The 144,179-nt window shown below is 36.2% G+C and overlaps 1 protein-coding gene across 1 annotated transcript; it reads left to right on the top strand.

Moving 5' to 3' along the window:
- The first annotated feature begins 29,927 nt into the window (after positions 1 to 29,927).
- FUT8 (fucosyltransferase 8) lies at positions 29,928 to 127,124 on the top strand. Its single transcript, XM_030948655.1, is given in 14 exon segments — positions 29,928 to 30,129; positions 51,477 to 51,553; positions 72,196 to 72,290; positions 79,878 to 80,009; positions 81,374 to 81,794; positions 90,130 to 90,245; positions 90,380 to 90,545; positions 96,521 to 96,635; positions 102,381 to 102,500; positions 102,503 to 102,620; positions 116,786 to 117,032; positions 118,192 to 118,368; positions 122,255 to 122,405; positions 126,157 to 127,124. Coding segments are annotated over 10 exon segments (1,731 nt in total). The 5' UTR covers positions 29,928 to 30,129; positions 51,477 to 51,553; positions 72,196 to 72,290; positions 79,878 to 80,009; positions 81,374 to 81,591; the 3' UTR covers positions 126,475 to 127,124.
- The last annotated feature ends 17,055 nt before the right edge of the window (positions 127,125 to 144,179 follow it).

Here is a 144,179-nt window from a genome sequence, read left to right as displayed (position 1 = left end):
TTTTTATATTTATATATACTGAAGAGCTCCTTTTTTTATAAAGCCTTTTGGGTCCTGCTTCACCCTTGTAAATATTTCTGTGCACAATCCTCAACAGCAGCATTTTAAACTCTTTCATTTACATTCAAGAAGGAGGTCTATAAGACTCTGGATTAAGAAAAAATTTCCATATTTGGTTTAAGTTTTAAAATTGCCTCTTTGTGACAAGTTGATGATCAGCAAGCCTTCTGTCACCAGAGTGAAGTAGTCTTATAATCAGGGAGATGACTGTATCTCAAACATTGTGCAGCATTTATGAGCACATCCATTTGTTCATGTCTCCTTCATTTTTAAGAATTTCATTGTCTTGCTGAGTTCACCAGGCTCTTTCCTTATATTAGAATCAGACATTTTTAAACCTGTGTCGTACTAGCTCCTGCAGCAAAACAAATTGTCTTGATTTTCTTGTTCACTAGAGCTTATTTTCTAAAATGCTCTGAAGTTGTAAACAGCCTTGCTCTTTAACTATACCATTTTTGTCTTTAAAGCATAGTGTGGCTGGCTGGACACGTTCATTGAAATCACTCAAATTCCTAACCTCTGTGACTTCCCCACTTACAGAGTCTGTCTTTGCCAAATAGATGAGCTGTCTGGGATTTTCATTATATCAGTGGTTTAGATGCCATTTGCATGTTTTTAATCTATTGGAGAAAGTCTGCAGCATTCTGCAGTCATCTTGCATTTTCAGGCAACTCATAGTGAAGTACTGGGAGGTTCTTGGAGAGCACTTCACCCCCAGCTAGAGAAAAAAATGGGACAAGACCAACCAAAGCCTTGAAAAATGCTAGTATATGTGAGGTTGAACTGAAGCCTACTGTTTATCTGTGAAATTACTGAGCTTTCTTGCATGCAGACAGATAATTTTTGAGAATCTTTATGTCTGGTGTAGTGGTGAATCTTTATTTTAAGTAGGATTTGGGCACGCTGACGGGGAAGAAAGGTGTTTACGAAGAGGAAGCACTTGAGTTCATTGGTATCTGGTATTTTGGAGCACATATCTGATTAATCACAATTGACAAAGACGGTAAAAATCATCCAGAAGGCTGAAATTAAAATATTTAGTATTAATCAGTAATCACTGATGTGATAATTAAGTGGTTCTGTCTTCAACTGACAGTTAAATGGACATGTGGCAAAAGCTACCCATGAGTTTCTTTGTATTGTCTTCTCTCTGGCTCTGTTGGATAGCTCATATGAATGGAGAATTTGCTTTCCTTAACTAAATATGATTGCAAATGAAAAGTGCAAGCTGCTTTGTTATGCAGCTGTGGGCTTGTCAGTCAGTTACTGTCAGATTTCTTTGGGAAGTTCAAACATGAAACACATTAAGCTTCGAGTAAAGACCAAATTGGGATAATCAGTTTGGGTAAATCAGAAGAGCTTATTTGACTTCAGCTAAAAATCTTGCTATCTAGGTCTGATTCTCAGCAATACCCTTGTATTTACATATTTAAAAACTGGGATTTGCAGAAACCTAACTTGTGATAGCAGCATTTTTTCCCTGTTAAATGCAAAGCAGCAGAGAATTAGGTCCCAGCTTCCAGTCAAATTTGGAAAAAGAGAACAGCAGTGGGAGATAGCTTTTAAATATATTACAAAGTAAAAAACCCTCAAAATTATAATACACTCCATTTATTTTTCATCACCTTCCTTGTATGTGTGAATAGTCACAGTGAAGCACAACTATATTTAATCCTTGTTTAAGTCAGCTCCTGTCAACATAAGCTGTAATTGAAGTCAGTACAACCTCACCCAGGAGCGGAAGCGATTGTAGCATGAATTCCATCAGCTCCCTGCCTATCAGGGCACAAAAACAAGCGCTGCAGTGCCTGGAACCTGACCAGGGCCAGGGCTAGAGACACCAAGGAGGGCCTTCTTCAGCAGACTTTTGGTTCCTCAGACAATGCTGTCCCCCAGCAGGAAGCCAGGTTACAAAGCCAGCTCTCACTCTTGTGAGGGCAAATCCCTGTGGATGACCAATGCACTCTTGACAGCAGGAGGTATGACTCACACTTTGGATTTGGTTAACTGGAATACCAACAGGGTGATTCTGGAGATGTGTTACTGCTCCTACTACAGCAAAGACTCAAAGTGTCAGGAACTGTCTAAGTCTCAGTAATGTTTTCATCTTTTTACACTGCTAAGTGCAATAGAGATGTTATAAACTGAAAGTCAGTAATTCTTGACCCAAATAGTTAAGTGGTAAATTATGTAGGTATAGAATCAATGTAATGGATCCTCAATTCAATGTACAATTATTATGAGATATATAAAGAGTATTTGACTGTCTTAAATTTGTGCCTCTGTTTTTCATGTTCTCCTACATGAAATAGCATGAATATATGATTACCCAGTGAATGAGAAATTAACTGAAAGAAAATTTCATAGATATGAGTGAGGTGTTTGAATTCTGCGGCGTTTACACAGAGCCTCTCACATCCTGACTGATGTCATTAAGTGACATCATAGTGGAACCTGACACAATGCTCTTTTAAATGTCATCAAGTCCAAAACTAGCGGTACACTAGATGAGAATAAAACCTCAGGGCATCCAGTCGTATTTTTTTTCCACAGACTTCTTGTAGAAAAGATCCTTTCAGCTCTTTTTGCGATTCTCTTCCTAGTTTCCTTTTCTCATAGTGAGGATAATATGCACCATAAATTGGTGAAAATTCTATTTAATGTATTAACATGGTCCTGAGGATTCAGATTGGTGAATACTTTTGTGCTAATATTCCTTTGCATCATCTTCCTCTTTTATCCTTCAGATTGGTGAGTTTGTCTCTTGCACGACTCTCCCAAAATGGTTAAGGGTCTGAGTGTCTCTGTGCCCTTGTGAAATCCTGCCATTGTTTCTCTAAAGGTCATTACATTAAATAGAAGCTGCAGTGATCTTTATGAAGGCAAGAAAACCTGCCCAAAAATGATAAAAGAGCAGCCACACACAAAGCCTTTGGTAATTCTGTTATGGAATGAATGAGTTCCTTGACCTCTTAGGATTACTTCAGTGTATTTTTTTGCTTTAGACTGAGTTTTGGTTAAAACCATAAACTAGTTTTGTCAGCACAGTTACTCAAAATGTAGAAAAAAAAAAGAATCAGAGACATAATCCAGTCAAAGAAACAGAGCTACTGAAAACCTTCACAGCAGTACACTTCTCTGTACGGGGAAGGATGCCAGTTTTCTTCAGCTGCTGCTAAGGTTGATGAGACTGGTTGCCTTTCCTGAAAACAGCCCAAGGCATAAAGCCACTGGGCTCCCCTACTCCTTGTTCACATGGATGTCCAGATAGACCAGGAGTCCACAGAACTGGGTATCTCAGGTCTTTCCTGTGAGACTGCTTTCAAGCCATGGACTCTGATCCATGACTTCAGGCTTTTCAGGCTATGACAGGCAATGGCACAGCTTTCTGCTTCCATGCCTATGAATCTGGGACCATTGAGGTCACTTGAAGGCCTCCAGGAGTACAGACATTGATTGCTGTGTAGCCTAAAATGATTATAAGCAACTGTTTGTGGATCAAGAAATGACAATGTTTCAATTTGAATGTTGTTTTGTAATGAAAATGCTGCCCTGCTGAAGGGATGGTCAGCTAGACTGGCCATGTGAGTTGTCTCAAGCTGGACACAGTCCCTCAGAGCTCAGATATACTGGAGCTTGTTTGCTTTCCTGACATCCCACACTGACCAGGTGTTAAGGAGCAGCCGATAGACACAAGTAGTCAAGAGTAGGCCTCCTGAATTCCATCTTGTCTGCCATGTGCCCTGACATCCAGACTCCTGTTTACTGTTTGGTCAGCTTGTGTGCACTTTTTAGAGAAGATACAAAGACAGCCTCTCTAGTCCAGCTGCAAGGGATACCAAATTCAGAACTCTCTTCCAAAGAGGATGCTTATATTTTAGACTTCTGTAATTTCAGGGTAATGTTTAGCACCTAAGCTTAATTACTTCATGCCTCAGTTACCTGCAGTAAAAGCCATCCCCCTCTTGGATTGGTGCTAACGGATACTTCAAATGGTACAGAGCAGAGGTGCCCTAGAAGCAAGGGCTGGGAGCTTCACCATCTCCAGAGTAGTATCTGTAGGTAGTAGAGGCTCCCCAGCACCTGGGTTTGACGCTGGCATGAGACAAGGGCTGCTACTGATAGTTTGCCTTTAGGAGGAAAAAAAGCTGTTGAGCTGGTGGCAACATGTCTGACCTAAGATTGGAACAGCTGATTTCACTGCAACTCTAAAGCTGAATGAGGATTTTTCCTCTTCCATGCAGAATGGGACGCTTCATGTAAGGATATGTAAAGTAAAATTCCAGAAGTATAGCACTGGCCAAAAAATGTAATCAAAACAGCTTGGCAGTTAAATGTCTCAAAAGAACTTTTTTTTGTGTGTGAACTTCCAAATTTTAGTAAATATTCCTCAGGAAAATGTAATAAAATAAAAACTGGTTTTGGAAAAATTAATTTCAGAATTTTGGTATTTCAATTTAGCATGAGATGTTTTTACTTTAATGTATTTGTTCCCTAAGTTTTAACTACTAGTGAATGTTTTATGTTACTACTGCCATATTTGATGGCAAAAGAGCTGTGTTTATTTCAAAAATAATGAATTGAGTTTGCTATTTTGTAATGGTTGAGAAATTTTATCTGTTTGCTAGATCAGAGTATCTTCTGTTTGTATCATAATGAAACTATTACTATAAATAGACAGCACTTTGATCTAGAAAAAGTACTTGTTTCAACTTACTGTTGAGTAACAACTTATTGTTTGTTCAGATTTTTAAAATGAAGGAGTATGTGTGTTTCTTCAGGAAGCTCTTCCTAACTTCCATTAAAATTCCACTGTAAAATAAATATATTTTTATAGCACAGCATAATGCCAAGGAGACAAAGGTTAGGGAGAATTTTACATGGGTACAAATGCATTTGTAGCTCCTTTCAGCACTCCTACAGGAAGCAGACAGGGAGATGGAACTCCAATGTCTTTTCCTGGTCAGATGCATGTGACCAAAGCCCAGGTGTCTTGAACTTTGACATCCTGCCTGCTGTTGTGGCAGAAGAGATGTGCTGCATGTGTGACTGAACTGTACTGCCCAGCTTCCCTGGGCCCCAAGGCAGGGGTGGGGAGGGATGGGGATTGTTCCTGCTTATGAACGAGCACAACCTGGCTGGCCACAGTGTTGGGTACAAAAGGCTTTCTTCTATAACTGCTTCTGGCCAGGGCTTGCTTACCTTGTTCACTGGACTCTGAATGCAGCCTTCTGTAAGATGGGAAAGGGAGCAAGGAGATTGAACAGGGTAGGAAGGAGAAAGCGAGGATGGATTTCTGAATTGCTTCGCATGGAGGAAAAGGCAAACGTTACTCTTGTTTTGGTGAAGGAGAAGGTCATTTCTGAAGCATGAAATGCAAACTGAGACTCTTGTATCATTCTGGGAAAGGGAATAAATTGCTTGGAAGAAATTTAGCTTTAAAGAGGATCTTGATTTTTGACGATAATGGCTATCAGAGAATGATTACAGGATTTTGTGTGGAGAGAGGACTATGAGACCCAACTAAGCAGAAAAATCACAGAAAGTGCTGATAGAAAAGATATGTGCAAGATTAAAAATAAACACTGATTTTTTTCTGGATGATTTTTGCCAACTGCTGGAAGTAGCTCTCTATTCCTGCTGGAAAATATCTCACTGTGTTCTCAACTACTTCATTTTATTCCAGCAGGTTTGATTACTTAAGGGCATACATTTGTCTTGGTATATGATTATGCAATGCATTTTCTAGTGGCTAGAAACTAGAAGTAGTATCAAGGTCACACTTGGTAACCAAGGAAATAAAATGCCAAGGTTTATAGATATATCTTTCACCTGCAGAGTTATCTCATGTGGATCAACATAAAATAACAATAATGGCAAAGTCTGGAAGAAGTTTGTACCATTGCTGTTGCGAGTTTGTGGCTGCATGGAAGATTTCAGCCTCAGCAGCCACCATTACCAGCATCTTCTCCACCATTACAACACATCTTTCCTTTTGCTCAGACCAGCCTGAGCAAGGTGCTTTGGGAAGAACTGTGTGTGCTATTTGTAGGTAAAGGACTTGCACAGTCTGGTCTATTTATAGATAATACAGTTAATCTCATCTTGAAAACAAGGAGAAAAGTGATATAGACAGCGGCAGCTGTGACACAAATATATTATATTTAGCCATCACATCCTCTTCTAACCTGCTGTTTATTGAATGTCACGACTGCACACAATTAGTCACTGTTTTGTCGTGGCTGGTTGTCTCCTTCTGGTCTCCTCCATTCAGCCTTGCAGACTCTTTAATAGTTAACTTGTGGTTTTCTTCAGGGAGCTTAACCCAGTTTATTCCCATGTTCAAACCGTATTTAGCTGGGAGTTTTATATTGTTCCAGCTTCATTTCCCACACAGCTGTACGTGCTTCTTGCAGACAAAAGATCTGTACAGTCCTATTTATTTATTGATTACAAGATTCACACTGCTTGGGAACAGGAAGAAAACAGCAGCCTGTGGTAGGTGGAACATTTTTTTCCAATTATAGTTGAGAAGTCTTTATCATTAGTCCAGTTATATCCATCAGAGCATTCTGGACTGACCTGCCAGTATACCTTCCTTGGAAATTACCCCATCCAAGGCTGTGAACAAGATGGTCAAGACTGCATCCAGCATTGTGTGTTTCCTTGAGCTAACCACTGGTTAATACTGATTTTTTTTTCTTTTTGCTATATTAAACACTTCTCTCCTATATATAAGAAATCCAGAGCAACAGATTAAAATAGACTGTTAGACCTGTGAGAGAAAACAAATGTGGTTATATCAGCAAATGATCTCTTCGAGATGGCCATGATTCTACAGTTCCTTGCTCAGAAAGGGCTTGGTCATTATTTTTGTTTTGTCATAGACCAGAAACTTGCTATAAAATGCTTGTCCCAAAGCTCATCTATGTATAACACAAAACACATGAATAATATAGGGAAAATGTTTATATCTAGAAGGATGAGTCTATCTTATAAATACTTGAAATGTGAGACAGTAATGGTACTAGTAAAGATAACCTTACAGTTACATAGTACTCACAGTTGAGGGTTAAATATTTTTTCTATATTTTCCATTTATACTTACATCCTAAATCCAGATAAAGAAGGTTATTTTTTCTTGTAATAGAAATATTTCTTTCTAAACTACAACATGCAACATGATAAGGTGACATTTTAGACTTGGTCTATGTCAGAATGATACTGAAAGAACAGTTAAGACAGCAGCAAGGAGAGATCATGTTAAAGGCAGCTAACTTCTTCCTGATAAGTAACAAGGAGAGTAGCTCCTGCCAGCTTGTCACTGCAAGAAACAAACCCTATGATCTTAACCAGTTTCCAATGTCTGTGTTTCAGCAGTGGCTGACAGAGAAGCAAATCTGCTTTTATCGTCCTTGTGCAGGCTGCTGTAACGTCACTGTGGCTAACCTCGACTGTGTGAAGGACAGGATATTGCAGCAACCTCAGAGAATATGATAGAGAAAGTCAAGAAATGGGATGCCATAAATAGTGAGAGGGAGGAAAAATTAGCTGAAGAAACCTTTTGGAAGAAAAGTAACTCTTTTTAGTTTTGTGTCTTCTTTTGTGTGTTTAGAAAACTTGGGTTTTAGTGAAGCTGTATCCAAACAGCAACATAAAAATTCTCTTCCACACTGTCCCCAAGAAAAGATCCACAGGCATCTTCTGGCTTATGTATACACTAAAATTATTGGGATTGCATCTCAGAGTACAGAAACCTGTTTCCAATTTTCAGATGGTGAAATATAAGTGCAGTAAACCATAGGTTGAAATTTTTGAAACTTCTCTTGAGTTGAGGAACAAATATTTCCTCAGAAAACATCAATGATGAACATTTACAGTTTATTGACTCAGTTTGTATTTGTCTGTTCTGCACCTTTGCTGATCTGGAGCAGCATCAACTGAGGGTCTCTTCCCCTTTGCATGAACTGCATTTGAGAGGACTCAAGTCATGCCAGAAAGACTTTATGTCCATTATTAAATCAGTGATGTGTGTTGAAGAATGATGCACAAATTTCCAAGCGCAAAAACTTTTTAATGATTCACCATGACTCAGAAACCTATGATCCTGAAAACAGTAAATATATGTGGCAAACAAAGTTGGCCAAGTCTTAGAAATGCAGATATATTTTATTTAGACTGGGAAAGACACCATTTTTGGATGTTTCCTGTGAGATGGATTTTTTGTTGAAAAGATAGTCTGCAAATACCAACACATGGGATTTCTGAAATGAAGTATGACCCCTAGCCGCTGCTGGCTGAAATTGGTGTGGTGCTCACTGGGCTCAGTGCTGCCCACCTCCTGAATAGCAGCTGTGACTTTCATGATTGTGTTAATTTTGCTCAGTGTCTGCTCCCTTCCCAGGTCTGGATTGCTGGGATGTGTCTGCCCTCTGGAAGCAGCTTCAGGGTTTCTAGGCCCTCAAGCCAGTTGGCTGCCTTGCTTGTAGGGGCTGGCAGTACCTTGTATGCCCACTCCATGATTCATCAAAAATGCAGATCTCATCCCAGTGCTGATACCAGGCTGCTCTGATGAAGCCATGTCTTGTTGGAGAGTTCACAACCATCTTTGACTGGTAAAAATTATTAATTGATACCCCCAGAGACACTGATACACAGGCACATCATTATCATTAGTTCCCTTGCTGTATAATTACCAGACGTAATTCAATATTTCTCTCATGAACAAAGCATTTCCCAGTTATGCTCCACCTGCCCCTTTGGCAGTGTCCACAGCACAGAGTAGCTGAGCAGGCCTGCCAGCCCTTTCCAGCTTCATCCTCACACCCTGGCACACAGTTGCAAGGCAGAAGTGATCTAATGCCCATTACCCAATTGTCTTCACACAGCTCATCCTTATGTCAGCCTATCCTTTCCCCATCTCTGTCCTTGGCTGCTGGGCCTACTGCCTTCTGTCACTTCAGTAAGGTGGCATCACTGTATTTTCCACTGCTGCATATACTCACTTTTCTTCTCATTATCTCCTCCTTCAGTTTACTGAGCTCTCTTCTGCCTTCAAAGCTCTTTTTCCATATTGCCTATCACTGGGGAGCCAGAGCTTCCTCTTCCCTTCCTACTTCAGAAGCAGTCAGTCACAGCCTTTTCACATCCCATCCCTTTCTCTCCTGCTTTTCAATAAATCAGTCTCTTCTGCCTTCTTCTCAGGTCTCTATTAAACACTGTCTTAATATGTTTTACCTCCTCTGTCACTATTTTTCCTGGAGCCATGACAAAGTCAGTTTTGTCTTTGTCTTGCCTCATTCATCTCCTTTCCACTCCATAACCCCAGCTCTTCTTCCACTGGGATTTGTTCCACCCAATTTATCTTATTTCTTAAGGCTTATTTGATTCAGCTATGTGTGTGTTTATGTGAGCATCTAAATCTAATGACCCATTCTTTAACCCATTGGTAAGCTGAAACCTCAGCAATAACAGTGAAGATCTTAAAAACTACCAACTTCCTGCAGTTTTCATGAAGATTGATGACTGGGTGAGGAAAAAAGATTTGCACTTGCCTTTTCTACTGGAAAGGCTGCAGCATGTGCTCCTTGTTCCAGTGACTGTACAATTATTAATTATTATTAATTGTCAACACCAGGAAAAACTTCACTCAGAGTTTGCATTTTCCTTGACAAAGGAAAGTGTAGTCAAAAGCAACACATTTTTAAGAAATCAGTCATCAGGAATTCTGTTGCTCATTGAGCTGCTCCTTTTTCACTTTTTAACTCAGTGTTTTATTATTTAACTTTGAAGTTTTACTTTTTTATTTCATATCTACTTTTATCTACTTTTATCTTGGCTTTATTAAAACGTCTCATACAAATTTTTAGTCACTCAGGTTTCTGGTTTGACCTCCGTTTGTGAATCCATTCTTTCTGCATCTTGACTTCTTCTTCAAGGTATCCCTCTTCATGTCTCCTTTCACCTTTATGCATTGTCTTCTCCCTTAATGCTTCTGTTTCTCTTATTTTCTGTCTGAGGACTCTTCTCATGAATGTCAGTTCCTGAAGTTTTGTAGCTGCTGGTGACTGCCACCATCCCTGAGCACTTTCTTTATAGTCTTTGCCTCTGTAAGGAGAAAATTGCCTTTTAAATGCAGAAAAAAAAAAAGAAAAAAAAAGCGCATTGATTTATCTGGAAGAGAAGGGAAGAATATAGAACCTTTCTGAAACCTTGTAAATTAATTCATAGCCACAGTAGTGAAAACTGATCTGTCCTTTTATCAGACTTGAAAAATTTTCATATAAATGTTCACAGTTCTGTCACGTACAGGAGAAATCTTTCTCTTATTATGCAGATCTGTTTCTGAGACATGTAAAGTTATTCTGCACGATAGTTCATGCAATGAGAATGCTGTATGGCTTTCAAGTCATACAAGTCTTATTTTGCTTATTTTATTCTCAATGACCTCTCAATACTGTTTAAAAAAAGTGTGGGAAATTAAGTTGGGACCTTCTGAATAGAAGAATTTCAACACTTGGAATGGAAATCTATTAAAAAACAATGAGACGTGAAAAAAAAAAAGAGCAGGAGAAATTGTTCCTTTGTCCTGGAATACCATCTGAATTGTTTCATAAATACCAACAATGAGTTAAATTCAGCATTTCAGAGGTAAGATCCTAAATCATATATTTGCAGAGAGAATTTCTTACAACCTGAAGTAAAATTATAACTGATGCAAGAAATCAAGGATAGAAGTCTTTTATAATTGAATGACAGATAATGAGAAGCAGCAGAGAATAGATGCTCTCTAGTGGGCCTGGTTATGAGGGATGCTCCTCATTTTCAGTCCAGGAGCACAGAGAGCAATCTCTCCAGCAGAGTTTTCAATCACTGTATTTCATAAATCCCAGAGACCACACACAACTGCCTGCATAGGAGTGAAATTAAGATCCTGTACTAAGTGAGGATTTGATTTTGCCCTGAGCAATTTCTGCAGAAAATTTTCTTAGTACTTCAGCCGGTGAAGTATTACAGGTCCAGCGTTACGACAGGTAGCTTCATTTCCACAACCAGTAAGAGCTCCTGAGTGACAGTAGCTTCAGCTCCCAGTTTCACACATAAATTGAGCAAAAGGAAATCAAGTAAATAGGAGCAAGGAAATTGCAGCTTGCTTGTGTACGATCAGATCAGGCCAGACCATAGCTCTTACACTAACATGAGATAAATGGGCACATCATACTTGACAGGCAATAACCTCAGTTCTGACCAATAGGTGGAGAGTTTTGAAATATTTTTTTAACCTTTTTTAGTCTTTAAGTCAGGCTAGAAAAAGAAAGCTTCTCAAAATATTATTTAATATATGTGTCAAAACCTATTGTGTGGAGAGCAGTTTATGCTTTACATTTGTAATAGCGGGCTGCCTTGTAATGCACTACCATTCATGTAATTGCCATCAAATTTTAGTGTTTTGGTCGTGTAGTTATTTGCTGTTAAGTCACAATCTGTTTCTTATGCATTGCTTGTAGGAACTATGAAATTATCTGTCTATGATAAAATAGCTTCTGGAAGTGGGTAGCAGTTGAGACTAATAGTAATGGTTATGTAATTGCAGTGAAATGTGGAGAGATTCTTCAGGTCACTATTTTTCTAGAGTCTGTGCAGACAAGTAGTTAAAAAGTGCCTACTTTAGTTACAGGAAACATTGACTGTATGAAACATTCAGGAGAAAGGGGAAGCAATTATGGGTACATTTAAACATAGTTAAACAAAAAGAAAAGTAGGCCCACATATTTCATCAATGAGAATCTTCTTCATATGAGCATTTCAAGTGGAATCCAGCAGACGTTGCAGACACACTGAATCAGCTGCTGGAAAAACAAAGGTAAATTGATTAATATAATCTCAAAAGCACTGATTTTGTACTTCAGATATCACAATGTTCATTCTTTGCTCCAGACTGTTTTAGTGAAAGCAGTAAAGAAGCATACTTGCCTTATTGCCTTATATTCTTAAGTCTTCTCAAAATCTCCCTTGCCCCTGGATTAAATGCCAAACCTTTCCTCACTTGATTTATTTTGCTTTTCTTCAGTTTTCTGTTTGTTGTTGATTTCAGTTTTCTGGCATTTCCTTCTAAATTTGTGGGATTTTATTCAATAAACTTTATCCAGGAAATTGAGTGAAATGCAGCCACTTTGGTGGAATATTTTCTCCAGATCTTCCGTAGCAGAAAATAAAAGCAGTGTAAACCTCTGCCATTATCTCATTTAAATCTGTTTCTGCTTTCAGATTATAGCCTCACTAAATTAGCATTAGAGAAACAGACCTTTATGTTAAATTCATTGCAGGGTTGTGCCAGCAGGACTAGTTGCATTTTAGTGGTCCCTCATTGCCTGTTTGCACAAAATTATAGCAAAGCCTTGAATAGTAAATTAAAATGGAACACAACCTTTTTATGTTATACTTCGAGTAGTTGAAAGCTTAAGCTTCTGTAGAACCCCATTCTATTGCATAAAGCATGTTTCCCATATTTAAAATTCTGATTAATTAAAAACACTTGCAATAATTAACATGCATGCTAAAGGAAGCCAGAAATTATCTACACAAAATTGCTTGTGGTTTATTTTGGTGTACATACAAGAAAACTTGATATACAAACTCTTTTCCTGGACTTCTGACTCTATGAAGTAACACTGTCTGGGTGTCTGGTTTTATGTTATTCCTTACAGAAGATTTTTCTCTTGCAGGCAGCTCTGTCTCTTTGAGCAGAGTTCTGCCTTGTGTGTATTTAATGTCCCCAGTTTGTGCCCCAGCAGTTTGTGAACAGTTCTCCTCTTGCTTACTACCTCTACCTTTTTTTGGCCAATGAGCCCATGTCTTCTTCACATGGATTACTGTATTAATACAATATAAGACACTGTAGGAAATTTAAGAGTTAATAAATGATAACTATTGCAATAAACTGCAGTGCAACCAGGGTTGCTGAAAGATGTTGCCAAATGAGGTGAACTCAATGGCACTTAACAATATTTAAGCCAGTATTTTGCCTTACCTCCATGCCATGTACTTCTTTCAAAACAAGGGTTCTCTGGGCCATAATCCTACAAAGATCCACAATAAGATGAAGTGTCTATACATAATTTAGGACTAAAAATTGCTAAAAGGATATAGTAAACACCCCAGTTTTATAGCACTGCATCCCAGTAAGCTCCTCTTTTATTTTACAGTCTGAGCAAGAACAAGAGTAAGCCAAACCCATCTAAAATGTAAAGATATAGTGCTGGTTTTCAGGGAGGCTTTTAACAAAATCTACTCTGAAAAACAGATTTTACCTGATAGCTAACCTGCAAATGCATACTGAATGAAATGTGACATTACTGAAATGGCTTTAATTCTTTCATAAATACAAATAAGATCCATATCAGCTTGTACCAGAAGAAGGGCAAAATATTTAATCCACAGTTTGTTTGTTCTTGTTTGTGTCTGGGTTGTTTGGGAACATGTGGCCACTACATGTGGACCAGAGAGACCACTGAACCTGCTTCAGTATCATCTCAACATCTTTTTGATTAATCTCCATTTTGAGATTTTGAGTTGATTTTGATAATACTTGTAAAAGATACTGTAGAGTCTGTGGGTGATCTATTTATTCAGAGTGCATATGTGTCCAAGCACACCCACTGAATGGAAATTATTCATCTCATAAAGCTGGCAGAAGACAGATACTGAGTCTGCAGCTCCCCTGAAAGCTCTCCCAGAGTTGCAAAGGTGAGTTCACCTACCAAGACTGACTTTGTGGATCTGGTTTTTCTACCTATTCCTAAGGCTGTGAATTCAGTGTGCTGCTGTTGATAGATGTTCTTCTTCTCCCTTGGTTTACTAACCAGCAAACCACTGTGCTTCTTCATGGATATGCACTTGTGTATGAACAGTCTTTGGAAAAGACAAGCTCAATGACTTTCAAAGACCTGTGCTTTCTTCCAGTCAAACCCAGCACAGCCCTCCCCCCAACTTTATAATTAATAGCTGCAAGTGTATTTCAAAGAAAAATGTTTTTTCTGTATATGCAAAATTTCCTTAATAAAATAACCTCTGTGCAGTGCTTCCTATGGGCAACTACAATGTTTTCTGTAGGTGAAGGTGGAAAGACTTCAGGTGACTAAAGATGATTTTTAGACAATAGAGAGAAGGTTTTTAGCGGCTAGAGACCATGATACTTCTCACAGTGTCTGTCACTTATTTTTAACTTTGGGTAAGTCTAAGTTGTCAGGTATAAGATACTGTGACATTAATTTTTTCCTGCATGTGGAAATAGACTAGAATAGTTATTGCAATCTGGCTGAGATGCTATGGATTTATCTCCTGCTTTATTGTGCACTGGTCACTTCTTGTGGACAAGCTCATTAGTCTCTGTTAGTGTGTTAGTGGTTTCCCCAGACCACTCTGCAGCAGGACTTGTGATGATGGAGTCACCTCACTTTACAAGTAAAGCACATTGAACAAATATCAAATTTGAATCAAAGCTTTCATAATTGTTTAGGAAGCTGTTTCCTAATTATTTATCCTTTGCTCTTTCTTCTGTTAGTACATGAAGACGATTTTATACCACTCCACAATGTAAGTTTTTTGTCATTGTTTGAGTAATTGCATGACTCAGTCAAGAAAAACATAGCCAATATAAATTCAAGGTGGTGACACCTTTGAATACCAAGAGTTATATATTCTGTATATCATGTAATGTATTATTAACTCTTTGAGGTTACACAGGAATCAATTAGCCAGAGTGTGAGGATGTCAGACTACTAGGCTACGTATTTGCTGGTATTTCAAATTTGCACTTGTTGGTAATTTATTTGATTAAAAATTAGCATATCCAGATTTTGCCATGCTGTGATTATGAGGGCTGATTTAGGAGCAAATCGTAGAACAGGCTTATTTGGTAGTGTGCTGCTCTAGAACAGGAAGAGATGGTTAAGCTTACTATTAGATGGGGTTGAGGAGGTAAGGCTTCATTTACTCTGAAATGCATCACTGATGTTTTCACCCAAGAACCTGACTCATCTAAGAACCTGTACTGGGTGTTCTGGGTCAGATAAGAGGCCCAGCTAGCCCAGTGACCCATGCCCAGCACTGGCCATACAGAGAGGCCCAGGAAAGAAGCACAAGGCAGGCAGGAATGACATTTCTCCTAACACATTCCTGCACTCCAGCTGTTTCCAGCCATCTTTCCTTGGGCTGAATTTTTGGCAGTCTTAAGTAACCCTTAGAAGACCTCTCTTTGTGCCCCTGTGAGCTTTACTATCTGCAACTGTGACAAGATGTTGCACAGGTCCACCACCTGTCACATGAAAAATTACCTTTCTTGTTTGCTTTGAACCTGGCTGCTGCAAGCCTCTTCTCTAGATGATCAGTAAGGTCCCCTCCAATCCAATCCAATCCAATCCAATCCAATCCAATCCAATCCAATCCAATCCAATCCAATCCAATCCAATCCGTTCTTTTACAGACCTGGAAGCCCTAACTAATTTTAATCATGTTCTAAATGGAAATATTTCCTTTTGCCTTTCAGCATTACTGCTAGATCAGACCTTTCTGCCCTTTCCTAATAGAAATTGTTTGGTAGCTTTTAGAACATCTGACTCCACAGCTTCTATTGCATGGAAATATTTAGCTTCTGTATATTTCAGTGTACATGTATGTCTGATTCTGGAATGGTGCAAATCTGTAAATTTGCTGTTTTCAAAGCAGCTCTGTTTAGACCAAATGAAGCTGTCACTGGGGATTTGCCTTTCTGTTCATTGATGATGATATAAATTTAATAGGTGTTTGAAGATTTTTACAACTTTTGTAGCCTACCTTAAAGATAATCAATAACCTGAATATTCAATATAATCTCTGTACAGGATTAAATGATAAAGACAAGTGTGTAAAACAAAGTAGAGCTGTGTTTTGTCCTTTTTGGACTTGGGCCTAATTGCCAATTGATTTTGTTCTGTTATTACTGATCTGGTAATTATGGTGAGAATTTGGATTATGGAAACAGGAGTGCCTTATGTAAGTTATTTCATGGGTAGTATGAGAACACAGCATATTTCAGTAGTGAATATTTCAGTGCAAATCTGATAACAGTGATTGGCACGGACGAGTAGCCTCTATAAATGAAAAGTTCTTTACATTGTGTATATTTGGAAGAAATATTCAGTAGCATTCAAATTAAATGTGAACTGTAATGAAACAAAGGAAAATCATAAAATAAGCAAAGTGAAGCTGACTAAATGCTTTATTCAAGGAATCTGTGGAAGAAACAGGAAATGGTGTAGGCACAGTCCGCCTTTTAAATTACCATGTTAAAAATCAACATGCAAATTGTTTATGCAGAAGTCAAAACCAAACCAAGCAAACTACCTCAGAGCTGGGCAGCATTCCACCCGCAGAAGATTTGTTACATCATGGCTTGAAACTGCCAGCAAGAGCTTTGGGGAATGTTAGCACTGCAATGTTGCAACAGTCCAAGCACCACCCAAGGAACTGGCACACAGAGTGCACAGCTGGGCTATGCTTTGTAGGTATGGTCACAGTTCTTTTGCAGGAATTCAGTGCATAAATATTAACTTTGAGCCACACATATGCCCCTTTTCAATAGTTTGAACAGTCATCTGAGACAATAATGCAATAAAGATCTTGTTTGCAATTTCTGAACGAGATAACATTTAACAGGAAGCAAGTCAGATAACTGACTTCTGCATTCAAACTTGTCACGTGGCAAACTGTATTTCACATTTAAGATATAAAACAACTCTGTCATTCCTTGTTGCCCTTTGAGCCAAATTTTGTGCCTTTATGAGAATGGATTTTAGCTTCTTTTTGACTTAGAAAACTTTGGGTAGAAGGTGACAGCCTGAAGAGTTTGCTGTCATATCATAGTTTCCATTCCTTCAGAGAAACAGATGTCCAGTTTTAACCAGTTGATTTTGCTAAGGCAATGAAACTAAAGTTTGACCAGAGATATAGACTATCACACTTAACTAATTAAAAGCCTTTTATTGCTGAACAGATGATAAGACACATGCTGTGGCAGACAGGTTATTTGGTTATTTGGCTAGCTGCAGATTTTTCTTTGGCACAGCTCTATTAGTCTCAGCTTACAGGGAACCTTAAGCAGTGTTTTCAGAAGACACAGGGACTGCTGAGAGGCTACGGCAAGTCACAGCAGAGGCAGGGCTGTGAATGCTGAATGACATTTCAGCAACCAAATCCTCTGAAACTGTCAGGATAAATAAGACTTTAACACTGTCTTTTTAGTGTCAGAGACTAAGGCATGACCTTATTCCTAGCCTGGAGGCGTGTGTGGGGCCAACAAAATTCAGGCCTCTACACAAATGCAGATACAAAACTCATTCACTTATTTATACATTTTTAGCAAACAAAGAAATTAATGTTCATTGTTTCTAAATTACACAATTGTCTTTCATTAATCGGTATCATGTTTTCTATTGGTTATTGTTTTTTCACTTCTCATGCTAGTTAGTTTATATTTTTCAGTCTTTTTAGTATTTTTTCCAGGTAGAGACTTTTCAACACCCATATACTGAGTCTTTATTAGCTTCTTCTCTATCTTCTGGTTTCTGCAAAAGTCCTTGTAGTCCATAAATTCTGTGGTTTTTGTATCCAATTTCAACAATACATCACTCTCTACCAGGCCTTGTTCATTGAAGCAAATCATGGTTAGCTTAGCAAAACTTAAAGATTCATTAATTTTCCCAAGCTCTATTCCCACACTAGCTGCTTATGATGACTTTGCTAAATGCTGGCTAAGAGTAATTTAAGAATAGCATACTATTTGTAATATATATATAGGTAACAATGAAACAATTAATTTAGAAGTTAATTAAAACCACTAACTAAAATTATTAAGAGGTTCTATTGTTTCCAACACTTTCAGAATAATTTCACTACTTCTGTGCTATTTCATAGTGCCAGCTTGGGACATCAGTGCCTATGCTGCTGTCTCAGTTACTTACACAATCAGTTGATTTATCAAATAGTAAGAGTGTCTACCAGTTTCCCTAAATTATGCATGGCACAGGATGTAAATCTTTTCCAAACTGTTTGTCACTCACACCCCTCAGTGTGGATTCTGGGCCATATCTTCCTCTTGATGGCAAGGAAAAGGACCGATTCCTTATGAAATTACTGCCAAAACCATACCATTAGCTGGAATTAAGCTGGTTAGCCTCCTGCAATGAACTGCCTTCTGTGCTACATGATCGTCTAATTTGTGAAGCCTTATTTAAAAATGCACACAGTGTGCCAGGTGGAAAAAGCTGCATGGAGCTTGACACTATTCACACTTACATGAACACAGGAATTATATTGTTCTGTGTCCACATTCCTGACATTCTCCTTTAGAAAACTGGTAGCCATGGAGCGTTCCCTAGGTGTGCACACAGCACCATTTTGGGAAGTGTGGCTTTATATTCTCTTTTGGCTTCTAAACTGACTCTGTGGTACCTGAGGTCCATTATGCAAAGGCATCTATGTAACAAGGAGTATTTTCAACTCCTCACCCTGCAGGATCTCAGAGCATTTTCCAAAACAATATACATGTGTCATTTACTGAGCACTGTATGGGGCTTATTATGGTTCAGTAAATATTTCACCTGTTCAATAAAACCTACATTCAGAGCCTACACAGGGTGTGTGTCTGTAAGAGTTCAAGAGTTGAAGAAAGGTGGCAATACCAGAGAATATAAAATCTACTGAAATAAAATTTGATCCAATAGGACTGTTAACAGCCAAAAAATCCCCCAGGAACAGGGTGTGTGATGAAATCTTATGATAAAAAAGCAGCTCTGCATTCACTGAAGGTTTGAACTTTAAAACAAAACACTCCAATGCAATTAACCTCCCCGAGATACCAATAAAAGAACATCTTTGTCATGCCAACAAAGAAATAAAACTTTCCAATAAATTCTGATGAAAATCCAGTGTCCAGTACTATTTAAAAAGAAACCGTAGCATCGATATTTGATACATCCCATTGCTGTCCTGTGAGAGCCACCTTCTATCTGGTGATTTCAGATCTCTTTGGCACATGATGGCTCGCTGCCTTTGAGAGAGTTGTTATCTCACCATTCTTCGGATAAGAGCAGGAAAAGTAATGATGAATAGAGCTATAAAGTGACCAAAGTTCACACAAAAAATCAACAGCAGAGCTGATAGAAGAAACATCTTCATTCCAGTTCATCTACTGTAACCACATTTGTCTACATTTGCAAGGTATATCTAACAGCAGGTTTATCCCGGCAGGTTATTGTATACAAAATGTGTCAGGTTTTGTGTGGCTGCCCTGCTGGAGACATGAGTTAACAGTTATAGTGGGTACATGGGTTAGAGCACAGCTACACTATAGCCATGAACTCCAGCACACCAGTTCCACACCTGTCCATTGAAGTGATGGAGTAGAGTTTGACCATTTACTTGGCACAAAATTTCAAAAGTAGACAAAAACCAAATTTAAAATCTGGGCAGAATAAGTTGGAGATTGGAAAAAATTGGAAAGTTGGGTTTGGAAAAAATAACATTTAGACAGGAAATCCAGATCAGTTTTACAGTGCTGGTGAAGCTTATAGGTACCTCAGCCCAAGGAAGCAGTTGGTCTTGGTGAAAGGCAGATTGCATGAATTGCATGATTATCCAGCAAAACTAGCAAAAGCCACTTCACATATTTCTCTTTCTTTGGAAAGAGACTACCCACACTCAGAGGAACAGAATAGCATGAAAGTTTCTCTTCACTAGGGACCAATAATAATTTCTGGCAATAGCAGCTACTTTGTTCATGCCAGTGGATATTTTGAAACATTTCAAACTATTGCAGCAGAAATTTAAAATGTTCTTGTACATGTGCATACTCTGATTCAGAATATTTAGAAACTTGTTAACAAGAACAGCTGTACTATTTTAATATGTGAAATGGTCAAAGGTTTAGTACATATTTTTACAGCTGTATTGATGATGAGAGTGAGGTATGGCTGACTGCCACACAGAACTCAGAGAAGTCATTGGCAGATGAAACATGACCTGCATCATTTGTTTAGGTGGGAACAGAAGCTGCTTTGCTTACCCTGGATATGTAAAATATAATGTCAGTCAGATGGGCACACACATTTCTTTCCATGAGCTGCTGCTGGTCACCCTCTGGGACTCTGCCTTTAGAAAGTACTCCTAAGTTGCTTATGCATCCAAATCCTTTTTGGGTTTTGGCTGACTGACATATTTGCAGTGATTGGGAATACATCTACAGGTACTTCACAACAATACAATTTATTATTTAATTCTCTAATTGCATTATTTTAGCTATGTAAAGTTTTGTGTTACTCAAGCATGAAAGAGAAAATAAAAAACAATCTTATAATAATTACTACAGGTTTGAAGGCTTTCTGGATTGTGGCTATCCTTTCTGGCATTGCTGTAGAGGAACCCTGGAATGATTGAACCTTGCTATATAAATCTTTTTGCTCCAAGATCTGTGCTGTCATTAAAGTGTTTTTGACTCCTCAGTATTTAAGCTGTATTTAGATATATCAGTTTTTACCAGTTCTCTCTCATGGCACTCCTATTTCTCTTATCAAACATGAACTTGGCTGTAGTATCAAGAGGAAATAGAAACCTTAAAAGGAAGTAATAATTTGTATTAAAACATGTTTGTAAAATATTATGTAAACTTTCCACCCTTGATGTCTCCAATGACAGAGGAGCTAAGCTTTCTTCAACTCTCCCCTGGAGGCAACTCTTTGAGTTCAGATGAATAGCAAGCCTTATTTGAAAACAATATAAATGTAGACCATGTTGGCTTTATAAGATTGCTTTGCTGCACTACCCATCAAAGAGGGTGGAGTAAAATGCTGCAACTTATCAGTTGTTCTGTGGCCACCCTACAAAGATACATTCAGTTAGGTGGAATTAGGAAAGAATTTTACCTCTGTTAAGATAAGACTAGACAGATTATATATGTCTTCTTAGCTCAGTCTATCTACCATCTGCAGCATACTGGGGAAGGGAAGAGCACAAAAAGAGGCTCACCCATTTTGAGTCCTTATGAGGTAGGAATCCGTACTTACATACTGCAGACTTTTGAGCATAATTCCCAAATTAGTTGGGACATAATTCCCAAACCACTTCTCTCTAGATTCCCTGTGCAAATTAAAGTTTTGTGCTACCAGTTTAGATAAAATACATTTTAATCTCACACATGCACCATATTTGTATCCAAATCTTACCTCAGAATTGGAAAAAGCTTGCAAACAGTAGATTGCTTATGATTAGTGCCAATAAACACTACTACAGTAGCCAAACACATATTTGCTTAGAGAGAAAGAGTGAGTCTTTTAATCCTCTTTCAGCATTGGCCAGATCAGTAGCTGCCTTTGGTAGTAACCAGGTCCTAACCTGGCCTTGCTCTGTGGCTTTCTGTGTTGCTAAAAGGCGTTGCAACAGCTCAGCTTAATCTGGCACAACTGAGGAGAGAAGGCTGCCTTAGGCAATGCTTACATACTTAATCTAAGAACTATCAAACTTTACAAGAAGTGTACCTGTATATTACTGGAATTGAACCCCCGCCCAGCTGATTGTTAGAGATGCTCTGAAGTAATCACTTGAATATTAATTCAAGAAAGGTGAAAGGTTAGCAAGGAAAACAATTTCAATTCTTCATATCATGCAATATAATGTTTTTCAAAATTACGAGAGAAGCCTTAATCATTTGGCTTTTCTAACTATATTGAATAATTTTCCTTCTTTAAGGTTAGAAGTAAATTGATTATCAAAAGAATCTGGAGAAAATTACAAAATGAGATAGCCAGTTCTAAAGCCTGGTAACACTGCAGTGCCTCTGAGCTTTACTGACAAAAATTTTATTTCTCTCCAATAGCTGACAGCTTTGTGATTACAGTGGGACACTAAGGGAGCTGCCACCAAGTGGGAATGCTGGATGTTAGAAGCAGAACCTTAAGCAACCTTGGCATTTGGTGGAGAAACAACACAGATGGGTATACCAGAGTAGCTTGCTCACAACAGCCCTTCATTCCCTACAGCCTTTCATTCCCAGCAAAGAGCCTGGTGTGTTTTTAACCATCTGGAGGTTGAAGGGTTTTTTTTGGTTTGTTTTTGTGGTTTTTTTTTTCCCCCAGGGTTCATGCAGTTTAATAAGTTAGAAATAAAGTCTTGAGTACATCCATCACTGCAGCAAGACCCACTTCCAGAGCTGCAAATGGATGTTTTGCTTCAAGTGTAGAAGAGCTGGTGGAAGTGAAGGCTTTATTTCTTTTTTATTTCTTTTCTGCTTTTTTTTTTTAATGAGATACAAAGCCATACTTAATTGTTAGTCACAATCTTTACTTTGTGTCAATGGCGCTACAAACAGGAATGCAACTCTAGTGAAGGCCCTGTATATAACTGTTAAATGTCCAGGTGGGGTACAGTATCTGGCTTATCTGGCACTTGCTAGGAGGTAGATCCTTTTCCTTAATCTACTTGCTAATGGAAGGAAAAACTGGTCGCTCAAGTTACATGTGGGACATGTGACGTGAGAATGGGCTGATAAGTAAATTGCACCCAGAAATTGATTTGGTTGCTTATTAGCTGTTTTTCCATTTGCGCCAAATACTGATAGACACAATAACAATGAAATGCCCTTGGGAAATTTAAGAACTATTTCAATTGCAGCTACTGATGTAATAATAAATTCACATAAATTAGTCAAAAGGAAAACAAAATAATTGAGTCTAATGAAAGCTTAATTGAATAAAATGTATTGGTCTTGCCTGGTTTTAGTTTACAGAAGTATTTCTGTCCAGAATGCAGCAGCGTTCCATGCGACATGCCAGGCCAGCGCAGCAGACTGTCCTTCTCCAGCAGATCTTTTATTGGCTGCTCATTCTTTGAAAGTGTGTGCATAAACCTCTTGCAAAGGCCTTGCTGAGAAAGAGGACAGCTGGGGTTATTATTTGAAAAGCCGATAGTACTCTCTCTGTAAGCCACAGATAAAATGTTTCACATTTCTATTTCAGGCTGTAAACCAGAGCAGGCTGTTCTTGAGTGTAAGTTTACCTTCACAGGAAATCCATTGTTTGGAAAGCTAATGGAATCACCACACCCTGAGAGCACACAGATGAGGCTCTCAGATAAGTTCTTGTTCTCCATGAATACCTAGAAATTATCTGATAATGCTATTGTTAAATTGCAATATTGAAAATCTTACAAGAAATGATACATTTATTTACACAAATCTGTTGGGGTTGGGAACTTGATCTGAGAAAGGAAGCAAATTAGCAAGTGGGAATTTTAATGTCCAATGCAAAGATAAATCATCAATCTGGAATAAATCACTAAGCAAGTTAGCAAGAACCTAAATCCAAGGGCTAAGATCTTAAAGCCTGTTGTATAAAAACATTGGCAACCCAGTAGATTTATTTATTCCTCTCTGGATGTATACAAACAAAAAATTACTCTGAAGAAACATCCTTGCAGAGTCAAGCATTCAAAAAAATGTGGCACTTTCCCCTTCCCTCTTGTGGCAGAAATAGGAGCTGAGTAAAGGCAGGAAATTTTCATGTGAAAATGTGTGGGTGATAAACAAGTGCATTTTCTCCCTAGATGGAAAGAACTCAAGAAGAAAGAATTAATACAGCTGTAAAGTACTATGAAAATAGTGTAGACACCAGCAGTCTTTTGAATGTCTTGCATTCAATTCTTATAAAATAAATCTGAGCAAGGAAACCTTGAAATATTGAGGCAATTAGCATCTTAGCAACACCACAATGACATATTTAGAAGTTTGTAATTACTACTCAGCTCTAGAAATGCTGCTTCTTCTAGTATTTTACAGCAGAAAAAGGGATGAGTTTGTCAGTCTGTAAGGATACCCTAGCTATGCCAGGTGTAAGAAATGCATGGAAATGATGTGAAACATGAGAGAGAGAACTTCCTTCTTTTTGTCTCCATATACAGCGAGACCAGAAACGCAGCTTCAGATTAGGTCCCATTAAAAGAGCAGGACATATCCATTAGCGTATTTGGAAAATTTGGTAAGAAAATCTAGTTGCAAAACTCAATTTGTTTATGTGGCAGTTCTGAGGGTGTGAAACATCTGATTTTTAAAGTCATATCCTCCTCCTTGCTCCTTATAGGAGTAGTCTGGCTAAATACACATAGATTCTTAAAGGAAAAACTAAAGGCACATTTTTTTACCTGCATAATCCTGACAAATTTGAAACTGTCACTCTGAAACTTAAGGCACTTGAGAAAAAAGGGACAGAGCTTTAAAAATGCTGGTCCAAGCAGCTGAGAGTTTATGAAAACAAGTATTTCTGCTGTCAGCAACTGAAATGAGATCTTAAAGTGGGAAGTGCTGGGCCAACTTCAGGTGCTAGTGTCTACATTGCAGCTCATCTAGCTTGTAATGCAAGTTACATTGTTGGATTTTAATCCTGAAGTAGCTTTTACTGTGCATAGTTTTGGATAATCCAAATCACAAGTTTTGGATAATCTGTATTTTACTTACTCATCTGCAGGGACAAATGATTGTGTTTACACAGCTGTACTACTTGAGGCTCAGTTTAAAGAAAGAATGTACACATGGAGAAGATCCTTTTGCCTTTGCATTTACATTTCTGTCTTTCCAATATAACACAAGAATGGTCTCTGTTCTGCTGAGAAGTAGAGACTACTGCTGTTAGTGAAGCTGTCCCTGCTTCATTTCCCCAGAAGAGATACCACTGTGCAGCTGTATTTTCCACGTAATCATAGGCATCTCTGATATTTAATGAACATTCACAATATGATTTTTTGATTACACAACTTACCCAGCACATTTTAATTGTGTTTGCCCTTTGTTCCTTTTGACCTTTAAGCCTTTGCTTGAAATAAAACCAGTAAATAGACAGAAACAAACTTCTTTGCCACATCAAATCAGACTACAATTCAAGGAGAAGAACTGTAAATGTGGAAGTGTCAAGAAAGGGTAAGTTTGTCCTGATTCATATAAACACTTTATACAAATGCTTTGGGCACAGATAAACAGTCCTTGTGCAATGTTTGTTATGGTTTCACCTGCTTCAAGCTGGAAACTGAAAGTGTTTTGGTTAATGGGACAGAGAAGTTTCTTGAGTTGCTCTGCAGCTGCAAGTACTTCTGTATGTTATGATGAAGCACTATCTCACATCTTTTAACAGCAAAGTATCTCAGTAATTCAGATTTTTTTTTGGTTTGTTTGTTTTGTTGTTTTTTTTTTTTTTCCCAGAGAGGAGGAACCATTGCTTTGTAGAGCACTTACAGTGACTGGCTGTATCTGCTGGCATTTCCTGGAAAAGCAGAAATAAATTTTCATGATATCCTTTAATGGACACAGATATAAGTCTTAGTAAAAATGTTAAAATTTTCTTACAACACTACTAACTTGGGAGGGGTGTTTCAAGTATTTGAAATTCTTTTCTATGTGAAGCTGAGACCTAACAAGTACAAGACCTGATTTCAAGTGGACAGGAAAAATTCTGAGGGCTACAACAGAAACATCTGATGGATACTTTAAAATGTTCTTTAGAATTTAAGAAATTTGGTTTTATATTAAATGATTGGTAATAGTCTTAGAATTTTTTTAAAGTTTTATGTAATATTGGCAGTTCCTGTAATCTCATTCCTATTGTGTCTTGAACTACCTTTAACCCTTGTGACATATTTTCTGTAATTCTTATGTTACAGTTGCATTTCTGCAGTTTCCTGACTGGTGCAGTGTATGGGTACTCATAGCATGTTGACTTCTACATGGAGGAAAAATTAACTGATTTAGACTTTTGGGGTTTTTTTCCCAACTCATCCTCCTCAGTATATAAAATCTTTATTTAAGAGGGACAAAGGCATAACACCCTTCTACTCCAGCTGCATTTTTTTTTTCAAACATAATTTCTACATTTCTTTCTTGAATATACTGGTTCTTGAGCTGGTTCTACCCATGTCTTCTTCCTACTTCATATGACAAAACAAACCTTGGATAAATGATGCTAGAAACTGTATTATTCTTTATAGCAAGCAAAGAGAAATATATCTGTAACACTCTCCTGTTCTGATCTTAGCTTTAGTGATCCTTGAGTATTACCATTTTACAGTGGTCTGCAACAGGTAATATAGAATAGTTGGTATGAAATAAAGCCAGTTTGCAGCACCAAGCTGCATATGGGAGGATTCCAGTAAGTCTGTGGTTTAACTCTGGGGTCACCTGGAGAATTGGATGTCTTTATAAGTGAAGTATTTCCAAGGTACAGTTATACTGCAATAAATAAAAAGTGTCCACAAAACCTAAGGTAACCAAAGCCCCTAACTGACACTTAATTAAAAAAAAATAATTTGAGAAGTACTTTTTTTAACATCCCTTCCAGTTCTGGTGATTCTTTTTTTAAAGTTTACTTTTACTAGTGCAATAGCTAAAAACTGAATGTGCTTCTAATCATTTAATATAAAGGGATAAGGATTTAAGGTATTTTTTGGAGGAGTTGTTGTTATCCTTTAAGAGTGCTTTATATCTCTGGAGTTCAGAGATAATGAAGATTAAGAGACAACTTGTTAACAGTGCACAGAGAAATAAAAAGTTCACAAGAGTAGAATTTTGTATTCTAGGGAGGTTTAAATGTGGACTTCAGTATGTGTTCATGTATTTGGGGGAAAAGCCAAAATACCTTTACATTCCATTTTAACTCACATTGCTAATCAGAGGAACTTCTGAGACAGGTGGCAGGATGTCTCATCAAAGTGAAACTAGAGTCAGCCTGCTGAGATTCCACCTGCTATGTAAAAGTCCTACCACCTTCTTGCCAAGTGGAAAGAATTAGCTGACTCCAGCAGATTTTGGGTCTGTATCAGGTAAAAGTGATGCATTAGGCTGTGAGATTGAGCACTAGAAACTGTACACTCCACAACTAGAAGTAGAATCCACCTTAAAATTGTTTAAGAAAATTAATTTCCTAACTATGCTAGTGAAAAAGTGTCCCATATTCTAGTGTAAATTTCCCTTCCCAAGCATTTCGAGCACTAACAAACTAAGGCTCTGCCCCTTGGTTATGGGATGAAGAAGTTGTTGGAGTCACAAGAGGCATTTTATACCTAAAAATGAGCTTTTTTTGTGATGAAAATGAAATTAGCTGCTGGCCTTTCAGTATAATTTGGGAAATGTACTTCAAATTGTATGTACCTGCTGCATTTAGCACTTGTAAGAAGTTAGTGCTCTGTAACAGCACTCCCCTCACTAGCTTTTCATCTCTCTTCCTAGTAATTTAATTTTCTTTCTCCCATTATGTCATGGCTTAGCACAGCTCAGGTCACAAATTGCTCAAAATAAAAATGAGGCTGATAGCAGTAGGTGCTCTAACATGGTTAGAATTGCAATATAAATAAAAATAACTCCTAACTGTACAAGTTATGTGCAGATTGATCACATTTTACCCACTGGTATCTCCAGTGCATACTGGGCATGGTACTGTGTAATTTTCTTCGATTTAAGATCATAAGCCTCTAGCACAGAATATCATGGGCTTGAAAGCAAGTAAACCAGCAGCAGTTTCCTCATTGCATTAAACAATCACTTGAAATTAACCTAATTTCACACCACAGAAAGTACAACTGAAATCACCACGAGTGTATCGATGAAAGAGCCCATCTATTTTGGCCTGAGTTTTGTCCAGTTTGCAAACATTGTATCTAAGAACTTGATACATTGCAAGGTTTGCATTGAAGGTATCCTAAAATTTTGTGGGTTAATAATCAGATTTATGTCCATAAAATAGTATTTTCCTACCAGACAGAAAAGACCCACCACAAGATCTCCGCTTTTCAGAAGTCTCCTGAACAATTTTACTGTCTTTTAGAATCCTTCTTTAGGTGACCTCCTCCAAGCAAAGGCAACATACGGTTAAATGTATCATTTGGAAAGCCATGCCTTGGTTTCTGGATCATCAGCTTTGAGTCACAGAATGATTTGTGTTGGAAAGGGGCCTTTAAAGGTCATCTAGTCCAAACCCCCTGCAATAAGGAGGGACATCTCCAGCCAGATGAGGTTGCTCAAAGACCCGTTCAACCTGACACATTGAATATTTCCAGGCATGGGGGCTTCCTTCCCTTCCCTGCACTGCACACACTTTTGGCCCTTTTGCATATACCTAGACTTTTAAGATGTTTTTGATTTATGGAACTGGATTTTGGAATATAAATCCTTGACTAAATTTGTAGGCAATATAATTGTTAGTAGATATAACAACTGTTGCAGTCACAGGAGCTAGCAACTGCACTCAGCGCTTGACAACCATCAGCAATCTGCTTATCATCTCAATTTCTCAACTAATCTCTATTATTGTCAGTTAGGAATCAAAACCTTAGGGAAAAAAAGATATATTAATTATTTCTGCATTTCCAGATCGCTCTGGAAGGTTGCTATGGGCACAGAATATTGTAACTCTTCTTGGCATCCCCCAGACAATGCTGGCAGTGGTTGTGCCCCAAGCTCCATGTTAGCACGCAGCTGATCCAGAATGTATGAAGTCAAGAAAGAAAAAAACAACAGACACTGGCAGAATGTCTCACACCTTACAAGCGCATTTGTGAATGTTTACTAGTTCTGGGGAAAAAACCCCAAAACAACAAAACAAAAACCAACAAAACAAAAATCAACAAGAGGGCTAGTGAAATAAACCAGGAAAGACAAGTGTGAAGGAATGCAGGACAGAACACCAATACGCTGGACAGCTCTTCTGAGCTCTGGGAGGGGGTGCAAAAAGGATGTGATAGTTACAAAGTATCCATCCTTCCCAGCTGTGGCTTTTACCAAAATCACAGTATCTTCGAACATACTCCTACTACAATTTCTATCTCACATGCTACCTTCCCATCTCTGCCATTTCGTCTCCCAAGCACACTGAAACATTACCAGCGCACATTACAAACTTTTAAAATGTACGTAGCTTCCCCAGATGAATCTTTAGAATACTATAGCTACGTTAAATGCCTGAAATTCCGCATCCACACGAGTTCACCCGTTTACGTACACTTTTGGGAAGGGTTTTGTTAAGCCACAAAGGCGGAACAGTCAAGGATGCTTGGACGAGAGCGGGCCTCTCTCCAGTCCTGCTGTCACCCAGCAGACACAGAGCTCTCCTTTTCCTCTCATAATAGAAAATTTCGTGAGATTTCTGTCTTTTCTATGGATCTTTGCATTAAAACCACTAAGCTTGTTCCTGGGCAGGATGCGCTGGCGCTGCGGACGGGACCAGCCTGTTGCGGGCAGCAGCGGGGGCTGCGGGCGGCCCTGCCCGCGGCTCGGCATCGCTGCCGGGGACAAAGCCGCGCGGGGCTGGGACATTGTGCGGGAGGGATCAGGCGGCAGTTCAGGGCTGCCCTGGAACACCGCCCCCGCGCCCGGTCTCCGCCGCGCTCCCTCGCGGGAGGCAGGAGCGCCGCGGCGGCGCTCAGCGGGCGCTGCTGCTCCGCGCTCACGCCCATCGCCGGGGTAAACGCGGCCGCTCCCGCGCCTCCCGCGGGCTCTCGCCGCCGCCCCGCGGTCCCCGCCCGGCGGGAACAGCCCCGCTCAGCGATGCGGGGACGCCGCCGAGCCCGTCCCGGCCGCTCCCGGGGCGGGGGGCGCGCGGGAGGAGGCGGCAGGGCGGGGGCAGCGGCGGCGCTGGAAGGTCCGGGGCGCGCATGCGCGCTCCGGCGCTCCGTGACGGGGACGCTCCCGCGGCACCGGGGCCCGGCTCGCGCTCCCATAGGCTGCTTTTCCCGGCAGGCGCGCGCCCGCGGCGCGGCTCTTCCTACCGCGCTCGCGGGGCGCGCGCGCTGCCCGGGCCGTGCGCCGCTGTCACGGCTGCCCGCGCGCCGCTCCCCGCCCTCGGCGCGCGCCCTGCCCGCGCCCCGTCCCCGCCAGCTCCGCTCCGCCGCCGGCGGGTTCCTGCTTCCGTCTGCTCCCGCCGCTCCCCGCCCGCCAGCCCCGCCGCCCTCCCGCCCGGCACCCGTGGCAGCGGCAGCGCGGGCTCCGCTGGCGGCGCCGGCACTCCGGTAAGGGGATGCGGGGGCTGAGCGGCAGCCGCGTCGGCGGGGAAGCGGGTACCGAGGCGAGACCGGGCTGCTCCGGCGAGCGCTCCCCATCCCTCCCCCGGGCCTGGCGCCGCCGCTTTTGCGACTCGGGCGCTGCTCAGCAACCACTGCCGCCGTCGCCGGGGTGGTGATGGCGGGGAGGGGGCCGGTCCCTGCCGTGTGCCGGGGTCCCCGGGGGCTCCCTCACCTGAGGGTCGCTGCTGGGGCCTGAGGCCGCCGGAGAGCTCGGCGGAGGAAGGCGAGGCCGGGGCTCGGCGGGCGGCCGGGGCATCACCGTGGGCGGCGGGGCCGGGCCGGGCCCGGGAGGGAGATGCGTGCGAGCCCCGGGCGGCGGCGTTGCCCCGGGCGCGGCGCGGGCAGCGGGTTCCCGCGGCGCGGAGCGCGGCTGCCGCCGTCCCGTACGCCGCGGCCGCAGGGCGCGGGGGGCGGCCTCCAACTTTCCTTGTCCCGGGAACTGCGGCCGCCCGAGGGGACGCCTGCTTTTGGCAGGGCGGAATACACGGGGAGCGGGGGCTGTTAGGACGGACCTCACGCTTTGGGGCCGCCTAGTAGCTCGAGGAAGTGCTTGCCTGACACGGGTACAGAGCCTTCGGTTGTTGCCTGGGGCTTTTCCCACGGAGACCTTTCCTGTACTTCGGCACAATTGACTTTGGTCGTGGATCCTGTTACTGTTAAGGCTCTGGCGATTTAGCCTTAGGCGAGTTAGTGCTCGATGTATGCTCAGGTCTTTCACACGTGTGTGCAAGTAGTGCGAGCACTGTGTTCTTGGTGCACTGCAAAGACCAGGCTGTGACCCTCTGCTTTCAGAAGCTCCTGGTTGAGGGCACAAGAGGCAGAAACTATAGTGCTGTGATGGAGAGTGTACCAAGAAGCCTAAGGGCAAAGGCATGAGCTGTAAAATTGCTTGTTGAAGACTGTAACTTCCTCGGGGCAGTACCTGCTGTCCTTGTGCCCTCAACACACGCATGGTACACTGTGATGCGCATGCTGTGTGTACATGGATGTGGCAAACAACCCTGTGCTCACAACATTTGTGTACTTTATCTGCGGTCTTCTATTAGCACTTGGCACCTCTTGTTCTATGTGTGTGTTTGTATACTGAAACATACACATCAGCTGAAAATTGTATGTTTCAGTATACATGTGTACATATATATATACATACTCTTTCTGTCCCCAAGTACAGGATCTTAATGTCTAGGCCTGAAAGTTACTGGTGTAAATACTTCAGAAAGAGTGAGCGTGAAAAGGTTTCTTGATTTTATAGTATTAATCTTATTTATTTTTCCAAGTAATTTTCCACTGGAAGTCATCAAAAACTTCAGAGAAGTCTGAACTGCAAAAGCAAATAAGTGGCCAACTTGCCTGTGCTGCTGGTGCTTGGGGTGCTTTTACAGATGACTGTTACAATTCCTTTCATTATTAAAGAAAACTAGTTATGGGGAGTTGGTGACTCTGCTTTGATGTATTTCCAGTAGCGTCTGTTTCTCCGGTTATTGCAGGTATGCTTACTGCCAGATTTTTAGTGATGCTTGTTAGGGTTTTATATGAATATTTACCTTAAGCAGGCACACTTGCATATTGCAAAGTTTGCATATTTTCCCAACTACATGTAATAAAACAGCCTTTTTCAAAGTTGGAAGTACAATTAATTACTCATATTTTCTGAGCAAAAAGTTCAACAATGACAGAAGGGCGGGAATCAACTTGGAGTGTTGAATCAGGCAAATTCACTCTTTCAGTGATGTAGCTGCCAGGACATTTGACAACTGGGAAATACAGAAGGTCAGTTGGGGGTTGTAGCTTTCTTTTCCTTTTAGCCCATTGTCTTAATTTGTTTTAAATTTTGGTGGTTTAATTAGCTGAACAACTGAAAGTACAGTAGTTCTAGGAAATACAATAAAAAAATATGTTAGCTATACATGCTGGAGTAGAAATAGAGCTACTTCACCTTAAGTGAATTGGTAAAGGTTGTACTAAACCACATAGGGGCATCCCTTTGGTTTGCCATCTGTGGTTTATGATCACTTTATTGCAACTTCAAATAGAGACTTGATTGTATAATTGAATGCTTATATATTAGAAATATTGCACACCATTCATATTGTGGAATTTTTTTTTTTTTATCTATTTCTGTCTCTGTGTGGCTGTATGGAATAGGTGCTTTATCTGTCAGATCTTTTCTAAACCAAATCATTTTCCCAGGCTTGGAATGTATGCAGTTAAAAATAATAAATGATAATTTTATTTATACTTTATCAAATCAGTCTGTTCATTGACATTTCAATGGATAAAGAAGAGGAAGATTTGGATTTGAGTATTTATATCTTGTTGCAGTCAGAATTAAAGTAAAAAGTCATGACTATAATCTTAGACTGGTCTGGAGGGGGAGCTAGTGTCAAAGCAAAACTGATTTAATTAAATCTTGTTGTCTGGTCATAGACTATGCTTCTAATACAATAAGGAAAACAAATATAGATGATGCATGCTATGTATGATTGCATTAATATGCATCTCTTGTATGATGAAAATAATCTGAAAGTCATGTGTGATTTTTTTTGGGGGGAAATAGAATATGTGTTTTGCTGTTGTGCAACGAAAACTGTATCCAAAGAACTTTGAAGTTGCAAGATCAAGCTCTTACACATCATGAAATGGCAGAATCAGAGATTCTTGTAGTCATGTAATGAGGCCTGTAAATGTAGGGTTAAATTTTATGTTTTTCTCTACCATGTTGCTTTCAGTTTATAGCATAGAATGGCACAGATTGTGTTCAGTGTGCCATACTGAATCTTTTTTTCTTGATATCAAATAGTGTGTGGCCTCAATGTTTGTTTATGTGCTGTTCATACTGTACTTTCTTAATTTCCTCTTTTGCTGTTTCATTACCTTCAGTCTCTAGTGCCTACATGTTTCACTAGTAATATTTTTACATAAGTCTCCTGAGATATATTATATATTCCTTTGTGTTGAATATCCAATTTAGGACCTTTATGATATGATTTTTCAAAATAATCTATCAGTGTTTTAATGATTTATGTATTCTAAGATGTTTTCCCATTAAGGTCTAATTTACTAACAATAATCTGGCTTTTTTTTGGTTGTTTTTAATAAACCCCTCAACAGGGATCCATGAATGCATATCTAGGAAAGACCTCATTGCTTGATTTGTAGTATGGTGTGTGTTGATTTAGACTGCAGGTATAAATACTTAGATCTGTTGCAGTGTTAGCCCCAAGGTACTAAGTCCATAATTTTGATGGACTTAAAAGTTTGTAGGGGGTTTTTGATATATTTTTTTCTTTTAAAGATGATTTGTGGACAAGAAAGAAGAAAAAAAAATCCAGGACAGTATTAATTCCCTCACTTTTTCTACAATACCTGTCTTATTAACAACACACTTGCCAACATTTGCAGTGCATATGGCAAATGTTATAATATAATATGATGTTGTTATTTATTGTTTTTCTAACGTTGTTCAGTAACACAGCAAGAGTACCTTGAGCACAAGGGCACAGAGAACAAGATCAAATAACCTTTAATTTTTGTGATGTGACTATATATATTTTTTCAACCTATATGGTAAGGTTTTTGATAGTCAGCTGTTTAAAACTCCATGAGATTCTTTGCACATAACCAAAATGTTCAACATTCTAGATTTAAAAAAAATGTTAGCAAACCTGAGGGACAGGAGGAAATCCTCTGTCCTGTGGGATTGCGCATATGACTAATATGCATATAGCATATAAGTCTCTAAAAATACTGAAATTTGTCTATTTTGCCATGCAACTTGTGCCACTTGAGCTAGCTGGGAATGTGATACTAGTAATGTGTTATTCAGCTGTACTGTCTGTGTATGGTTTTCTGAGATTTTGAAGTGTTTGAAAGTAGAGGTGAAACTCTGGAATATTGGGCTCTATCCCAGGCTCTGGGAGTGAATATATTCTGTTGGATGCTGATTTTTCTGCTTAGTCCTTGTGTGATATCCCTGTCCCAATCTTCTTTGCCCTATCCTGAAATTTTTATCACAATTCTATTTTCCCCATGTAAACAGTTTGTTTCTTGCTAAAGGGCTTCTTATCTGGCATCCAGTACTATCCAGTGTGCATAGAGGTTCTAACTGATAAGTTGTTTATCTGAGCTTCTTTCACTGTTTGAAACCTTTCACAGTCCTGTCTGCTGGTCTCAGGTTTCTGTCCACTATCCTCAGTTTCACGTCCAGTTCTCTGTCATAAAAAGGATCTCTCCTCTCTGTGTTGTGCATTTCCACTGGCTCCTGTAGTTCTGTATTCTGTAGTTTTCCGTCTTCAATTTTGTGCTTCATTCTTCCTGGCTTCCCTCATCTGAATTTGTTTTTTCCTTTCATGCCATCTCAGACTTGGTCTGTATCCCAAACTCAAGAGTGTGTTCAGCGTGTCAACTGTATCAGCTTTTTCCTACGTTGCAGTTCTTTCTTTAGTCAAATTGTATTGGTTCCTCTCTTTTCCATTCTTTTGTTTACATGGATAGCTTATGTTTTCATACTTGTTGGATCCAGCAGGGCTATCACTGAGAATAAATTTAGATGCCAGTGATCCATCCTGATAGTCAGGAAAGCAAGCAGGCCTATCAAGAGATGACTTTGTGGGGAACTCATGTCTGAGGTACAGTACAAAAATGGGATATACAAACAGGGGTAGCTGGGACAGGCTACAAAGGAAAAATTTAGAAAAATTGTCCTGGTATGTAGGGATGACACCAAGAGAACCAATGCTCACCTAGAGATGATGCTTAGGACAGAGATCAAGGGCAACAAGAAGAGTTTCTTCTAGTACTTGAGTAGTGAAAAGCAGGACAAGTAAAATACAAGCTTCTTTTGGAATGTGATGTGTCACAGTGACAGTGGATCCAGATAAGGCTGGGGTACCCTGATCCTTCTGTTCCTTAGTGAGGCATCACCAACAAGGTCTCCCAGGCCTTGTGCTTGGTAACAAGGGTTTGAGGAGAGCAGCTGCCAGCACTGGCTGAGAATTCAGCTGGGGATTATTGAGATGATTCAAATCCTACCAGTGCATGGGGCCAAAAGGACTGTGCCTTTGAACGTTGATAGAGCTGGCCAGTGTCACAGCAAGGTCCTTCCTTAGCATCTCTGAAGCATCTTGGATACCAGGCGACCCTCTCAATGGTTGAACAAATGCATATGTTGCACCCTCCAGAAAAGGCCAAAATACAGCCCAAAGAGCTACAAACTGGATAGCTTCCTTTTTGTCCCTGGGAAAATAGGGGCATGGGTTTTCTTGGAACACATTTCTGGTCACAAGTAAGTGAATGGGAGCAATCAGCATGGATTTGTCAAAGGTAAATAATGCATGACAAGGCAGATTGCCTTCTATGGTTAGCTGACTGAATATTTGGAAGAGGTAAGAACAGTGGATTTAATTTTCCTGGACTTCTGCAAGCTTTTCAGCTCAATCTCCACTGATATTCTTGTATCCAGATTTGGACAGAACAGGTTGCTGGAGAACTAGAAGATACAAAAAAGACTGGATGGATGGATGCATGGATGGATGGATGGATGGATGGATTCAGAAAGAAGTGCTTAGTGTGTCATATAGGGAGGTTGGTAACAAGAGGGGTACTGCAGGGATTTGTGCTGAATAGTGACACAGTGTGCTCTTGTGCTTGCAGATGACACCAAATTGGGGGGAGATAGTTGTGCTTGATGATGGGGCTGCCATTCAGGGGGACTTTGTCGCTGTGAACACAAGGCCCATCTAGAGCTTTATTCAAGAACAGCTGCAAAGTCCTACAGGAGCACCTTGCAGTGATACAGGCTGGGGACTGACAGGCTGGAAATCAGCTCTGCTGGAGAAACCTGGGGTCTTGGCAGACAGCACTCTGACCATGGATCAGCAGCAGCATGCCCCTGCAGAACCATGGAATGGTTCCCAGCTACACATGTAAAGCACAGCACTGAGGGCTGCTATGGAAAAGGAAAAAAAAAAAAAAAAAACTTTATCTCAGTCACACCCTATACAAAGGGATATAAAAGATCATCCAGTTCCAACCCCCCGCCAGGGACACCTTCCACTAGACCAGGTTGCTCAGAGCCCCATCCAGCCTGGCCTTGTACACTTCCAGGGATGGGGTATCCACAACCTTGCTGGGCAACCTGATCCAGAGTTCCACCATTTTCACAGTAAAAAATTTCTTCCTAGTGTCTTATCTAAACTTTCCCTCTTTCCACCTTGCGCTATTACTGCATGCCCTTGTCAGAAGTCCCTCTCCAACTGTCATGTAGACCCCCTTTAAGTACTGGGAAGTGCTCTAAGGTTTCACAGGAGCCTTCTCTCCTTTTCCTCTCCCTTTCCCTCTCATTCCCCACAATCCTGACTCTCTCAGTCTAAAAAAAGGAAGGGCAGCAACATCCTGGATTCTATGAGAAGGAACATAGCCAGCAGATGGAGGCAAGTGGTTGTTGCTCTCTACTTGGTGCTCATGAGACTGCATCTAGAGTGCTGTGTCCCGTTTTGGGACTCTCAATACAGGAAAGACATTGATAAATAGAAGTGAAGTTGGTGGAGGACTACCAAGATGATTAGAGAACTGGAACACTCATCCTGTGAGGAAAGGCTGAGAGAGATGGGTTTTTCCAGCTGGAGAAACAGATGATCTCAGTGGGATCAAACAACAATGTACTGGGTTTTTTTTGAGGACATCACCAAGAAGATGGAGTCAGGCTCTTTTACGGAGATGTGTGGGGAGAGGACAGGAGGCAGTGTTCATCAATTGAAACACAGAAGGTTCAGGCTTGATATAAAGAAAAACTCTTTCCGTGGGGAGTATTGAAGCTGTGTAGGAGTTTGTCCTGAGAAGCTGTGTAGCTTCTGTCTTAGAGGTTTTCAGGACCCAAATGGGAAAGCTGAGCAACCATTCTTATATCTGACTTCGAGCAGGAGATTGGACTGAGGGACATGTGAAGGTCTCTTCTAAGCTATGTTATCCTGTGGATCTTTAGTTCCCAGAAGCCTTACAGGAATGGAATAAGTACAGACAGAATATGTAAGTGGCTCAGCTGCAACATATCAAAACAAAATCAGTAACAGTAACATTACAGTGAGCTTGACAAAAGCTTCACTTGTATGTCAGGGTAAGCATTTTGCTGTCTCTTAGGAAGATGCATGTAGAGCTTAAAGCATATCAGTGATTAAACTTTTTGAAGAAAACCTTTTGTAATGAGGCAAAAGTGTATTTTTATGTAGCTTTCCTTGGAAGGAGGAAAAATATGTTTTGCATACCGTGTAAACTTTGAAGCAGTTTTGACATGGACACCTGGCACAGAATGGGTTGTCTTGAAAAGCCTTTGGCAACTTAAACTAAAAAATTATTCTTTTACAATGAAGTATCTGTCAGCCTTAAAAATTGGTGATCTCTCTTGGTCGTTTGTCATGATATGTATGTATATTCATATTATGTAGCTCATAATGCATCATTTCAAGGTGATGATTTTCTGACAACCTGTTAAATCAGTTGCAATCAATTCTCATTTCCACCCCCCCTCCTCCTACCCCCCCAAATATTGTATACTAGGTCCCTCAGATGATTATTTTTTCTTCCTGCTCTTTTCTCCCTCCCCTGCCACATTTTCAGGGTAGGGAATAAATAAAGGTATGTAAAAGATGTAGTCCTAAGATGCAAGGAGCCCAGTAACTGTTTTGGAAGACTTTTGGCTAAAAGTCTTCAAATCAGAAGACTTGCCTGTTGCAGAGAACTACTATGAAATAACAGGCTGGGTGTACATATATAGTTAAAATTTATTTTTCTTTTAAAATTTATTTTTCTTTTTTGTTATCTAAGTATGAGGTGTTATATGAGGAATGATATTTTTCTGATGTTTTTGTTTCTTCATTTGTACTTGCTAACCTGTCCTCTGTAGATATCCTCCCTAAAACAAATGGTGATTTCTGTAGCAAAGCGTAGTTTCCATGAATCAATGATTGTATTTAGTTCCTTCAAATATTAAATATTTATAAGCATAATGTGCATAATTTTCAGAATATATCACATGGTAAAAATAAATACTTCATCTGTTGGTCATTCTAGAGCTTGATGAAGTTTGTGCTGCTACAATTACTTTGTGGTAGCAGTACTCTGGATGTAAATGCTTTTTAGGAGACTGCTTTCATTATATGTTTGCTTCATAATCTTATAGTATGATGAATAATTTTCTGTAATGTTAGAGAATTTCTTTTGTGAGCAGGTTAATAGCAATAAATATCACCATGACATTATTAATTCTGCATGTTACAAACTCTTTAGAAGCTTATGGGACATTGCTGTGAATATCTTATGGACATCAATTTTGACTTGCTGTGAATTAAACTCTTTATTCAAAGCATTGCTCTTACAAAAGGTTTTGTAAAAGAGCAGTAGGAATTGTCTGCCAGTAACCTCCCAATGTTCATCTTTAGTTTGTTATATTACTTTTATTATGCTTCATCGTAGTTTGTTTGCACAGTGACACAGTAACTTTTCAAAGTAAATCTGGTTTGTATGGGTACCGATATATTTGTTAAGCTTTTTGGAATTTATTTTTGGAAGGTTTTTTTTTAATTGATGTGAAAAATATTAAAGTAAGTATTTATCCAATATGCTGTTTATTGAAGAGTTTCTAAATCATATAATAAAAATATTTGTTTAAATTATTAATGTATTCAATTACAAAATTTCTTCTTAAACCCCTTTGCCTGGAAAAGTCCTGTTGACCAAGTTCAGAATGTGAGCTTTCAGATTGCCTGGAACCTTTAGCTCTGTCCCTCTATTTATGATGATAAAATGTGTAGTATACCTGATATGCAATACTTAACTGCTATTTTTTTTCTCCTTTTGGGTGCTTGCTAAACAACTTCTTTTGTTTGACAATCAGTGCTCACACAGCAATAGCAAAAACTGTTCCCTCTCAAGGATACAGTCATCTAATGTGGCTGTAATGTGTTGATGAATACTCTCTCCTCCCACCCCCTTTTTGATTTTCTCCCACCCCTAGTTGTATAAAACCATTCATAGCAGGGCACCTATGTCTTTGGTTTCTCTCAGCTGCCTAGGCAAGCGTTTGTTTCTTATTTAGGGCAAGATTTGAATATACAGGAGAAAAATCAAACAGAAATATTGTTCTTACTTTTGAGGGTTTCACTGGGACACCTTTGTGGTATTGTGCCATGTCTCAGTATGGTCTGCCCTTCCCTTTTCTGTAGTCTGGGGTTTAGAATGACTTGTTCACAGTTTACAGTCTTCTCGATGCATGTCTTCACATTTCTGTTCAATAACTAAATCTGTTTCACAGTTATCTTGGGATTTGTTTTTTAACAGTACAGCATCTGACTTTTTGATCTGTCTATTTTTTGGGGTGTTTTTAAGTTATAACAGCTAGGACAGCATGAATTACACCTTTTTCCTCACGTGGCCCACTGGAGGCATTCAGTGGCATTGAAAGATGTTCTCCTTGAGTTATTCTTCATTGCAGATGCCTACTCAGCAGTCTGGATTTTGGATTGAACTGCTAGACATTCTCTTTGCAATGGTTTTTGCCTTTTAATGTCAATTAGGTGATGCTGGACTAGGTATCAATACTCTGAAGTTTGCTCCGCCAGGCTGTAAAGATGGATGGCAATTTTGGTAATATGGCAGCTTACATTACACCCTATGACAATATTTTCAGATTCTGCAGATATATGCTTTGTGTACTTCCTAGGGAGCGGGGGATGTCCCCTAGCAGGTTGTTGATGTTTTTTTCTGATGTAACTTTTTTTTCAGTGGCAGCAGGATCCTTGTAATGCATGTGAGAAAGCCCTTTTATCCTTCTTCACTTAATTACAACAGATAGTGCTCTTACAGATGAGGAATTCAGTATAAGTAGAGCACAGAAATGTTTGTCTCTCAAGGAGTCAGGCATACATCTGAGATACAGAGAGATCAGCATAATTTAAAATGCTTGTTTGATTTTCTGGTACAATGTACTGCAGCATCATGCATAGGTAATGTTAATAATTCTGCAGATTCTGTCTACAGAAGAGCTGAGAAAACATGTTCTGTACTCAGTTGCTTGCTCTTAAGACCCTTCTGTATGTGTGCACAAAGTCACTCACAGTTCATCCTTAGGCACACTGAACACGTCTAGATGCTTCAAGCTGTTGGAACAAGAATAGGAAATATCCCAAGGACTGAAATCTGACACAGGGTCATAAAACCATGTGTTGAGATGTAACAGGGTGTGCTGCCATCTCTTCACCAGAGATGTTTTGATCTAGACTTTCTGAAGAATGAGTTTGAAATACTGTTTTACAGAGCACTGATTTTTGCTTACTTCCAAATCCACTGTGTCCTGAAGTCCTTCAGCAGATAAGATCCTGCTGTCCTGGCTTTGAAGAGACAGTCACAGTTTTGTGACCAAATGTATTTTCAGTTAAGACTTCTAAGACTGTGCCTTTTGTGGCACATGTTCTTATGTAGATTGTGAGTACATTTACTATTCCAACTGTGTTGGTCTCAGGTTTGCTGTTTGGGTGCTGTGGCTATTTGGGGTGGGCTTGCTCATTCTTCACAAGAGTGGAAGGGGAACTGACACATTTGTATGCCTGCTGAGTGGATTAGTTAACTGCATGCGTGTCTCCAGTGTTGGTTTGTTCACAGTTACAGGTTTCACCTGTGGTTAAAATCCCCTTTTATCCAACTTTTTATGTCAAGTGGACATCAGTTGTCATTAGAAAAAGATTAAATCTAAGTCCTTTTTACCTGCAGTTTTTATTGATGTGACATGTATTTCCCTCCCACCCCACCTGATCTTTGATTGGTCCTTTTATTTTTGTTAACTTTGGGGATGCCTTTTGTTGTACCTTGGCCTGTCTGATTCCAGTTTTCTCTTGCTTACCTTACATCCTGCTTTCTCCAGTGGAGAGCCCTTTTCTTAGAGAAGAGATTTGGAAGAGGAGCATAAAATTGACTGTGGCAAACTATAGTACAGATTTTCGGGTGTTTTCAAGTCATGCCATGCTGATTAAGGCATTGGTGTGATATCCTGAGTGTCGTGGAATCATAGAATGGTTTGTGTAGGAACAGACCTTAAAGACCTTTCAGCTCCAACCCTCCTGCCATGGGCAGAGATACCTTTCACTAGATTCCCTTCAGGTACTGGAAGGCAGCATTTAGGTTACCCTGAAGCCTTCTCTTTTTCAGGCTGAACAATCTGAATTCTGTCAGTCTTTCCTCATAGGAGAGGTGTTTTGCTATAGATTGTTTAGAAAATTAAATGATTAATCTTGGGCTTTAGATTTTATAGACTTATATTACTAATTTTTTATGTTTTAAAAAATCTGAGCTAGTAAATGGAGGTAATAGTTTAGTGTCCCATCAGAAATGTTAACCAGGGTATCAATTACATGGTTATATTTAGAAATAAGTGGGAAAAATAGTGAGCAGAATTGTATCTTATTTATTTCACAGTGCTATTTTGAAGGTGCATGCAGATTCTGAACATCTTTCATGCTGAGTCAGGCCTTTTGACTTTCTTCATGTTCATATAGCTAGTATAAATACAGAAACACTTTTTCACAGTTCTTAAATTTTCATTTAAATATATTTCCTTGTGACGCTGATGTGAAATGCTACAATATGGTCGTACTGTGTTGGACAGCAAAGGTGCAACCTCGGTGTTCCTGAAAATTGTTTCTTGCAGAGAAGTTTGTAAATAGTGGGTAACACTCACTGGCAACTCTAAGTCAAATATATTTAGCCAGTTTTTTGTTTCTTAAAGGAGTTTACTGTGATCTGACTTCTAGGACAGTAAAAACCTGCTTGTGTACCTAATGTTCTCTGTGCCATTGTTATGCAAGACCTTGAAGTCATAAGCAAATAGGAAATCTTTAGATTGCTAACCTTTTCTTAGTGGCTTTTCTCTTGAAGTCTTCTACAGTAGTATTTAACTTCTTACTGTCCCTGGCAGAAGCAACCACAATGAAATTGATTATTTATCTGGTTTAAGCATACCTTATTAAAAAAGATTATAGTTTTAACTGTTCTTTTTGAAATCATTAATAGTGTGAAATGGAAGCATTTGGAGCGCACCTTTGGACAGTTATTTTCTTGATTTTTGCTTGAAAATATTTTATTAATATGGTGTTTATTAACTACCATGACCTGGTGTTGAATTGTATCTAGAGCTCAGGGCTCTACTATGGCTTTTTTTTATTCTTATGTTAGGTCAAATGTGATTGTAGGTAAAAAAATGCTGTGAACTGTGGATTCCCGTCTGAGAATTCTTCAGCTGTGTTTGGATATGCTGTATGAAGACTTACTTTTATTTTGAAGGTAAATAGTCCCAGATGTGCAGTTAGTATGTACTAGCATAAAAAAATAGTGACAGTATATAAGAATAAACAATGGTAAACCAAAATGGAATATTGTAATTTGAACTGATTTCTAATGACACTTGTACTATTACAGGTGTCTGTCTCCTTTTAATTGCACTAATTACATATGTGTAATTGGTGACAGCACATATAGTATGTAGAGAAAAGTTATTTAGAAGGTAGACTCAGTACTTGAGGGTACATTTTGAGCTTCAACAATTTTGTCTCTCATCTGTCTTTTATCTTGTACTTTCTCAGCTTTAGACTATTTCCTGATGGAAATGTATGAAGTGTAGTGACAAGTTTGTCCTTCTTTATCCAGTAGGCTCTCTAATGAGTTCACTGATGGACAGCACTGATGTCAAACTGTGTCTCTGTAAAACTAAATGTACAGTGAAAGCTGCTACAAATTTTGCTTGTGTATCAGGCTTAAGATTACATATGGGTTTTTTAATGTTGTCTCAATGTATTTTCTTTCATGTTCCCCAGAGTTCATCCATATACTCCATTTTCTTTTCCTAGTGTCCTGTTACTGGGATCAGGATTTAGCAGAAACCCCATTTTCATAATTCTGTGTCTCTTGGTGTTTGAGTACTGCCTTGTTTTCTTGGCTTGGTGTCTGCCAGCATCTCTTGACTGATGGGAAAGGGTGATCTGTGGTCAAGTGGAGCAGCTGTTACAAAGGGAAACAGAAGCAAAGCTTGGTGCAATTTATATGAAGTTCTTTGCTGTTTGAAAACTGGGTTATATGTATAGTGTAGATTAAACTTATCCGTATTATATGCATATAGACTGAGGTATATACAAAAAAATATAATTATACCAGATTATACTGGTCACATTGGGTGGCTTGTACCGCAGTCATTGGGTATTGTAGGGAAACCCAACTTACTACCAATGTGTTCTTGCTTTGGGTATGAATGAAGCACTTTTTGGGGAGCCTTTAACCCACAGTAAATGTGTTGCAGTGTCTGTCTGCTCTCCTTCATACATTATTAACTGAAAGAGAAAAAAAGATTAAATTCAACTTGATTAAAAATCAACATGTAACTTTTTTACTTTTTATCCCTAAGTAGGAAGGAGATGTATAATTTGCTAAATATTTTCTTCATAAATTAAGCATGAGAGGAGTAAGAAAGTTATACAAGATTGGCTAATGGATAGTGGAAGTGGGAGATAGGAAAATAACAACCACTTCAGGAGGAACATTGAAGTGTACATTTGAAGGAATAGGCTCTTAATATCACACTGCTTTAGTCTGTTTGTGGTGAAGCCTGCTCAAGGAAAAGATGTCAAAATTTTTTCAAATACCAGCAACTTAAAAGACCTGAAATCTCTCTGAAATGAAATGTACTCTAGTATTAGTACATTTTTTTTTTTCCCAGCATTTAGGTTCTGTAAAACTCAGTGTGTAGTATCAAGGAATATATTTTAAAGGCATTTTCTGCTGCATTGAATGATATAAATTACATAGGTTTTCTGTATAATATTAATACTGATGGAATTATATTTAATACAGATTTTCATCTTCCTTCATTATCAGGCACCTAACAGACATTGCAGAAAGGTTTTCTGATTTTTTTTATTGAAAATCCTTGACCACTTCTTTGATCTTAATTCCAAGGATCTTAAATTTGATAGTCTTCTTACTTTGTTTGAAGATTTGTTTGAAGATCTACCTTTTGATTAACCCGTCTGATAAACATGAACATTTTCCATGTCTGATAAACATGAAGCTGCACTGCTCTCAAGGGAAGCAGTGTTGTGTGTTCCTTTTTTTCTCAGCTTCCTGGTTGCTGAATGCTGCTTGCATCTGTTCTTAGCCTTCCCACGGAGGAGCAGTGGCAGCAGTACAGAATTGATACTATCTTTGAAATCTGCACAGCTGCTGGTATGGGTCTGAGTCACAGCAGTGAGGCTGACCACAATCTTGTTAATGCACTGCTACTTGACCAGTCAGTTAATAAAAGCAGAATCACTCAAGCTGATCAATGATAGACTTTGAAATAAAGTGCTATGATTTTTATTTGGTTCTTGTTTGAAAAGCTTTAATGGAAAAATGAAATTACGTATGAATTTCTAGTACAATTTCCATAGCAAAATCAAACCATGTGCTCACTGTGGGTGGGTTTGAAGAACTTACCCTTTTCTTTCTTCATTTTTTTCTACCTTCTGAAAAGCATGAGGCGTGTAAGGCACAATAGAAAATGTGGTTTCTTTCTTTTAATTTACTAATGAATTGTTTCAATTCATACGTAGAGGATTTTTAATAATTCTGTTGGTATTTCTCTTGTGTATTCACATCTCTTTCAATATAAATTTTCTCTGACTGTAAAAGACTTGAGTAATGGTATTTGTAGGGGTAGCTAGTATTTGCAGTGTAAGGTGTATATTTTTTAATTTTTAAAAACCTTCACCTGCTTTATGTCAGAACTTTGACAGTGTGAATTAAATTCCACAGTTTAAAATGATTCTGCCAAATTAATAGCAAGATTCTCTAGCTTTTTTATATAAATTTGAACTAGAAACAAATAGGACTTTTTTTTTTATTGGCTTACAGCCATGTTCCTTTGTGTTGTATTTTCAAAATCACAGTTGTTTTTCAGTGAAATGTATGGTACTGTCGTTCTTCTGTGAAGCTTGCTGATTTTTTTTTCCTGTGACTGTCAAACATTGTCTTTTAGTAGGATGGACTTTCTCTTTTGAACTAATTACTGCAACTGGTAATAAATAAACATGAGGCTGTACTGAATGAACAATTTCGTCCCTCAAATTCAAAGCCTTTTTTAAAAAAAAATTGTTTCTTGACCTGATTTTAAATGAATAGGTTTTGCCAGCATTTCAGCTTGTAGACTGTTATTTCTTCTATATGTTGACTGTATTCTCACTTAACAACATTCTTAATTGGGTTTTCCTGACAGCTTTTATTCCAGTATTTTCATTCATTAGCCAGTGTCTACAGAGTGTTCTTTCTGTGTGATTTTCTTTCCTTTCAATTTTCTCATTCTTTTGGTTGAATTTCTAAAGATAGTTACTACTCTCTCCTGTTTTTTAAAATGTACTTTTCCAGACTTTATCTGCACTTAATTTTAGTTTCCTTAAGCTGGTTTGATTTCAAATCCCTTTTGACTGCATCATTACTAATAAAGTGGACCATTGTCTGTTACTGAGGACAGCTGGCACAGATTGAGATTTGTCCTTTCTGTTAATCTTTCAGCCTTAAAACAGGTAGCTGTGTGCGCAGTGCTGTTGGAAGTTTTCCCAGCCATGTGATAACCCTCAGATTGCTCCCAGAGGTTGGGAGAGTGCAGTTGGCCTTCATCAAAAGTATTTCAGGACTTGTTCTGACATGATGATTTGCATTTCAGTGTTTGGGAAAGTTTTGGTCATTAATATATTGATGTAACCTTTCAGGTTAACTTTTGTAAATGCAATAGTTAACCCAGTTACTAACTAGAGGTTAGCTTAGTTTTATCTGTGATCTGCTTCCTAAAAGGCCTACTCTGTGAATCATTAATATTAAATCTGATGCTTTGAATGATTCTGCTAGCTGTCTAGAAAAAAAACCCAAACTATACCCAACAACCAAAAAAAAAAAGGAAATAAACAATCTCAACACTCCATCAAACTCCTTCATCCACTTAAATTTTCTGGTTTTGTCATTTATAGGAGGTCTACATTTTCCTGCTCATTGTAACTTCCCCATTCTGATGTTATGCGGAGTGTTTGGCTTCTTTTGCATTCTGTGTTTCAGAGCAGACTAATCTGAAGATATTCAAGAGAAGACTTCCTGCCCCACCCTATATATCCGTCCTCTCTGAGCCGAGTGTGCCTTCTAACAGGATGGAGTATCTCACGAGATGTCTAGTGTCAGTTGTTATATTTTTGTTTATTTTCCGAGATTTCCAGCTACCCTTTTTTTTATTTCCATACTTCTTGTGTTAGCTTGTTAGAAGCAGAAGTTTACAAAGAAGCTCTGGAGATGTTCTACTGTTTGCCACCTTCTCCTCCCTGTGACCCTTTAGCTACCCACGTTTGCCACTCATTCCTTTGGAGCTGTGATCTAGGTTGCCATTTGTAAGTCTTGTTATTTTATTAAAGAGGACAGTCTTTGCCTTTAATTTGCTCACTGGTGATTTGAATGACAGCAGAGTTTTAGCCTGCCAGGCTGGGAAGCACAGATGGCACTTCACATGGCTGAGAAAAAGTAGAACTCTGGGGAAAAGAAGCATATGTTTTCCTGGATTTGAGAGAACTAAAAGAGGTCCAGTGCTTGAAATGTTTTTCCAAATTTTCCCCAAATTTGCATCACATGTGCAATAGTGTAATGCATTAGCAATATTACTCTAGTGTACAGGAAATTCTGTAAAGTGAAAAATGTAGGCCTGCAGACACTGAGCAATAGTGATGTGTCTTCCAGGTATAATGGGATGTGTCAGCTAGGGCCATGTAAATAAAAAGGAGGAATGAGTCAAGTGGTTGGGCCATTGTGTCTTGAAGGAGAGGAGCAGGAAAGAACTTGAGAACTGTGCAATAATAGGTTTATGACCTTCTGAGTCACCTGCCTCCTGGCAAGTGGATAGGTTAAAAATGTGTTTATATTTGAGATGTTAGTTTGTAACTTAATTCTTCATTTGGCCCTTTAATATGTCCATGAAAGAAGTCAGGAGATTGTGCTCTGTTTTGCGTACTGCATCAGTTTTGTAGAGTGTTCTGAGTTTGTGCCTTGAGAAACCATTATGTGTCAAAATTTCAATATCACAAAGAACCTTTGTACCTTAAAGCAGCTATTTTATATTTTCTTCTCTAAAGGATAAGCTCTTAATTATACTAGTTTTGTTCCTAATTATTATTTATGCTGTTGAAAATGATGTACTCTTAGAACAAGGTCAAAGTGGCAAAGTACTGTGTTACAAAGAAAAACAAGTGTGGGGAGATCGTTGTCTTTTATGCTTATTTTGATGAATATTGAGGAATAATGCTCCCAGATCTGGCTTGATTGAAAGTGGAATTTCATTGACCAACTTCTGTGTCCTTCTCAAACCAGTGGTAATCAAAGCTTGTTTGAAGGGGAACCTCCTATACCAAACTGAGCTGCAGAAAGAATCCTGTGCACTTCTCTGCAAAACAGATGATTCCTGGGAGCTGCTTCTCTGGCAGTAGAAGTTTGCTGATTTGACTTTGTACCTTGCATATGCCAGCTTTTTTCGCTCTTAGCAGTAAGGAATCTGAAGGAAAAAAAGCAACAAAACCAAACCATTATGTAATGTATATAGAAAACCCTATATGATTTTTTAAATATATACATTAAAAAGAATAGCTTTCCTTCTGTCTCCGTGGGATGTTTCCATATTTGTTTAAGGAAATTTGCTTAGTACTAGCAATTAGCAGTGCTACCAGGCAGATGGATTGATAGGTATAGGAGAAATAATATTCAGTTTTTCAGTTATATACCTACTTCTTTATTAGAAACATACGTTATCTCTTAAAACTGGAAAAATCATGTTCTGAGCCTCACTTGGGCTTACAGAAGGAATAATTTTCCATTTCTTTTTCTTTACCAATTTACTGATTTTGTTTGTTTGTTGGAAGTTGTTTTGTTGTGTTTAAATGTTTTAAGTCATTTAAAATAGATTCTTTTCATGCAGTATTCTCCCTACCATAGGTTCAGTCACTTCTCTTGAAACTTGAAACTGTAAAGCTGGCAGTGGAAAATGTGGGTGACTTTAGTAAAAGCTGGTCTGTGTGCTTCAGAGATTGCTTGTACTAGAGAAGGTAGGATTATCATGCTTAGGAGTAGATTTATGTGTTTGGAGTAACAGAAAATGTTGAATAAATAAAAAATAGGTTGCAAATTCATGTACTTGAGCACTGGTGAGAGCTCTGGATAGACCTAGACTGGTCGCCAGAGGCAGATTGCTGTTGTATGACCCAGCTCCTCATCTGCTTCCTTCTCAGATGATGTGGCTTGGTGAGAGTAACATGGTTCTAAACCACACCAGCTGCTTTCTAGCTTTTAAAACCAGATTGTTAGGACCAGCCAATAAAGCATTCGTTGATTTACATTTAGATTGGCATTAGCTGTGATCACAGTCACACTCAGAAAAGAGTAAGTCATTTGGATAAGAACTGGTTAGGCTGAACTTGCCTCCTTAAAGGAGAAAGAAAGCATTTGGCAAGTAGGACCTGGGAAGAAATAACAGTAGTCTTTATTGGGTGTGAGAGCATATATGGGAGAGAAATATCTGAAAATAAATATATCTGAGGCATAAATTTATGATCAAATCTTGTTTGAAAATCAGAGGATGAGGTCTAGTCCCAGAAATGGAGAGGAGAAAGAAACTCAGTGGCTCAAGATGATCTTCTATATATTTATCTAAGAATACTGTGTAAGATGATGAGATTGATCCTGGACTCAGAGGGTAGAGCAGATAAGGAAGTATATGATTGTTATTTGTCATAAAGTTTTCAGTTTTTTTGTTGAAATTCTGTTCCTTAGATCTTCCACTGGTATCCTGTCCATATCCGAAGGGAATGTTTATTGTTTTTATTTTTTCTATTCTTAGTGCATAGTTTATCTTCTTCTGAAGCAGAGACAATATGCATTCTCTAAAGGTGGGATTTTGAGTGACACGTCTGATTCGTCCTGTGGTATTGGGAAAGTAGTCCTGGCCTGGCATATGGGTCTAGAGCCTGTGGTCAGAATTAAATCAGTTTGCCCCAGTCAAATGGAGAAAGGATGGGAAAAGTGTTTTTTTTTTCCTTCCTCCTTGCTGCAACCTTCTGTATTCCTAAGGTGATATAGGTATTTTCATGTTGCACTTCTGTAGTTACAGTCACTAAAGCATGGCATCCTTGAACTCTGTTACCTTGCTCTTGTGCTTTCAAATTTTGTATCTTTTTGAAATGCAACTTAAATTACATGAAAAGTGTTAATGAAATGTCTTGGACTTGGTTTTGGTTGCAATGCAGGAGACTGGATTGAACACTGCAGATGTTATTGAATCCTTTATAAGGACATATATATATTTTTATAAATAGATGAATTAACAAAAAAAAAAAAGAGAAAAAAGGTAATGACTAGTCTTTGTACACCCAGCAACTCAATTAAAATTTTCTATCTGTAAGTTCATTTCATGACCTTTATATCCAAAAAGATCTGTGTAAGAGAGCAAATTTACCTGGAAGGAACAACTGTCTAATTAGTGATGTTTGTAAATACTCTTCAGGTGATTGAAACAGAAAAGCAAAGATTTTTTAAAATACTATCAGTTTTTACATTATGAATAGAATTCAAATCTCAGGGATTTATTAGCAATACTGGGCTGTAAAATTGTAAACTTTTTGGTAGTTTTGAGTGTTTCAGAGTAGACAGGCTGTTTTAAGATAATCACAATTTATGTAAAGTGACTGCATTCTTTTTATGGAACTGTGGGAAAAACCCCAAAGAGCTTTATTTCTGTCCTATTACTAATATAGGGCATGGTGATTTGCCCAGTCTGGTAGGACTGGAAGGCCTTTTGGTACTGCTTGCAATTCTGCTGCTTACAAATTAATCAACTTGTAAATTTAATAATTTAATTCTTTTTGTTATATGAAATGTAAATGTTTCCACTTCATGTTTACCATGAGCCAATCTGTCTAAATCTATTTTTCCATATGTATGTCTCACATAATGTGCTACCTTCTACTTGTTAATGAGGTTGGAAAAATGAACTTGTAAGAAAATACATCATAATGCTTCATACAAAAGTAAGAATAAGCATCATTCTAGACCATGCTCTACTGTGTTCCATGTAGGAGTCCTCTTGCAGCATGTGGACTCTGAATTTTGTTCTGCTTGGCTTCTTAAGTCACTTTCAGCTGAAAGTTTCACCTCTCAATTTTTGTGAAGCAGGCAGTGTAGCTGATTTGATGAGTGCTACAATAAAAGAATGAGTTTATTTTTTCTGATTTTGCTTTTTATACATGGAACAACTGGGTTGTATTTTTTGGTTTCTGAGATACTTTATCACATCAAAAGCTATAACTTTTTCATTGAGTGCCTTAGCCAAGTATACCCGGACTATCAATCTCAAATAGAAGTGAAAATAGGCTATCTCCCTGTTTCCCTCAGGCTTTCCATTTTTGGAAGTTCATGGGCTCTGACTTTGTAGGTGCTGATTACTTTAAATAATTTATTACATGAATAGGAAAACACAGAATTCAGATTTGTTTTTTATCACTATTGCTGCTTTTGAGAGCTTTAGAGTTGCCAATTCACCTTTAACAGTACAACTGCTGAAGCTTCTCTTTGAAATAGAAAATCACCTGATTTTCATTCAAAACTAAGAGTAATTTGGCAGAATTCTAATTGCAGTAAAAGTCACTTATCTGAAGCATTTTTAATTTTTTTGCCTTTGTTCCTGTTCCTGGTACTATTGTTGCTTTAATTGGTTTCCTGTTTATTTTTTTTTCTTTCTTTCATTCCTTTCCTTGAAGTCAGGTTCACAAATAAGCTTTTTCAACAAACAATTTCTTGCTGTTTCAGAGTTTGATAGTGCAGCTTTTGATTGCTTTTCTGTTAAATGGCCAGGAATCAACGTTTAGCTCAGTAGTGTGCTGCCATTCTGAATTAGTGAGACAACTGTTAGGAAATGATGTGCTAACTCCATGCCTTGATAACCCCAAAGTAAGATTTTGTTTAAAATAGTTTTTGCTTCACTGAAAGAGTAGTCAAGCACTGTAACAGGCTGCCCAGGGATGTTGTTGACCTCTGTCCCTGGGTGAGTTTAAAAGATATGTAGATGTGGCTCTTAAGGACATGGTGTAGTGGTAGACTTGGTAGTGGTAGGTTTATGGCTGGACTTGATGATCTTCAAGGTTTTTCCTAACCTAAATGATTCTGTGATAAAAACTAATGAGCTTTTCCTCTTCTACTTTCAGAGTCTTGCCTATGCTTCAAAATGAAAGTGAGGAAGAGGAATCCCTGAAAGTATTAATTTGAACAATAATTATTGCTTGTAAGTAAGTACTTCTTATTCTTTGTGATGTTGCCTTCACAATTGAAAATTGCTCTGTCGATAAGTGTTTGTCATCTGAGAAGAGGAAAATGCAAAAGAGAGGTCAGGTCCTTCCCTTTTCAGTGATCACTGACAAAATGGGTCAATCAGATACCCGTTTCACCTTTTGTTTCTCTGTACACCTATTTCTCTCCCTTCTCCTCTTTGCCTCTCATCTCTAAAAAGATAAATTCTTTGGTAGGTTCATTATGTACCCTCTGTCTTACATACTAAATCCTGTATTTCTCTGTCAGTATTTCTGGGCCCTTTCCATCTGTATTGCAGATATTACATGTATTTCTCAGAGGTAAGCTGGTCTTCTACAGAGGCTGGGCACAGGTCCTGCTCCATGAAGTTTTTCAAGAGTTATAAGCAACTAAGCTGTTGTGGGTGGAAAGTATTGTGTGCTCTGGGATATCCCAGATCTAGTGCTTCAGATTCTTATGGTTTTGAAGGTCTGGGCAAGTACCATAATAGTCATGTTTGAGGACACATTATTTTTATTGAAATATAAGTTAGCAGAAAGGTAACTCTCTTCATTTTAAATAGAATGTTTAAAGAATGAAGTGACCTACACTGAAACATGAATCCAGGTGTGAACTTGGAAACCAAGAATATTATGACATTATTCTTTCTTTGATGTAATTGTAGAAAAGACTGTTATGATCAGTATTCTTAACTATGATAAGAAACTTGTGAAAATTTCTTAAACTTCCGCAGTTGAACAAATCAGACTGAGTTCCAGCAAATTTTTTGCAGATTTGATGCTTTTACAGTTCACCCAACTTCACTAGTGCTTGTCAAGCTGGCGACGTCTAAAGTGCTCTCAATTATTTCGATTTATTTTGTGCACTTATAACTTTAGAGGTATTGTGGTATTGTAGGAGTTTAATGGATAGTTTATTAAAAAGAAAAAAAAGGGATTTCAAATAATGTTCTAGGGACCTTCTGACCAGGCCAGAACAAAGAATGTGGTGATAGCTTTCCAAGTGTCCAGGTAGTGTCCAGGGTTGACTGTTGTGACTGCTTCCTGTTGGTGAGAGGACTTGTTTCCATTTCCTGAACCCAGCTTTCTTCTCTGTCTGACTCCTACTGAAATGAGTTACCTGATTTATCTCACGAATCCAGAGGAAAGGTTTTGTTTCTTGGCTTTTGGGACTGATCAGCTCAGATGAATGTTCAAAGAAGTGTCCAAATGGTGCAGAAGAGGCAGAGAGACTCTGCAGGCAGGAGCAAAGTGTGGCCATGTAGGAGCGTCCCTTCAGGCAGCTGCCAGTCCATGGATTTGCCCAGCAGTTTGTGGTAATGCTCTCTTGGAGTTGTTAGGCTGGGAATAAACAGTTTGACGTAGGAGAGAAACAGGCTTCTGTGGATGTTTCAGACTAGAAGTGGCTGATCTTGCCAGATCCCTCCTAGCCATTGCAGAATGGTTTATTGATATGGAGTAGAAACAATGATTCAGATGGAAAAAAATCTTAGCAGGTAACTTGGGAATCTGTACAGTCTTTTCCTCACCTCACCCTCCAACTCTCCAACCCCATGTGTAGTATCTGTGTGCTCCAGGCTCTGAAAATAAATGAAATGTAGGAGAACTTTCATGACTTCTCAAAACCTCACTTGTAGTCAGAATTGGTTGGTCCCTTGTACATGATGTTATGTAATAGAACAATTTGTATCTTGATTTGAAGTTTTCAATTAAAATCTGTTTCCTTGTGGGAGCCTGCTTGCAGGCATGCATGTGTGCATATGTAATTACTTTTGTAATTCCTGTTGTTCTGTGTTCACACTAACTTGCTTTGTCTGGAAGCTGTGGTGGTGGTTTGACTGTCTTTAGCAGAGATGTGTTCCTTTCTTTAGCAAGAAAGAGGCACAGTGCTTGAGAAATGCATGAAACCTCTTCTTGCCTTTTCTGTTTAGTTTGTGTGGGAGGGTAATTAAAAGGATTTGAGCAGGTCTATAAACTGCAGTGCCTGGAGCTATAGTTAAGCCAGTGGTTTTGGTATATGCATTGCTCAACTGCTGAGGGAGGTTGAGCAGTAGAGGAAAGCTGATTGGAGCTCAGTGTCAAGGTAAGATCTAGGTAGTGCTGGTGGGTTGAGACAAGTAACTGAGCACTACAGTGAGGTGATATCTTCCCCTACTTGGATTGCACACTTGGTTATCCAGTCCATGGATCGTGTTGGATTCCTGCTTCCGGTCAGATTTTTTAAGAAGCTGCATTTGGAATTATGTTCTGCTATCACAGTATGGCTTGGGGAAGCTGTATTATCATCCATATACTTATTTAATATTTTTTCCTGATGCTTTTCAGATATAAAAATGTTTCCATGGTAGCCTTTCCTTTTTTTCCCCAAATCATATTTCACACTTAGTCTAATCCATTCCATCTATGAACTGCTGTTCTGTAGTTTGTTGAGAAATAAAGATAAAATCAACATTTTTTATTGCATTCTAAAACACTTTCTTATCCTTTCTTGGATATTCTGTAAGTTAGATTAATCTGTGATAGACTTTTCAAGATAAACTAATCTCTGGAAAAGGCCTATATATCTTGACTTTTATTTATTGTAAGGGCACCTAAAATCTCAGATACATATTCTCTGTTTCTACATATCTAAATAGATCAGTGTATGATTCCTGATGGAAAATACCTTTTCAGGAGGGTATGTTGCTGATTTAGCCCTGCCGTTTTATTAAAATTGTCCCTCTGTGGTTCTGGAGTATCTCTGATCTTACTTGCTGCTTTCCCTCTTGCCTGAGGATCAGTGAAGTCTGTTTCTTGTTCTAACATTTGGCTTCAGTGTGCTCTTCTATCCTGGTAGGCATTTAGCTTGGATTCTTCTTTGAAAGATTGCTTCCCGCTCCTCTGTCTCTCTGAACTATATTTGTTATTAAAAGTGTGTTCTAGATAAGTCATTTCTGATGCAGAGGCAGAAACAACAGTCTTTTATGTTTTTCTTTTCAAGAAAAGAGAATGCTAATGGATCCATTGACTCACATGTTTACTGCAGTGAAAAATGATACCAGGCTGAGACACTGCAGAGAGGTTGGAAGATTGGAGTAGAATTTAACATGAAGCAAGAACTTAGAATGAGCAGGGAAAAATGGGATTCAAGCCATTAAGGGCAAATTTAAAATCCTGATTTTAGATTAAAGAAAAAGAAAACAGGGGAGTCCAGGATAAGGAATAGCTGAGAGTTCTGAAGGAAGAAATTGAGGGTTAAGAGCTACCTTAAATCAAGAGTATCGTGCACAAAAAGTAGTTCTAAGAATGTAACATCACACCAGGATGAATAAATGAAAGTGCTGTAATTCAGCACTGTAAAACTAATGTAGATCTCTCCGCACAGCCTAGGGTAGAAATGGAGTCAACTAGGTCATTGTGTCCAGTTTGTAACCATGCACTTAATGCATGCCAAGAAATCAGAATTATCTTGCTGAATTGGAGAGTCCAGGAGAAAATAGTATTGAAAGTATAATGTTTCATCCAAGACATGTGAGGAGAGGTTGAAATAATAAGAGGCTGATTAAGGAGCAAATGTTTTTCCCCCATTAATTGTCTATCTCTTTTGTGAATGAAGCATAGGGAGAACAGCTTTTTGCAGAAGATGCTGAGAAGGAGCATAGGATCTCTTTCTGCATATTGCAGTGCTTCTTATTTCATTTTTTTTAGCTTAAATACTTCTTTCAATTGACCAAGTAACATTTTATCTCGAATGCATCTGAGTTTAAACTTAAATAGTCCAAATCTAAAACATCAACTGAAAACTTGAAAAAAACTAGACATGATAACCTGGTGGATATTAATTGGCTCTAATTAGTACTATTTTTACAGTGCCTGAAAAGCCAAATTTCAAATACCACTGGTAGTCTGTACCTTTTAAAATGTCTGGAATTAGTCTGTTACATGAAACTAAACTTTTGTAATGACAAATTGTTTAAGATGACAAGATCAGAGGAAATAGCCAGGCAAGAAGTTTCCTGCTTCACAAGTTCTTTCATTAAATGGGTGAGGATGTACATCACAGGGTTTTAAAAATTTTGTTTATAGTATGAAATATAAAGAGATAGTGTATGTGGGATAAATGTATCTGTGAGTTACGACTTTTTATTTAGTATTATAATTTTTAGATGAAATGGAAAGAGGGGGTGATAGTGTTGTACACTTTTTGCTGCTGAGTGAAAGAAATTGTAGTTGTCACGGGGAGAAAAACAAGATGTGGCTAAGTGTCAAGGTGACACCTACAGTATAGAAATATTCTGCAGTTCTTTTGGCTTTGCTTTTTTTTAATGATGTAATTATAGTACACTGATAATTCCGTACTTCTTTATAGTTTGGATTACATTAAATAGTGGCTAATAAACACATCTGAAATTGGCAGATCCTGTTAGCATAAGAAAATCTTCATTTAATTGTTTTTGCACTTCAGACTTGGTGGGATTTTTTGGTTACTTCTTTTGTTCTTAAACAAATGTTGAAATAAACCACGTCTAAGGGGAATGAGAAAAATCAGATGTTTGCCAGTATGTGGAAAAAAATCTAATTGAGACAGAGGTTAATTGTAGGGTGATTCACTTGAAACTGATCCTAATGATACTGCCTTAATCAGATTGATTTTGCCTAAGCATATTTGTCGTAACTCATGTTAACTGTATTAAAATTGGTTAATGAATCCAAAAGCCTGTCAGTAAGGAGGGAACTTTCAAACTCTAAGGAAGGCTCCCTCATTGCTACATGGCAGGAGGTTCTTGGTCATTGGCTTTAGCTCTTGGGAAGAATACATTGCTCCTAATAAATGTCTAAATTTGATAGAAGGAGACCACTAACTGTTAAATTGCTTGGCAAGTTGAACTGGAAAGTATTTGGATAGAGCCAAATGTGTGATCTCAGGTCTAGAGACCAATATTGTAGATTGCACTTCTGGATTAGAGACAATGGTTTTGAATAACACAAGCAGTAGAAGGGGTGTAGGGGAGGTGATATTAACTGCTGTATACAATGTTAATGGGCTGTGGTGAGTGTATAATGGCTAGTTTGGGGTTCCTAAGATTAGTCAGAAATAGTCTTAAGAGGTTTGGAAGAGAGCTGTAAAAATGCAGATTCTGGGAAAGTATATCTCATTTTAGAGATTTAAGAAGCTTGTTCTGTTAAAGTGTTACTTGAGCAGTTTTGAAGATTTGAACTTTAATCCTAAATGAAAAGGCATTGGTGAGAGCTGAAAACAGACATTTGGTAACTAAGTAGTTGAGCAGTTTATCTGGGAATCATTTGCTCTCATTTTCTCTTTTAATGTGTTTGAACCTCATGGATGGTTTTAGTAAAAACGCATGCCTTTTCTTGGAGAACATGCGTGGTCCTGATGCAAGAAATAGGAGAAAGTGTGTGATGATTGGATCACAAAGCAAAGATGGTAGTCATGATGTATTAGAGTGCAGCAAGACAGTATAGCAGAATATACGCATTAGATGGAAAGAAAGCAAGGATTGCCATTGAGCTTGCAGATGGAGCTGAGACCTCATGTTGTGGCTCGGGAAACGAAGATATTACAGACTACCATGGAGCAATCCCAGTCTAATTCCCAGTGCCGTATTCCCCTCTGGGGGCAGGTTATTAATATAACCTCACCCATGTCAGCATGTTGCTGGTAACACTTTTGTCACAAATACTATGTAAAATACAATATATCACAGTAACAGGAATATAAATCTGTGAAATCCATCCTTGTCTCAAGGCATTGCCAGCTCCTTTTCTGCCAACCAAATGCATTTTCAGGCATTGTATTGCATCTTCTTATGCAGTAGTTGTATTACTCCTTTCTCCTTTCTAAATGGTGTATAGATTTTTCACCTGTTGAGCTAATGGTAGAATCCTTCTGAGTGACTGTTGGCTTTGCAACTCTTCCACTGAACATGTTCCTTTCCAGGAAATATGCTAATGTTTTTACAAAGTTCTTTTTTTAAAAGACTGCTTTTTGCACCTTCCTTCCCAACCATATTAATATTAGTGCTATTATTTTTTTTTAACCATGGAAAAGAACTCTTTTCCCCTCTACACTTAACATTAGCTTAGGAAGGCAGAACTACTACTGTGTATCTCTCTTTTCTTGATTCATCACAGTGTAGAAATTCTCTTGTGTTAAAAAATGTGCTTTTTCCTGCGTGTTACAGTTGCAGCGCTGGGCAAAGGTGGTGTTTTTAGTGTCTCTAAATGTATGAGAATAGCTATTTACTTTATATTTCCCTTCAAGCAGATAGTAGTCTAGAACTGCAGGCTTCTGGAGGGCAATCTTTCCATTTTGCACCATTGTCAAATGCCTTTGATTGTGTCATCAGCATTACGTGCAGTTGTGTTTGGCATGAACATAGTCTGAAGTGTGCAAGGAGATTGCTGATTGTCCTGTAACTGTGAGTGAACTTACAACTCTGCTTTTCTCACAGACCCGAAAGCACCACTCAGCACTGTGCAGGTGGTCAGTGAACACTTGCAGCATTTGATGGTTTTTGTGCACCATCTGTGTCATGCATCCTTCTTGATTATCTTCATTTCAATGTGTTTTGGTAGTTGCTGAAGTAAAAAAAAAAAAAAAAGGAAAAATTATGTATGCTATTGTTACATGTTCATAACACTCCTCTGAGAAGAATTCCTGTATCTTCTGGAGAGTGGCTGAATGAAAACTGGTGTGATGAGCCACATGTATTTCATAAAGGGGACACTAAAAAGCCACTAATGAAGTTGTGGGAAGTGGACTCTTGAGTCCTCATCATTTCCTGAATGCTGTGATTAGCATCCCACAGAGCATTGTAAAACAGTTCATTAATCATAGTCAGTGACAAAGAAGGCTCTGGAATGTCAGCTGTATTGTGCACCTTTTCGTGGTTACAAGATCTTGTGAACAGGGGCCAGAATATTTACAAAAACAAGTGTATGTGTGCTGTGATGGGCCACTCTTAGCAGCACTATGACAATTAATACTTTCTGGAATAAAAAATAAATGGAATAAAACTTTTTCTAGTGTAGCAATGCTATTAGAATGAGTTCTTAAGTTATTCTGCTGCAAAAATATTTTATGATCTTTGTATTTTTCTGTTACTTAACCATTTCTATTTTAAATGAATGTTCATATTAAAAATGCTTGCACTAATTTTGTCCCACTGGTTCCATTCAAACAATTTATCTAGTTGTTTTCAGTTTGCTGATCTACATGTTTTCTTATTATAACGTTTTATCCTAGTGTTCCAGATATTCCAGGAAAGTAATTTACATATACCTGGAATCTCTGTTTTTCAATTAATAATTGTTGCTGTTAACTAATATGTATTTCTTAAAATGTATTCTGATGTAAAATGATCTGTATGATGAATCTGAGTTACTAAGCTCTATTGGATGGGAAAAATTAATGCAGATATATTTGGAAGTTATTTTGCCAAACCCGAAAATTGAACATTCATTCTAGATAAGTGCTACATTGTATATTCGAAATGGTATATTTCTGAAAACTGTTCTAAAGCATACACTTGAAGTCAAAAGTCACTAAATCAGAAGTATTTCACTAATCCCTTGATTCTACATCTAGCAGTTTGTTAGTTTTGGCTCTTTAGTCCAATAGGAATATTCCAGAGAGTGTTGTTAGGATGTGACCAGTGAAAAATAATCTCAGAGTTTGTGAGAATTTTACAGCAGTTTATATTAGAGTGGGTTTAATGTTTTGGTGTCTCACTAGAGCAGGGAGTATAGATTGAAGCAAGGTCAAGAAAACGGATAACTTGAACTCTGTTCAGAAAATCAGAGGAATGTAGTTCATGCATTCTAAAGGCTTCAGAGAGTATTTTAACATAAGCTTTCCACCTCTTGTTGAGCTTTTTTTCTTCCATATGCCTTTCTGGAGCACTGATCTTTCAGTCTTGAACTCTGCAAATCCCTTAAATTTGGCAGAACTTGAGGGTTTTTCCATTTGTCTTCTACTGCTTATTGCCTGCTTTTCATTTATTCCTTTGCATCAACTTTTTCATAATTGACTAACTGTAACTGTTGTAAACATGTCATCTAGACGTGGAGTGGGCAGCAGAGAGAATGGGATCTTTTCCTAGTGTGTGCCAAATAGAGTGAGTAGGTTTTGTGTGCTTTCCTAAAAATATATGGATTTTCTCAAGATCTCTGTGCACTGAGACTCAAATCTCTTTTGTAAAGAAGCATCAGAAAAATTAATTGGTAGCTTGATACAGAAAGTAATCAGAACTTTGATGCAATTCAGTGCTCCTGTGCATGTATGTGCTCTTTCCATGTAGTTGCTCACTAAGTCATGGCATACTACTTATGTTGCTGTCTTGTATTTCAACAGTATTTTAAACTCTGCCATTTCTTTAGACAGGTTAGGAGCATATATCCACATGCACACAGAAAATAATTAAAAAAAAATTATCCATGCCATTTTTAGCCGTCATAGTATGAAGAATTTTTTTTCTGTTTTCTGTTTTGTTCACATCTAGAGTACTTTTTCTAAAATGTAATTTATTCTGGTACTCTGCTTAAGGATGTAACTTTTTTTGGTCTGATTCCTGGCCTGTTATGATGAGCAATCAAGTGTTTCTTTTATCTAGTAAGATTGTTGTGTTTATGAATTCATTATCTTTCTTCAGCAGCTAAATTTCTCAATTCTGTTTCTCAGAGTGTTCAGTGTTCTTCAAGGGAAAAAGAATTTTACCTTTTTTTTCCTCTGTTCCTCTGGCCCAGTCCATGCAGTCAAATTGTGAGGAGGATTCTAGACTTTTTTGCCGTGTGAGCATGTTTTTATCTTTCTCCACCTGTCATTTAATTAGACAAGATTAAGGAATGAAGTATAAAAATGCATTTTTCCTAAGCAAACAAGGAAGACAAATTATTTCATAACAAGGTAATAACCAGATAATTAATAAAATGTTGTGGGTTTTTTAATATCAGATATATTGTTTTTGGAATGATTTGGATGAGCTGGTTAAAAAGTGTTTGTAGGAACAATGTTTTTCTTTATTTATTGTCAGAATTGATTCCCATTCCCCCATTTTCTAGTTGATAAGTCTCCTCAAACATTTTGAAATAATGATTCTCATTTCTAGAAAGCTCAGAACTGTAAGTGAAGAGTGTTGTGGTGGTGTGTGATTATAATGATATATCCATTTTCATGCCTTTTTATTGGTATCCTAACATTCAGTGTGTTTGATCTATAATCTTTTTAGTCAAGCAGAGAAAATCTGAGAGGATGGGGCAGGAGAGAAGAGTCAGCTCAACACTTAAAACATTAAAATGCCCCAAACCAACAGACAATCAAACTAAAAAAAAAAAAAAAAGAGAGAAAATTAAAAAAAAAACCAAACACAAAAAAAAAAAACCCTTAACCAAACTGTTCCAAAAGTCTGTATTGCATGTGAGAAACCTTTCTCAACAGCACTGCAAAATGATGGCCCACATTGCTCCCTGTAAATGTGACTCCTTCATAGGTTACACCTTCATCTTAGTTGGCTGCACTTCTGTACTGGGATCAGGTGCTTCCAATTGCATCTGTAGAACTGACTTCCTTGTGTAGCTGTTGCTTATGTTGGTCTTGATACCAGGAAACCGGAACGTGCTGTACTTAATGGAACCTCATTATACAAGAATTCTGAAGATGGTCTTTGAGTTAAAAGATCTGTAAGTTTAACTCCTGTTAAACACAACCATGAAAAGAGTTATTGGATGTGTGTTCAAGTATGGTATGTTGAAGAAGAGCCAATGCAGAGGTGACCTGATCAATAAACTATAATTAAAGTGCCCATTTTTGGCAAGGCTCTTCAACAATTGCTTTTAGAAAAATGAAATTTTGGGGAGAAAAGAGAAACTGTTTTTTTTGTGAATTTGTAACACCATAATGGAATAGAAGAAAACCAGAATATATGGTTATTTTTTGTAATGGTAACAGTGTAATGCAAGGTTTCATCTTATCCTGCCCAAGGGCCTCTGCTGGGTCATGTGTACTTCATCATTAGAATAAATTGTCTGAAAAATAGAATCTCTTGAGCTTTTCTGGATAGAACCTGTATAGGAAACTTCAGCATTATATTTATGACCAAATCTTGGCATAATGTTTTAATTTCAATTATTTTTGTGTGTGTGTGCGCTTCTCTAATAGAGATAGGGAGTGAAGGAAGCTGGAAGTGAGTACATATTGAGATTTGGGAAGAGCTCTTCCTGTGGTCAGGTAATGAATAAAAAATTCCGAATGTTACTAAATTAACCTGTGCATGTAGCATTCCATGAAGATATATGATATGCGTTACGTGGTACAGTATGTCTAGTAATGGATCCCTTTAAAGCAAGTCAGGGTTGCGTGTTTTTTTTTAAATACCAGTGTTGAATTTTTGATCACCTTTTGAAAGTCTTAGACTTTCATCTACCATCATTACTGTAAAAAACAAGGTATACTACTAGTATATTTAAAATACTTATTCTATTGCATGCCGTTTTAAAAAAGCTTAACTTCTTTTGTATGGCTGAAATGAATAAAGATCTTTAAGCTCAACTCTGGATCCAAATTATTTATTTATCTCTGGAACCAGCTGTGAAAATCACAGTGAGATAAACACAGTGTATGAAATTTCTCTTCCATCAGTTGTTGCATAGAGAGTTTTTCCTAGGGAAGTCTTATGAAATCAATTAATAAATATTTAGACTATTTATAAGTGATGTTGTATGGAAGTAGGAAGTAGTGCTTCTTTTTATATGTCATTAGGGAGCCTTTTTGTAATGTTATATATTTCTGGGAAATAATGAGTAAATATTTACAACCATAAATTATATGCTTTCCACTCTGTTGTTTTTCAAAAGAAAATGAGAATATTTTGCTACATATCTGATATTTGAAAATTAGCTAATTTAGCTAATAAACACATCCTGGGCTAGTGCAGTAATAGGTTGTGAAATTTTTTAATAAATGTCTGGTTACTCTTGGCTGTCTTTCCCTCAGTATTGCTGTCTTTAATATTGATTTGAAATATATTTAGTAAGTAGATAGCAAAATTCATCTCACTGTCATATTCTGGTAGCTGTTTTTTAAAGTTTCATTTATTTGAGAAAGCTTACATCAGTTTTAACCTCCTGATATAAGGAAACTGATGTCCATCACCACTATGCTTTGGAAAAGTGATGGTTATGTTGTGAAGTAGAATATCTTGCAACCAGACCTGTAAATATTTTAAACTGCTAAAGAATTCTACTGACCATAGCAAAAGACTTATCATTCACTTGTGTTGAACAAACAGTTTGGTAGTGAGAGGCAAGATAGTAATGCCAGTAATAATTAGTGGTGCTGCTCTAGGTGAAAATAAAAAGCACAGCATTCTTGTTTAACCTTGGTGTTATAATTTATTGAAGGAATTTATCACTTTGTTTTGTTCTGAAGTTAAAAAGGAGAAATGTTATCGCAAAATTTTTGCACCTCTTCTGAAAGAACGTCAATGTGAACATTCCTTCAGCCATACAAGCTATTTAACTTCATCAAGGAAAAGACTAAGGTTTTCCTCCAAATAAATGTAGTGGCAGCTACTAACAGTCTTGAAGTCATTTATGGGGAATTAATCAACACCTGAAAAGGTGGCTGAACAGACCATAAAATTTATTTTCAGAGGAACCATATTAGTATTACATTTCAGGTTGGTGTCTTTATGAAAAATCTGAAAACAGCCAAATGTATGTGGTCCAAGATCATTCAGGTTTATATCAAATTTGAATTAACTGTGAGCAGAGGAGACAGAATTAGAATTGCATCTGAGATCCTGTAATGATATTTTGATTCTCATATCTTTGCAAACAAGTTGGTGTTTGCAAGTTATAGAGGTTGAGAAAAAGAAAATTGTAAAATACAGGTTGTATTGCAGATTTTAAATCTGTAAAATACAGATTGAATTTTACAGATTTAAAATCTGCAATACAACCTGTATTCAATACAGATTGAATTTTACAGATTTAAAATGTACAATTGTTTACAGATTGTAAAGTGCGGTCAGAATTTTGGTGGCTGCGTGATTCAATCTCTGTGAAAGAATACGTATATGCAGCAGGCAAAAACTGCTGGTATATCTGGAAAGGTCAATGGAGCATAAGGAGTCTGTTCTGAAGTAAGAATTCCAAATGCTAGTTATGTTGGTAGTATTGTGTAGTGATGGATGGAATGCAGGGAGAAAATCAGTTACCACTTTATCAGTGTTATTTGTCCAATTTTCAGTTCATGTTTCCCTATATACTACACTTCTGGGGAATCTGAATAGCAAACATAAAGAATTTTTAGAATTTAAAACATATAGTTCCCTGAACTTTGAAAACAAATTTTACTATTATCTAAATGTACTTTTTCCCCCCTCTGACTTGAAATGTAATGCTTTATGATTACGTATATTTTAAATGAAGTCTCTGGGTTTTGATGTTTTGGCAATCTAATTATTTTCTTCTGTTTAATGTGGTTGGAAAATGGGTGAGACACTATTGTACTGAGAAAGCAGTGTTGGTATTCATGGGCTTTCCCCCCTCCAATAAGTGTATTTAGTAAATAGTTAATTTATTTGACATCAGTTACAGAAATGCATGTAAATGGAAAAAGGAAAAATGAATAGCTTTCCCCTGAACTGATGATTGGATCTGAAAAGATCAGCAATAATTCAGACCAGTTTTCAGAAAATGAAAACGTTTGAAATCACATAGGTAGTACAGGTTTGTGTTTTGTTTCTGAGAATTCTCCTGTATTGATTGCAGCTGACATTTTGGATGTGTATGGATGCTTCTGTGAATGCTGGTTGCAGGATCAGGATCTAAGTTAGGGGTGCAAAGCAGGAACAGTAAGTCCTTTGAAAACAGAGGGACTTAATTATACCAGCAGCAGCATGTGACACCCTGTGAGCACATTGTTTATTACACAGTTCTGAAAGTGCAGTCTGCCTGTGTTTTAAGTAGTCCATATACAGATTAAGTGGTGAGGTTCTGAAATGTAAACATGAACACAAAATGTTCACATGCATGGATTTCATTAGGATATAACAGTCACATACAATTACAAGATTTCTTCAATCTTCTTTTCCTAATAGACTGCTTTTTGGAGCCTTTGACTATGTTTGTCCTAATAATGCTCTGTTAGTTTGTGGGAGAACATAGTAATCACTGCATTTACAAAACGTGTTATTGGGATTTTTTAATAAATTTGTTATGGGGGATGGAAAGCTCTCTGATTAGAACAAAGTTACAGACAGAATGTAATAAGTTTGTTTCTTCTAAGCTGCAATACTGATCTTTTATAAACTACAGGTAAAATGTTGTGTTTCATGTTTTAGTTTACCATCCAAGTATCTTTCATAACTGTTTTTTTTTAATAGAAATGCTTGTGCTGTCTCATCTTTCTCCATTTTCACATGACTGGTCACACATTGTGACTTCTTTCTTTCTATGTTTTACTGCTACTTTTCATAAAAAGAAGAGTATGAGAGAAAGCAATATTAAAAGTAAGATTTATTTTCTCTATAATATATTTGATCTGTATTAACATTGACATTGGCAAGGTTTAGTTTTGAAAAAGTTTTCCCTAAGTACTCCAGCAGTATGAGTTTGTTGTATATCTGCAGAATTCAGCTCTTGCTACCTACTTCCAAATGCATACACATGCACTGTACCATTCCAGCCAACTCCCAAATAATTACTTTTGAAATTCTGTCACTAAAAATATTCTCCCTAACTCTGGTGCTTCAGCAGATCAAGTTCAAGATATCTAATATCTTGAAGACTCTTAAGAACAGTATCAGAGCTCTATCAGAATGGGCTGAGTTCTGTTTATTTACTGTATTTTGTTGCAATTTTCTTCACTTTTTTCCTTCACTTACTGAATAGATTTTCAACTATAACCACGCCTACATAAGATTCAGGCAGAAAAAGTCATATTTGAAATGAATGTGATCTGAGCTTTTGTCTGCGAAGGCTCCCTGTCCTACTCTAATGTCAGTAGCAGTTATCTGTAGAAGTGGAAGCAAGCAGCCATGACCCTTCTAGCTCACTTTCTGAGCTTCCAGGACTTGGATTGTTCTAAGACAGATGCAGTATAGTGTCCATGGATGGATTTTTGTAGAAAGAATATCTAAGTCTGCTTTCTTTAACATATCAAATTCTTTAAACTCAAAACATTTTAATTACAGTGACTTTCACAATCTATAGTGTCTTCTTAAAATCCTAATGTTTTACATCAACCAGGTCTCCCTAATTCCATGATAATTTAGTTTATGAAACTTAGTCACCTTCTGAGGCATGACATCCCTCAGAAAAACGATGTTCTTTATTTCCCAGTATCTGGTGTTAATTAGTGTGCCTATTGTTTCTGATGGGTACTGTAGTTTCCTTGCTGCAAGAATTCTTCTGCCATTTTTTTTGTGAATAAAGATTTCAATGTCGTCATCAATTTAAGTTCCTTCTAGTAACTGTAAATGCATTTATTTCATTTAACTTTTCCTGCTGTGGTCCTGTATTTAATGTGCTGTAAAAATAATCTCAAACATAATTTGCACTTATGGCATCTGTGTCAAGTCTTTCAGTTCCACTGTGCTTTAAAAAGATTTGATATAGTTTTTATTCATGTAAGAATTGGCTTCTCAAAACTTCTGTAGGCTGTCAATTTAGTATCTTCTAATTAAGCTTCATCACCACCTCTCTGCTTGGTTTATGTGTGTCGTAGGGAGCAAAAACTTGGTCATTGATATTTTACAAAGCAGCTTAAATTGTACTCCAAAGACTTCTTTTTTGCTGCTTCAAATGGTTGTGGACTTGAAGTCACCAGCTCCTTTCAAGCATTTTCTAAAAGACCATCTAGTTTTCTTATAGAATTCTGTCTTTATTCTCAGCAGTCACTTCACCACAGAGCATTCAGTAGTGTTGAGCAGCTTGTTATCTTATACAGGTGATATTTTATACCTTATTGTGTAACCTGCCTTCTATCCTTTAGAATACCTGCTAGTCTCCACATAAGAAGGATGTCGGGATCATGTATTTATGGGACCATTTATTTTGTCAAAGTTTTCTTGAGGCCCCCTTGTCTGGGGACCCCAGAGTGCTCACAGTATTAAAAAATTTGTTTGTTGTACTTATATGTAGATGCAGCACTTTGGGACATGGTTTGGTGGTGGGCTTGGCAATGCTGGGTTAATGGTTGGGCTACATGATCTTTGAGGTCTTTTCCAACCTAAAAACTTTTATGATTGTATGAGTCTACTTGTCTGTCTAGAATATTTTGATTTTAGCAAAACTAACTTCAAAAACCAGTGTTTCACTTAAGTTCCTCATTCACCTACCTCTAGGTAGATAATCGTGTATAATGCGGCATGATGGGGTAGCCCCTGCCTTCTAATCTACTGCTGCCATTTGTTATAATCTTCATTTGCAATTTTCAGGTAGGGGAGCAGATTGATTTTCTTGTTTCCTTGTTGCTTTTTGATTTTGTGAGTAACTTAAGGGTTAGAGATGTAGATCCTTTATGCCCCCCTTCCTTGTGGAACTGAACTCTTAAATGCCATCCAGACTCTCCTTTAAATTACTAGGAAATTCCATCCTGAGACTCAATTTGCTAAAGCAGGGTTGCCTGCTTTAAAAAGAATACAAAGATTTATAAACCAAAAGCCTACTATCTGTATTTGGGCCTTAGCCAGACTTGAGTAAAAAAGATTGTGTGTGTGTGTGTGCGTGTGTGTGACTCTGGCAGGAGGTAGCTCAGAACCATGGAGAGCTCTTTTAAATTCCAGTATGGGGAATAATGGACATCCTTGATTTTTTTCTTGTTATTGTTGCTAAAATTAGCCTGAGCTATTCAGGAATGAAGGAAGCTGAAGGTCTAGAAAAAGCCTGCACTGAAAGTAGGAACAAGACCGTAATACATGCTATAAAAGAGTAGGTGGAAAAAGCCTAACTTGCAAGTTAAGGAATTGTGAAGTACTGCTATAAAGCAGCTAAACATAGGAGCTGCTGGCTGTGATAGTCCCATCCTTATTATAATGTGTTCACCACAAAGGAAAATACTGCTTTTCTCACAAATAATGAGTTTATACACAATTATTCTATGAAGGAAATGCCTTTCTGTGTGGCTGTGTAGGTTTACATAGGAACCAGTAAGAATAACACAATTTTAGGTTTTTCCTACAAGTGCTTGACTTCCAGATTGATTCAAATGATGATTTAAAATCCTGCATTTTGTTAGTTATTATCAGTCTGAAATACTTGAATGGGATTTCACTAGAATTACATTTGAGAAGATATGCAAATTTAAGTCTTTTGTTATGATAAAGTATTAATATTGCTTTATTAATTACAGACTTTATATGGAAAATTAATTTAAAATCTTATTTTTAGAATGTTTACCTTATTAAAAAAGTATTCTTTGGTAAAAAACTTCAAGTTTGCTTTAATTGCTGTAGGAAAAGTTATATATATCTGGGCACAGAGACACAAAAATCCCATCTTGGAAATAAAAGAAAATAGCTCACTCATTAAAGCTGATAGTTGCTAACACTCGCCATGGTTTGACAGGAAATTTATGCATTAGGGATAGTTGTTATAAATAAAAATGGGAATTCTGATTAACAGTGTAAACCTAAAGTGTTAAGTTTAAAAGGACATAAAAGGAGCTAAGCAAGAAGCTAATAGTTTCAAAGGTGTTTTAAACTCAGCAAGTTTTAAACTCATCTGTCATTTTTCCTTAATAATGTGTCACACCAATTTTGAGAGGAAAAGGCATTGGCAGCATTATGTGAGGTTTTGACTTGCAGCTTCATAGCTCTGTTTTATTCTTAGCCTTACTATTGTAGAAAGTGCTTTGAGTTTTTCACTTCCTTCACTTTTAAATAAATGAATAGATCTCAGATCAGTGGTACACTTGAGCTATGGTGATGGAGAAAGCAATTAAATTTTGGTGGCATGGAGCACTACAAAAGCTGTAAACCAGTGTAAATTGGACAGCATGAACCTATATGCTAATGCAAGTAAATGGCTACTTGAATTAGCTTGTTAGATGCCTTTTTTGTTGCTTTTTAGTGTGTAAAGTTCCGTATCCCAAGTAAAAGGAAACTGGAGTGCCAAGGGAAATTTTTGCAGGCTAAGATTCACATATTTTGGCGCAATGGCATTAAAGTTAAGGGAGATACTTTTTTATTGCATGGCAATATTACTGTTTGCAATCCCCAGTAAAATTTGTCTTGCTCTAATAAAAGTACTACATAAAACATGATTCAATTTGAACTAGAAAATGGTAATAAAAGAGCAAGTCTGATTATTTAGTTAATGATCCTATTTGACATTCTTTCCCTGATGTGGCTCAAAACTCTGTTCCTACATTTCTTTCGAATGACCCAGTCCCCAAGCCTGCCATGTATAAGAAGAAAGTCTTTTAGCACAGTTCTGTGACTGTTTTTTTTTTCCAACATCTGAGTACCATATAGCCTTCACTATGCTTTGATTTTGCAAAACCTCCTGGTTGCAAATATCACTTCAGTTTTCTTATGGCTGCCAAGTGTCATGCATTTTTGCATAACTATTACAAACTCAGCAGCTCTCTCATCTGCCTGTTTTTCATCTTGATTTATAAACATCCAGCTGAGTTGTGAACAGACTGATGTTTAGTTCCAGGTTATTAGATTTTTGCATGTTGCTTTGATGCCAGCCAAAAGAGAAAAGATCTTACCTCTGATCTTGCTTCTGATGTCTGCAGCCATTAAGGAATGACACGGGGAAGCAAGCGGAAAAGAAAGTAAAGTTTAGTGGAGCGCTGCAGCAGAAACAAGAATGGAAAGGCAAATATTACCTTAAGATTGGTTTTTTCCTCCCTTTCTGCTCCTTTCCCAAGGCATCCAGATTATTCTACTGATAGGGAGCTGTACTTTCCCCAAGAAGAGGTGGCTGTACTTTGGTTCCAGATGAGCACTGAAACGGGAGGCAAACATTCTATTAAGTCTGTTAAGAAAGGGATGCACCATTTCAGTTTGTTAACTCTCAAATGACTAATGCAGGGCAGAAAGCCTTATTCTGTTCAGCTTCTTGATTCAACTACTGTATATTTTTGAAAGCATTTTTGGTGCTTTAACTGAAAGGGAATAAGCAATTAGGAATCTTTTACTTAATGAAGTCATCATTTCAGGCTGTTTCCTTTATCTGTTTTGCACTTACTTGTTTAGGAAGTACTTTCTCCTACCTCATGAACCAAATTTATCCAGGTGGAACTCCTAATTCTCAGAGTTTGTTATGTGTTATTTGCAAGTGTAAAAAACAATTCAATGTCACAAGTGCTTTCTTTTTATACCACATAAATTATGTCCTTCTAAATTCCATAGTCAGATCTTTTACTTCATTGCTTCCAAAGCTTCCAAAGATTCTCTTCCTGTTTTGTGTTTTTTTGGAATGAGGCTTCTGCAAGGATTATCGGTAGATTGTTAACTTATTACTATTCATTAACTGGGGTTTTATTAGAATAGGGTTCTATGGAGTCAACACAGTAAGTAAACAAGAGAAAATAAACCTTTACTATCACATGATTGTCCTTTTCATTTTCTGAAGTAATTTTTATCTTACAAAGACATTTCATTAGTTCAGATTAAACAAAGGTAGCTTCTCACTTCGCTGTGTTTCTGGTTAATGTATTATTCTAGTAGGACTGTAAAAGTGAAGACTGTTTTATCCATTGCTTATTAAAAGGAATCCATATATGTAATTTCCTTGGAGGAGTGCATTGTTTCTGTAATTGACTCTTTTATCATTCTAAAAGAGGAATCACCAATAAGTTTTTGTCTGTTTGACAGAAAATCTTGTATATATTTGTCAAGTACTCTGCTCTTTTTCTTTCAAGGTACAATTCCCTCTTTTGTTCAAAATAACATTGATTAAAAAAAATTACTGTATCTTTTTTGAAGCTTTCAAATGTAAAATGCTACAAGAACTATGAACACATTATTATTATTGTATCTAATATGAAGGAGTGCTTATTATTTTCAAACTGTATTTGTTACTTTTGATGTACTGTTGATTCTTTTATCTAGTTTAGAAAAGTAATTACTTCTGATTAGATTCTTAACTCCTGATAAACTCTTTCAAGGTCAGTGTTCTATGTATACCTTTAGCTTAAAAGCCCCCAAGTGCTGTGGGTATGGACTCCTCTGAGCCACTGCTGTTGTGATAACTGAACCTTTAGGTGTTCTTGTAGCATAATTCTGAGGAATATTTGGTCTCTGATACTAAAAGTACCTAAATTGGTGTTTTGATAGTTGTTTTTTACCTCTGACCAGAAGCTATGTAGTTGAAGAAGGATTAGTACTTAACTCTATTGTGTTTTTTGTTATTGTGTGTGTGTGCTTTGGGGTTTTTTTTCTTCAAGTAGAAATAAATTTAGTAACTACAGGGGTATAGGACCCTGAATTTGCCATAATTTTTATGTGGTTCACCTTAGGTGTTCTCTATGTAATTAGCTCTTCAAAGGAAACCAAATATTTTTTAATTGAAAAAAGTGCTCAGTTTTATTAGAGTAACAGTTAGGATAATTAACACTTTAAGTTTTGCAAACTCAGTGAATAGGGAAGAAAGAAGAAAAGGGAAAAAATGTTTACAAGGTTTTCTCTGCCCACATTATCATTGTGAGTGTACTGTTTCTTCTACTTGCTCACAGTTAATTCAGTGCCTTTCAGCCTTGAACTGCATGAAAAAGCTTATGTTTCTTTGGAAGATAGCAGGAATTTCCTTGAAATTTTGGAAGTTGTGATATTTTGCTATGGAATACTTTTAAAGAGCTGTTCAACTTATTTGTATTTTGTTTTCTCCAAATTTTCTGATCTGTGATTTTTCCAGTGATTATTCTAGTGAATTTTAAAATTTTGATTGAAAGAAAATTCCTTCCAAGGTTTCCTTAACGTATTCATGATTTTTATAAATGATAAAAATACATAAATTATAAAAGATATGAGAGAATATATTAATATTCTTCTATTAATTTTATTAAAATTAAGGTTAAATATTCTATCTTGGATTTATTTTTAATTTTTTTCCATTTCAAAGTTTTGCCTGATATTTTGAATAGGGAGTAATGCTTAGAGAGGGGTAAACAATTATTTGACAAAACTGCTAAATGGCTGAATTGCTTTAATTGATTATGCAGATTTATATCTCTCATTCAACATGTATAACATCTTTCAACTGCAAATTTGATGGTATCTGTAAATATTAATGAATCAACTTCAAACATAATTTTGAAGTTGGCAAATATTGACAAGGGAAATTGGGGCCTGGTGAGACTGACTTGTAAAATGTACTGATAAAATCAGTACAGAGCCTAAAATATTCTTTGATTTAATTCTTTGGTTGCTAGATCACATTGTATCTTAATCTAGATATAGTGAAAGATGGTAGTTAAAAATATTCTTATTGAGTGATTGATCTTTGTGGATAATCTGTGATTAGCTAAATAACAAGTAGAAAATGTGGTATTTTAGGAGAAAACATTAGATTATTTCTCACTCTTATGATGAAGAGTAAATCAAAAGAAAGTTGTTATTACAGAATGTGAAATTAAAGGGATTTCTTTTTTTCTTTCAAACAGTTACTAATCTCACTGACTGCTGGAATAGTGGAATTACATGTTAACCTCCAACCTCCATGATGCAGTTGTGTGTCCTTCCTTCTGTCACGGACAGGGTAAGCCGTTCTTCATGCGTGTCACAAAGTTAGAATTTTTTAAAATGTCCTGCTGTTTATGTGACTGATAAAATACATTCTATGTTTGCATGTTATGCCTTTTAGAATAATATTTTTTTACACACCAAAAGCTGTAAAAGTTATTTTATTTCATGGAATCTCATCATAGCTGGCTTTAGGAAGTTTCTTTGGGGATCTTCTAGCCCAACTCCAGTGATCAAGGTAGGGTTGATTGGAGTTCCTTGCTTGGATCTTTGCCCAGCCTCCCAGGATGGAGACTTCACTGAAACTTTTTGCTGCACTTTCACCAGTGTGGCCATGTGATGTACTAAATGCAAAGAATTTAATCCAATGTGACATGTTGTATAGAACAAGCTATCATGGGAACTTTTAATAATGAACTATTTCTTTGGTCATGAAAAATGAATAACTAGAAATTGTCCTGCAGATTTATTTTTCTAGATGTTTTGAGTCAATCTTTTCTACTTTCTATTTTTTCAAAAATTTTGTGTCAAACATTTGTATTTATTATAGCCACTCTTTTTTTTTTGAGGAATCATTTCCATTAACATCTGATTGATTTATTGATGTGAAACTTCCTAAGTATGTGGGTTTTGGTTTTGTGGGCTTTTTTTTTTGTTTGTTTTATCTTCATTTTGTTTTGGATTTGTTTCTGTTTTTTTCTTAATGGTGGATATTTACACTTGCAAAGAATAAAAATCCAGAAATTACCTGAATAATTTGTACCATTTTGAACAGCAAGGAGGTAATGTAATGGAATAGAATAAAATATAAAGTAATATTAGAAATTATTTTGGGTTGAAAGAACTAAGACCTTGTTCAGTGCTTCAAAGATTATTATTCTTGATAACAACTCAGGTATTTGTGGTACTTAGGGATCACTGATGGAGGAGGAGGAGGCTTATAGGAAATAATTGCATACATTCCTTAATTACCTTCCTACATGATTCTGATTGAACTTAGGCTTGTGAGGGAAATTGCACTTATTATTCTCTCAGCTTCAGTTTTTCTGCTACACACCACCTTAAGAACTTGAAAAAAACAGTAGCCACCTTGGTTTGGTGATCACTGTATTGTCTTTTTAGGATATTTATTCATGCTACTCTGGTTGCAAATGAAGCAACTCTTGAGCTGTTGATGATCTCTTACTTTGTATTTTACATGTGCTCATCCTGTTGATTTATTTTGGTTGCATCAGTAAATACTGACTTCCTAAAAGAAGAATAAATTTGTCACAAGATTACTAATTGATCATTTTGAATATTTGTCTATTTATTCTTTTGCCTTCCATTCTGAAGGTGTTTTCATTTCAAATTTTTGCAAAGTTGTTAGCAGGTATAAAATACCTGTTAAATTGAAAATAGTTTCTGTGGTGCTCAGCTGAGCATTTTACATCAAATACACACTATAAGCTCCAAAATAATACCAGGATCTTCCCCTGCATTCCCTTGCTTTGAATGTTTTGTCTGTATTATAATATGTATTGTGCTAAAGCTTCTAAATGAGTCTTCAGATGACTCATCTCAAGTTGATAATCTTGCTTTTAGACTTGAGGTTTTAATTCCTCAAGTCCTTTTAATTTACCTTCATAATCTCTGTAAGTCTGAAAAATCATCAAGCTTCTACATTCTGTGACAGAACCTCTTCAGTAAAATTTCAGGAAGGATAAATCGCATTGTGTCTTTCTCCAAAGCTTGTTCTGATTGATTAAGATTTTGTTTTCTAACCAAATGAGTGGCCCTAGAGCTTTGACACAGTTATGGAAGTCCCTCAGTACCATCTCTTCCTTCTCAAATGTTTAATTTGAGAATAATCTGCAGATTATATCAGATGCATAGATGTATTTATTAATATACAAATGTAAGGGACTATATGAAGAGAATATCATGCAAATGGCTCAGAGCAATCTGTACAGGTATAAAATTAGACTTTTACAGAGAGGAACACTAGTAAAGAGGGAGTTGTGGATATACGAGTAAATAGTGAGTGAGTCTGAGTATGTCTACTTATGGCCTCTGATATATGTGAATAGAAGTTAAGAAAAAAAAGTAAATTTCTACAATAATTAAATATATATATGGAATACTATGAATTTTATGTCCTTGTTCCAGAAAAAGAGGAAATGGATAGTTTTTATGGGGAGAAAGAGTATAACTAAACCAGTGAGCTTGACTAGGAAACTAAATGAACTTCATTTTGGATACTTATAGAACACAAACATTAATACATGCTCTGTCAATGGGTTTCTGTTCTCTGGTTGAAGAAAACAATAGATATAATTTGTATGTTAATAAAGGTAATTGAAAAGTTATAGATTAATGAAATGCTTTCCAAATTGTTTCCAGTCACGATTCTAAAAATGTTTGCAACTAAATGGGAAAAGGTGTCTTGGGATTGATATATATGAATACTAGAATTACAAATAATTACCAGTCCTGGCTTGATCACAGTAGTGTGCGAAGCATGGAGAAAAATTTCAAAGAAATGATGGTTAACAAAGTAGAGGTAGATATAAATAGGAAATTAGATAAATGCAGAATAGATTTGTTACCAAATATTTTTTGATCTGTATTATTTTGTGTTTACTTACTGTTTCAAGGGGGTCAATTTCCCAATGAAACACAGTTGGGGAGATAATGTGTACATATCCCTTTCAGCATTTCTTGGCACATAGGAAATTTTATATGGAGTGAGAGAAATTGTGGATGAAAATAGAATCATTTGTTGGAAAAGGAAGTAGCTGAAGGGATGAAGTGACAGGGACTTCTGCTGCAAGGAAGAGCATCAGCCTGGAGGAGAGACCCTGTTAGTGCAATTGATTACATGTGTTATTCACCTTGGATGTTTTCAGTAGTGACAATGTCACAAAAATATAATAGTTTATAATGAAATATAGGTCACAAAATAGAGGAGGGTTCTGATGGGGTCAGAAAAATGTACAAGCGTTTTTTATGTGGTATACTGCAGTGGTAGAATGGGATAAAGTGTAATAACATAAAAAGGATGAAAAATAACAATTTTTTTATATAAGATAGGAGCTTATAAATTTGAAGAGAGAGAGATGCAAAAAGGTTTGAATGTATTATGTCCTTGTAAAATGGTTGCTGACTGCCAGAGCAAAGCGGCCATGAAAAGAGAAATCCTGGTTTGGATGCATCACACAAGGCAGGTCCAAGAGAGAAAAGCAAGTATTTGGTTCATATGAGACACCAGCAATGCCTTGTGTTACATGCAGAATTTTGATTCAATTACTGTGTAAGTCTTCATAAAGAATGCATTGCATACACCGTGAATAATATTTGTAAGGTTTGCTTATTTTTATCAAACTCTACAGAAGGATTTACTTGTTACTTTTGTCCTTTGATCCTTAGTTTTATTTTAATATCCTAAAAGGATTATTTCCTTAGGCTCTAATCCTTTGTCAGAGGCTGTGCCATCACATTATTCTTAAATAGGAACTGGAATCAGAAAGTTGGTTTTAATTTTCATTTTTATGAGAGCACAACAGGCTAACATTACTTAGAGTAGAATACTTTCCTAAGAAGGTAATTTTTGTTAGTGAAATCTTAAAAATATGAAATCTTAAAAATATGTTTTAAGTTTACTTTTAAGGGAAACTAACAATGTTTTGAGGATTCAGTGTAAGTTGTATATCTGCTGTAACATGCTTTTTGAGTGTTTCAGAGTTAATGGTAAGTCATTGTGATGGCTCTTAGAGTGGAATGAATTTCATGTTTTTTACATTGTACAATTTTAGGTGATGTACATACCTTAAATATAGTCCTGTATATGTTAGCTAAAGTGATGTGTGTGTTTTACTTTTGGAGTAATTTTCTCCTTTTCAGCTTACATAAGGTATGCTGTTTTCCTAGGCCAGTAGGTGGTTGAGCCAAAAGTAGTCTTGCTTAGTTTGCTTTGAATTTAATCTAAAATAACTTGAAACTGTACATTGCCAAGAAAAATCATAATGCTATTCTGGGGTTGTAATTCTGTAGGAAGCAAAAAATACACAAGGAGAAAATACATACTGCGTCACTGAATTTACTATTGAAAGCATGTTTGAAATAGTCCATTAAAAAGAACCTTATTCAAGACATAGATGTCTTTTCATTTGAAATGGTATAGTATTGGTCTATTCAATTTTTAAAGTGTCTTTTAAAGCTTTAAATAACTTGAAGGCTTTATAGGAGCAAGATGAAGAAAGGTAGTATGGGGTTTTTTGGTGTTTTTTGGACTAGATTAATAATTTTTGCTATAGCAAAATAACTTCAACATTGATGCACATTATTTCTCATTAAGATATTGATGCTACGCTTCAGTCACTTTTTTTAGTTATCATTTTAATCGAGTCTCTTTAGTGTTTCATTTAGTTGTTTTCACTTCGTCATTCAGTGCATTCCATTGCAGCAATGTTGGTTTTTAACCAAATTTTTCCTGTTAATTTGGCAACAAAACTTTTTCCCATTCTTACAATCAGCTGTGGCTTACATGCGTAGTATGCACAATTTGATTGCCCAATTAAGGCTTGAAGCAGACCCTTATTTTAGGTAAATATTCTGTCTCCCCTTCGTGGAGTCTAAATAAGTTTGTGACATTAACCACATTTTCTGTGCTATACACTCACAATAAATAAATTTTAACTTGAGTTCCTTTCTCATGGTGTTATTTTTCATTCAACTGATGCATTGAACATTATGTATTCCCAATGATTTATGGTAGCCACTACTTACAGACCTATTTTGTTTCATTAGATAATGCTGCAAATTTTGTAGTGACTTTTTATAATAAATCTACAAGATTAAATTAAACCTGAAAAATAGCTTACTGTACGTGATGCTTTCAACTCAGCATTTGCTTTTAATGTTATTTCATTCTTATTCTACAAAACCTTTTCCTCATGTTGGTTTGATGTCTTTAGTAGCTGAAGTAACAAATCAATTTGTAAGGAGTGATAGAGAACTTCTACATTTAAAACCAAAAAGCATTCATTTTAATCAACATCAATGTGCTGTTTATTTCTCATTATTTTGAGAAAATTTTATAGATACCTAGTCTCTTCATCTTCTCTCTCAGGGAGCCAGGAGACCTTTTAAATTTGTGTATGGAAGATTTGCACTGTTAATGTCATGCCAAATTGCTTTATTTCATGGCAGCTAAAAGTTGTGTCTTTACAAGCATACATTGAGGAATGACTGAAGGTTACCAATTTCACTGTGGCATCTGCAGTCCCACACTGATACTGGCATTAAAGCTGGCTTTGATTTACTGTACTGATGGAAGCTGCTGCTAGTACTGAGCTTTGCCTTGCCTAGCACCTGTGACTGGGATTTCTGTGGTTGCTAGCTGGGCTCTTGTAAATGGGACATGATTTACCTGAGGGATCAGGTTGAAAAACCCTCTTAACTGTGAGTAGTGATGAAATGTGTTAAGAAAATTAGCTTGAAAGATTGCTCTAGAGCTGCTGGGAAGAATAGAGGAACACATTCTTTTTCATTCCATATATCCAGGGTAAGCCTTTTGAAAGAGATAGAGATTTTTTTTTTACATTATTTTAGAGAGTAACATTGTAAGAATGTAGTTGACCATTCTCAGGATCCCCTAGAAAGGAAACAAGAACTAATCTAAAATTGAAGGAAAAAATTAGCTAATTACCAATATACTATGTAATGTATTTATGCCCTGGAAAATGCAAGTTTATGGGTAAATCTAATCAAATGTAAGACAAGAAATCATGCTAAATCTCAGGGGATAACTAACTACTAAATTAAAATTTGTGGCTTTTTCTGGTAAAATAAAACTAACATATTATTCTTAGATAAAGGACCTTCCCTATATAATTATAACAGAAATTTATAACACTACCAACTGCTATTTAGGTATTTTTCTGTCTCTTGCTTAATAAAATATATTTATTGGTACTGCTCTGCCCCACCTTTTAGGTTTGATGGACTCTTATTTAGATGTTCATTGTCAGATGGTGTTGATAACCATGTTATGATCCATGACAGGTTTGAATTGCTGCATTTGTGGGCTGCTGCTGTGGGTTTTTTTTCCTAACTCAAGGCTCATGCTTTCTGTCTTGGCAGTCTTGAACTTAGTTTACAGTATAAAACATCATAAACAGCTGTAGAAAATTAAACAAGTATAAATATTGACATTACCTCTTGACTTTCTGTCAGGCAGATAGCTGTGGCATATGTCTGCATGTGGAGATCTCAGAAACCTGAGACAAGCTATAAAAAATGAACAGTTTTAAAAATGTGATGATTTTTCCTTTGTTTTGATTTATATAAAGAACTTGTGTGAACTTTGAAATAATGAATCACTGAATGATAAAATGGTTTGGTTGGAAGGAACCTTAAGGATCATCTAGTTCCAGCTGCCCTGCCATGAGCGGGGATGCCACTAGGTCAGGTTGCTCAAAGTTCCATCCAGCCTGGCTTTGAACTCTTCCAGAGAGGGCACATCCAGCGATACTGGGTATCTCATCCCTGGAATGTCAAATACGTTGACATTTTGCATTTCCAGAACAGTATGAAATAAAAGAATTTGTGTGAAAGCTACATTACAGTACAGTGTTGATAGTTAAGTGCTGTTGGAACTCATGTATAATTAGATACACCACATTTGAGATACAGGCTTTTTAATGGTTTTTTTCAGAATGTTCTTCCTATTCATTCAGCTAGTTTAGCATCTCTCCTTTATATTTAACTCTACTGTGACCTAACTTATGAAAAGAACAATGAAATCTTCGGAGATTGATAGAAATCTGATAAAACCTGTGAGGACTTTGTTGCAATTAGCCCAGTGCTGAACTGATACTTCATAAAATTACCAATCACAGCTAAAGCCCATTCGTAATGGGCCTCAAAGGTCATTTATACACAACTCTGCACACTGATGAACTGATTTTTTCCCCATTTTCTTTTCATTAAACATCTTGATGACCCCCAGATCATTGCTATCAGACTTTTTCACCTCATGTTTCACCTTGTTTTCCAAACAGTTATGAATATGTGTGGGTGCAGAGAGGTCCCTGCTCACTCTTTCCACTTAAACTGATTGTCTGGTCTTACTGTACATTTCTTCTCTTCTAATGGGGTGGGCACTCACATGAGGATCTTTCTTCTTCCATTCAGCTTAGGTTTTTTTGGAACAATTTGGGAATCTTGTTGAATGCCATTTGAAAATAGACATTCATCAAATAAATTACGTAATGATTAGAACTGGTTCTGTCTTGCCTGTGTGTTTATTTACATCTTCAAAGCAACTTTAATAAATTTATGGGGCACAATTTGTCTTTCTAAAAGTAATGTTAGTACTTTTATACTTCGATTACTTTCATCCTTATGTCTGCAGATTTATTTCATCTTATTATTTCTGCCAGTTTGGCTGACACAAATATATTTTTTCCTGGTCTGTAATTGCAGGATTCCATGCTGTAGACCTTAGAAATAATTCAGTTTACTTTTTAAATTTTCCATTCCTTTGCTACAAAGTCATTATGAGTAAGAGGTTGCACACCTCTGTTAATAATTAAACTATTGCCTTCTTTAACTTCTTTAGAACTGTTGGAAGAATACCGTCTGTTCCTGATGACTTTTTATATCAATTTTGTGGATTTTTGATTGTCTGATCTACTAACACTGTTGATTGAGACAGACCAACATTGCCTCTGGTAAAGAAGATACCTGATTTGTGAGTCTGCTTAAGCTTATATTTTATGAAAAACAGATTGGGAAAAAAGTCAATATTTTGCTTGCAAAGTGCTCTGTAAACAATTCTGTCCCATCTTACCAGTCATAAGTGGATTTTCTTTTTTGTCTCTTTTAAATATATACAAACTACCCCTCTTCTCAAGATAACTTGAGAAATTTTTCAGCATTTTCAGTGCTGTTGAAAACACTGAGCATTTTCAAGGTTAGAGTTATTGTATCTGGAAGTGTGTGCTCCAGACATATTTCCATAACTGGATGAGTTTGGAAGTTACTGCAATTTAGGAAGATTTTGCTCTAGACTTTAAATGGGAACAGAATAAAATAACTAAATGAAATTAAAAAGAAGTTAAGGTGAAAGAAGCATCAAACAGAAAAGAATAATTTGGGAGAAGGTAAATGTGGATGGTATCTCAGAGGAAATACCATGAATTTAGAGATTTGAGAATTCAAAAAAGGGGCTACTTTGAAAACTGAGTCAGAATGGCATATATGTGTCCTTAAAAAAAGATAGAGATGTTACATTGCTGAGAAAGAGGAGGAAAGGGGAGAAGTACTTAAAGAAGACTCTGGATATGCTGTCAGTTAAAATTTGATCTAGATAGATGAGGAAATTTGTTCCTTAGTAGAATATTTTGCCAAGTAGAAAATGAGGTGATTTTGCATTTTTTAAAATGGCATGATGTTTTTTTGTTGTTTTTTTTTTTGTTGGTTTTTTTTTTTTTTTTTTTTTTTTTTGTGAGAGAAAGTATTACCTTTGGAGCATTTTTTTCTTTTTTTATAGTTTTAATAATAACAACTTGTCAAAATATGTTTGATAGTTTTGAAACAGCAGAGAAGTTTTTCTAAAGTCATGCCTGATTTTTAAATACTTGCAAATAACAGAATATACTGTTAAAATGGCTATAACTCATTTGTTAGAGTGGCAGTCATGATAAAAATAGAGAAGACAGTTAATAAAAGTGAAAAAAATGAAGATGTATTTGTAATTAAATAAAAGCTATTTGTTGATAGTAAAGGAAAATGTTAAGTTTACCAGAGTGACTTTTAAGCTATTTTAATGTCTGAAATGGCACATGAAATGGTAAATATTTCTCTTATAAAAAGCAGCATTTCTTCTGGCTGTTTCAAAGCCAGGATTAATTGCATAGTCTTTCATTCGTGAATTCAGCATAATGTTCTGTGGAAAGTTAAAAGCTTTTTTCTTTGTCTCTGTGACAGAAAGTACTAACATTGTCAATTGTCATTCTTGAATTTTAATGAAAATACATTTAGCTCAATTGCAGTCCACTATATTTTTACGTATCAGAATTATAATTTCAGATTTATTTTTATTTTTTCCTGCAGAATATAAATGAAGAATGATGCAATATTAATGCTTTCTATGTGCAGCCTTATAAGAATCTTCTTTAAGGAGTTGCAGTAAGACAAACACTGAAAATAGTTTTTCTCTGGTACAATGTGTTGAAGCAGAGGAGCTGGAATTGTCCACCTTTGTACAAGCTAAGAAAATGTTTTCTGTTTTGTGAGTGGAAGCAGCTCTGGAGTGAATTGAACTTCTGAAAATGCGGCCATGGACTGGTTCCTGGCGTTGGATTATGCTCATCCTCTTTGCCTGGGGAACTTTGCTGTTCTATATTGGAGGGCACCTGGTACGAGATAGCGAGCACCCAGATCACTCCAGCCGGGAGCTGTCCAAGATCCTCGCTAAGCTGGAACGGTTAAAGCAGCAAAATGAAGACTTAAGGCGCATGGCAGAATCTCTCAGGTAGGATCTCAAAGTAAATAAAACTACTCAGAAAATGTTTGAAATACGAAATAGCAGAATTTAAGTTGTAAGGGTTGTTTGTGGGAATTTTTGCAAGATTATATTTCACATTTAAAAGTATATATTAATGTTTTAATCTGTGTTCTAAGTAGATGAAAATATATTGCAAAACCTTTAAATAAATAATGTACATTTAGTTCTGGTCTAATGTAATCATTACTTAAGAGGCATTTAATGATGTGGAAGTGTTACTGTCACAATAACAGAGTTCTGTAGGTGATTCACCCCTCAATGCCAACTTCAAACAAGTGCAATTATTATGACATTCATACAAATTAGAACATCTAGTTCTTTATACTTCTGCATGCAGTAATTGGAAGAGCTCATTTTAAAATTGCTGAAAACATTTGTACAGCTTGTTGAAGATAAATGCTGACTTGCTGAAGATGATCTGCAATAGATTGCTGCATTATACAAATTCTTTTATCTAAGTTTTCTTCTTCGCGTTGCTGCTAAACTTGTAGAAACACTTGCAAAACAGTAGGATCATCTCCTTTTTTACAATTACCCTGAAATATTGAAAATATTGAAAATATAAAAGTCATTGAAATATAACAGATTCAAATTACACAGTGGCTAGAAGACAGTAAATGATTTTACTGGTGGCAGGGTACTGTTTGCCACTCAAGAAGGAGGCAGTAGAGGCAGGACATGCTAAATAGAGGCTAAACTATATTTTAGGCAGTCATTATTTTTCTAAATACCTTTCAATATTTTACTAACCTTTAGTGAAATATCTATATTCAGATAAATATTGCATTTTTGGTGAGTAAGGTTTAAGTGATAGCTTATGCTGTTGATAATTTCCCATGCTTTATAAAAAGAAAAACCTCAGTTTATATCTACTTTAAACATGCTGCAGTATTTCAACATTCCTTCTCTATGATTCCATTAATGGTGTCAGGGTGCTGGAATTAGATGCAGAACTCTGTTGACTGGACTCTGCTCAGCTTTTCTGGAATATGTTGTTCAACAATGTTTCTGAGACATTTCCTCAGAGTGTTTGTATATCATAACCACAGGAGGATCTGAAATTCTGGCATGAGAAAGCCTAAATGACTTTAAATAGCAGCTGAACAACCACTCATGTCCAGGTTCAGTAGTCAGTGCTCTCCAGGAGTGAGCCAGCTTGAGACTGGAAGACCTTCAGGCATAGTTTTTTTCTGGAAGTAATCTGAGACTGGTGAATTACTGGGCTTTGAGGGAAATGATGCATGACAATATAGGGCCTTTTCATTATTTTTTCTGAGCCAAACCCTTGGTACTGTTTACATAGAAACATCACAAATAGGTTTTAGAAATATCCTGGTCAACCTGTGTTATTAAAGTATTATAATATAAATGTGGTACAGAATTTCAGTATCTCATTTCTTTGTTTGCCAGACAGAATAAGCTGTGTTGAAAATAGCTGTTAGCTTTAAAATTGTCCCGTTTATAGTTTTGTAGCAGTGTGTCTGTTTAAAACGAGGCATTAACCAGCAGTCCATGGATTGAGTATCTGTGTCCTGGAAGAGGTCGCTGCTGCTGTGAGCATATATTATAGAAACAAAACACCTCTTAACTTCAGAAATCCAATTAGACAGAAAAGATTACTTTTGCTCCTGTTTACACCTTAAAGTAAAGATGTAATTTATTTTAGGCTTTACTGATCAAAGACAGAAAGACTGGAACTATTATTTGAATATGATTTAATTGCTAGAATATTTTGATTTGTACTGAATTCTTTAATTACTGATAGTGTCAGTTAAATCTGAGTGGTAAGACAACACTCTCTACATCAATAGAGCTCATAACAGGCATGAGGTAAAAACTTGGTTTTGATGCCCTTTTCCACTAAGATTTTGTATCTAGAGAACAAATCAGCACATAAATAATTTTGTGTGGTTAAAACAGACAATATATGCAACAAGGCTAAGATAATTCCTGAAATTAGGAATATTCCAAATAAGAACTTAAAAGTTACTTGTGGAGGAGATTATACAGGGTAAGAATGCCTACCTGTAAAATTGGAACAATAGACAAACATCTGATTAACTATACTAGTTAACTGTACTAATGAAAGTATTTTGCACTATTAGATAAAACTTTTGCCTGGCAAAAAGTTCCAAGTTAACAGAATTTACCTTAGTGGGCAAAGAAGTTTTGTGAATGTTAGAAAATTATCCTAATGAATAGTTGTGCTATTAATAATAGCTAGTTAAGGCAGGCAGGAAGGGACAGAAGGCAGGTGTGGTTACAAGAATCAGTAGTTTAGTAAAAGTGTCAGTTGTTTTTTAATTTCCATTTTGAAGTTAGAGAAAATTGGTATTTCGTCTTTAATTGTTAATTAAAGTGGTAAAATGCACTTCAGTACATTTCAATTGCCTGGACTTTCCCATTATAATGGGTTCCTAAGGCTCCTCAGACTTCCTTATAAAAATCTACCTGATAAAAATCTTCTGGGATGGTTGAAAATGGGAGCTGGACTGTGCTTGTTTGCATCTCTTTATGAATGCCACATGCAATGACAAGAAGTGATTTTTCCATCTGAGATTTGAATCCTCCTTTGCTGCCAATTTGTGTGGCAGGGCCTCATCCCCAAAGACAACAACAAAAAAGAAAACCAAAAATCTACCCTATGAAACATACCTTATGTGCACGCACAGCCAACCATTCAAAATTTGACAAAGATCATATCTGTGAAAAGGCTTTATAAAATCTTGCTTAACCCTTTTCTCCTCTGTGATACTTAAATAATATCTGATTTTGTAATTTTCTCCTGATTGCTTCTTTCCGCACAAGATGTGTAAGGAATAGAATTAGGGTTTTAGGGCAGGGGTAGGTACTTGTTTGTGTTATTCTGGTTCCTATCCGCTGCAACTGTTTGTATGTTTGATTTCAAAAAATATGTTCTTATGAATTTATGATTTTAAAAATACTTCTTATTTATTACCCATATCGGTTAAGAGTAATTCATATTTTTGCAAGGATTTTTGATGAGCATATTTTTAATACTTATTTTCTAAGATGTATATTTGCAAGACTGCAAGTTGGAGCAGTCACATCTTTTTGTGAATGGCCTGAAATAAAAAATATTCCTTTAGGAACTGAGTACACTTTTGTACTCAGTGCAATTCTGATTACATGAAGTTGCATCAGGTACCACACAGTTCTTATGCTGTATTTAAAAAGCCTTAGGTGAGAAGTTACTGTACTTTTTCTTTTGCCAATATGATGCTTTGTAAAAACCTTGCTTGTGGGCTAGAAAGAGGCACAAATGTATGTTATTGATAGAGAAGATAAATGGAATTAAAGGTATTTTGTAGTGTCTGAGTTTTAAAAATTATGTGCATGAATATTGTAGTAGAGTGAGTTTGGAGAGTTAGCATAGTCTGTATATGATTATAAACAATACTGTGTGAGCAGATCTGGGTTGATTTTAGAAGCATTCTAGGTTTCATTGGTGTAAGATAATAATAAATCTGAGTTTTTTATAGGTTGTTTTTTCACTGTTCTATATGCAGTAGACCTGGAAGAGCCCTTTCAAGGACACTTATTGCAGATGTAGTAGGTGTGACTGCAAAACTGGAAATCTTTACTACAATTTTTGTTAAGGGAAACTTGAGAGGGAGTAATAATCAAATCAAAGTATTACATAATCTTGTTTCCTAAAACCAGTAGTTTTACCTGAACCTACTTTCTTGCTTACTATTAGAGTTATGATATGACTTCTAAAGACTGTCTCTGTTGCATATGGCTGATACAAGGCTTTTAGGAATAGGAGAGCTTAAAATTACAACTTTTGTAATGTCCCATTTTCTTGGATGGAAACTGTGAAGCTGCGTATGCCTTCATCCTTGTCCTATGCTTGCTTTATTTTTGCAATACATGAATGCTTCATAATATTCATGTGCTTCTTTATGTATTACTGGGTGGTAGTCGAATTTTTATATTTTAGGGTATTTTGATGGAAGATAAACCTGGCAGTTTAGGAACCAGTAATTTCAGAGTTCTCCTCCAGGGAATAGAAAATCTTGTTAAATGGATTCATACTGTGTTCATGTTATGAATACATCACATTTGGACTATATTTCCCTCCTAGACTCTTTTAAATATTGCATTTTGTAGAACCTGCAATTCTTTTAATAAATATGATAACCTGTTTCTTACTCGGAAATAGGAGTATGTGTTATAAAGCAGAACAGAGGTGGAAAAGGGTAAAATGTCATCAGACACCTAAAACCAAACACCTACACATTATTCTAATAGTTCTGAGTGTAGCTTCAGAAAGAAGAGATCAGATTTAATTTTGAAAGAGCACTAGAGTTGCTTTAATGTTGCTGGTGCTGAGGCTGGTGGAGAATCCAAACTCAAGATCAATTAATCATAAGCAACTCTATTAAAGTACTATTGTCAATTACTCTGGACAGTTTTTGGGTCCTTTAAACTTGTAGAAAACATTAAAGGGGCTTGGATAGAAGAATGGCTTTGGGTTGATAAAAATTTAAATACTAAAGTACAGTTTTCTACTACATGTATTTAAAATATCTCAAGTTTGAAGCTGCGGGTATTGCACAGTGTGGGAAGAATGAAGATAATTGAACTAAATGGTGGCCACCTCTGCTCTTTTTACTGGTTTTTTGTGCAATTCTGAGTTAAGGGGGAAGCAAGGTGTGCAGTGGATATAAATCAGTGCTGATCAGGGCTGTGCTGATCTAAATTGGTAAGGGATGCTTGCTCTTTATTTGCAGATAACATTGACTCTTTCTTTCAGTTTTATTTACTGAGGAGGTTTGATCTAAGGAGGATGAAGTGACAGCCTGTATTCTTTTTGTTTGTGTGTGCTAGTGGTCATTAATAATTGAACATGATTCTCTTCTTGGGAAGAGAAAAAAGTGAGAGGGGAAAAGGCAATCATAATGTGGCTTTAGGTAGTTACAATCCTTCTAGTTCTTTACAAAGAACTTGGATATAAATGAAAGAATGAGAAAGTATTTGAGTATGAACTTGTGAAATCTTACATTTTTCCTTTTGCTGATAAATTAGTGTAACTTTTTAGATATCTTGGAAATAGGAAAAGGTTAGAATGGTTTTTATAATTTATGGATTTTTAAAAACTATTTTTACAATTATTTTACACAGTATGGCAGTTCTTCTAGCTAAATGGAATGTCACTATGATTAATTCTTAAGGGGTTCTTTTTGCCTTCAGAGATCCAGACTAGAGATCCATTGCTTTGTCATTGCCCCTTTGTCATTGCACCTGAAGGTGATGAGAAAGTGGCCTCAGTCCATATGGATTATGTACACGGAATTATTTTTTAAAATTTGGATTACTAACAAAGGACAAAGCAGAAACAGCTTATCTCTACAGCATAATCTTTTTGATGTTTAAAGTTATCCAGTAATATCTTTATTTGTTGAGTTGATTATGGGAAAGATAATTTATATTTGCTATCAGATGGTAGGAAGCAGCATGCAAACATCACACCTTGTAACTACAGAGAATTGAAATAAGCTTTGTTTATTAGCTTGATTAACCACTTAAGTGGCCTATAATGATGTTTATTTTGTTTTCATAACTTAATTACAGTTTTACCATAGTAATAAGTGAAAGATACTCTGTACTAGATGCTTACTGATGTGTTTTTTTTATTACTGCTTAGAACCATCCTAGTTTAGATGAATTTACTTTAAACTCACTTCTCATATTTTAGGGAATAAAATAGTTGTCAGGACTTTGGTAAGAATTCTTTTTCCCATAAGAATTCCTGTTTTTCAGTAGTCATTCTTATTCATGAGTAACATAATTACTAGGATATTCTGCACTAGACGTTACCTGCATGGATGCCATGAGACTAGATAAGGATTTTAATTCAAACACTTTCCCCTCAAATGTTATATCCAGCTCAGCTGAAGTACTTGTAGAGGGTAATAACTGCCAAGCTGTGCTGGTTGCAGAGAAGAATCTTTTCCCTAATTTTGAGACTGGATGAAAGTGAGGAAGACAGCAATGCCAAGTCTGATGAGGTAACAGATGTAGAGACACAACTGAAAAAGAATAAGCTATCTTAGTTTAATCCTAAAAAGATGTGATTTTTGGAAGTCTAAGCAACTAGCTTAGAGAATATGCCCCCCTCCCAGCTCTTTTATCTAACAGTCTAAGTATAATAAAAATTTTTATTGCAGTGTGCCAAAGCAAGATGAATGTTAAATGGCAAAATGGTACTTTTCTTTTTAAGATCTTAATTATATCAAATGCTCAACATTACTGTGCTTCTTTCATATCATCCACAACCATTCTTCTGTAGGATTCTCTAATTGCTACTTTACAGAATTTCCTTATGCTAAGAGGGTGTGTGTACTGTCTCAAGATTTCTTATGGTAATGATTTTCTATCCTTTCACCCTATTGTTTTTCACAGACTCTACCTTTAGTGTATGTGACTTGTACAGAATAAACTGTTCCATTTTTTTCTGGTAATTTTGTGGTTAGTTGTTCTTTCACGACTCAAATTGTGGTACCAAGCTGGCAGATCACAAACACATTTCTATCTGGTGGTTTTAAATTAGTGTAAGAATGTAAATGTTTTTCAATATATTTTTTAAAGGCTTGTTTGTATGGTCTTGTACATGGCAATCCAATACTCTATCTCAGTAGGATATACCACCATACATTTGTTGTAGAAACAAATTTATGAATTGATTGTTGAAACAGATTATATTTAGGAAGTGCACATGCTTAAGATTAGGATATTTTACACAGTTCTGATGTGCTTGTTCCATCATTGCATGAAAAAGCAGATGTACAAGCACTTAATGATAATTCCTTTTTGTTTAACATGGTAGTTTTAGAACACAAATATTTTTTTTCAGTAATTTAATTATCCCTAGTAGGATAGGGATAGGATAGCTTTAGTAGGAAGCTTTAAGACTGCAGAGTTTTTTACTAAATTTCTGTCAGGCTATGTAACTGCTTCTTCCTCCACCTCTCCTACCCCCTTCTGAAAAACGATGCTGAATGCTGTGCTTCATGTGATGCAGTTTTCTGATGCTCACATTAGGCATTCTCTTCAGCTGTTCCGGGGAAAATGAACTTTTCATCAGTCCCTGAAATTTTATTGGAATTTAGTTATCCAGACCTGAGAGACATTAAAGAAATAACATCTCAGTAGGGTATTTAGAATGGTTAATTCCTTTTTTACAGGGAAGGTGCTCCCTCAAACCACTATTTTCTCTATGCCAGAGGCATCTTTTGTCTGTCAAGGACTGTTCCTGTGTATGGTGCTGTGAAACTCTGTCTGTTTGTGTGTGGAGAGAATACCTGTTTCTTTTTATGCTCGTATTCCTTTATGAAGGAAGAATCATCTTCATGTTCTGCAGGAGTTCTGTATTCTTTGCAGTTGTAAAGACTTCCCATTGCACATATTTTTCTTTCTGGGGTCAGCTCTTACATTATAAAATGTGGAATAATTTTTAACCAGAAGGGTAATTTCTCTTGAAATGAAAAGGTTATTTATTTTCCCTGCATTAAATTTGAGGCAAGAAGAAGTTAGCATCTAATTTTTAAATGTTAATAATTTTGCTTTATTAATGTGTGGATTCAAGTTGAGATGATGAACAAACTTCAGTAATGCCCTCAGGGCTGATTTATGGCTCATAGATTTCAGGATATGTGTTTCCATACTTCTCCTGTGTTCACATATCAGAAATTTAACAGATGGATGTTACAATTGCTGGTGGTTTTTTAGGTGATCTACACTTTAGAATACTAGAGTTGTCATAAAAAAACCATGATAGTGGTACATTTAAGACAGTTGGATCTTTTTCTGAGTCCAGGCAATACATGGAAATCATCCTGTGTGGATGTGTAGGAAGACTTAACTGGAGGTCAAGTGCTGGAGCCCTGGTTCTCCTGGAAGATATGGCCAGGGCTCAAGAGCAGAATGGATTTGTTTGTGTGCCAGTCAGGTTAGCAGTTAAACTGCCACAGATATTATTTTTACAAGCAGAACCTTGGATTGTTCTTGTTGGTGAGTGGAAGTCTTGTAAACAACACAGTTTAGGATCAGGACCTTGCAGCTGTGTTGCGCACTGTTTTTCTCCTATGGGATTGTGCTTTTAAAATCTTTATGTTAATGTGTTTAATTTCTTCTGGTTTTAAGGAAATCTGATGAAGGTTTAGCAGTAAAATGGTATGAAATAAAGAATGAGTGGAGAGCTGAATTGTTAATGCAAATAATTTATCAAATAATTATATTTATAAATAATGCAATTTCTTTATTTTCTGTATCCTAGGATACCAGATGGTCCCATTGATCAGGGACCAGCTGCAGGAAAGGTACATGCTTTAGAGGAGCAACTTCTAAAGGCCAAAGAACAGATAGAAAACTATAAGAAGCGGACAGGAGATGGTTGGTAGATAATTTTTCTTGTAATTCTAAAACAAGTTTTGATGTTTTAGTATTTCATATCACAGATATATTGGCTTCTTAGCAAATAATTCAGCTACAATTACTGATGCTTTTATGCATTTTTTTTAAAGTAGGTGGCCTTGGAAAAGACCATGAAATACTGAGAAGGAGGATTGAAAACGGGGCTAAGGAACTTTGGTTTTTCCTCCAGAGTGAACTGAAGAAGTTAAAAAATCTAGAAGGAAGTGAACTGCAAACACGCATTGATGAATTTCTGTCTGATTTGGGTCATCAGGAAAGGTACTTCCATTAGTTGGTTCTGACCTTTAATTTAACTGTCATTATATTGTTCAAAGATGTGTGGCAATTTTATTTTTTGATGTTGTCAATCATCAGGCTTCCTTATTGTTGGAGTACCTTTTGTATTATATTTTGTATTATATTAAAATATTCTGCATGAGTTTTGTTTGTGCTGAACAAAATTAATCCAGGAACTGTTAAAAATTCAGTGACATCTGTCTTTAAGCATATTATAACTCTGTTCCCAACAAGATTGCAATGCCAGTTTGTGTCTCATCAGTAAACAGTTATACAAAAATAGCTGAATTAACTAAATACACTACCTTAAATCAATGCCCTGAAAAAAGCTGTAATCTCTGTATATGAACGTCTGTAATAAAGCAAGGGCCTTTGAAAATAATAATATAGTAAAGGGAAAAATTCATAAGAATTTTCAATTCCTTAGAAATAATGCAAACACTATTTAAAACATAAAGACAATATGAATTCGATTATTAATATGGGCAAATAGTATAGTCCATTAAATTTTGTAATTTAATATTCTGCAATTCCAAAATCCATTTTGTCACAGATTGATTGAGTTGAAAGTGAGAAAGGACTATTCAATTATTGAGAGTTATTATTTATATATAAGACATGATTAAATTTCATCCAATTAGTTCTCTGCCAAGTGCAGTTTTATATATTTGACTGAAATAAAAGTGGTGCTTGGCTGAAGCGGAATTTTCCAAAAGACTTGAGATCTTCACTTGAACAGTGAATTGGCAGAGAAGTGTCACTTCCCTGGGCAGTTTCAATAGTTATCTCCTCTCAGAAATATTTTTTTTTCCACAGAAGTTATTTCCATCTGGGCTTCTTGAACTTTAGGTCATGGATTCTTATGTACCTTTTAAACTATGTCGGCTAAAAACTGGAGCAAGTAGTCTAATACCAGACTTTCTGACTTTTGTCATGGTAACAGAATCACTTATGTGCATGTTATTGCTCTGTTTATAAAGCCAGGATGAAGCAGTCACCACAGTGAAACTTTGAATAATGATGTGTGTGTTTGGTGCCAGAAGTTCTCTTGTTGCTGCCTCCCAGGATGAGTCCTTTCCCTTAGTTCTTTCCATTGTATACCAATGAGTATTAGTTCATTAAGTCTTAATTTTCCAGTTTCTGCATTTCTGACACCCTTATGTTCACATATCACTGTACTTCAGGATGAGGTGAAACCTGTTTGGGAGGTGCATAAACTCCTTCTCATGGAGTTATAAAACTGCCCTGTAGACCTCTGGAAGTTGAGATGAATCTCACTGTGGTACTGAAAGAAGTTTGTATGTGATGTAAGCAATCACAACTGCTCTTTTTTTTTCCTCTGAGAATTCTTGTCTTGAGTACAAGTATTCTTTCAGTTATCTGGGTGGTTATTAAATATAGAATAATGTGAAGTCTATTTAGTCTTTGTAACAGATTTGTGTAGACCTTCCTATCTGGTGAGGTCCTCAAAGAAGACCTAAGTCGTTTAAGCTAAAATCAAACAGCCATAAACTAGTTTTTATTAAACTGAATCTAGACAATCTGTTTACAGTGTAGAAATTCAAAGGAATTGCATTAGAAAAAAACAGATAAAAAATGTTTCTTCGATATTCAGCCGTATTCCTGGTGCATTTGCAATGTTGCCTTCAAGCAGTAGAATTATTTTGTGTTGCAGAATGCACAACTTGGTTGCCTCTAGTACTGAGGAAGTTTTTTCCTGCACCTTTGAGGTTGAGCTGTCTCCTTCTTTCCCTTTAATCTTTTAGTCTTGTTGTGTGAATTGCAGGAAGATTTCCAGTTTGTGTGCACATCTTTTGGCATGTGATGCACTGCTGCCTCTGGGGTCTTCTTTGCCCTTACAATGCACGGTACCTCCCCAGGGAAGGAACAGTCTCATCTTCCCTCCGCACTGTCCATCTGCTTGCCTCTCTGAAAGGAACAGAGCATAAGTTTGGAATGAGCAAATCAGATGTTTGTCATTCACTTTGAGAAGCACAGGTTTTTGCTTTGGTTTTTTTGTTTGTTTGTTTTGGGATTTTGTTTGTTTGGGTTTTTTGTTGTTTTGTTTTTTACTTATTACCTATTTTGTTTGTTGGTTTGGTCTTTTAAATACATGTGCAGTTCTTGAATTTCTTTAAAGGAATTTCTTTAAAGGAATTAAACCTGTTGTCAAATGCTCTTTTCTTTACAGTGCTGTCTTAAAAGGTTATATTTTAAATAAATGGAACACTGCAAGTGCAGCTGGTATTACTTACTTTTATACATATACATGCACATAAATATACATAAAGATATCTCAGAAATGTTAATAAATATTATAATCTATTGTTTGGATTAGAAAGATTAGTGTTAATTATATGTACTTAAAGGAGTTTTTCATGCTGTTCTTATGTGGGAAAACAAAGAGATGTGTATCAAATGATGAGGTAGCTATGTAAGGAGAGAGGCTCATACTTGTTGGTGAGGAAAGCTTTCTGTGTCATAGATTAAGACTTGCTTTTTAAGAGATGATAAACTTTAGTTTCTCCGATTCTAGACAAGTATTAGAGTTCTTTGTTAATTTTGGTGATATTAAGCAAATTGTTTACTACTCATATGATAGTGCTTCTTGTTGGATGCTTTAATCACTGTTGGCTATGCCCTAGGAGCTGTGTGGATTTTCTCCAGGGCAGTGCTGGTCCCACTATTTGTCAAGTATTTCAGTACTGATTCTGTTTGAGAAATAGTGTTCCCCAACACAGGATTTTCCTTGAGAATTACATAATTGTATTCTCATAGTTGCTATAGGAAAGAGGGCTGTTGAGAGTAAATTCATCTAAACACTGGAAATACTATTTGATATTGAGTTATTAAAACAGAGCAAATTTATCCTCTAGTTGTCATGGTTGTTTCCTGTGTTGACAAAAGTTGTTTGCAAGGTGGCTGTTACTGAGTTAGTTTCATTCCTTCTCCCAGCGAGTAGCTGTCATCAGGGATTTTGTGGTAACTGGCCAACATTTGATGCACAGTGTTTGGAGAAAGTTTCACATAATTTCCTTTGAATTACATATTTTCCTTTGAGTTTTTATTTGTTGATGTAAAATTTTAGGAGGTTTAAATTTTTTCATATGACTGGAATAGATGTCTAGACTGATTGTTAAAAACGCTCACCCTTCCCCCATTATTTTGGCAATCAAATACGGATGAAACACAGCCAGATTTTTTCCTCCATTCTGCTTTCCAGGAAAAAAATACTTTTAAGTACAGCTCCAAGGTTTATTTTATGATATGAAGCAACAACAGCAGCAAGTTGATGTTGTTGGTTAGTAGCCCAGAGCAAGTTTGATGCCGTAGATATCTGCAGTGCCACTGTGTGAAGTTTCCTGCCATTTCAGCACCTGCAGTAGCCTCTAATAACCCTGTGCAGGCTCATCCTTTGTGTGCACTGAGCTATCTTGGGCTCATGGATCACCTCTCCCTGTGCTTCTAACTCTCGCCACGGAGCATGACCTGGGTCTTTGGTATTTGCGTCTCTTCTAAATCTGTATTAATAAGTTATCACAGTGATCTGCCATGCTCAAAAAACCCTAGCAGATGTAGCTGGAAAATGCACATTTCTGAGCAGTAACAATCAAAGAAAAAAGGACTCTGTGACTGTGTCTTAAAATAGCACTACCTTCTAATAATTTGTGTGATAACACCTGTGAATTTTTCACTTCCTGGTTTACTTCAGGGTTTTACACTTTTTTTTAAAGAAGATTATGGATACTGTCTGAAAACTCTTTCATGAATTTGTAACATTTCCTGCAAATCATTTGATACTTTTTATGGTTTCTACTGAGCAAAGCTGCCTTTACTTAATGTGGTGAGTCACTGAGGCTGTGTGAGGACACTCTCACCCATTTCTCTTACCTCAAAAATTATCAAAGTAATTATAATTCATCCATAAGGCTGATTATTAAAACTAAGCTACTGCCTTTTCTTTGTCACGGTCTCCATAGCTAGTAATATAAAAAATAAAATTTGGGCAACACTTTTTTTTCTGTAGAAATAGGAAAAATTACTTAAGAGCTGACAGAATTTTTTATTGTTGTTTTTTAATTGGTAAACTTTGTATTTTCAGTTATTTTTTCAATATTTAATGGAAATATATTTCTATAAAATATAGGGAGAGTACACTGACTACTTGCATCACAGGTACTAAAAAGACTTGTTTAAGGCTAATGAAAGAGCATTTGAAAATGGTTTAAAATGTGGCTATGTGGTTGCATGGGTGCTTTTAATGAAAGAGGATTTAAAAAAAATAATAATGTTTAAACCTTGAAACCTTGACTTTGTATTTTTTCTTTAAACACCCAGCTTGGTTACATCCTGATTGGGAGGAAAAACTTATTTAAACTCCTGAGAAAATGCATTGGTTTCCTTTTCTAGTATGCCTACTAGCATATATGTTTTCTATAAATAGGGAAACTGTCTTAAGAGGAGCAAACTCTTTATGTGTCCAGTTATCTGTATATAATGCATTGTATTAGAACTAGTCCATCATTAGTTCTGTTCTAATTCTCTTTGAACTGTGTGTACATGTTACTGTATTATGTGTCTTTAATAGTTACTGATTTAAAACTAGTTACCTGGTGATGCTTAAAATTAATTTTTATGCAAAGCCACAATGGGGTGTTTCAAGCTCAATTACCTTGCAAAAGAAAATCGACTTTATATAGTTTCAGATTAGAATGTAGATAAGGTTCCTCCAGCTGATTGACAGAAGATGAGGATTGCTACTGCTGAACAATTTGGGTAAAATGTTTAATACAATAATAGCAGATGCTATAGTCAGTGTCTCTGTTACCCTGTGTAGAAGCATGAGGATAAAGACCAGAATGAGTGTTTGAAATAAAATTTCAGATCCATAAATCCAGTTATTAAATTAGCAAGAAAAGTTTGTCTGATAACTCTGCTGATAAATCAAATTAGAGCAGCTCTATCTCAATGTTTACTGCTTCAATATTGGGTCATTGAAGTAGTTTCCTAGTAGGGATATGCAGCCTGTCAATTATGGACAAGGGGTAGCCTTGGCTAATTGGATTTGTGCTTCCAGTGCTAACAAGTGCTGCCAACAGCTTGACAAGACCACTTCAAATGTTGTTAGGAAATGTATTTTTCCTACCTTCACACTGTTTTTTGGTCACCTCCCAAATTTCTCTGCCTTTGTTCTGTTGCTTCTCTTTCTAGTGCTCAAACTTTTGGTTTATCAAGAATTTCAGGCAATAAAAACAGCATCTGAAGTTAAGATGAAAGTATTAAGAAAAGTGGTTCAAACTTATAACTTTAGCACTGTTATGGAGAAATGTTTAGCAATATTAAATATTCACAATCTATGAAACCAACTCTGAAATTACTGGTTCGGAGTTGGGCCATCTTTTACTTTTAGAATATCCATTAACATTTCTAGAAACACTTTGAATAGTTTGTCTCTAGTTTTCTATTTCTTCCCAAAAGCCACAGAGATTAAAAAAAAAATTTTCCAGAGTGGTGCTGTTTGGAAAAAATCAGTAATTTTGACTTATCTGCAAATTTTAACAAATGCCATATATCATTTTTATTTTTGTGATGATGTGTTCTTTAGTCTCTTATTTGGCCAATGAAATGTTATAGCCCTAAGAAGAGAATCTCTAATGTATTAGATAATCTCAATTTAGTATTTCATAGTTCTTCAAAATTCATGTTTTGTAGTATGGACTTGCATGGCCATGAGTCTGTTTAGAATTTCAAATTTTTAATTGCTGATGGGTGTGGAATATTTGTTAGATGAAGGACACAGTCAGTCTGTCTTGGCTGCTGTTTGAATTGTGCAGTAGGAGGTGGCATGAAGAAACTGATTTTGAAGCTGCAATTGAAATATCTCTTTAATTTGTCTTTGATTTCATTTAATGCTCCAAATTAGTAATGTTACGATTGTTTTCCATTGTTGTTTACAGGTCAATAATGACCGACTTGTACTACCTCAGTCAAACAGATGGAGCTGGAGATTGGCGAGAAAAAGAGGCCAAAGATCTAACAGATTTGGTACAGAGAAGAATAACTTATTTACAGGTAAGAGGATAGAGCTTTTCAATCAAGGGAAACATTTTTTTCTTCTTATATACATAGCTAAAACTTTGCAATATAATAATTACATCGTAGTTTAAAAATGAATGTTGGTATATGAATGAATTATGTAGAAAATAAATTACTACATTAGTTTCAAACATTGTTTTGTATGTATATGGATGGTAGTATTCCAAGGCAATCACTGAGGTTTGTATTTTTGTTGTTGGTTATTTTGGTTTATTTGTTTCTTTGTTGGGTTTTTTTTTGATCCATGGTTTTTACTGGGCTGTACTTACCTGTTTGAATTCTTCACTTTATTGTAAAAGATAATTGTCTGGTTGATTTTTTAAGTTTTATTCTTTAGAGTATCAAAATGCATTAATATGTTTGCATAGTTTTCAAAACAAAATTTGAAAGTCCTTACATCAAACTTCTGAACTAGCACTTCATTTTTAAAAACATAAGGAAGCAAAATTGAAGTGCTTATATAGTATATTGTCTAGTCCTAGATTGTTTCAAGAGATGTTTGAGACTTCTCTAGATGCTCATATTTTTGAGTTGATAAGGACTTTTTAATATATGTGCTTAAGTGTGTGTGTTTAAAATCTAAATAAAACTTTATCTGAAGGTGTTGGGACTTTTTGCATGGCTGAATGCATGCAGCTATTTATGTAGTGATCAAAAAGATATTTAACGTAGTCTATTTTATTCATGCTTTGTTTATTTTTTATGGCATGTGTGGAGCTGTTTTGTATGGTCACTCCTAATGCCTGATCTTTTCTCTTGTGTAAATAGCTGAATTTGTTTCTCAGATTTTCATTATTTCACTGCTCAGCTGTTGGAACCTTCTCTTCTGCGACCAAGCTGTGTATTTGTTGCTTGTTAAATAAAGAAAGACACCCTTCTGAGGAAAAACATCTCTCTAAATTGTGCAGGAGTCATCACTTTTATTTTACTTCTTCAACTCCTTTCTGAGAACTGTTCCTTATTTTTTCATTTGGATACCACTGTTTGGCTGTAGTATACCATAACTGCTTTTCATGCTGATAGATGTAGCCTTTTTCTACCTTTCCCTGTTTTTTCACTATCCATTTGTTGTCCTGTTTAGTAATACAACTGTGCAAGTCATCAAAAAGAGCACAAAGTTATTTGCTTTAACAAATATACACCAATGTAAAGTAGTCAAATGGTTTGAAATTACACATATTTGTATACCTCTATTAATAATAAAACTGTATTAAAAATAAAATAAAATTTAAAAAAAATTAACAACCCTTGTCCCTCAAGTTGATGCCAAAAAAAAATGGGACATATTTGTAATTGTTTTTTAGTTAAGTATGAAAGTACTGCATAGTTTTTTTCTGGTACATGTTGAACATTGACAGCTGCATTATTTTGGGACATCTCCCTGGGAAGTCATTTAGCTGAATGATTGTGAGTAGTGATGACTGCTGCTTCATTTGGATGACATTACCATAAATTTGATTTAATGAGGCTACATGTAACTAGTTTCCTATAGTTGGAAGAACATTTTAAAAGCTAGGACTTTATATTTAAGGAAAAGGCCTTATTTTCAGAGATGTTTTTTATCAAACAGGTGTAGAAAATGTGCAACAGAAGTCAAATAAGAGCACCTGTAGTGCTGTAATCAAGTGAATAAATAATTATGAAGGCAGCAGTTTTCTGTCCCTTCTCTTTTGTGCCTATTTTTGTTCTGTTTATTTTAGGAAGTTTGTGATTCAGCATGCAGTCTCACAATAGCAGAATATTTTAGCCTCTGATTTAAAAAGAATCTAAAATTTTTGTTCAGCTTGGAAGGTTAAAAATGCAATCAGGTGAGAAAGGTTACTAAGTACTCAACAACACATCAATTATATTTGCCATAGTTTGCCATATTCAAGTCATATTCTGCCATACTATTTAGTTGGGGCTTTATATGTATGCAAAGAACAGAAAATTGGTCACAAGACTTTTTTCTGAGCTTTCTGGACTTTGCAGTATTTTTGGTGGTTTAATGCGTCACTTATATTTTTCTGTCTTAAAGTGTATTAAATCCTCTCCTTCACATTAAAATTACTGATTCACATTTTTAACAAAAGTCCTCGTGCTAAAATGACAACTACAATAAAAAAGGCTTTGGGCACTTTGTGTATGTGCAAGGGGGTGCACCCCATACAACTGTAATCAATCAAGTCATAAGTATATTATATGGTTTTAGTATAATAACCACCTAAGGAAGTGTGGTTACTGCTGATAGCTGTGTGAGGTTTTCTCTAGGATTGAGGAGCACAGTGTGTTAAAGTCCATCTGCACGCTGGGATGTTTCACTTAAGCTGAAACTTGTGTGTCACAAGAGGGTAGGTGCAAACTAGAGGAATTAATATTAGAGGAAGTTTTGAGATCTCTGGCTCTCAAATCAAATACCTACTATTTCTGACTAGGGAGAGAAGAATGTTTTCTTCCAGCAGCTGGAAGAAACTTCTGTTGGTTTGTTTGGATTTTTTGTTTCTTTGCGTGGAATTTTTCCCCCCAAAGTCTTGAGGGGAGCTGGTATGAAAAGGAAGGATTACAAATGACATCACAAAAGAAGGGGAATAGAAGATAATATTAATTACATTTATGATAACTATGATGAGAAACACCAATTTTTGACATATTTCTCTAAAAAAATGGGATTTTCCAAAGATTTTGAGTGGGACTCTCTTCTCCAGCAGACTGCGTAGCATCAAAGAATAAAATATCTGTTGAAAATATAAAGAAAAGAGCAACTTTGTTAATGAGCATCATACTGTGTTTATGAGGTTACTCAGTAAATGGTAGCAGAGTGCTTTCCCACTCCAGTCTAATCTGTTGTGATTCATTGGATTAAGTAAATTTCTCTGAACTGTGTTCAGTTCTCTGAACTGTAGGCTCATTAACAACACAGCAGTTTCTCATACAGAGAAATGTATGTTAAGGTGCAGGGTTTACTTTTGCCAGTTTGTCATGTGTTTTGGTGGCTGACTACACACTCGAAAGCGCTGGAGGATGGTGAGGCACTGAGGTGTAAACTCTGGAATGGCTTGATTATCTAATCTTTTATATATTGAAGTATGTTTTGTGTAATTGGTCAGGTGTAGGGTTTTTTTGTTTGGGATTTTTTGTGGGTTTGTTTAATTTTTGTTTGGATTTTTTTGGTATTTCTTTTTACTGCAGTTTTATGGCTGTTACATTACAGGGCTTGACATTTGTGGAAGTCCCTTTCATCCCTCTCTTGATTATATAGATAATTAAATTGGAGATAGGAGTGTGATCAGCAGTGTCATTAGGGTTGAGAACAGAATGTATTACCCACTCAAATCAGGGATTTATAATCCTTTTCTGTGACTTTGTGCCAGGAGGAAAAATCTTTTGTATCTTTTGTCAGTCTTCATTGGTTTTGAAATTGTTATTCTTTATCAGCTCAATACTGGTTGCTTTGGCTGGCAGTTGTGGTTATGAACACCCAAACTATTCTGGTGCTTGAAATGTAACTTTTCTTCCTTATCAATGGGTAATATTTTCACCTTTTCCTGGAAACACCAGTTGAAACTGCGATATATCCAAGTATCTCTACTCTCCTTTTCTTTTAAAATTCTCAGTAGAGAATTGAAGCTCAGATAGTGCTTTGTCTTTTTGCTACTTGAATGTATCAATTTGAAAAAACACCACAGTCATAAAGAAATTAGTTAAATAGCTTCCTTAAGTCACAAACTAATACTAATATATATAGTTTTTAGTTAGGTCTACAAACAATGATAAATCCCAAGTGCATTATATTAACATTGATAAGCAGTCACACTATCAAATTTCATTTCATTGTGTGATTACTACTTGATTTCCATAATATTGTTCATAAACTATTATATGAAGCTTGCATTTACATGAAAGAAAGTGAGAAGGGCATACCTTGACAATATTTCAAATATGCCATTGATTAAATGCTTTCATTTTAGAGGACACAAGCATTTGGAGGTAATGACAAGTGTAGAAAGCTTTATCTAAGGTCATTTTCTAAAAATTCACAGACATTATTCCTTTCAAAAAGAATAATGTTGTAGCTTTACCCAAGCTGGTAACAGATACCCCCAGACACTCCCTCCTCCTTCCTGGTAGGACAGGGAGGAGAATCAATGGGGAAAAAAACCCCAAACAAACAAAAAAAACCACACTCAAAAAAACCCCATTGTGGGTTGAGGTAAGAACAGTTAATTAACTGAAACCAAGCAAAATATGATAATATTAATGACAATAATAAAAATATAATACTGCTGATAATCATGATATGAGAAGGTATTTTTTCATGGAGTTCTTTCTATGTGGACTTGTACAGAATACTAGAAAGGCCCTCTTTCTCTTCTGGAAGACTGTAGGAAATACATTTGTTATAATTTCAAAAGATACCTGTTGGATTTAGTCTCAAGTTGTCCATTAAATTTGTGATGATAAAAGTACTGGTCTGAGGAATAAAAATCTTGAACAAAAATTTCATTTCATTTATTGTTTTCATACCTAGTTAGGCCTTGAATCAGGTGTATTTTAAATGAAAAAAATAAAATGCTGATGGTATAGCACATGTTCTAGAGTTTTAGATTTGTTTTGGTACCTCCACCCCTCCCCCATCTGAATTGTGGTCCTCTCCTTTACATAACTGAATGCGCAAAGTAATTTTATTTTAAATTATTTTAGGACTCAGAATATTCAGAATATATTTTAGATCACTTGAAGGAGGGATCTCAGTTCTCCAGACAGGGATCACTGTTTTTTGAAGATTTGATTTGACTGTTGCAAATTTACAGAAAATTATATTGAAAGTTTAGATGTGAAAGAAACAGAATTTATATTGATGGTCAAATATCAGTATTCTTGTACCTTATATGAAATGTTAATCCTGGAGATTTTGTGGAAGACCTTTCTGGAATTTAGAGCTATGTCTAGAGCCATGCAAGTATGAATACATACAAAAAAAAAGTACTATCTTTTACATAAAGAAAAACTTCTGTTGATTATGATGTTGTGTTGTCCACATACCTAAAAATTCCACATGCCTAAAAATATTTATTAGTTTGTACTTTTAAACATAGCATTCAAATAATGTACGCATTTGCCTGCTATTTTATGGGTTTTTGGTTTGTGGAAATGAAATATGTTATTTTATGGAAAGGGTATGCAGATTAAAATTCTGCCCTTTCTCAGTCTGCTTGGGTATGTGTTTTACATTCTGTGTTTGCTATGTGGTCAGCTAGCCTGGGAAGCAGTCCCTTAATAAGCATTTGTTTTATTCTGTACCATTTGTTTTATTCTGTACGTTGTAGACGGGTGGAAATTTTCTTTTATTGGGTGACATGCGTGCTTATTGAAAGAGACCTAACAAACTTGAAAAAATGCCAAAGGAAAAAGCATTCTAACACTGAGAATCATGTTGATGAAATGTGAACTCAGAGTCCAAATGTTGTCTTTTTCTGACAGATTTACAAATGAGAAAGTAATTTAAAATCTTGAATGTATTCTATTTTATATTAGCATAGTGAAGTATGTTCAATAACTGTTCATGCTCACAGTGAATTCACATAAAATTTTCATGGAGCTGAAGCTTACTCATCCATTTTAGTTGGAGATGCGTTATAGCAGGGCGGCTTCTGTGATTTATGACATTTGCCAGTTTTTCAGAGCAATGCAAGCCTTTGATGTAGCTTCTCTTCAGCTCCACTTTTTCACCCATCCTTACAGAACCCGAAGGATTGCAGCAAAGCTAAGAAACTTGTGTGTAACATCAACAAAGGCTGTGGCTATGGCTGCCAGCTTCACCACGTGGTGTATTGCTTCATGATCGCGTACGGCACGCAGCGCAGACGCTGATCCTGGAGTCGCAGAACTGGCGCTACGCCACGGGCGGCTGGGAGACCGTGTTCCGGCCCGTCAGCGAGACCTGCACCGACAGGGCAGGTGCCACCACGGGCCACTGGTCAGGTAAGGCTGGGCCACCCATGGCGCTCCTCCTGCTTCTGTGCACCTTCATTCCCATAGAATTAATCTGTTGTCTCCTTCATGTTGTGTGGAGCATGATAACTGTGGTTGCACCTGTGTAGGTAAGCACCTTTTACATCTTATTTGCCCACTGTATTCAAAGAAATTCCTTCATAAGATAGCTCTGCATTGGTAGAGTCTTTATAATACAAAATTTTAGTATTTGAGACTTAAATTACAATTTTTCAGCAGGGTGCTACTGTGTTCTCTGCTAGACATTAATCTAATTTTCATGGGAGGAGAGTATTAAATAGAGGCCGTTGTTAATAAACTTTTTAAGAAATAAGGGATGTTTCCAATATTAAGCAATAGAAATATAAAAGAAATGGTATCCAATAGTCACACCCCAACAAAATAAACAAATAGTTGAAATAACTCCTAATGCAAGCTGAACAGATCCAAAATTCATGCTATAAAAACAATGGCAATGTTAAATATGAATTTTTATTTGTATGTCAGCAAGTCGTTCCTTTCTTATATCATTCTGAACAATTTGCCTAGAGTAAGTAGATGGACTCTGATGTTTGGAGGATCAGGTACCTTTGTTTGTATCCAAGTAAACAATGTTTGTTTTAAATGACATCTTTCTCCATGTGATTGGTAGTCAAAACATATCAACATCTTCAGTCTTTTCACTAGGACGCTGCATACCCAGTGCATATGGAATCTTAAAGTAACTATTAAAATTTTACCAGTCTGAAATTAACTTAATCAGATTTACAAAATCTGGTTTACAGGTTGCATGTAAACTTGTGTGTTTACTCATTGAAACAGCATTTGCACATTGAAATAGCATCTGTTCTTCAGAGCTTCAAGATGCTACAAAATTAGCTTTGAGAATTCTAGTTAGTTTTTGTGAATGAGATTTTTTTTTTTGCAAAAAATGTTTCTTAGGAATGGTTGGATGTTTTATAAAAACAACTATAAATGGACAACAGGTATTGAGAACTCCAGATGAAGTTTTATTTGTGTTTGGATAAGTTAGTAAGTGAGACTACAGTCTGGACATGGTTCTCAGTGGACTCCTATATGTGACTCCAGAATTTAGATGCAGGCAGTTTTGTGAACAATTTCTGAGCCCAGTAAGCTGGAAAACAGTTCACTCAGGTACACACATGGTTTCAAATGGTCATATATTTTAATGAAAATCTATTTAAATAGATGATGATTTCCTGCAATATAGGCTTTTGCTGATGAAAATACAAATAATACTTTATTTTAGGTTCCTATAGTTTGGGTACTTTTGTTTTTTAATTTTTTAAATTTTTTTTTAACCTTTCAATTAGTTTCTAGATCAGGATGAATAATTTGAAGGCTGAGCACATGAAATACCCTGATGCAATAATTTTTTTTTTTAAATAATGAATGCCACTAATTTGAGTTTTGGTATTCTAGAGCTAGAGGGCTATGAAAAACAATCTTTCTGTAGTTGGTGTGTTGGCCAGCCACACATGCTATAAACTGTGTTAAATTCTGATCTTGTGCAGTGGCTTGGTCAGTGAGGATGAATGATTCTGACAAGGGATCTCTTTACTAGCCTCAGCCTGGCTTCAGTGGGAGTCATTGTTACTGCTAAATTTTAGAGACAGAGTATCTTGCTGAAGATTTCTGTGTGCTTTTTATGTCTTCCTAAATCTATATAGATTTTTATTTACTTGTATATCTGTTTATTTGTTCCCTGTTTTTTCAGGGACAAATGAGTCTGAAATTCTTAACTCTAGTTAGAGTTAAGAATTGCAAAACCAAACCATGTGTTTAATTTTTTTTCTCTACAAATTCTGAAATCAACATGGGATTTTCTATAATTTCAAAATAAATGCATTAAAATGCATTGACATTTATCAATTTTCATTTTACATAAACAAAGCATTTCTCCTATGTGGTGTAGGGATTTTTAAATTTTTTAAAATTATATTTCAAAATGAAAAATTTTAGTAAGTGTTCAATGTAAATTATGGAAATAGGCCAACAAGTCAGAAAAATATATCCTCTAAGAGAGATGCTTTCATGTAATTTGCAGACCTGAATAGATAATAATATAGTAACATGTGCTTCATGACAAAATTGTTTAAATTTGTTTATCTATTAATTGCTCCTGATTGACATTTTTTAGTTTTATTCGTAACACAAAATTTTATAGTTTCTGTAGTTTATCTTCAGTGAATCAATTTAGAGTGTAATACCTTCTCCAAGAATTAAGAAGTTTATATAAGCTGAGAATGCTTATAGTTCTGGAATTTTCTTTGTCCAGTCCTCTCCTAACTGAGTATAAAAGCTAAGCTTGTTTTTGGGATTTGGGAAGTAGAGTGCCTTTTAATGACCAAGCTGATATTTGCCTGATAGCAGAAGATTAGTAAGACGTGTTCTTATCGGTGAAGAATTAAGGGTCAGCTCAGCCCACGTCACGTCTTGGAGGAGTTGTTCTTTGTGTTTGACATGGTAGTTCTGGAATCAGGTTCAGCTTTTCTGGCTTAAACATATTAAATGATTGAGAATTCTATAGCAGATTTCTGTAAATGCAACAGTTATTTTACACTGTGGCATAAGTTTTCCTTGTCCTTTGTTTCACTCATACTGTCATTCTAGAGAAAAAAATCTTGAGAGATGGTTGTCTTCTTATTTCTAAAATGATATCTTGCCTGTAATTGCACCTTGCTTGTAGTTTGTTTTTCCTTTGATTTCTATGGTCAAACTGTTTATAAATAATTTAAGCAGGAATTTTTATAAGAAGCATGAATGATTTACTGGTAATAAGAGCAAAAATGTAGAGAACTTCTGAAGACATATTTATCATGAAATTTTTGATTAATTTTCTTTAAATTAATTAGTTAGCCAGATCATAATGTTATTATCATTGCTGCTTGCTAAAACAGAGCCTCTTCTTACCATTTTTTACTTGCTGATTTATGATGTTTTGGTGGCATTGCCCAATAATAAATTGAAAGAGGTCTACAAAATAACTAGACCAAAAAATCATAAATGAAAAAGAAAACAGATTAATAGGAAGGAGAGACTAATGTACTGTTAGAAGTCATATTTGCATGTCAAGCTGGCGAATGAAGGGATGTAGAGGTCAAGAAGCCATCTACTTGCTTTAAATAACAGTATGTGCTCCTTCCCATAAGGCCTAAAAGCCAGAAAGATCAAAGATAACTTGAAAAAGGAAACCTGAAACAAAGTTTCCTGCAGTTATCCTTGAATATTGATTTTGCTGCCTCTAACTATGATGAATTGATGCTTTTGAGGAAGGGATACCCAGAGGGGAGAAAATGGCAGAGCTCTTCATTTGTTGGTAGTGCCAGCTTTTAAGTATTAATTAAACTACAATCTTAAAATATAAATTAACTAATATGTTTATATGTATAATTCAAGAATGAGGATACTGTGGGTACACAAAATGAATGTTTAATTTATTAAAGTCTATCTGGCAACAGTAATCAAAAGGACTAAATAAAAATTGCAAAATCAAACCATAAAAAGTTGTACAGAATTAATTGCAATAAATTAAGAAGTTTCACTCCATGAACTAGATATTCCTTGACGTAGTTTTTTATGGAAATCAGCTGAATATTTAGTATTGGCCTAAAAAAAACCACTTTAACTTGCATGCAATTGTATGAATTATGTTTTGCTCCCACATCTCACTCTTATTTATAAACATTTGCTGAAAGAATGGATTAATTTCTAGTTCTAATTCTTAACATTGTGTTTATACAGTAGCTTTCATTAGTTACATTTTAATTCAAACAAGTTCCATTTCTATGAAGCAAGCTGGAGAATGGTGATTTGAGAGAACAGAGTGGAACAGCAACCTCTCTGAATTTTCCCTTTTTTCAATTGTGTTAATCTTGAAATCAAGCTTCTGATGCTCTGTAGATTTTTTGTCTTCAAGGTGCCTTGTAAGATACTCTATGTAAAGACATTTGTCTGTGTAAACACAGAATATATTTAGGAAGTGGTAACTTTTAAAAGGACCTTGGAATTCTAATGAAGTCGGTCTGAGTTTTCAGAGCAATGCAGTAGCCTAAAAGAGCTAAGTGTGATCCTTGTTCATGTCTAAGTGGAGCGTTATGGAATAATAGCAAGAAGCTATTTTCACTGTGCAGAGCAAAGACAGGCTGCAGGACACTGTCAACTTCTGTTATCTGGCGTTCAAAATGAATATTGATAAATATGAAAGGTTTCTGAGAAAGACCTACACTGATTCAAGGACATAAAAATCTGCTTTACAGTTGGAGATTAAAACCATAATTCAGTTCTAAAATAAAGCAAGTTTTAAAAGCTGGTCCTGCCACATTTTATAGGTATTTCTATATGCAAAATATTTATACTTTTAGACAAAGATGTGGCTGGAGTATTTTGATTAGAGATGAGGTCTGCTTTTAACAATCACTCGCTGCTGCTGTTGACCCCTATTACGGCAACAGGTCCAGAAACAGAAAAGCAAAAAAAAAAAGCATGATCTGACATTGGAATTACAGGAGATGCAGTCTTTTCTTGTAACTAGCTTTATTTCTTTTGGGGATTTTCAACCAGAAGAATATTTGCCTTTTTGTGTTTTGGAGTGGGTATGTTTTAATTTGTTTGTTTTGTAGTGATACTTTTAATATTGTCTTACAACTTCTGTCATGAAGTTCACTTGTGCAGTCCCAAATCTGCCATACTAAACTAAATTACTTTGTATTTTAAGGAGGTTGTAATAAAATACATCTGTGTGTTCTTTCACGCTATAATCAATCAAGGCAAGTTATCCTAATCAAGCCATTTACGTGGCCTAAACCCCACCGGTTCTCATCTAATTATATGAGGAATTACATCAAATCTAATCCATTCTTGGTAAAAGAATGGTGTTCTTGGAAGTTGTTTTGCATGTCAGTGGCATCTTTCAACAGGATGGGAGATAAATGGGAAATACTTTAATTTAAATACAGCTATTGTCCAGTAAATTTTCTGACAGCAGAAGTAAGAATGTCTGTATTTCTTTAAAGGTTGATGTATATAATCATGCTATCTATCAAAAAATGTTCAAGAAGCAAAAACATTGGGCTTGTATACAGTGAGTTGTCTTTATGTTATTGCTAATTTAGGTGAAGATTTGATATCTGTATAAAATGCAATTGAGTGTTTGATTTGTTCCTTGCATGGGCAGGACTATAAACAGATTAGGAAACATGTTCCGTGAGAATTCTTTAACCGTGTTGAAATGAAGGAAGGTAACCTAAATGTGCCCTGACTGAAGAAAATTACTTTCCAAAAAGCAGGGGCTTCTTTCCCTACATTTCTTGATAAGGGGAAGCTGAAGACTTAGAAATCCAAAGAGTGCATGGAGGTGGGGAAAAGGATTCTTGGCTTTGTTCTGTTCAGTGGTAGGAATAATCGATCACGTATTTGATCACAGATCCTATGCTGTTTTCATGAAATACTACACTTTGAAGCATGACTTTCCCTTTTTCCTAACAGATTCATGTTGCCCCCCCACAATGTAGTAGCCAAACTAGTACCTGTAGGTTAGTGGTTAATTGCAAACTTTCCTCAGCATTAAATCATGGACGAAAAATTACAGATTGGTAAACAAAATGTCCATTACAAACGAGAAAAAATGTTTTTGCTTAATTGTCACCCTTCTAAGGATTGTTCAATAAGTAAAAGAGCCACAAATTGGCTTAATATTAGAGTTTATTTGATTTTTATTTTGAAAAGCTTTTTTCAAAAATTTTTACTTGAAAAGTTGTACTGCAGCATGCCCAGTAGGGAAGAATAGTGTGTTTTGTACTCAAATGAAAAATACCAGGTTTTTTTTTTACATATGAAGAGATGGCATGATGTAAACTAAGCATGTTAGGTCTCAAACAAACTGCAAAGTTTGAACTGTGAATCTGAGTTCTTTGTTTGGCTGCAAAAATTTCAATCAAAACTGAAACATTGTTAGGTTTTTGGGGAATTAGAACCTGCATTCAAGTTTTGAACAACTTTTTAATGTATTACACTGGTCATTACAACGTTCTAGTTAAGTAATATTACCTATTTTAAAGTAATCTTTAAACAAGCATAACCTGAGCTGGCAGATGTGGAGTTGAATTCAAGTCATCCAAACCATTCCTATGTCTTGAAAATGACTACTGCCATTTCCAGGTGGGAGACATCCCAGAGCACTGCCAGTGCTGCGGGTTATTTCTCTGGTGCTTGGAAATATATCAATTATTTTGGTGGCCATTTTTCCTCTTCATGCAGCTACTCTTGGTTCTTTACAGTAGCACAAGGCTGGGCATTTCATTAATTTCAGTGTAACTTCACCAAGTTCTAAAAGGTTTTTGTCTTTTTACATTTGAGTAATGAATTAAAAGAGAACCTTAAAATGTCAGCTAATTCTCAAGATATATCTCTTGTCTAGATTTAGAATGTCATATTGAAAAGCTGCTTATAGGCAAAGGGCTCTGAATAAAGTTTTTCCACCATGTGAAACAACTGAAAGTTAAACTAAGACTTTTAAGGCAGAAATACTTGCATTTTTATGTTTGTTTCTCAATCTTTAGGCCTTCAGCCAACTGATTTATTTCTAGTGTTGGGAACAGATAAAAAATTTAAAAAGCTGCCTTTTATTGCACTGATCTACCCATTTTTGAAGACCCACATTAATTTTAACATTTGATTTAATTTAGCATTTCAAATGAAACAATGATACTTACTTTAGTACCATATTTTTGGCACTGCATGTCCATGAATGTGATTGTGCTAATTGTAGAGAAATCTTTGGAAGATGTTTTCATTTAACTGGTATTACATAAATCCAGAATACAAGCCTGAACAAAGCAGGTGTTTTGTTTTTTTTGCAAGTAGCCTTAACTAAACTAGTGCTTTTAAGCTTCCTATAATGTGAAAATTAACAATAGTTTGTTACTGTAATAGTTATGGAGCAAGCATCTCTATTTCTGTGTGATTTTTCTTGATTTTTTTCTTACTGCTTCCCTTACATTTTCCCCTATGACTGAAGATCAGAAAAATTTCCTTTTCCATTATTGCAGGCTCACACCCTTGATTTTCTCCTTTCATGTTGGTACACCATAGGAAGTAGAATGCATCCTTGTTTCTTTCAGATGCATTGTTAAGGTGATGTGTGCTTTACTGCTGTGAATCTCAAACAACATGGAAGGTTTATTCTCTCCTGTTTTATTTATGGGTAACTAAAGTGTCCTTTTGTCTACAAATACCTTGAGAGCTGTGCTTCATCTGGGCTTGCATATGGAGGTACTTTTACTAATTCATTGAAAGAGGAGTCCTCCAAGTGTTCAAATTAGAACAATACAAGATTGGGAGTTATAAACCACTATCTCAAAGAGACAGTAAATGTCTTGTCTAAACTGGGAGTGCTCCTCCATTAGATGCCTGGACAGGCAGCTGCAAATATTAAGCTCCATTGTCATGACCTGTTGGAAGCATCTAGGTCATGAGATATGAAATACTGTCTGCACGTTGTCTTGTTTTTTACATGCTTATACATGCCTGTTACAGGCTCGAGTATATGTCCAGTCAGCCTATGCAGGCAAGAGATAAGTTACTGAAGCTGTTGAAAGATTATTATAAAAACAGGCTATTTTCTATTCCAGAAAAGATAACCTAATATTCAAAGCAAGTGTTTGGAACTATTTTCAAATATATAATAATTAACATTAGACTGAAATAAAGAATAAGCTTCAGTGCAATTGTTTGAAATCAAATCCAAAACTGGTTTTTCTTCAATATAGCTGTAATGGTCTTTTTTATATGTTCCTGAGTTATTTCAACTATCCTTACATATGATCTTACTTTTAAAACATCAATTCTGTTTACTTGAATGACTAGACTTGGATAACGTGGAAAAACCCCTTTGCATTTATAAAAGTGTATTTGCCTTTGCAAACACATTTAATGATATTTTCTGGCAGCCAGGGAATTGGAGCTCCTCTTTAGCAGGTACCCCTTTCATATCAGCTGTTTAGATGAAATGGGGCATTGTTCAAAAGCAGTTTGAATATATAAAGAAAGAAGGAAAAATAAATTGCTAGTAAGCTTCTTGATTTCTACCTAGTTTGATGGTCTTCTGACTGCTCTGTGGACTGTGAAGTCCATTTGTGAAATCTCTTCATCTGTTTCCAGATCTCTTTCCAGCTGACATGCTGGGTATCTAAACAATTGAGGATGGAGAAAATCTTTACTTTTTAATGTTCTCTCAAAGTGATGTGACAGTTGCCACATAAAGCTTCTAGTAAGCGAAGTTTTCAGTAGAGTGAAACAGAAATATAGGTCTTTACAATGCAGTTCACCTGAGCTGCTAAAAAGGGAATGGAGGCTCTAAAGGCACCACTGCTTTTGTTTTTTAAGAGAGAGCTATTGCAAATGCAGAAAGTGTTACACTCAGTTGAGGCCTCCATCAGGTCAAAAGGGAAAACATTCACTGGAATCTCACCACTTGTTAGGACAGTAAGAGCACTGTTCATCTTTGTGCTATGGTTTTGATTATGGGTAGGATTATCAAAGAACCGGAATAACATGGGAAAATAAATATTATTGCAAGACTGTCACTTGTGTTGCAAAGATATGTTGGTGGTTCAGTAGCTCTGGGAGTTACAGTTTTTGCAGGAGCAGAAAAGACTATCATTAAAGTTCTACTTTTCAGGAGGGAGATGATAAAATAATATCTTTACAGATTTATTTTAGACAAGTTTGTTGTGAGAGCAAAAGTTTTGTCATCATGCTTTACCTTTCTATCTGCTCTTTTTCTTCTTAAACCTAACTTAGTTTAAGTCCTGAACATTGGATGAATTTTGGCCAATTTTGACTAAAATAAATAAGTCTTGTTAAGGTCTCTCAGAAGTCCCCAAAATAAGTAGATTGTGTGTGTGTAAAGAGCAACTGAAGTCAACATTCAGGCCTGTGAGGAAGTGAGAGGCAGTGACTGATCACAGATGCCACTTTTCAACACGCAAATGGTACCCAGAGAGGTAAGAGACATGAGAGCAAGTGAGGGTAGTTGCAAGAGGTGTGCAGGAGAGGGGAGGAAAGAATGCAGGAAAAAAGCCTTGGAAGTGCTGGATTGAGAAAAGTAATAGAAGGCATGCTGGCATGTTTGCAAACATTTTGATTTATTCACTCCTGAAGGTATCAAGATTCAGCCCCTTGGGATGACAAATGGGACAACACTATCCATATGGCATGTGAAACCTGGGAAAAAAAGGACTATATTCAGTTTCTTTAAATCAGAATTGCACCAAATTTATTCAACACCTATCTGCCTTAAAAGGCTTGATTACATAAAGGATGATTAAAAACTTAGTAAGGGGAACACTAGTGAGAAATAGTTCAGAAAGCAAAAGCTTAGAGAAAAAAAAAACATTTAGATATATGAGTTGTATTTTACATTGACTAGTTTAAAAGAAAAATATGATTTTTACCTCATGGCAATTCCATTTTATAATTCAACTATGGCATAAAGCTATTGTGAGGTAACTTTGTATTCATGAAGAGCATAACATGACATAACTTTGCATAGTTTTCATTTTTACTATGTCTGAAAAGAAAAGCACTGAAGTATCAGGATGAGCCCTGAACCTGCTGTCCTTTGCAATACGTAACAGGAGCCAGCAGGACATTGAAGAGCCTTGAGACACTTCAGCACAGTCCTCTCACCATACCGTGTGCTAGTCAAACAGCTTTCCCAGCACTCTGACATTTCCTGTGGTTGAATTTAGAGTTGTTCACTTGGGTAAGGTTCCAAATTGGCAGTCAGTGTTTGTGCTGTAGAGCTTAGTGAAGTAGATCTGTGATAAGTCTATGCAAGTCAATATCAGCTTAATTAAGTATATTATAGAAACAGAAAAGCAGGGAAGCTATTCCATTTTTACATCAGTTTATTCAGTTGTGTTGCTAGCAAGACAAACTGAAATTAAATTGAAATTCTCAGTTACAAGACAGGAATGTCCTTAGCATGGCGTTCTTTGGCATACTTCTAAGGACTTCTTGAAAAAATTAAAATTAGCGGATGAATTTTGAAATATCAGGGGAGTGAATGATCAAACAGGTTTTCAGCTAACATTAACTTATATTAGTGATTGCATGGTAAAATGTCATCCTCCTTTCAGATAAGAAATTAATAAACACCCAATGAAAATGCCCATCCAAGTCCAGGTATGAGCCAATGTTCAGATGGCAGGAAGTAATCTTACCTAAAATGACAAAATTCCAAAGGTCTTTTTGAGTCAAATCAACATTTTTCGGGCTTCCAAAAGAAGTTGATAAGAAAGATACAAAGAGCAAAAATTTTTAAATAGGCTTTAAATTAGAGTAAGTTTGAGAAGTAGACAGACGGTAAGATTATGCCAAACACAAAAATTATATAAGTCCTGAGGGGTTTAAAGTGATTCAGGCACATTGGGATACTGCAATGAAGCAAAGCTATGCTTTTTATACACACAGAGCTCATTGCAGTGCTTAAAAAGTATTCAGTGTGTCTTGTGAAAATTAAAACTGTGTTACTGATGTATTAGTGATGAACATATCCAAAAACTGGTAATAAATAAGAACTAGATGGTACAACTGGCATGGGTCATCTGAATTAAAATCATTTTCAGTCCAGGACCTTCCTCCTGAGTACATTGTTATGGTAAGAGCGAGTATTTTCAATATTGCAGTATTTTATGACTTTTGCAAAAACACTCAATCTTTGGTTACTCAGTGAAGTAAAATCCAAAACAGGATTAAGTTGCAGAACTCTGGAAGACAATTATTTAGATTATTCCAGACTGAAAAATAGCACCTGGAGTCATATGAAAGTTAAGCTGTAAATAGAATTATAGTGAAAAATTTTGACAGCTGTAAAAGTAAAATAAATCACATCAGAAGAAGTAACTTGAAGTATTGCTGACATGTAAGTTATGTATAACAACTCTAGAATTATCTCACCACCTAAATAATTATATGATTCTGTATCAAATATCAAAATTGTACCACCACTGAGCAGGGAATTGGACTTGATTGACATGATGATGCTGTGATTTAAATTTCCAGCTTGAGAAAAATATGCAAACACTAGTATGGATTACTGCCTTTTATGGCTTGTCTGTTACTTAAAAAAATACATCTGTGAAGTAGAAAAAACTCAAACATTTTACAAATTAGAGAAAATGTAGCTAACAACTGAAGTGTGGATTAAAAATTAATTCTGTATTTTTAACTTGGCTTCATTATCTTCAGTTGAAAATTCATATGAATCGGTGATGTGACTTATTGTTTTCTAATATGTCTGCTTGTCTGTTGATCTGAGTTTTGGTTATCTCCTGAATCACTGATTTTGATTGCAGCTTATTTCTGAGTAGAATAAAACAATATCCTGCTGCCCAAAAAAGGATGTTTTTTAAACTATGCCTGTTGAAAATAGGACAAGCTCATTGCCTATTAGGAATCTTTTCACAAATACTGAAAAAAAAAAGTGATTAGTAGGGTAAGAATGCTGTCTCTTGCCTGTATGGCTGTTTCAGGGCTGTTTACTCCTTCAGGGTTACTAAAGAGTTACTCTACACTGGTTTTGTTCAGTGCAAAAGCAAACAGTTGCTGTCAGTTTTCCTTTCACAGCATCTACTATCTCACCCTTTTAAAAGTGAATGAAGACTGATAGGGAGTTTTTCCTTCATTCAGATATGATGATACAGCTAATACAGCCTAGAGAGTTACCATAAGGTTTTCTGGAATTGTACACATAGCTGCACATATACATCAGCAGATGATAATTGTATGTAAGCAATTAACATGCTACAACATAATTGAAATAGCCATGACCAAATTTATGATTTGATTATAAATTTTTAAAGACAACACTCGACGTAGTAGTTAATTTTAAACAATCAAATTGTTTTTCCTTAATAAAATACATTTGCAACTTCATTACTATTCAAACAACATATCACGTAGAGTTGAAAGCTGAAATCTGATTCTTTTTCACAATCTTTTTGGATATTCTGTGATTTTGGTATACTTTAATATAGTTTTCTATATATGCTGAGAGTTTTCCTAGTTCTTTCTGGCCAATCTAATTTTCTTCAAAACCTTAAGACAGCCTATGGAAATTTTTAGAAGCATGCTCATCCTTTAAATAGGATGGAACAATGTATTGAGTGCTTTTCAGGGTAGGAATGTCAAATAGTAGGTCAGCTTGCTCAGTCAGCTTTATCAATAGCAAAACTTTACAAATGGCTGCTTACAGACCAACACATTTATTCAGTCACAGAACAAAGTTTTAAAGCTTGTCAGTGATGCTGTACTTAATAAAAATCTACCTTTTATATGCAAATTTGCATTACCTGCTTTTTTCCCCTCAAAAGGTTTGCAGCAAATTTCCTTCTCTAACTTAAGATTGAAGTCTTTTCTTTCTTCTCTTGGCTAAGACTGCTATTGTTTTATTTGCCACCCTGTTTATTCTCCCATTCTCAGCTGAGGGGAAAAAGGTAATGGAACCTCAAGCACTCTTTCATACCATTCCCAAGCGAAACATTTATTGTCTAAACTTTTGCCTGATACTTCACATCTGCACCACATTTAGCACTTCCCTGGCTTCATGCTGCTTTTCTTTATTGCAGCTTTCTGAAGACATGCTAATAAAGTATTATCCATCATATTATAAGAAGATTTAAATGCTCAATATTTTTGCTGAATTTATGAACTTTTATTAAATATTTTCCTGTGAGTGTGATTTAATAGATGGTAAAAAAATGAACTAGCTTCTTGAATTAAAAAGAATCATCCATACCTGTAGTATAGGAAATTCTTCTAAAGAATCCCTTAGAGTGATGGTATACAGTGGTAAAATACTGACATATCAATACATCTTAGAAGATAGATTTCCAAATATGGTAAAAATGAATTGAAAATATACCTGAGCATAACAAACATTCCTTATTTAAATAACTATATCTCAGAGAGTTACTGCAGAATTTTGACTAGTTTTGCTAAAGTGTTGTAATCTTTTGAATCTTTAACTGTTCTTAAACTCATTATGCCTTCTTTGAATTGATTTTTTTCAGCATTAAGATTTATTTGGTCATCAAAAGTTATATGAGTTTGATTTGCTTATATTTAAAGCAGTTTTTTTTTCCTGGTTGGTGATCGCTAAAGGGAGAACTAACCATCTTTGCCAGTAAATACTACAGACAATGGAAACCTTATTTTGGAGGAAATGGGCATACTAGAAATACTAGCTAAAATGTTCAGTGCTTTAAAGATGTAATGGTTTTTTTTAATGTTGCCATGTATTATAATTTATTTCAGTATATGAATGTAGCTTTGAATTACCAGTTATGTAGACAGTTGTGTTTGTGTAATTTTTAAAAACTCTTAAAATATGTTTGGTGGCTATTTAGCCTTGAATTAAAATCCCATCTAAACCATTTGTATATTCTACTGTAGTTAATATTTAAAACATAACAAATTCTTACCTGTAGTTACAGCACATGCTTATACAGTGCTTGTGTTTTCCGTGGTCTATTTAATTTGCTACTTCATAGTTTAAGTTCTTCAGGACAGGTATTGTCTTTCTCCTCTTCTAACAACAGAATAGCTAATTCAGTGGTTATAATGATGTCTGAAATTTACTGTGAGGAGTCACTGAACAAAAATATTTACTGAATAAAAGGGGCTCAAAATAGCAGCAGAGATGTATTTATTTTTTTAACTGTTTCCTATGCCTTAAAATGTTTCATTTTTAAAGAAGTAACTGAATTTTAGACATTTTAGATAACCAGATAAGCCTTTGCACACAGTAGTTGTATATAAGAAGGTATCAATATATAAGCCGGAGTACATTTTATATTTTATTAACTACCAGCTGCTAAGAATTCAAGAACCTTCAGTTTTGTTCTATTTGAGGTCATTGTTAGATCCAGCTTGTATACAAATCTCGTTTAAAATTATGATTTTTATTAGATTTGTTAATGCTGTTTTTTAAAAAGTAGAGCAAGGTTTAGGTAGTCTTTTTGAAATTGAAGATACAGGTGAATTGATATGTTTGGGATATTATTTGCCAGTGGTAAAGCTTATGAATAAAGTAAAGTACTTGACTCATCTTAGTATGTATTTTAAAACAGGTGAGACTAATGATAAGGATGTTCAGGTGGTGGAACTTCCCATTGTTGACAGCTTACACCCACGGCCACCCTATTTGCCCTTGGCTGTCCCTGAAGACTTGGCTGATAGACTAATTCGTGTACATGGGGATCCTGCAGTGTGGTGGGTCTCACAGTTTGTGAAATACTTGATTCGTCCACAGCCTTGGCTAGAAAAGGAAATAGAGGAAGCCACAAGGAAACTTGGTTTCAAACATCCAGTGATTGGGTGGGTATTTAGTCTTCTTTTTAACTGTCTGTCCTTTAATATGTGTATGTAGTGATTCCTGTTCAGGAAAAAATTGTTTTATGATGATAATCAGAGTCTCTAAGTATTTTATGGGGAGAGAGGGCGATTTCTAGATGAAGCTCTTATTTTTTAACTGTGCATAATACAAGTTGATTACAAGTACTTCTTCAGCACACTTGTCTACCTGCCGTTGGACAGATATGTAAAAGGCAGCTCAACAGAAGGTTTTTTAACATGTCCTTCCACATCTGGTAATACAGAATTTCATTAATGTAATTGCCTTACAGCTTGTATTCCAGGCACTTAACTGTCTGTGTCTTCTTTCTAGTGCCTGTAGCTTTTAAAAATTGAGAGAAAAAAGACTAAGCCTATAATTTACATGCCACAATTCACGACTAATTTTATCACTGGCTACATATGAACATACTGTGTGCCATTTCCTTCCCTGCTGATGTTTTTGCAGTTGTTGTTTCCCAGCTATAATGATGAATTGGAAAGGCTTGTGTGGGGAGATATGGGGAGAAGGAAGAAAAGCAGTAAAAAGCAGCTTGTGTAAGAAAGGTTTTTCCATCATGTAGTCTGAAAAATGCTGCTGCTGTGCTGGAGTCTTCTTCCTTTGCCAGAATTTCCTTCAATCCTTAAACTTTCTTTTTCTAGGAGTACACAGTAGGTTGTCCCAATGTTAGGTGGCTTTTGACCTTGAGCCAGTGGGCACCTCACTGCTGCTGTGTCTGGAGACTTGTTACATTTCAAGGAGGTCAAAAAAATGCATTTGTAACTATCTTAATTCAGACTATGCATTATATGAGGCAAATATTCCTATTTTCCTTTTCACCTGTATTGATCAGGCATTATCTGTCTTCAGTAGATAACTTAACCTTGTGCTCAAAATGAATGCCACCTTATGTGCTATAATTCGATGTCTTTCATTCCTTTCATTCAGTTACCCTTTGCCTTCCTTGTCAGATTATTACATTGCTTTTGAGAACAGACTGACTTCATATTGTCAGTGTGTCATGATGGACACGGATGAGTTTTAATCCCTCATTATTTTATGTATTCATTCAATCTAAAATTTCATTTGCTGAAGTATGTATAGTGTTTATAAATGTAATTCCTAATTTTTCCCTTTTTCCAGTGTCCACGTCCGAAGGACAGACAAGGTGGGGACTGAAGCAGCATTTCACCCCATTGAAGAGTACATGGTGCACGTGGAAGAGCGCTTTGAGCTTCTTGCTCGCAGGATGCACGTTGATAAAAAGAGAGTGTATTTGGCTACAGATGACCCTTCCTTGTTGCAAGAGGCAAAATCCAAGTAAGATTAATTATGTTTATATTACAGTTCCTTCCTTCCGGTTAGCTTTACAGTTTCTGACCATTGTGCACCACAAGTTTTAGTATAATATTTTTTAATCCTTTATTCAGTTAAGACTGCATTTAATTTTCCAGTGATTTTGATTTTTCTCTCAGATATGCTTTTTTGGGATTTTTTTCTTCCAAGTATGCTTTTCAAAGCTTAATGTTAAAAATCTGGAAGAGTTGAGCAAGATACCTGTGACTATGTGAAAACAAATCAATGCTGTAGAACGGAGGTAAATAAAAATAATATATACATAAACAATAGAAAATATAAATAATAAACACAGCATTTATTATTGAACATACATATTAAAAAGAAACTACTTAGAAATATTGTAAAACCTGGTTAATATATTAAGAAGTATATAAAACCTGTCCAAAAATGTGAGCATTTGCTGGAGGAATTTTTTTAAGTGGGTTGAAAAGCTTATGATGTAGCTCTTCCCTCTTTCAGAAGGACTTCTGTAGTGATAACATAGAAGATTTTCATCTACATATTGAATAATTTTGTCCTTAAATATAGGGATTCTCAACTTCTTACAGTGTCTTTGTCCCTTTTTTTTTTGTACCTCTATCCTCTTCTAGCTCTCTAGAACATGGATACACAGTAAACATTCATTTACTCCTAGATGGCCTGTATTTCCTTGTAAATTAATACTTCTAATTAATTGATTAATGCTTTCTAAAATCAAAGCAACTCAGTAGTAGCAAATTTTTGAACTGTTCTGTTCCTGGTGACATTCTTGGAAAAATATGTAAGATAACATACTACATAATAGATTTTCTTTGGCATATGCAAGGCAAGCAGAAAATGTTATTTTGTAGTAGAATAATTTTCTACAGCATTGAAAACCTGTCTATTTCAACTGTGCTGTTTCTGTTTTTCTTTCATATTTATAAAAGGCTGCTGTTTAAAATGATGGTGTTTTGTGAAAACTAAATGAACATACTCAACTCCAGATGATGGCAACCTTATCCTTTTTTGTATGTGTAAAGGCAAGAATAATAGTAGAAACAATTATAGCATTTAAAGTGCAAATCTAAACAATGAAAAGACGGGTAATACACAGTTGAGGTTATAATATTTAATTCATTATATTGTCCTAAATAACTCTAAGAACTGTTTGTAACATAACAGAATTCAATATTGATGTAACTATCTTAGTTATGCATTTTTCTTTATTTTTTGTTTAATTTTCAAACCTTATCATTCTTTGTGAATAGTAATGAGATGCTCTACCTGTGTAAACATATAATCTCAAGTTTTTAATAGCAACAAAAACTAATTGTAACATATTCAGTAAAACAATACTGAATTTAATTAAGAATTACAGCTCAAGTCCATTCCAAATCACTATTTTACTTTAATTTGGATGATACAGTTCATTCATATAGCATTAATTTTATGTTTTCTTCATAAAAGGCATAGCATCTGTAAGTATTGAAGAATTTTTTATGTGTTACTGCTGGGTTTTCAGGTCACAGCTTACACTAAAACATAATTTCCTACGTTGCTTGCACCCTACTGTTGCTTGCAGCTTCAGATGCCTTGAGTCGAAGGCATTTGAAACTTCCTGTGATTTCACAGAAGGCAGGGTGCAATTTGATGTTTGGGCATTTAATAGCATCTGAAGGCAGGTTAAGGTCATGTTTTGGCAGCAAAGAAGCTTTTCTTTCTCTTCTTGTGAAATCAACTATAAATTGGTTTACACTTCTGACAAAAATGTTCTAGTCACATTGAACTACCAAGCTTTGATAGAAACAGCTGTCACATTGCACTAGCTTATGTTGCATTCATTATTTTGTGCAATAATATCAGTAAGTCCTAGGTACTGTATCTCTCTACAAGAGAGTGACTGGCTGTCAAACAGCGTTGGCATTTAAGTAAAGAAAATTTAGCCAACATTCATATGAATAGGCATGTTGTTTCTAGCAAGAGAAGTATTTAAACTAATCATAGTCATAAAACCAGAAATGTTTTGACTTAAGTTTCAGAAACTTCCCTTGCAGACAGATGTCTACCAACTGCAAGTGCAGTAGTAAAGATAGTGCAGTCACTACCACCAGTTTGTAGAGTGTTTGTGTTCTATATCCAAAAGAAGGAAAGAGGTGATATATTTTCAGAATTAGGATCATGTAGAACAATTTTAGTAGAGAGTAGCAGGGTTGAGAGTTCAACAACTGTAATGATCAGGGGATTAAAGCATTTGACAGCTTCTGGTAAGCAGAGGTCATGGTATTTATCTTGGGTAGGTGATGTGTTAGGGATGGTGTAAATTGCTTTTTCTTTGGCTGATTTAATAGTTTTCACATGCAAATTTTTGAATGTCTAGTACATATATTTTTAGTCCATAATACTCTTACAGTATCTTCACTCCTTAAGGTATTCAAAATAATACAGATTATATATACCTAAATTCTTAAAGAGACCATATTTAATATATTTCTAGTTTGTATATGACCCTATTTAGGTATTGTTCTTTAGTACATGAGCACAAAAATTCAACAAATCGCATTCTTCCTTCCAGAATGTTTTCCTGTAAAGTCATCTGTATTTTCTTTTTTCTCCTTTTTTTACTGTTTATTTACTTCCACAACAGCAGGTTAATATCTTTTCTCCCTTTCTACTATGTGCAGTTTGGCTAACCCTCCTCACCCCCCAAGTCATAGTATGCCTGATATACAGAATTCAGCAGTGCTTCAAAGTACTAGAACTTAATGAAGAGCTCATATATTTTCCAACTTTTTTTAGAGCAAGACCTGAGAAAACACATTATTTCTTACTTAATCTGCTTACACATATACTCACAATATTCTTTCAGAGGGAAGAAAATTTTCAGTGCCTGTTCTGGACACCTCCACAGGCCTAGCATTTGAGAACAGGAGCCTGGGACTCACCTTGATTTGGACCTGCAGGGATAAGCTGTAGTTACACAACGAGTTGATCAGCTTCTGAAACCAATGGAAACTCGAAACAGTCCTATAACTGTGCTTGATTTGTACCCTTCTCTGAGGCTGTTAAGTGCAGGGAGGAAAGATTTTTAACTCTCTCTCTCTCTCTCTTCCCCACCTTCTTTTGATTTCTCGTTTTCCTGTTCCCATAAGAGCAGAAAAAAGAAAAAGGATTTTTAAAAATTTTTAAGTCATTGTTACATGAGAAAATATTTTATTTTAATATGATATAAACTAAGGTTTCCTATTTCAAAAAAAACTTTTCGACTTAAAGTAGTACTATTTTTTTTAATAAGTCAAGAAAAGTGTATTGCTGTGGAATTTTACATCTATTTCCTTATGACCAGTGAATTGCAAAATTTGTTCTCCACATGGCCTTAAGAACTGTGAAAGACTTTTTTCATTTTCAATTCTTTTCATTAGTTTATATGCATTTATTTAATATGTCCCTTTCACAGGTGACTGGTTTTTTTTGCACAGTGTCCCAGTCAGCATCTAATAGTATGGTAGTAAGTGTAGCCTAGTCAAGTCAGAATCCCATATCCTGTTTAGCAGTAGAGAAAACTTAGTGGTCTGAGTATATTTCATCTAAAATCAGCATCATTTGCAGAATGTGGTATATACTTCCTACTGTGTCTTTCACTTCTACTTTGTTATGTGTCTGACAGAAGTACAGGATCTTTTTATTTAATTATTTTTTCTTGATAAAGAGAGGGCATGCTTGGAGGCAGCAGTGACATTCTAGAGGGTTCAGTAAAATTGTAATTAATTTCCTGTAAAGCAGAGACTTACCTAAAATGAATTAACAACCCTATCTTGCAGCAGAGGTAATGCTTCTTAAAAAAAATAAACAGAACAATGCTATTAACTGTGTATTGTATTTTTCACAGGTATCCAAATTATGAATTTATCAGTGATAATTCCATATCCTGGTCAGCAGGACTCCATAACCGATACACTGAAAACTCCCTAAGAGGAGTCATTCTGGATATTCACTTCTTGTCTCAGGCAGACTTCCTGGTCTGTACGTTTTCATCCCAGGTAACGTGCAATGCAGAGACAGTGTTGATTATATGTACCAGTTCTAAATCTTAGTTTTCTTCATGCTTCTCTTTATAAAAAATTGTTTTAAGATGAAAAGCACAGCAAAAAGTTACCAAGCTAATGTGGCTAATGTGCTGATCCACCTAATTCACATATGGCAAGATATGATTTCTATCAGATTAAATGTTTTTTACTTGCTGTTGTTGTTATTCTCTTAGGTGACAGAATCACACATGATTGTACTGTTAGATGGAAGTGGACACTAAACTCAAAAGTTAAAATTCACTTAAAAACTAAATGTTTTCCACAACCTCAAATGTAAATTTTCTGCTGCACTTTAATGACAAATAGAAACAAGCACATATTAATATATGGTCAATACAGTGATATATTGACCTTGACAGGCACAATTCTTAATACAATTGCTGTAACAAGAAGACAGCAAAACTACAAAAAGTATAGAAAAACCTCTTATCCTTCAATCATGCTTGTGCATACACTTTATTTACCATTCACCACATGCTGTAGGAGAGAATGACATTTCATAGCATGTTTAGAAGGTTATTAATACAGGCTGTTTCAGACCAAGGACCTGAGTAAAATCCAAAGTAAAAATTCTCAGTAAGAAGAGCTGTGAGGAGCCATCCAGTTTATTAATAGTGTTTGATTTAGCTGAAGCACATCCGCTGAATGCATATCACAGAGAAAGAAACAAAACCTACAGCTGTATGTCTTAACTGCCGCACATGCATTGGTGTAGAGACAGTTCATAGTCTGAAGGAAGAATGATGTAGTCTTGGATAAGGACTCAATGAAAAATCTGTAACATTTTGTGCTATTGTTATATTCAGATAGCTGTGTTAAAAGTGATAAATGTTTGCTTTAAATAAAACTCTGGGTGTAAACACAGTTTAAATATAGCTGCAAATGGCTTGGCCAGAATATATTGTAATTGAATTTTAAGTGTTGAAGAATATGTGTTTAAAATACATCAACACACTTAAGGTGATACAGGTTGATCAAGACCTCTGGAGGGAACCTGACAAAACCCCCTTTGAGGTACATGGTGCCTTTGAGCACAACTCTCATTCTCTTTCACCGTGGATTTGACAGTAGACTTGTTTATTGGATAACATATTTGGTTTTCTAGAGTTGCAGAAAATTCTACTGAAGAATAGGAGATCCAATATTAGGGTGTTACTGTCAATAGCTGGACTATGAATTTGGTCCAGTAATTAATTTATTCTAGGCAATTTATTGTGCTGTAATAATTCAAACTCCTCAAAAATAATTTAATACAGTTTTTCTGGGCATGCAACATTGTGGATCTCTACAGAATCTTCATATATTGGGCTTTTCTAAGGTCTGTTGCAGATTTTCCCACTATTCATAAAGTTTTCTTTTGAGGGGTTTTAAATTTGATTCTCTTATCTCTAACATTTGAATTGCTATCCCTGTCCTTTCATCAAGTAAATAAACTATTTGATATTTACTTTGGCATTGAAGGTAAGCAAAATAAGGCAGTTAATGACCATCTTTTGTCCAATAAGTGTGAAGAAAAAACAAGGTTAAAAATGTATTCTTATTTATTTCTATTGTGGTTTTGGACTTTCTCATTAATCCATTCTATGCTGACTTCGTTTTCTATTTTTCCAAAAAGACTCTGAACTTCTTAACAGAGGTATTAAGAGAAAATGATGCTATATGTGAATGGTATCAGAAATTCCCCTGTATTAGTTAGGAATTAATTAACAAAAATTAATTAACGAAAAGAACATTGGTAGAAATTGAAGAATAGGTATTTCCTTAAAATACTGTTGTTAAAGAATTGGTCCTATCATGTAATGGAGAGTCAAGGGAAACAACCTACCTTGGCACTACATTTCAGCAATGTCACATTAATTGAATACATTAATTTAATTTTATAGGAAAACCACATGGGAGTTACACAAATCATAACACAGTAGCAGAATTAAGATTACACATTAGAACAAAGATTTTTTTTTTTTTGTCTCTTCATTCTTCATTTAGTCTTCATGAAGTCATAGCTCCCTCTGACTGATATAACTTCATTTCCTTCCAGAATTTATTAGTCTTTCTTTTTTTTTCATTGTACAGGTAAGTATACAGGCTGCAGAACATGGGATCTGGGAATAAAAAATGGGAGGCTGGTTTCAGCTATATTTCTGTGCGTGGATGTTTTGCCTGCTGTCCTCACAGTTTACAGTTTAGTCACCCAGGTTTGGTGCTACAAAGAAAACAATTGCTGAGCGAAGGTGTTGAATGTTTTGTGTCAGATATGCACAACACACTTGCTTAAAGCATTTCTACTGAAAAAATGTAAAGTCTTTATAGTGTGTATTATGTATGTCTCTTCCTAGGGTACACACACATGCAGATAACAAAACAAATACAGTCACAGAAGCTATAAAATAAATAGCCTTTTGCAAATATATGGGTAATCAAACCTGTTTTTATATTGTGGTGTGTAACAGGTACTTTAAAATAATTAACTTCAGCCTGATCTTCTGAAAGGTACTTCTGAAAAGTTTTTTTAAAGTTCAGATGCAGAGGGATTAAAGGAAATCTATTACATTTTTAAAGCAAATGCCTCTCTCAAAGGAGCTAAGAAAGTACAAATATGTCTCATATGAGTGATCAAAGTTCTATTCACTGTATCTTCAAAGGGAGAAAATAAAAGTAAAATCAAGCTTTACTATATTAACATAGACTGAAAAGTATGAAAAAGCTGAAGTGCTTCTTTGTATTGGAGAAATCTGCTGTATTGTTAATCAGCCTGTATCAAACTTATGTGAAATTAGAGAAAGACACAGTAATGGAGGTCAGAAACCAGAAAACCCACAGCAGCCAAGTCAGACACCTGACAGAGAAGAGCCTTCTAGCCAGTTGTTGAAAAAACTTTTTTTAATATAGTGGTATGCTTGTGTGTTTCTGGCAACTCTGAGATATACAATATAATTCTAATGTGGGAACATGTGTTCCGTCTGAAGAAAATTCCCTTCATAAAATGGGGTACAATGACAAGTAAAAATGCATCTTCCCTCCGATGTAATAATTGTCTTCATGGAATTAATTTCATTTATTTGGCTTCTAAGTTGCCAGCAATTCTATCACTGTTCTAATATAAACAGCATTTTAAAGCTTTGGACTTATGGAACTGTTTGGTTGTGAAAATTTGAACTTCCTTTAGAAAAGTAAATGCAAGGTCTCATTATTGCAGGATAAATTTAAATGTAAATTCTAAAGGTTCAAAGGGAAGTAAAATGCAATTTTTAGTGGTTATAGTAGAAAAAGAAAACTTGCTTTTACATTTTATTGGCTACAAGTCATTAATTTTAAAAAGCAGAGTTGCTAGTGTTCATATAGATGTTTTCATTTTAAACTGAAGAGTAGATGATACTAATTATTTATCTATTTATTTATTTGTTTGTTTGTTTGCTTACCAAATCTGATCACCAGAGGCCTAATTAAGATTCTGCAAAATTTCATGCTTTTTAGTAGCAAATATGCTGGGATTCTGTGGAGTTTTTTTTGTTTGGTTTCGCTTGGTTTTTTTTATTTTTTGGGGGCTATTTTTGTTGGTTGGTTGATTAGTTGTTTTTTGTTTTTTCACGCAGACATTCCAGACCCTGATATTCTTGGGGAATATTACTATACATTAGTTGTTGATTTCTGTGATATATTTCAGTCACACACAATATTAATGACTTCTGTTTTTATTTCTAAGGTTTGTCGAGTTGCCTATGAAATTATGCAGACGTTGCATCCAGATGCGTCGGCATATTTCCATTCTTTGGATGATATCTACTACTTTGGGGGACAGAATGCTCACAACCAGATTGCTATTTATGCTCATCATCCACGAACTGCTGATGAAATTCCTATGGAACCTGGAGATATAATTGGAGTAGCTGGAAACCACTGGGATGGTTATTCAAAAGGCATCAATAGGAAATTAGGAAGAACAGGCCTGTACCCATCCTATAAAGTTAAGGAGAAAATTGAGACAGTCAAGTATCCTACATACCCAGAGGCTGACAAGTAGATTAAAAGGAAGACATTCAGCGGTTATTATAAAAAACTCAGTTTTGATTGGTTCAAACCAGTCAACAACACACTAACTATTGGTTTCTATGGGATTTGAATTTGCATTTTATCATGCGGTTAAAATCAAAGCCTTTGCAATGAAACTGGACAAGAAGCTGAGAACAAGTGGATGGGCTATTGTCTGAACTTACTCTTAAACATTTTTGTTATATGCACTCTCACACATGCACACACAAACCCACGTACAGCAGGAAAACTGTTGTTTTATACTTCTTGTCTCTTTTCAGGAGTTGTCCCGGTCATTAGTCTTATGTGAGCTTTGGGCTCTTTTCTCCGCCATTAATTGACAATAATGTTCAGACTTATAACACTGCCACATTGTGTAATTTGAGTGACATGAACATATTTTGTATGTGCAAAATTTGAAACATGGTGCCTATATTTGAAAAGTTTGTGACCTTTTTAGAAGAGCCATGCCTGTTTCACAATGGGCAAGAGTCCACTTTCATCTGGTATTACCGTGACCACTGAACTTGCTTCAAACAAGAGATTCAGATTTCAGACTAGATTTCTTTACAAGTTTGGGTTTTTTTTAGCATTCCATTGATTACTTCTCATCATTAATAAAATAAAGGTTACATTCAACAATCAAGTAGTCACTGTCTCTTAGGAGCTTTTGTAAACAATGCCATGAACAGATTCTTTAGTACTGGTAATTTGTGGACTTTGCCTTTGATTGAAAAAACCAACAACACAAAATCCACAAAATAAGGAAAAGCTATCCGGAGTTTCGTTGAATTTTAAAACACTTGTGTAGTATGGCAGTTGCGTAGGGCACAGTGCTGCTCAGTTTTGTGGACAGTCAGTAACAGCAGGATTATGTCAGTGGCTAAATTGCTTACATTTACCCTCTGACACCATTTTCTTACCTTTTCTGTTTCTCTTCTGAAAATAATTCAGGGTTTAGGGTATTGTGGATGGCCACTTAGCATTTTGGCATTGAATATAATTACTTTTAAGTAAAATACTTCAGGTAATCCCATTTATAGAACCTGTCAGTCTGGACTACTTTAAAAAAATCTAACAGCTTACCCAAAAATAGTAGGTTACAAGAAAATATACAAGGATGAAGTTTTATGCATGTCGTAAGATTATTAGTACTTCTTAGTGTTTTGAAATCTCATGCCAGTCAGCTCTCATTAAGAAAAGAGGTAATTTATAAAATAATTTTACAAATAAATTCATAGATTTGATGGTTGTATATATATATATACATATAATATGTAAGATGACAAGAGATTGTTTCCAAATAAAAAACATATTTAATGGCATTTTATAGCTTCTAGTGCAATCCAATTTGGATTACTGGAGAGCAGAAAATGTTTACTGTTCAGAGGCTGAGGAAATGCCATATGAGTAAAGGTTAAAACAGCATGGCTAGTTGACCCTAGCAAAGCAAAAATATGCTTAATTATATTTATGAATAGACCAAGGACAGTGTTTACATAGCGAATGGGTGCACTTGACCATGAATAAATTTTAGACTGAAAAGTAAAAGGAAATCTCTGGAAATGTTCAGTTCAGCAGAAGGCTTACAATTGAAATAGTGCTGAGATGGAACTGGATTGGTATGTGAAGGAATTACAAAGCAGTACTTTCTGACATTACTTTCAGGACCAATCCTGTAGATCCCCTCCAGTAATATGTGCCTCAACTGAAAAATTATTTTGCATCTTGAAAAAGAACAACAAAATCAAAGTTGAAAACTCTAGGGGAAAAATATACATTTACCATAGTGTTAAATAGACATATCAGTGAAAATGAGCTTAGATACCAAATGAGTTATAAAGACTGATAGAAAGATAATGGGAAGTTAGTAAGAGCAGCCAAAAGTGCTAAAGATGAATTTTTGCAACAAAAGATGCCTAGAGTCAACTGGCGTTTCTGTATTTTGGAACTGGTAAGGAAACAGTTTTATGTAAGTTTCCTGTCTAAGTGATACTGTTAGATTTTCCACTAATTCAGGCAAATGCATATTTCAGAGGTACAAATGTAGGATAAATAATTTTTATTTTTACTTTTTTTGAGTTGTACATATAAAGCTACTGCTACATTCCTTTTCAACTTGAAAAAAATAGAAACCCATTTCTAGAGCATTTCTTCCTCAGCAATTAGGTCAATGCTTTTTTTTTTTCTTTTTTTTTTTTTGAAAAACTAGTTTAATTGTTTTTCCACAAATACTACATCAGCTAATTGGTACAGATTTATAGATTTTGAAAATGTTTTATTTTTTAAGCTATTTAGTTAGAGCTTCAGAGCCCATCATTTCTAGCTCATTTCTTAGAGTGTGATTCAGAAATAGTATTCATAAATAAATTAACACTAAAGTTTTCCTGTAGTTAGGTAACTCAGTTAAAAATACAATGAAATAAGATAAATAACAGAATATCTGAGATGAGCCCAAAGGCAAAAGCAGGTGTGGTAATGAGAGAACTGAAAACACTGATGTTGTAAAAGCTGTACCTATATAATGTGGCAATTCCTCAGCAGACTGTATTTGACAAAACATTGGTAAGGTACACATACCTCCTTATATATTCTAAGTACCTAATGAATTATTAGGTCATCATCTTTGAGAAAATGATCATGAAGTTATACAAAATTACAGCATTACTGTTAATACTTCAAAAATGTACTAATGTAGATGCTATGATCTTATTCCCCAGGGTCATATGATCCTCTGGTGCTCAAAGTGCAGTATGTTGTCAGAGGAAGAAATCTAGCAATACCCTGCTTGCTGGATGCATGTTTCTAGAGATTTATTTCCTTTAAGACTACCAATTAGTTATATTTTGAAATCCTGGGACATTGGTACATTAAAACTGATTTTGTTTTATATGAACAAAATGAATATTTGAGACTTTATTCTCGCTGTACAGTGGGGTCCAGGTAATATAGAAGGATCAATGGGTATGTGGAAAAGAGACCCCCCCCTGATTTTTATTGTAGCTCAGAGAAAAGTGAAATAATAGGAAATAAAATTTTGTCTTGAATACCTGGGAGAAAGCTGAATCTTTTGAAGGCTATGAACTCATTAAGTTACTAGCCAGAATGCTTGTGAGGAAGCAAGCATACATCATGTTCTTCTGTTTACCTTGTAGCCCTGCAGCAATCTAGTCTTGTAATTTTTGCTGCATACCAAACCACCTTCTCTGATACCCATAAAACAACAAGCCTTCATACCCCCTTAAACAACTGTTGTTTAATTTAATTTTTTGTCTTTAAGAAACTTTGGGTTGTGTGTGTGTATGCATGTTGCATACATAAGACCCAATACGAGCAGTACTCTGGTGTTCTTTGCTATTTTACGTTATCCTGTCATATTCTCAGTAAAAACTTACTTGCCAGGTAAATGTAATCTTTAAAAACTTCATATTCTACATGCTGCTTAGAAGATAAGAAATTTATTTTGAGTGATTCAGTTAACTGGTCTTCTGTGATATTGCTGTACCACCGACCTCAGTTCCTGATTTTCAGGCCAGCCCATGGTCAGATGGGTGGGATTTACAGGCTTTCTCTGCCAATATCCTGTCCATGTGAACTACTGAGTATTATGGATTTGTTCAAAAAGGATGATGTTTTATTTCAAAGTTTTTACATATTTTTAAATGTTTACCTTGTTTACCTTCAGATAAGTCTTTTGTTTAACCCTTCTATCACTGAATTTTAAGAAAACTTTAGGGAAACCAGATTTTTCTCCTTTACCAATTTTCTGAAAGGAGATCTGGTGATACGTTTTTTTACAGAGAGATATTCGCAATGCAGGTGTTTCCTTCATAATGGGTTTTATGTTTCTTTGGTTTGCAATTATAAAATAAGGGTCTTCTGAGCTAGGGACATAATAGAAAATAAGTGGATAATTTTCATGATAAATTCTTGATAGAGGGAGGGAGATTTTTCTTCATGCCAATGGAATAGCACCTACCATTTAGAACATTTTCATAACAGTGAATTGAACTTGGTTTTTCCAGGTCATTAGTTTCTTCACAATGTAATCTCTGATGTGACTGAGGAACCCAGATAAAAATAATTTGCTTAGTTTGGGAAATGGGAAGGAGAGAGAGTGTAATAAGACATGATATTGTACTTTTAATATGAGTTGCTACATCATCTTATAAAGCCACAAATAAACATTTCTGTACTGGGTTAAGCACCTCTGCTAGTGAAATCATACATAGAATTTGCAGCCCTGCTTTTGATTTTGCCTAATACCAGTCTGAGTAGTATATAAACATCATGGTGATACTCTGATTATTGGTTGTTATTATACTACAGTTTCATTCCTGTTTTGGTGGCGTGGGACCAGGTTGTCAAAGGGCTTAAAAGGTTGTTTGGTTTTCTTATTGTATGGAATTAAAATTACATTTAAAGCTCACTTAAATTCTACTTCCCTAAGGCACCCCCTAGAATTGTAATTATAGTCCCCAGACTTTTGTCAAGGTTCTCCCTATCTACCTGCAAGCTTACCTGGAGCAAGACTGAAGCAAAGAAAGTAATTTATAAATATGAAATGCATACAGGTTGTGTTTGACTTCATAGTATCCTGTTCATTTCTTAAAAGCATGAAACGTGGCTTTGCATGATACAAATAAGAGGTTAGTGTAAGATTCCCAAGTCTGCAGAAAAGAGTTGCTTGTCTGCTTGCTTGCATTGCTGGTTGCATTCACTGTGTACAAGATTATTTAGGAATCCAGGTACGTGAGACAGAGGTCTTTCAGCATTACTGCTGAATGTTTAGGTCTTTCAGCATTACTACTGGATCCCTTCCACTGATGTTTGCTGGTCTTTAGCCCTTTCAGTACTGTGCACAGACTGCTGGTGATGTTTGCTATTCACTGGAATCCCTTTATTTTTTTATGCTTGTTTCCTTTGACTCAGCTTGTCAGCAGAATCCTATTGCCACTGCAATTCAAACAAGTTTGGATTAATGCAAAGGCATTGTCAGTTGTTTGCACAAAAATGTCTTTGCCATTGCTCAGAATTAACGTCACACTCAGGCTGGCTCCTTGGGAGGTGCTGTTGAGGGAAGGAGCCATCTCCACTGCACTATACTGTATGTGTTTTATAGCTGCTGGCAGTACATGTACATGGTTTTACTTTCAGTTTTGCATGGTTTTTCCACTTTATCCAGACTCAAGGTTTTGTTTAGTATATTTACGAAGCGTTTTCTGGAGGATGGTGAGATGAAGTCCCAAATATGCTACATTTTCTTCAAGAAATATAACAGACCTCATCCCATTACCTCTTAACTGTCTTAAAGACATACTATAGTTGCACCATTTTAGTAGAAGCAGCTAGATTGACGTTTCCTGAAGACTCTGACTTTTTTTGTTCTTCTGTTAGCCCTACCACTTACTTGTATCTGATCTCGATCAGCCGTGGTTGTATGAACCTTCTTCACACCTTTCTGCTTCACATATTTTGATTTCTCTACCACGTGATCATTACTTGACCAGGATTCCAAGGGACAAGTCTGTATTTGGTATTTCATAATAACATGTAAATTGTATTTCTGGCATATTTGCATTTTTGTTTTTATTTTTTAGAAATGCATTTTTGTGTTGTCCCTCATTAGTATAGTCAAGGATTCAAAGACAAAACACTATAATCTGCTGTGCCTGGTAAGTGTTTAGGAGACTTACAAGGCATAGAAATATCTTTAATAATAAGGTTTACACCTCATACCATGACAAGTATCTTAACCAGATGAAGGATATATTTTCATAGCATTCCCTATTCATTTTTGGCTGCAGCTTAATTTGCAAGAGACACAATGTGGATGCAGTGTTTTTACAGGACCAAACAGATAATTTGCTACTCTTCAGCCTTGGAATCCTTTTTATTCACTTAGTTTTAGTGTTCGTCACTGGCAAGATGGGGGAGGTTTGTATAATACAGCTGTTCTCAGTTAAGTAGTCCACTGCAAGCAGAGCTGTGAGGATATTGCAGCTCAGCTGTGAGAAGCCATTGAATGCATAAATTGCTGTCCAGTTTGACTGTCTGCAGAAGATCCATCTCTTAAAGGAGCCAAGTATATTTGCTGACACCTTTCCAAGCAGCAGCAAACTGGAAGAATGGAAAGAGACCAAAAACCAGGACATCCTACTCACTTCTTTGTGAATAAGAAGGAATTGGGCCTGTGTTATGTTATTTGGGGTAGTTTGCTTCAGTACTTCTGGTTATTGCTGGAGAATGACCTGTGATGATGAGTTTATAATTCTAAATCTCTGGTCAGTTTGTAACATCTATAAAATTTTGTTTTCACTTGAGAATAAAATTTATATACACAGTAAGTTCAGCCTTGTGGAATTAGACAGTTTCATTCTTGCCTCAGATGGTGTGCTAGCTTTTCTTTAAATGATGGTTGTTTATGAATAAGATTCAGTTATTCAGCAAAGACAGAAAAAACTTGTTAGGCTGGCTTGACCATTTTTTAACACGTACATCAGTAGAGATTATACAGGGGCTAGAGAATCTTTATGTGATAAATTTAGCATTGATAGATTTGTTCCCTTAACTGCTCCTTTTGTTTATAAACCATAGAATTTTGGTTTTTTAATATTAAAAAGTTATAGTTGCAATGTATCTCCCTGCTCAAAATGTGTTTCTTTAGGGCTGACTGCTTATTACACTGATTCATATTAGCTTGTTTGTATATTTCTGAGTGTATTGCTCATTCCTTTTGTCCAGTGTTTAGACTATAAGATTTATGATCCAGGAGTTGCCCTTTTTTGTATTTCCACCTCTTTGTCGCAGTGGGATTCTTCATTCAGTAGGATCCCTAGACAGTACAGTAATATGAATTATAATTGTAGCCATAAAATGGCTTAAACATTTGTATCTGTAATACTAAATTCAATACAATTTTGTAGTGCTTGCTTTTATTTATGTAACATTATTATTTTGTTTAGTTATACATGTTGCTTATTTGCCATTATGTGTGTATGAAAAAAAACAAAACCTCAACCCTTAAGGAATCCAAGTATTAGAAGTCAGATTCAGGAATTTATCTTAGATATCTCCTACATGCTGATGACCTTTGTCATTGCTAGTATATTTACATATATGGTTCTGAAACAGCACAGTGATTTAAGAAATTATCTTGTGTACTTTTTGTGCTCTCACTCCTCTTGGAACTTATAAGTGAGCATGTGTATGCTAAATCTACTTAACTGTGAATTGAAACAAGTTAATTTCCATGCTGATTAGTCTGGTATATATCAGTCAATGATAATTTTGGCAGTAAGAGGGAATGTATATCCTTTATTTCTGTGCTTTTAAAATTGAGTAGAGTAAGTGAAGGAGCCATTGGAATAACAGGCTTTTCTCACCTTTTGGTGAAATGTCTAGAGGTTGCTCATGCCCTTTTTCATTCTTGCACACATAGACAGTTATGTATCTTATATGAAAGGATAAAATCTGTTGAAGCATCTGAAGAAGCCTCGACAAGACCAGGATGCAACCAAGGTAATGTTTGGCTTGATACAAAGATGTGCCAGTCTTGTAATTAACTGAAGGTCGTGTTGTTCTTCTCTTTCTGGGCTGCCCCTTCAGGATTGATTTAACAGACATTATTTTCTTGTGACTTCATGCTGGATGGACGCAGGAACGTCCTGTTCCTTTCTGATAAGATGCATCATGTTAATGCAGGTAACTCTGCTGTACTGCCTCCCTAGTAAAACAGTCTGGGTTTCTTCAGTGCACTGTTGATGCTACTTCCTCTTAATAGTTTCTCTTGAAAGGTTTCCTTTTGGTAAAGCCACACACAGTGGTTGGAAAAAAAAGAAAATAATATCATTCTTTACTGATAAGAGTCTGATATTTTATTTCCAAAGTAGCTGTGATTGGCCTTGCTGGCATAAACATCCACAAGGTAGATTTTAACTTTGCTCCTGTAGCAAGTAGTTGCTGCTGTTAGCTGTTGCCAAAAATTTGATGCTGAAAGTAAGCTTTAAGTCTCTAAAAGTACTTCTGTCTCTTTTTACTGTCTGAGAAAGAGTGGTGACCCCTCCTGACAGCAGATGTATGGAGTCCACAAGAGCTAGTTAGAGCTAATTCCATGTGATACGATTTTTTCTCCCAACATTGCTGCTCTTTTGCCTAAGTCTCTTTTATCCAGCTTGAATTAATTCTAGAATTTAGAAACAAGGAAATAGTGTTGTCTGATTGAAAGGGAGTTGTAAATAAGTTTTCTTAGCATGCTGCTAGTACAAGGCACAACAATGTCCAAGACTCTGTTCATTTATGCAATAACTTCTCCAGCGAGTTTTCTACTGCTATTGCCAACTTCTTTTGTTTCCAACTGATTGCCTCCCTGTGTCTGCTTATACATAGGGTGGTCTTCTACTCTGTGCCTTTATATCTCAAAAAAACCCTGCATATGAACAAAAACTGAAAATAGAAAGCTAAATGCAAAGATATTATAAACACATCTGATTTTTTCATCAGATTTTATATTCTATATATCACATGTTTAAATTTTAGGTTCTCAGAAGGAAAAAAAAATCCTTTTTGTTCAGACTTCTTAATCCTGAAACAATAGACAAAAAGGTTTCTAGGAGGAGTAAAGCTTTTCCAGAAACAGTAGATCATTTAGCCCTAGTACAAACAGTGAAAAATAGAAAGCTTATTGAATTCCCAAGAGTAGAACTGCATGAAAGAGTACTGAGAGTGCCAGAGTGGAAATACACTGGATTATAATTTGGTTTTCCCCTGTTGGTTTCACAGCTCATCTGAGTTGCTGCTTATCTGTGAGGAATCAGCATTAATTTGCATCTGTGGAACAGGACAGACTCTTTAGTGTGCAGGCTGCCTGTCAGAGCAGCTCTATGAAATTTAGTCTCAAGACTTTTTTAATCTTACTACAAGATTACCTTGATGTTCTCTTAGAGTATTTAGTAGTTTTGTACCTTGACGTTTTTGGATCACCACTTTTGAGTGGTGTATAACAGGAATGATAAAACTTTAAGTATATCCATCTGGAAAGTGTAGGAACAGCTGTTTGTGCATAAGGCGATACATTGATGTGTCATGTTAATTAATCATTTTCAAGTCATGGGAAGTACAGGGTGTATCAGTGTTTACTGCACAGCAGTATGGCTAGCAAATGATTTCTGAAATCACTGTCCACTCCAGCTGGGATGTTTTTAATAAAGGACACTATCTATGATCAACAGTTTTAGTTTGAAGTCTGCCACTTGCTTTTCATGGCAATTATTCAGTGACTGAGCAATCAAGAATGTGAGCTACATTTTACTATTGGAGACAGAGTCAAAGAGTAGTTGATCACTTAAGAATCACTTAAGAACATGTTATTGGACAAAAATGCTCATATTGATTTCAGTGAAAACTCTGATCTGGAGTTTTGAGATTCTGTCTGGGGAGGATTCAGTTTTCCAAGTGTATATCAGAGCAGTGCACTGTACCCACGCATTCCTACTATTACTACTAGTCTGAGGAATTTTATGTTGCTGATGTAATCCTTTCTTAGAATTCCTCACATAGATCAAGCTTCTGTTTATGTATGACAATATAGTAATATATACACAAGCAGAGAAGGGTGTTCCAAATTCCATAAATCTTTTCCTTCTGTATACATTATTGTTAGTGCTCTGGAATGGATGCCTGAGAGCATCATCAGATTATCATATCAATACTGAAGTTAAGTCACAATTGAAAATTGCTTAGATGAGTGATCCTTATTTTCAGCGGTAGTACCATTTAGTCATGTATCTGTTTGCAAAGGAAGGCAACAAGCCTTTTATCAGAGGCTGTTGGAATACATGTTTCCCTGAGGATGCATTTTTGATTCCAGGGAGGTGTGCTGATGGAAACACTCCTTAAAATTCTTTTGCTACTGAGACATGTCAGAAATTTAGCTGAAGCATTGTATTCTGGCAATTTCTTCACAGACAAGAAAAGCTTAGTCCACAGGGGTAGTTCAAATTATCTGAGAGCTTTGTGGGGAAAACAGTGATTTTCTGACTGATGACAAAGTATTTGTTTCATGCTGTAACATTTTTCAACAGCACCTAGGAAGATTGCTCTTGTATGCATTTCTGATCTATACAGGCTACATTCAAGTAAAGATTAATCTGAATACCAGGAAAAGATCTACAAAAAAAATAGATATGGAAATAAATTTGTTTGTTTAACTGCAGCTTCTGATGATAATAAGTGTAGTTTTCTTCATAGTTTTCATTGGAAGTTCTGGACCACTCCAAAGATTTACCTTGTGCCAGCAATTAGAATCTTCTGTCCCTTAAAAGGCAGTATCCTTTGTCTTATACTCCAATAAAATTTCTAAATTTTTTCTTTGTAATGTTCTTCACGTATGTGTTGCCTTTCTTTGTCTTTTTGTGATATGTATGTGTTTTTTAAGACTGCAGTAGCCAGAAGAGACTTTTGAAAGTTTTGGTATTAGAAGGCCCTAGACACATACAAATAGTCTGTGTTTCATTATTATAAAATTTTCATTGAATCCGAACCAAAGCTCCTAAAAATCGTGATAAATATACACAGCTCAGGTGTCATAATGACTGTAATCTTGACTTTGTTTGGAATGAAGCTGTTCATATTTTGTCTCTTTTGAGAGTCTTATAAGTCTTACAGTTTGCACCTGAAAATTTCAAACTAGATATGAGTGGAGTGCAGTCCTGTGAATGATCAAGTGTAATCCAAACATGTCCAAAAATTTTCACCAGCTTTACTCATTGGCCAGTACAAGAAAATAACATAGATTTCTCTAGAGACCTTTTCCAAAATATGTTTAACAATTACTCTTCTGGGTATGTTTTTTATTTAGTCATTCCTTCCATCAGTTCTGGAAAAGGACTGATTTCTTACCTCACTCATTGATTGGAATAAAATGTCAACTGAATAGGAATAAGCAGGTCAAGAAAGAGAAAAACTAATTGCCTCTAACAGATTTATGTTTGTAGTGTGCTGTTCCCTAATGTATTCCAGTTTCCTCAGCTCTCCACTTGCTTTGTGTTTCTTTATACCTCATGAACTCCACAATGAAAAAGAAATAAGCATAGAGTGTTTCCTTTATGTCGTTCTGAAGTGTACTTAGGAATTGAAGAGCCTCAGTTTTCTTGATCTAGGTGCAGGAATGCCTGCCCAGCCGCAGTGAAGTGCACATTATAGCAAGACATCAGGAAAAAATAAGATACTTAATGAGTATGTATTTTTAATTATTAGGGTTTTAATATTGAGATAGTTGTGCATCTGCTCTTCTCTTGATAGTTACATACTTATTCTGCTAGTCATTATGAGGTGTCATGGATGTTTTAGTTATCAGCCTCTTGGTCTGTAATAGCTCTTTCTGAGGGTTTAGGGCAAGAAACCCAGATCAGTTCTCTGTTCTTTCCCTTACAGCCTTATTAAGAGATGAAATAATTAACAATGCTTTTTCCCACACAATTTTCCCAAATTCATAGTGACAGCTTTCTGGTTTAGCCATCAAAGACTAAAGATTATTTATCCATGTTCTAGAATGTGTGTATATATCATTCTGTATATGTTATTTTTAGACTTTGTGTTTTCAGAGAATATTGTTAGGGCAGATTGAGTCCTTTTATGAGAAAATTTAGGTCACTCATGTTAGGATTTTTTTCCCTTATTGTCCAGGTATTTAGAAATGATGGTGACCACTCTAAATGTGTAGATAGCAGTGTGAATAAATAATGCTTTTACCATTTAGCCCCAATTCTTTTGGTTCCAAGATCCCTATAATTCTATATTTTGATCTTGCCAGAACTGGATCCTGCTTAATTATTTTCTTGAAACCAGTGTAAGTTTTGCTTTGTCATTAAATTATATAGAATGCTAGTGTGAGGCCCTAAGGAGACCTGAACTGTAGATCTCAAAATTTTGAACTAGATACAAAGTTTAGCTCAGGATAATGGCAATGATTCTAGCTCTACTGCAAAGCCTTGTCTCCATCAGCACCAGCCACTCACTATCCATAGCTATTATTGCAGTGTGGTAATATAGCAGAGAAAAGTTACAAAAGTCCTTCTCTGGCTCAGCAGAATTAAAAGATGCAACTTAGTGAAACTCAAACAGTTGCCCCTTGCAGAATTTAAGCGCTTCAGGCCAAAATTAGTTTAATCTTCACCCAAGTTTAGGGGACAGATGCTAAACATAACTCAGCTAGCAGTTTGCTTTGTTGTGCAATGAAACCCTCACATCCAGCACTGTTCCATGTATTCTTGTGGTTAGAGAAGAAATCCCAGAAATTTGTTTTCCAAATGGTTATATCAAATAGCCTGCGCATAAATAATGCTAGAATTGTTTCTTGATGGAGACTGCACTTAGACAATATAGTATCTGAAATGGTTATTGAAATGTAGCAGTTTGTTTAATGAGGGCCTTGGCTTTTTTGTGTGTATGGAGAGGCTTACTGTAAAAAACTGGTGTTCAGAAGTCTCACTCTAGGAAGGGAATAAAGGAGCAGGAGCTGAACTCTCCCTGTAGATATGGTTGTAACTACCTACTACAGCTTGCTAATTTCTTTACTGAAGTTATAACAATGTCTCATATTCAGGTTGATTCACTACTTTTCATTATCATTTATTCAACTGCATTGTCATTTATGCATACTATGGTTTCCTCTTTATTTCTCTATTTTCAGGAGCCATGTTGGCCTCCAGAAGTTGGCACTGATAAGGCTGTAATGGCTGGGAAATGTGCCTAATTTGAGCACATATATTCTGAAAAATGCTAGTGGTCCTAAACATTACTCATGAAAATGTCACCAGGGGGTGATCTCTATTTGCAGCTGCCCTGACATCATTTAGATTAGGCCAGTGACAGGACTAACTCAGCTTTCAGCCTACCGGTGTGTAATACAAGCCTTAAAATATGTGAAACGTAAGAACCTCGTGTTTGAGTTCATACTGTGTCACCATTTATCAACAGTAATAATTTAATAAGTTTTTCGTTAAACAAAATATTACTGTTTTCTAAGCGTGGTCATGTACGTTTTATCTATTTTCAATCCGAGTAATTGACAATTTCTTGTAAAAACAAGGTAGAATTTATATATGAGGAATGAGAATGCGAAATATAGGTTGAATTCCCTGTGCCAAGTAAAAGCACAAGCACTTAAACTACTCTAATATGCTTGGGTCCTGATTTTATAGGAAACATGTCAAAGACAAAGAGGAGGAGGAATTCTGAGCCCTGAAGATTAATGATACGAAACCCCTCGTAACTGGTCTTGATCCTTATTTTGAAATGCCTTCAAATGGTTCAGCTCACTTTGAAAAAGAACTTAAGTTTATGTTTCAGCTTCCAAGAGGTGTCAGAGGATTTTGGTATTTTTACATTTTTCTGTGTTAATTAAAGGCACAGACACTCATTCCCACTTCAGCACATATCAAACCCCTGTTGGAGAATGATTCCCTGCAGCATCACAGCTCAGAGAAGCAGGTGTTGGACTAATGTTCAGTGAGGATGAAAACATTTCATGACAGATGTTCGGAGAAAAAGAAAACATAATCATTATTGCTGCGTAATTATAAATTAATTGAATTTTGCTGTAATAGTGCCTTAGTCCATAACTGCTGGAAGATGGTGAAGCTGTAGGAAAAGTCCTGTTCATCATGTATATCCATTTCTCAGTGATTTGTTGCCAGTACTCCAGTGGATTGTAGTCAGATATACTTCAGATAGTTTTAATACACCAGGGAGGGAAACAACAGCTAACCACAGTAAAGTGAAAGTCATCGTTGCCTGATTTCATCTCCTGATTCAGTGTAACTCTAGATTAAACACACCTACACTGAAGTCCTCATTGTAGATGCACTTGAAAAAAATTACTGTTAAGATGGCCAGCAGGAACTTGCTAGTTGCTCTTTTGAGACTATGTCTTGAAGACAAAGTTTAATGTAAGGTGCTCATTTTAAACTCCTTATGGCTATCAAGCCTAATAAAAGCAGTTTGAACCATCCAAATATGGCTACCTAGTAGTGCTTAAATACTAATTAAAGATACTTATCATCTGGAATGGGGAACCTTATTGAAGTCAGTTCACAGTTCCTGCTGACAAGCTATTATATTCTAGAAATGATAGGTTAATTAACATATCATAGCCATGGAGGAGGTATGGTTTGCTTTGTTTGTCCTTGAAAGAAAAATGACATCTTAGCAGATGAACTTCACCAGTACTGTTGTGTCCTGTGAAGAGATCTGAAGTCAATGTGCTCTTTGAAAAATGGAGTTTCTCAAGTTTGTTGCTTGTGACAACTGTCTCTCTAGGAAATAAATTCTAAGGGACAACTCAAGGATATTTAATGAATGTTATATTTTTAATTGAATTGAATCTTTCTCTATGTTTGTACTTCATTTTTCTCTTACTCTTCCAAGGATAAGGTAGTATAGATAAAAAGTTTTCTTTTTGTTTGCTATATGTCATTTATAACCTGTTATGCCTTGATGGTGGATCCTTGTAAAACAAAACTTTTCAGCATGCTTCATTATCCCTGTTTCTAATTGTTTGGATGCTCACCATTTAAATAATGTTATGATTATTCTAAGAGCATGAAAAAAATTTCTGCTGCAAACCAGAAAACCCTATAGAAGGAATAATTTTGTGTGGGTTTTTTTCCCTTAGGCAAAATCTGTTTTCCGCTTTGCCACAGAAGGCTCCCGAGATCTGACACGATCTTTATTTTCCCCCAAGTTTTTAATTACTTATTTAATTTTTATTTAAGTCATATAACTCTTTTGCAAAGCACTGCTATGTTATATTCCTGACAAAGACAAGATTCTTCTCTTAGTGACACTCCCTTCTATAGCATAAGTGGGGAGCCCACTGAGGTAACATAATTTGAGCATGACAATTCTCTCTGCACTGTTAAACACTGAGGGTTTAATTCCTGATCATAACCTCAGTCCAGAGGAAATGAAACTGCTAATCAATTTTCCTCCCTTAGTCTCATGCACTCAAATGGTATTGCAGTGAATATGTTCCAGGAGATTCACTGGGGCTGTGTTGCAGTTTCTGATCATTGTATTCATCATTCAGGTTGATCTGGCATAAAGCAGGATTAGCAAAGTCCCCATCCAAGGTTAATTCAGGCATCCATTGTGAGTATGGTATCTTCTGTCACCTTTGACAGGTTCAACACAGCCACACCTTCTTGCATTTAAAATGGAAATGTGTTGAGTGAGACTGGGATTTCTCACTGGTCTCAGGCCAATGGGAAAGTCTGGGACAAGGAAGACTTGCCTGTGGTAAAAGAGAGTTGGTTTAGGGAAGATTTAAACAAACTGGGCATCCACAAGCCCATGACCAGACCTGGCTGATGTAATTTGTGAGATCACTCTTAATTGATTTTGAGCAGTCATTGTGTTTGGGGGACATTCCTAAAAGCTAGAAGAAGGCAAATGTCATTCTTATCCTGGAGGATCTTGGGAGCTACAAACTGGCCAGCCTTGCTTCAAGGGAAGGGAATCCATGGGGCTGATAATTTCTAAACATACTGAAGACAGAAGGTGATTTGGAATTGGCATGCAATTACCAAAGGACTTTCTTGCTCAATCAACCTGACAGTCTGCAAGGTTGACTGGCTCAGTAGGTGAGAGGAGAGCTGTGGATGTTGTTTATCTTGATCTGAGCTTTTGACAGTCTGAAATGCATCCTCTAGTCAAACTTACTTTGTAAGTTATGACTAGAGAAGTGGACAGTGGGGTGGAGTGAAAATTAGCTGAGCTGCTGGCTCAAAGGTTTTTCATCAGCAGCACAAAGTCCAGCTGGAGTCCAGTCACTGGTGGTGTACCCCAGAACTGCTAGAACAAGTACTGTTTATCATCTTCGTGGAAGACTTGGATAAGGGGCAGAGTGCACCTCAATTTTACCCTTTGATATTCCAGAGAATGGGCTGCCAGGAATCTGGTGGAGTTCAACAGAGGGAAATGCCAAGTTCTGCACCTAGGGAGAAACAACCCCATGCACTAGAGAAGCACTGGGAACCAAGTGCCTGAAAAAGAGCTTGGCAAAAAAAAAGATCTGGGGGTTCTGCTGGATGATAAGATGAATCAATCAGCAACAAATGTTAGCATTTGTCTTAGACTGCATCAGGAAATTGCTCCCCACAGGAAAAGTGATTATTCCCCTCTACTCAGCACAGGTTGAAGGCAAATCTGAAATGCTGTATTCAATTCCGGGCTCAATAGTACAAGAAAAACGTGGACTTGGAATGAGTCCAGGGAAAGGCCATGAAGAAGATTAAGGGATTGAAAAATTGGCCATGCTGAATCAGCTGGGATTATTCATCCTGGGGAAGACTTGGAGGGAAGGAAACCTATCAGATATTTTAAAGGAAAAGAAGCATCCTCCTTAACCAAGGACACACACTGAGGCCTGCCTGTGAAGGTATAAGCAAGACCTTAAAAATCTGAAAGGTCTTTCAAAAATAGGCTGGAAGAGTTGCTTAATCATCATAGCACATTTGTTGAGAACAATGTTCATGGTGGCTTCTCCTGCTCTGTAAGCACAGCAGCTCGCTGTAAGCCCTTGTGTTTCAGAGAAAAGGTCATTCAGGAGATCTACCTTGCTTTTAAAGCTTTTTGATGGCAGTTAGCCTAGAAAAAATTGTTATTGATGAAGACTTGCATAACACAGTCCCCAGTATAGTTCTGAAAAGTAGTCCGGCAGTAAAAATTATGGTCTGTATCCATGGTCTTGGAAAGGCATCAGCCAACCCAAGAAATTGTATATAGCCAGATTGGTTTTACAATTTGTGTAGCTTGATCACACATTAACTGTAGATAATTCCACATTAGGTTGCTTCTGAGTTGAGCTGGATGATGCAGCTGATGAACATGCTTGGGGGTGTGCAGTGTTTTTTGTGCTTACTGATACTTCTGACCACAGGGGTATTGCCCTAAATTTCCTTGTGTTCTGAACATAATGCATCTGAGAGAAGAGATTTAAACAGTTCTGACATTCCTCGTTGCATACTTTTTTGCTTCCCTGAGCCAGAAATGCTAAATTCTTGGATCATTATCTAAAGCTACTGTCTACATAGGCTCATGGAGCTGCTTCTTTCCTTCCACTTCACAAATTTTTCATCTTCAACAGTATTAACATACGCACTCATCTTGCTATCTGAGTCAGAGTAAATGTTCCAGCACTAACTATCTTCTTCCTGTCTGCTTTCAGCTAAAACTTAAACTAATCATGTAAAAAGAAACACAGAGCTCTTTAGCATGCATTTCAGAGTTTAAGGAATTTTCTTGAAACTACCATTTGAAATTTAATTTTAAAACTTTCTGGTGTACTTGGTTTTTTCTGTAATAGGACTCAGAGCAATTGCTGTTTTTGATGGATAGTTAAAGGAACAATATATTAATAAATGGTGATAATGGCATTTTGTGAGATTACTGAAGGGAAAAGGGAAGGCTTTGTGTGACATCCATGTTTGTTCAAAGAGCTCTCCAAGTATAGGTTCTTAAAAGTTTATTTTGCCCTTATAGGAACACCTAGAAGCTTGGCTTAGGGTTTTGGGAACTGTATGCACATGCAACTAAAATATATCAATGCTTTAAAAGATTGTCGCTCATTCAAAGAAATCTCAAATAAACTTAATCATTAAGTATAAAATAACAGTTTCAGAATTGAGATTTTTTTTG

The sequence above is a fragment of the Camarhynchus parvulus genome, chromosome 5, assembly GCF_901933205.1.
Source record: "Camarhynchus parvulus chromosome 5, STF_HiC, whole genome shotgun sequence".
Classification (NCBI taxonomy): Eukaryota; Metazoa; Chordata; class Aves; order Passeriformes; family Thraupidae; genus Camarhynchus; species Camarhynchus parvulus.
The sequence above is the reverse complement of the archived record's forward strand: the minus strand, read 5'-3'. Positions and strand labels throughout refer to the sequence as shown.